We start from the raw sequence: 129,098 nt of genomic DNA on the forward strand, positions 1-129,098 counted from the left end.
ACGTAATGCCAAAAAGAACGCTCAAGCAATTGGCAATCAAGGGAGTCCAAATGCGCCCGAGCAACATGATCGTCCGAGCTTTCGACGGTTCTAAAAGAGAAGTGGTGGGAGAGATCAATCTTCCAATCCAAATTGGACCCACTATCTTCAACGTCGAATTTCAAGTGATGGACATTACTCCAACATACAGCTGTCTCCTTGGCCGACCTTGGATTCATGATGCAAAAGCTATTCCTTCTACGCTCCACCAGAAAGTCAAGTTCATAGTGGGTGACAAACTGGTGACTGTACAAGCTGAAGATGACATACTCATCAGCAAGCCATCCAACATACCTTATGTGGATGCAGCAGAGGAAGCTTTAGAAACCACCTTCCAAGCATTGGAAATTGCCAATGTTGAAACGTTTCCCCAAGAAATGAAGAAGGTAGCTCCATACTTGCCAGAACAAGGATTGGGCAAGTACTCCCAAGGAATCCCGGAGCTACCTATTATCAAGGACAATCCGGGGAAACAAGGGTTAGGATACAACCCTGTTAAAGATCAAAGAACGAAGAGGAATCAAGATCCTTCTCGACGTTCTTTAAGCCAGATCTTTAGGAAGGCTGGTTCACAAACGTCAAGGCCAGCTGTCGTCATCAAGTGTCCTTTTCCTTCTAATAGGGATGTATAGACTCAGTGACTATTAGAGATCACTCCTCGGGGACAGCCCGACCCCCGAGCCTCGATAGGGCACATGTTTCCGCTGCGATTATAATAAAATCATTCTTCATTAATTTCTTATTGCTTCTTTTCTTGCTTGCAATAAAATTCTAAACCACATTATTTAACCCTGTTTGAATGAACATAAGTGAGGTTAAAATCGTCTTAATAATCAATAAACCCGCATCATTTTTATGTGGAAGTGTGCATGACAGCTTGGAGCACCTTTTCTTGGCATCATTAAGTGCCATCATGGATAAAAGAAATCCTAAAGATAATAAGCTCGGCAGGAAACCCAAAAAGGGGACTGCGCAAAAATAAGAGCAAAAGACCCGCTAGGAATCCCACAAAAGGGGTGACCTAGGCAAAAGTTAGGGTTACAAAATAAAGACAAAGACCCGCTAGGAATCCCACAAAAGGGTGACCTAGGCAAAAATTAGGGTTACAAAATAATGAATAAAAACAAAAGCCCGCTAAGACACCACAAATGGGTGTTTTAGGCAAAAGTAAGAGCCATCAAAAAAAGAAAAAAACAGAATAAATCCATGATGGTACCATCAATTGAATTCAACAAAGGGGCTCAAGAAAAGCTATCCAAGTTGTCAAAGCACAATCATTAATAACAAAGATGTGCTTAACCTCATAAGTGTTTAAACAAACAAACCTAAACACAATAAGCCTACCTTGGCCACCCATTCTTACAAAATCCATTTTTCAAAAATAAAATAATCCCCTCTAAAACACAAACTTTTGAAAATATATATCCTTTCCTTCTTTTCTCTCTTGTCCCAACGATTTTTGAATAATCTAGTGGAAACATGGAGATATAGTGGTCAATAGGAGGGTTGACACATCTTCTAAAGAAAGGGAAAGAATCATTTGGTTGATGACACCAAAATCAAATATGCATCGTTCCTCGGTAACAGAAATCGGCAGAGCACAGTCCGTCTGGAGGAATGGCAAAATCCAAACACAAAAACGCATCGGTTAATTCTTTTGAAAAAAGAATCAAATAGAATTAGGTGCATCATACTGCATACATGCATACAGATGATAGGTGTACTGGAAGATCACTTATTCTCTGTTTATTGAAAAAACAAAAAATATATAAACTTCAGAAAAAACAATACGCCCGTATCATGTTCAGTACGCCCGTACCAAAATTAGGGTTATGAACAAATTTTCAATTCAATACGGGCATACTGAAATGGATGCGGCCGTATTGGCCATAAAGAAATTTTCAAAGACCTCGTCATGAGGCAACTACATAAAAAAATAGGAAAAATTGCTTGTGTATGACAGCAGCAAACAAAATGCAAAGATTCAGAAAATCAACAGCGTCATACAGAATAACTGAGCCTGGAGAGGCTTGCCGAAAGAATACTCTCAGAATAACTGAGCCTGGAGAGGCTTGCCGAAATAATACTCTCTCAAAATAACTGAGCCTGGAGAGGCTCGCCGAAATAATACTCTCTCAGAATAATTGAGCCTGGAGAGGCTCGCCGAAATAATACTCTCTCAGAATAACTGAGACATTTCTATACAGAAAAAGCCAAAACCAACAAAAAAGGCAAAAATACAGAAATCAACAAAAATACAGAAAAAGCCGAACTCAACAAAAAAGGCAAAAACACAGAAAAAGCCAAAATCAACAAAAAAGGCAAAAACACAGAAAAAGCCAAAATCGAAAAAAGGGCAAAATACAGAAAATCCAACAAATCATACAGAATAATTGAGCCTGGAGAGGCTTGCCGAAATAATACTCCTTCAGAATAATTGAGCCTGGAGAGGCTCGCCGAAATAATACTCTCTCAAAATAACTGAGCCTGGAGAGGCTTGCCTAAATAATACTCCCGCAGAATAATTGAGCCTGGAGAGGCTTGCAGAAATAATACTCCCTCAGAATATTTGAGCCTGGAGAGGCTTGCAGAAATAATACTCTCAGAATATATGAGCCTGGAGAGGCTCACAGAAATAATACTCCCCAGAGAAACCTCAACTCAAGCTCACGGAACGAATCCCCAGCGAGAGCTATCAAAGCAAAATCGACGCAATCCCCAATGGAAGTGCGATCATCCAAACAGTATATACAAGTCAAAGGACTTAACACTTCCTCAGTGGAAGATAGCTCTCCGACTCAAAGCGCTGAGTGAGGCTAAGCCTGCAGAGGCTTCCTAAATAATACTCTGGGATACATAAGATCCCTCATTCCCCAATCGCCTACTCAGAGGCATCCCTGCAAAAGGAGAAAAATCAAAAAATATCAATAAATATTCCCCAAGCGGAATCCGGCACTCAGCCGGACACTGAACCCCAATTCCTCAGTCGCCTACATAAGAGGCACTCCTTCAAAAGGAAAAATCATAAAAAGATCAATAATCATTCCCCAAGTGGAATCCGGCTTTTCAGCCAATCATCAAACATCAAGATAATTCGCCTACTAAGAGGCACTCCTTCAAAAGGAAAAATCATAAAAAGATCAATAATCATTCCCCAAGCGGAATCCGGCTCTCAGCCTATCATTGAATATCAAGATGATCTGCCTAACAGAAGAGGCCAATCACAACCAATGACAAAATCCCCTGGCGGATAACAGCCTACACAGAGGCAACAAAATCCAAAAATTAAAAAGAGTTACCCGAATAAGGATAACCGGGATACTCCACCTACGTCCAAAGGACGTCAGCCAATCATAAGGCACTGCTCATCTCAGAAAGAGCATCTTCGTGTCTACACCCCAAGGAAACAGAAATTCCTCAATGGGCACCAACTACTCAATGGAAAGTTGGGACACAAGAACCTATGAGTAACTGCACATCCCCTAGACGGATCCCTGCGTTATCCAGCCCTCAGTGGCACAAAAATCAAAAACAAATGTCGAAGCAGCATCGTGGACTGTGGAGACAAAATCAACATCCAGAATCCCCAGCGGATAACAGCCTACACAGAGGCAGCAAAAATCAGAAAATCAAAAAGAGATACCCGAATAAGGATAAACCGGGATACTCCACCAACGTCAAAGGACGTCAGCCAAACATAAGGCATCGCTCAACTCAGAGAGAAAGAGCATCTGTGTCTACACCCCAAGGAGTCAGAAATTCCCCATGGGTACCAACAATGCAATGCAAGTTGGGGCACAGGAACCTGTGAATGACTGCACATCCCCTAGACGGATCCCTGCGTTATCCAGCCCTCAGTGGCACAAAATCAGAAAAAACCGTCGAAGCAGCATCGTGGACTGTGGAGACAAAATCATCTCAAAGCCTAAAAGGCAATACTCAGCTACCCAGTTGTCAAGAGCACCGAGGTATGCACAAGTCTGGAGAGATGGTACTCAAACAAAGTCTGGAGAGACAGCACTCAAACAAGGTCTGGAGAGACGGTACTCAAACAAGGTCTGGAGAGACGGTACTCAAACAAGGTCTGGAGAGACGGTACTCAAACAAGGTCTGGAGAGACGGTACTCAAACAAGGTCTGGAGAGACGGTACTCAAACAAAGTCTGGAGAGACAGCACTCAAACAAGGTCTGGAGAGACGGTACTCAAACAAGGTCTGGAGAGACGGTACTCAAACAAGGTCTGGAGAGACGGTACTCAAACAGAGTCTGGAGAGACAGCACTCAAACAAGGTCTGGGGAGACAGTACTCAAGGTCTGGAGAGACAATACTCAAGGTCTGGAGAGACAATACTCAAGGTCTGGAGAGACAATACTCAGCCATCAGCGTCGTCAGAGGCACGTTGGTGTTAAACTTAGCTACCGAGGTTGTCAGAAGCGCCGAGGTATGCAACAACCTGGAGAGGCTACTCTATAATTTTCCACCGGAAGACGCTACAAGTCAGAAGGTTGGCACATCACCCGGACAATTGGGTCAACTCCTTTACTTGTCAGCCGGTACACCAAAAGACCGTCCGACTAAGTAAAGGGGGGGCAGCTGTAGACCCCTAAAATTGTCCGGGTCGGAAATAAAGCTTGAAGACTCTCGAAGACTGAAGGATAATCAGCCAGAAGGACTCCTCGAAGGCCCTAGGAGGGTTCTCTGTAGGTCTAGAGGTCTTAGAATAGCTCAAAATAAGGAAGTGGAGGGAAAAAGCCCAATACGGCCGTACTGAACTTAATACGGCCGTATTGAAGCTTCAATACGGCCGCAGCGAAACTCAATACGGCGTATTGAAGTTTCTGAAACTTCAATACGGCCGTACTGAAGTCAATACGACCGTATTGACACTTCAATACGGTCGTACTGAAGTCAATACGACCGTATTGACACTTCAATACAACCGCAGCGAACTCAATACGGGCGCATTGAAATTTCTGAATTTCAATACGACCGTATTGAACTTCAATACGACCGTATTGAAGTTCAAAAATTTCAATACGGCCGTATTGCCCCTGTAGGCCGTATTGCGCCTATTCCCTATAAATATGACGTCAATTGGACGTCATTCCACACTTTTTCACTCAGTTTGGACTCCCTCCTTGAGTATTCTGGGGTTTTTGAGCAGTGTTCTGCCCTAGAAATCTCTCTGGGAGTCGATCCGACGAAGTTCTGGAATTCTGAGCACTTAGCTTGGAGATTCGAACCTAGTCGAAGGGAAATCCTCCGGATTTCCATAGTCAAAAGTTTTTAGGAAGGAGCGAGCGAGCTTGTAGAGCGAGGGAACGCCAAAAAGCTTCCCAGTTTTACTCAATATATAAAAGCACGCTTCAAGAGGTTTCTTCTTAAATCCTTCCTTTTACTGCTTTCTGTGTGCATATTTAAACTGTCATCATGTAGATAGTTAACTTATAATCGCTTATAATAAATAGGGGTAATTTAGTAATTTTACACTGTTATTTTAGAAAATAATCTGTCATAGGGAACCCGAAAGGGGCGCTGTGGGGTGCTAACACCTTCCCCACGCGTAACCGACTCCCTTACCCAACTCTGGTTGTAATGGCCAAAGTTGATTTGTAAAATCAATTGCCTTATCCCTTTTTCCAATGTTTTGAGTAAAACATTGGTGGCGACTCCACGAACCCCTCCTTTTTGCGAAAACCACTAATCCATGGAGGGTCCCGCTTGGGATTAATATGGATTGGTGAATCATTTAATAAAATTGCTCGTTTGACAAGGTCTCAGTTTGAGAATACGTCATTCTAGCAATCCACATTTTTAAAACGAATAACGAGTCCAACCATCCTTCGCGAATGCCGAAAGCCCGTTTCGGGCCGGTGGCGACAGGAGGTTTTAAATTTTGTTGTTATGGAGTATGTTGAAGTGATCTTGGTGATTTTAGCCAAATAATGGTTGCATGTGGGTTTTGTGGTTTTTTTTAGTTGTTTGGATTGTGTATTAAGATTTCATGCATTGCATGTTGGGTTTTTCCTAAGTTTCAGGTGTGGAGGGCTAAATTCATGAATTTACTAAGTGCATGATTCACATTGTGTCTTTGCCTCACTTACGTTGGGTGTAGGATTGGTGGTGTTAGGCGTGGGTTAGGGAGAAGTCTCTAACTTGATCACAAAAAACGTGGGTTGAATGATGCTAAGTGTAAAAAGATAAAAATGTCTTTGACTTGGTGACACTAGACCCAAGATTGAGTGGCACCCAACGTGGCCAAGACAGAACTTTCTTCCTAGATGATGTTGGGTGTTAGTGTGGTGATGTTAAAGGTGAGCCAAGTAGAGACTCTCTTCCTAAAACAAGGTTGGACATGGGTTTTGGTCACGCTAGATGTGAGAGAAACAAGGGCTCTTTGCCTCATCCACGTCAAGCATGAGAAGAGTGGTGTCAAGCATGGACAAGTTAGAGACTTTCTACCTCATTTCATGCTAGGCATGGGAAGAATGATGTTAGGCATGGACTACCTTGTAAATATGTGTTGTTTGTGTTGTTAAAAGTTGAATATCTATTACATGGTATACGATGATTACATTGTGCTATATGCCATATGATGATGCATGATATTGAGTCTTTATGCCTTGTGTAGTATATTGAATAAGTTAATTAAATGGTTGGAAGTTGAGTTGAGTTGTATGTTATTTGGTTGAGTAGTTGTATTGAGAATGTTTTGGCATTAAAGTTATAATATTTTGATCGACATAGGATTAAAGGAAAAATTATTTTAAAGTTGCATATCTCATTATGAAGGTATTATGTTGTGGTGCTCTAAGAGTCTAGTTTGTTGAAAATCCTTATTGGAAAGTTAACCCTTGAAGTGGATAGTTGTATCTCCTCTAATACCTTAGTTGATGTGGTATGTGGGTCAAGTCGAGGCATATCAACTATAAGTGACCATTGTTGATTCGTATGTGGGCAAGGTCAATACATATGTGTATAAAGTGAGAAATTAGAGTAAGATAAAAGGCCGGAGGTTAAAATCCCTAACTAAGTACTGAAAGGGTATAATATTTGGAGGGTAATCAACGAGTTAATCCTATTGGTGGCTTAGTTATGTTACCTAATGTTGTGGTAGACTCACACTTAAGTTATTATACCTTGACAAGAATACTAGACATCCTAGTTTAAGTGACGAAATTTGAGAAATCATGTTTGTTATGAATTTTATCCATATGGTTAAACTATGATAATCATACTTGATTTGAAAGTAAAGAAGAGATAGGTTATCTGATGGAGCCTTTTGGAAACTAGATAAGTTGGCGATATTGATTTTTGGGCTACCTTAGAATAGCTAGCCTAATATTTGTTAATTGTTGTTTTACTACCTAGATTTATATGTTATAGTTTTTGGATTATAATATATACACATATGCTTGTGTAGTATTTCAATTGTTGGTGTAGATTTTGTACACACAAACACACACACACATATATATACTTGTATATCCAAGAACTATTGTATATTAATTTTAGGTAGAAACATATATGTTTTTTCATTACTAGTTGTGAACAATTAAATGTAGGGACTTGACGAGTCATTACACTTTTATGCTATCAAAGTCAGTCAAGTCTTTTGAGTACTCTGTGGGGGTGATCCCATTAGGTTTCTATTGTTAATGTTGTTAGGTGATTGTGTGTTGAGTTGTTGTATAATGTTTCTTAATGGATTTATTGATCTTAATATAGGAGGATGGTTAGACTGTGGTACGATCAAATAGCTAAGGCCATGCATGGAGAAGATGGTCATGGCTATACAATAACAAAATGCTCATTTTGCTCAAATGGAAGCGAGTGGGACAACGAATAAGGTGGCTAGGCCATGTGGGTCACAAGAGAGTCGCAACTTGACCAAGTTCAGGAAATGTCATCCCCCTCAATTTAAGGGAGATGTAGGTTTGGAGGTGGCTAACCACTAGATTTGCGAGATGGAAAAGATATTTAAGGCGATGGGTTGCCTTGATGAGAGGAAGTTGGTGTATGCAATTTACATGCTAATAGGGGAAATAAAGTATTGGTGGAGGGGTACTCATTAGCTGCTAGAAACCAAAGGTGTTATGGTGAATTGGGGGTGTTTTAAGAGGGTGCTCCTCAATAAGTATTTCTTCAATAGTGTGATATACACCAAGGAGATGAAGTTTATGAGACTGTAGCATGGGAGTTTGATGATTTGAAAGTATGCAATAAGGTTTGAGCACTTGGCTTGTTTACACTCTCAGGCCACTTTTGAAGATTGGAGATGTAAGAAGTTTGTAGAGGGATTGAGACACGAAATGAAAAGAATGGTGGTGCTTATGGAGAGGCTTGAGTGTGGAGGTCGAGTTAGGAAGAGTCAGAGGGGCCATCTGGGTCCAAGAGAAGAGGGTAATAGAGGAGACCTTATGATAGACCTCTTCAACAATAGGTAGGTTTTGTTGTGAGGAGACCTTAGTCTACTCCTCAGAGGGGAGCTCAGGTTGGAGCTTTGGGCCTTCACTATTACAAATGTGGAGGAGCTCTTTTCATCAGAGACTACCCCCCAAGCATACAAGTGTTTCAAATATGGCCAGTCAAGTCATATCTTCAAAGATTGTACAATAGAGGCTGGACAACCTAGAGTTGTTTAGAGAGTAGAAAGGCCTACTGTAGTTGGTAGGATGTTTGCCTTATCAGGAGCTAAGGCTTTCACTTCCATAGAGTTGGTGAAAGGGAAGGAAAAAGCTACTAGTAAGAATGCTCTTATATTGTTTGATTCTAGAGCCACACACTTATTTATTTCCTATGATTGTTTAGAGAGATTGGAATTGATTGTGAGTACATTGCTTATAGGTTTGATTATTTTTACTCCTACTATTGTGTTTGTGAGTACTTTTGATGCGTGTGTGAGAAACTCAATATAAGTGTTTGATAGGAAGTATAAGGTAAACTTGATTTTCTTGCCTGTGGTAGAGATTGACATAATCTTAAGAATGAATTGATTATCTGTCAATCACATTCTTATAGTTGTGCTAGGAGGGAGTTGATGTTCCTTCAAATTGAGAATTGGATGTTGGTGTTAGCTAAGCAGGTAGAATAGTTGTTGAGGGATGAAACTTAATGTTTTTTTTCCTATTTGTTGTTATGGGTGTTGAGGTTTAGAAGTTGATATGTGGAGTTAAAGTGGTTAGAGATTTCTTGGAAGTGTTTTTGAATGAAATGCTCTGGTTACCTTCTAGTGAGAAAATAAAAATAAATCGATGTATGAAAATATTATTAAATGAAACTTTTAATATTTTTTTTACAAGTCATTCTTTATTAGTTATTACTACTTTTTTTTTATATAATACCATTTTAATTTTTTTTATCTTTTTTTATAAGACTATCTTTTAATTATCACTTATATTAATTTTTTTAAATATCCTTATTTTTCTAAAATATCCTTATTCTAGTTTTTATTTTTTTTTAAATATAACTTTCTAGTTATCTTAAAAATAAAATTTTAATTTTTTTTTATCATTATTAGTTCAACAAGATTCTCTAAACTAGTTTTTGACTAATTTGTACCCGTTCAGAAGCATGTTGATTTTTTTGAATTACTAAACTAGTCACCGTACCAATTTTTGGTTAAATGGCTTGATCTAATTTAATTTTCACAACTATGATTAATGGAGAGGATATGATTTTTTTTCATAAAAAAATTAATTTTATTTTATTTATGACAACTTCTCTATAATATATATATATATATATATATATATATATATATATATATATATATATTATTTGAGATCCTATTTCATGACACTTTTTATTTGTGATAACAAATTTCAATAGAAGGTATAATAGGAAAAAAAGATAATTTTAATTAAAATTAGTAAAATTAAATATTGTTAATAAAATTTTAATCCATATATAAATTAGTTAAACTTGCTTATAGCTGAATTTGAATGAAGTATTAATCAATTAGGTAGTAAGAGACAATGGAGTGAAAAGAGAGAAAAATAGTTTAACAAATGTTAGGAATAATTTAAAAAAAAAATAGTTCAAATTATTATTATCATCATGATTCACATAATATTTTAAAATTAACATATTTACATGTATTGCTGTAAAAAGAAAAATTATTGTGCAATTTAGTTGAGAAAGACTTGTATACAAGATGGGGATACTCCGTAATAATTAAATTAAATTTACTAATAATAATGTTTGTTAAACTAAAAAAAGAGTGAAGTAATTGTACATATTGGCAATAAATAATAGGAGAGGGTGGATCGTTTGGATTGGGGGTGGGTAAGGGCAAGGAAAATATCAGTTTCATTTCATTTCATTTGGTTCGCACAATTTATCTATCTGCTTCTGCTTTCTTGTGTTAAACTTTCTCATTCACAACACAACACAACACAATTCGTCTCATTCAACACTTGTTCTTTTTGTGTCCTCATCCTCATGTGTCTAATTCAACCCTTCTTGTAGCGCTACCACTCTTCACTCTTCACTCTGTAAATGGCACATGTTGATGCTATTCGATTACAATTTCGATTCTCCTTTTCTTCTTTCTTCACAACCCTCCCATCGCCACCCTCTGCTGTCACCAACACTGCAAAGAGGCTATTCTCTCCTCTCGCCTATTCTTCTACTTCTTCTTCTTCTTCTTCAGCGGCGCCACCTGCTACCACTCTTGCTTTCGCGCCCCGAAAGCAATTGCTTTCCTTCAAGGTCGCTTTTTTAACCCTCCCCTTTTGTTATTTTATGCATTCGTGATTAGGAGCGAGTAATTAAGTCACTTTATAGCTGCTCTTGGTTTAATCATGCTCCAATTACGCTCCCATTTGATATTTGAATCTCGGGTTGTGTGTTAATTGCCAGATGTTGTTGTTAGGACTTGGGAGTAGGACAAACCATTTACTGTTGTTTAGTTCCTAGAAGAAGACATTATCTTGGTCAGATTAATGCTTAACGGGTTCAAATTACCGCATAAGTCTCTACAATATACGTTTCGTTGTTCTATTTGTTCTTAGAATGTGAGATTAATTGAATTATTTCTGTAGTCTTGCATTTGATGATGAGAACTGCCAAGTACATAGAGATAAATGAGTCATTCATTACAAATATATATACACACACATATATATGTGTATGGTTCACAAGAATCACAACACATTCTCATATTGGGGGAATGACTTGATTCCTCCCAGAAGCCTATAAGGTTCAGTATGGAAAACATCACATTCTGGGATGAGTTATCAGGGAGTGGCTGAGATAAGGTCTTCTTTCTCTTACGGTAACTAACCGGCAAGAATATGATCTTTGGGTCAAATCTGTATCAAAATGGGAACTTGTTGGTCTTGGGCTCAATTTTGTTCAAAAGCTCCATCTCAATTCACCAAGATTGTCATCCAAAGACATTTGTCTTTCAAAATGAACTTGTTTCAAAGGCAAAGGTCTTTGGGTGACACTCTTGGAGAATTGAGATGAAGATTTTGAATGAAATCGAGGATGAGACCTACAAGTTCCTGGTTGGTTACAGATTTGACTCCAATGACGGTATTCATTCTGGTTACTATTTGAGAAAGAAGATCTTATCTCAATCACTCCCTAATAACTTCATCCAAGACTGTGATGTTTTCCAAACTGAACCTTGGAGGCTTCCATGAGGAATCATGACATTCCCCCAATATCAATATCGGTGTATGTTGTGAACCTGTTAGGATCCAATTGCAAGGTATGAGACTTGGGTTCCACATTGGAAATATGGGATTCTTGTCATCTTGTGTGGGGTTTATAAGGCCTTGTGCTCTCTCCAACTGCAATACCTAGCTTTTGTGGTGTGGTTCTCCCAAGGTTCTTATCAGAACCCAACCAATTTTTTCATTTTTTGCAATGAATGACTCATTTATCTCTTGGTACTTGGTTGTTCTCACCATCAAACTCTTTTATTCCCCGTAGATGTTTCGCACTAATAACATGATTACTTAAAAAATATTCATCTTTCAAGGATTAGTATAACCAGTGATATCTCTTTCAAAGAGTAATTTGATTATTAATTACTCTATTACTTTTGGTCATTGTCTGCTGATGCCAAAACAGCTTAGGTCTATGCATATTTTCAGGCTAATATACTGAGATGTACTTTTGGTATTGTTATTGCTTTCTAATTTCTTGGGCTAGCCACCTCATCCAAAATATTTCTAGTCCTTGTGTAGTACTATAAAGTGGATACCATTAGTTTTTTTTCCATATAACCCATTTTCAAAACATGCTTGGGTTAGATGATAAAATTCATGATCATAAAATGAATGATTTTCATTACCACTGGAGGACTAAAAGTTTTATTTTGTTGGTCATCCTTCTAATAGGATGTGAGGACTAGCTGGAGGCAATGATAAACCAGATATTTCTTGCTAGGCTAGAACAATTTGAATTGTGTATCTGAATTTTGATATTTAATGCACAGTAATAGGCAGGCATTCACACGTGAATGAATAACACGGCAGCGCCATGTAGCATTCCCATTTTGTACAGAATAATAGTAACAGTTGGAGAAAGAAGGCTTTCCTGGACTGTTGTATGCTTTTTTAGCATGCTCTCTCTATTAATGTGATGCTGTTAGTTTGTGATGATCACTGATGAATTATGTAGTTAGTTGAAGTAAATTGCACTAGTTGTTACTTTATTGAGCTTGCACAAGCAATTGAGTGCTATTTATTAAGACTATAACTACCCCCTACCTTCTTGATACTGATTGTAATTTTATATCTGGATATCTGTAAAGCATAATGGATGGTGCCAATGCTATTTGTTGCTTACTATTGGAATTATGTATTTGCATCGCGAGTTTGTGTTAGGTCCCGTGCTATTCAAATGTTCTCACTAGACCATCTGAGAGGTGTTATAAATTGGAATGTTTTATTAATTGTGAGTCAATTCTAGGTTGTTTTTATCCTTTGGATTTTAATGATCAAGAATTTATAAGTGAATAAGTTAATTATTTTGGAAACAGTGCAGAAGGAACTCTTGCCTATAGTAAACAGATGACTAGATTTTGATATATTGTTGACTGCTAGTCAATTCTATGGATTACTAAATTATATTGTGTTTTTCTCACAGATTTTGTTGGATTTTACTCACTTTACTTCAGGTATGTGCAACTGTTGCTGAAACTGGTCAGCCAAAATGGTGGGAAAAGAATGCACCAAATATGATTGACATTCACTCTACACAAGAATTTCTGACTGCTTTGAGTCAAGCTGGGGATAGACTAGTTATTGTTGAATTTTATGGAACTTGGTGTGCTTCTTGCCGAGCATTATATCCCAAGGTCATCATACTTCTTGAATTTCACCCTTTCATTCTTATACTTTTTGGAGGATTTTTATTTGTTTCAAAAGCATATGCTCACAATTGTGCTTTCTTAATTACATGTTCAAAAAAAAAGTCATAAAATTATCATTTATCTTATATTCATGGTCATGTGAAAACTATATTGAATATTGGCTATTGTTTTAGTTAGTGGGTAGTGAGTAGCAACTTTGGTCTCAATTGTTATGAATGTACTCATTTGGATGCTTGTGATTCCGTTCTATACCATGCTGGTCTTTGTACTCTAAATTATAATAGGATCTGGAGGACTTGATGATTTGAAAGTGGCTATGTTTGAGATATTGCTAGTGGCCACATATTTACAACAATTTCCTTTTTAATAAAATCCCTTCTGAAAAAGGATTAATAACAGTTATGTAAGCATATTTGCTGAGTTTTATGTCAAATGTGGTTAACATGGGTAACATGTTATATCTTGGTTTGAGTAGTAGTACCAATCTGCAAATCTACATTATGTCTTTTTTCTGTGCCTGGCAAAATGAAAGCTTTGAATTGCATTGCACAATTTCTGAATAAATGTTTTCATTGTCCTTGATTTACTTGCTTTAGAAGACACTTATCTGTTCCACTATCATTTCCCAATTCTTGTTCATCTTGGTTGTCTTATTTGTGTTGAAGGTTCCATGATCTGCTTTGGTGCTTGCTGCACAACACAAAAATAAATGGGGAGAGGGAGAACTTAATTATACCCAAATCAAAAAATTCTCTTCTAATGAAAGTGTGGAAATCGGCGCATTGCTAGATTCAATGAGTCATGGGCCTAAGGTTTGGAGAGTATATTCTGGGAAAAAAAGGGGGACATGTGTTGGAAGATGAGGAGGGGAGTTAGTTACTGATTTGGAAGGGAGTGACAAAGTCTAGAGTTGGCAAAAAATTAGTTGTAGAGTGAGAGAGGGGGGGTGGTGAGACTTTTCAGACAAATATCAGTCCTGTTGCTTGGGTTCAGTTCTGGGAATTGAGGGACACCTTTCTCCCATTTTCTTCCATTCCACTGCTTGTATTTTTTCACTAAGAATCAAAAGGATCTCACTGCCAGTAGGGAGCCTACCTCCACGTCCATAAATAAAGAATCATTCCAGTTGTGTGCAAGTGTTCTGTTTTACCAATTTGGTTTTGTTTAACCATCTTTACAGTTAAAACGAATTTAAGTTAGAATGATATTTGTAAATATATTTTGTAATATTTTTTTTGCCTGCTGCTGAAATTATATCACAGCTATTCTGACTCTTGATGTGGATTTGGCAGCTATGCAGAACAGCTGAAGAACACCCTGAAATTCTTTTCCTCAAAGTAAACTTTGATGAGAATAAGCCAATGTGTAAAAGGCTGAATGTTAAAGTACTTCCTTATTTCCACTTTTATCGTGGAGCTGAGGGTCAGCTTGAATCATTTTCATGTTCACTTGCCAAGGTAATTCTTACTGTATAGTTCTGGTTATGCTACTTAGCATTTCTGGCTACGTTTTAAGCGAATTAGCAGTTTTTGTTGATTGGTGCCTATTCTGAGTCCAAGAATGTTTATACTGAAACTTGGGGCCTGTTTGGTTTGAAAAATATTTTCTTGCTATTTTATGTGTTGGTAAATAAATAATTACAGAAATGTGATATAATTTTTATTCCATTTCCTGTTTTCAAAGATTTATACAGGAAACAACGAATAAAAATTCTTAATATTCTCAGTAGCCATTTCTGTGCAAATATTTGAAAACAGGAAACAAAGTAAAAAACAAGATTACTTCTCTCTAATGATTTGTGAAATTGTGAAATGAAAATAGAAAATATTTTCATAATCTGAACACACTTTTATCTTCTCGCCAAGCCAAGCATTTATTATATACTATATATTCAGAGGAAAGAAATGTAGAAGTGCACCCAATTGATGAATAATGTTTTTTAATAGGTTAAAAACCTAATTTGGTCCCTTATATAATAATTGTTTGTTTCAATTTAGTTCCATTTTTATTTTTGGTCTCAATTTGGTCCCTAATAAATTAAATTGTTGCAATGTCAGACTTCTGTCCAAATTATTTAGATGGAATTAACTGTTGGTCACGTGGATGCCACGTGGAAGCTATGTAGAGGCCACGTGGATGTCAAATTTTTGTCATGCATCTGGAACCAGAATGGGCCGTTCTGGTTTCAGAATGTGATGATTATATCCAGAAATTTTGGATCGTGAGAACAATACTTATTCATATATTTGTAATATTAAAAATTTTACATATAATTTTTAAAAGTATAAATATATATTATAGTTATTTTTTACAAGTTTTTATACCTACAATTATGATTAAGGATAAAAATAAACTAGGTCAGATTATGTTATATTATAATTTAACAAATTTAAACCTAATTTTTGTTAAAAATACATGTTATAAATATTATATATTTATCTGTCAGACATTTTTTAAAATGTTTGGTTACATAACAATCTTAAAAACCTACTTAATAATAATTTAACACTAATAAAAACATATAAATGAATATGTTAAATCTTATAAAATTTTTTAATTTATTTATCATATAAAGATGTTTTTAATATGTGATATAAATTTTTATAATTTTAATTTTTTTTATCAACATAAACAATAAATAGAAAGTACAAAAGTTTGACAAATATCAGATAAATGAATAATTTCTCAAAATTTATATTTTATACATACGATAGTTTAAATATATATATATATATATATATTAGAATATAATTTTTATTTTTTAAAATATATTAGTTTTTAGATAAAAAAAATTGTGTATGTGTAAATGGTTTGCTTTCAATTTTTGAACCACACTGGTGCACTATGTTGGTTGGGATTCTGGAACGGCGCGTTCTGAATCCAGAACAGCCCGTTTTGGAAGCTAGAACGGTCCGTTCTGGTTCTAGAACGGCCCATTCTGCTGCACGCGTTGGTGTTAAATAATGCATCTAGAACGGGTTGTTCCAGATGCAAAATTTACACACCATGAGTGCAACCGAAACGGGCCGTTCCGGTTTCAGACCGGCCCGTTCTGGTTCTAGATGCATGACAAAATTTGACATCTACGTGACATCTACGTAACTTCTACGTGACATCCACGTAGCCAATAGTTAACTCCGTCTAAATAATTTGGACGGAAGTCCGACATTGCAACAATTTAATTTATTAGGGACCAAATTGAGACTAAAAATAAAAGTAGGACTAAATTGAAACAAACAATTATTATAAGGGACCAAATAAGGTTTTTAGCCTTTTTAATATTGATGATGCCTGGGCATTTTCTCTTTTAGCATCATTTTCTCTAGTGTTTGTTTGGCCGGTTGAATTCAGAATAAAGGATAATCAAGTACATAGATACACACATTCATTTAGGGTTGTTCATGGATTGAATTTTTTGAAAAAATCCAAACTGAACAGAACTGATCTATTTTATAAAATGATTCGGTTAACTGAACCATTTTTATAAGTGGATTAGTTTGGGTTTTTAAAAGACGGATCAGATTTTTTTCTTCTAAATTGATGGTTATCCTTTTTATAAATTGATGATGCCTAGTGTGTCTTTGTTTTTTTAATATTGATGATGCCTAGGCATTTTTTCTTTTAGCATCATTTTCTCTAGTGTTTGTTTGGCTGGTTGAATTAAGAAAAAAGGATAATCAAATACATAGAAACACACATTCACTTAAGGTTGTTGATGGATTGGATTTTTGAAAAAATCTGAACTGATCCATTTTATAAAATTGTTTTGTTAACCAAATAATTTTTTATAAAGTGGATGAATTTAGTTTTTATGAAAAATGGATCAGATTTTTTTAAATTGGACCAGTTCAATGCATTTTGGTTTATCTACTTTATACACATGTGGATCCAGTTTTCAAAACATCGAATCAAACCAATCCATTCTATAAAAATAAGTTGGTTAATCGAATTATTTTTGCAAAGTGGATCGATTGGATTTTTTTTCTTCTTAAAACAGCTTGATTTTTATAATCTAGATTGGTTTGAGTTTTTTACACACCCCTACATTCACTTATCTGTTTTCCTCATTAAGGACAAGACTTGCCTGCAAACTTGCTGGGTAAGTGGGAAGCCTAATAGTGAAACAAATATATGATGATGGATATAGAAGCTTATAATTGTGGATAGAACTTAATTATATAGAATGCTGGGAGCCAAATCTTTTAATTTCATAATCAGCTAATGGTTCATTTGAAAATCACAGTTTCAAAAAATAAAGGATGCCATCGGGACACATAACACAGCTCGATGCAGCATTGGTCCACCTGTGAACATTGGCGATCTGCTTGCTGAGCCTTCCTCTGTTGCTAAGGATATACCAGCAGAGTCTGTCTAAGCATAGTAATTCTAAGTTCTATTCACGAATTTGTATTATAAACCGTCTCACAATGGACAACCCCGAAAAGACTGTATTCTAGAGAAATTTATGATGCGAAGGATATATGTATTTTGTATATTTACTCTTTTTTTTTTTTTTTTCGTTTTAGAAGAATACCCAGCAGAATTGTTTGTTCTGTCTCATTCTTGACCATTCATTAGCTGACTGTACTCAAGTACTTGAAAACTTCAGTAAAATGAAATGCTATGGCTCAATTCTTTTGCTAAATCTGACATGAAATAGCCGAATAATATCTAATTTAATTTAACTCTCTTTTTTTTTTTTTTTAATATTTGAGTCAGGGAGATGTTTTACTTATTGTTAATATTGAATTTCATTAATCTAACTATAGGAAATATTTTTTTTACCCTCCATTTTTATTTGACTATTTATTTCTTTAATTACTCTCTAAACTATCCACCATTTTATCCTTAAACTATCCGTTTGAATTACTCACTACAACCACTTCCTAAATCCTAATCTACACACTACATTCATTCTCATATCAAATTAACCATATTAAATACTTAAAAAGTCAGATTAATATTAAAAAAAAAAGTAAAATGTGTGGATACGCCATATGTCACAGTTTCTCGTTCACACAATTTTTATTTAATAACTAGTTAAAAAAATGATAAAAAAATAACTTTGTATCAAAATTTAAATTTTTATTATAAACTTAAATATAACATATATTAAAAATATTTATTTATTATGAATTTTAGTTATAATTAGTATTTTAATCTGTGTAATGTACAAATATGTTTATTATATATAATTAAAATTTATAATAAATCATATATAAAAAAACCATATTTGAATGTATAAATTATATTTAAAATTTAAATAGATATTTTTAATATAAAATATATTTTAGATTTATTATTTATATTATAACAAAAAAATATTTTATTTATTGATAATTTATTTTAAAATATTAATATTAATTAATAAATAATTATGATAAATAAAAATTAAATTAATCATTTGTATTTAATGTATAAGTATCGATAGAAATTATATGTTAAAAAATAATAATTATTCAATACATGGAAAGTCTTCCCTGAATCTTATTGAACTAATTTTAGTTCTTGTTTAATGAATTTCCATCTACAAAAAGCAAAATTAGTGTTTTGAGTGTATGATATCATGTTTGATGAGAGCTTGTCCTAGAAAAGCGAAGAGATCCACAACATGTGGGTTTGTCATGTTGCAGTCTGATTCATTTGTTGAAACAGCAATCATTTGCCAAATTGCATTCATTCTCATTTGATTCCTTCTCCACCTTTCTCTCAATAAACAGAAAAAAAATGACTACATATGGAACAATCTCAGAAGAGGCAGGGGTTTCATCAGATTCAAATCCTCTTTTTGTTTCACATGCCAAAGAGCGCATTCGAGCTGGTTTAGGCACAAGAAGACCATGGAAAGAAGTCTTCCAAATTTCTCATCTCAAACTTCCACCTTCCTTCTTCGGTTCAATCCAAAGAATCAACACAAATGCAAAACATTTTCGTGCCAACTACGTCATCATAATACTGCTTGTACTTTTCCTTAGCTTACTAGGCCACCCCATTTCCTTGATCATACTAGTTGTCATGATGATTGCATGGCTCTACTTGTATTTCCTACGAGACACCCCTTTGGTGATTTTGAGGTTTGAAATCGATGAGAGATTGGTGGTTATCTCTTTGTTGTTGATCACCATTGGTTTGCTTGTTCTCACCAATGTAACCTACAATGTGATAGCAGGTATGTCTGTTGCACTAGCAATTGTGTTGGTCCATGCTGTGATGAGAGAAACAGAAGATCTGTTTACCATGGATGAAGAGGTAAGGGTTGTAAAAGGTGTTAGAGAGGTCGTCAAAGTCCCTCTTAGACAAGCTGGTTCCTCTTCTTTTAATTTGCCTTAGAGGCAAATTGTCAATACAAGAGAAAAAGTTGTTAGATAATTCAGGACTGCTAAATATCCTTGTTCCGAACAAATCTCTACAAATTAGAATCAGGAGGTTTATATTTCTTGTCACTTCCCTTCTTCATCATTGATTCATAATTATCCAATGTATTGTTGATAGATATTGCATTGTCTTTGTTGTTATTTCTCTGAAGCTATCTTAATCCCATGATGTAGTTTCTTGTGACATGTATTGAGAGTGGACAATTCAGAATGTTATTTGCCTTTGTTGCGGGTAAAACAAACATTCATTTAATTGCCTTGATGGTGAACCTTTGTATTTTTCTAAAGTCAATAATTGGCTACATGTAGCTCAAAAGTAAACGTTTCATCCTAATTGAAACACTTCCTTGCCAGTTTCCATTGCAATTTGTACACATCTACTCATGGAAATGTGTCAGACTGGAAGTTTAGATGGTTAAAGAAAAGCAAGGTTGCATACAGTCAAGTCAAGGCTCGAGCAAGTTGTGCATCAATCATCATAATCTGCTGATAGCAACTAGCACAAACGGTTTCAAATGATAATTCAGTCCATTCTAACTACGAACTACCCCACTGTTCAATTTGGATACAAAGCACATAGTCAAGTTGAATAAGCAGCAAGGCTTATAAATTGAGTGCTTAGACGCGTAGGATAAGAAAAATACTGCCATGATTGATAACCTCATATCTAGATCAAAATTTGTTTACTTTTATTCTTTTTTTAACCCTTTTTTGGGCTTGGGCTGGGGGTGTTGTTTGCTCAATAATTCTTTCTTCCCGGTGGATAAGGGAAAAGTTTGGTGGATACTAAATTTTATTTAGAGAGAAAAAAGAAATAAGAGAAAAAATATATGTATTATATATTTATAAGTGATATGATGTGATAGGAAAAGAGAAATAAAAAAAATAATAGGTGTTTGTTGGAGTATTTAATATATAAAAGGTACTTAAATATAATAATTAGCAAGTTCTTAAAAATAACCAATAATTATAATTTCAGTTATAACGTCAACATTTTTAAATTCATTGTAAATGTAATTATAATTGCATCAATCGTGTTTATTTGTAATTTCTTACAATAGATTAGATCATGATGAAACTATAATTACAATCACAATTTAAAATCTTGATCATTAATAGATTAAAGTGAATTACTATATCCTCCACAAACAAACTGAAACGGCGTCTGAAATTTTAAAATATTCTTACTTTTCAATAAATTTATTTTAAAATAATTATTTAATTTAATATTTTATAGTTTAAACAAATTTTTTAAGGATTCGAAATAAGTTTCGCACATGATTTCGGAGAATTTAGAATTTTTCATAGATTAACTCAACATTTTCACATTATTTTCCACTTGAAGTGTTATATCATAATTGATCAAATATATAATATCGATTATGACTTTGAGGCCCTTATGAATATTTTATTCTTTATGGTAGATAAGGATAAGGATTTGATAATTGTTTGAATAAAACATGAGAAATGATTTTCACATAGACAAATATTTGTACACAGAAACTTCACATTGGATAACGTGGCAACACATATCGAAAGTGTAACCATATTAGAAAGAGGAGCTCCAACTCTCGACAAGCCACCCATTGGAGCACTAGGAAAAGAGACGTGGTCCAAAAAGTGCTAGTGCCTCATATCATACATGAGAAGATAAAAACAGTGAATCAACTATATTTCCCAAGAGAAATACATTATTTGAATCAACTAAAGATAGATTCATCCTTTGACAAGTTGTATTCATTGATCCTTTTAGAATTAGTTTATTTCAGCAGTTAAAATATTTGAAGCATAGGTGAGTGAGTTGGGTTGCAGAAGAAGATGAGAGAAAAACATTATTTGAATTTTGAAGTAGAGTAGAGAGAAATAATAAGAATGTTGTTGAGTTCAAGTTGCAAGAAAAGCCTCGAAGCGACACAGGGGCGCTATGGAGTGGAGCAACAACCTGGCGGTGTGGTCCTGCTTGATGAGCGCCCCCTCCTTCTCCACCAAGACCGCCGCCGCAATGTCCTCATAGTCCCCACCGCCGGCGGAGATAAAGGCGACGAGCGCCGCCTGTAGGGGCCCCAAGCTGGGGTTATAAGCGGCGGACTCAATGTAAGAGCCCTTGTAAAGAGCCCCCTTGGAGTCGAGAAGCGCCACGCCAGAGGGGCAGGCGCTGTAGGGCGCGTGGGAAGCATTGGCGGCCTCTAAAGCGGCAAGAGTAAGAGATTAGGGTTTGGGAGAGTGAGGTTGTTGTGGCGAGGCTCCAAGAGAAGGGGTTCGCTCTGGGGGAGAAGGTCGTGGGGACCGAAGTGGTGGGAGAGCAAGTGGGAGAGAGGGGTGAAGCTAGGGTTTGGGTCGGAGGTGATGAGGATTTGGACGTCGGGGGCGTGGCGGAGTTCCTGGAGGAACTGGCGGCAGTGCCCGCAGGGGGCGGCGGAGACGGCGAAGGAGTGGAGGGTGGTCTCGGCGTGGAGGGACATGTTGGTGAGGAGGAACTGCTCGGCGTGGATGGTGTGGTGGAAGGGGAGGCCGGGGAACTCGATGTTCACGCCGACGAAGGCGCGGCCGGAGGCGCCGAGGCCTACGGCGGCGACGTTGAAGTTGGAGATGGGGGTGCGGGCTAGGGGCTCGGAGGAGGAGACGAGGGAGGGGAGGGCCTCCCTCGATTCCACCTCCGATGCGGGGATTACGAATCTTGATTGCTCCATTCTTTCCAACTTCCAACTAACAAGGTAGGATCTAAGGGAGGCGGCATGCCTATTTATATTGGATTTAATAAAAAGGTTTGTAAATTAATTCCATCAAAATAAGTTTGTTTCTATGGATGTTTATACAAACTTATTTTATATTGTCAAATTTCTTAACCAAATACGAAGAATTAAAAAGTGACAGCTTGCGGTTATGAACTTTGTTTAATACAAAAATTGCTCATTTACTTCTTGGTTGGCTGCTATCTTATGTTGCTTGTTACATTGTCAAAAGCTAGCAAATGGAATTAAAGAAGGAAAAAGTCTCATCAAAACCATATGGATTACTACATATATGCTTAATGGAAACGATTGCATTTGTTTTCAATAACTTTCTCATCTCATATTATTTTATTTTATTTTATTTTTTTATTTATGCTTGTACGTATATAGTTGCTGCAAGCTAGCATGGAATATTATGTATTATTGTGTTTCACGTAGCTAGTGACATATTTTATCTTCAAATTTCTTCCTAAAATGAAATAATGTTACTTCCTTGATAGACCACCCTTACCTAATCACACCCACGAAGACAGCACATTTTGTTTAGTTATATTTGATGGCAGTTCTCTTTAATCCTCTTCTTTTTCTATTTAACTTTTAGTTGAAAATGGGTGGAACTTGTTTTGGTTTTCGTTTGTGGTATAATAAAGATGGAATTTGCTTTGGCTTTTGAACTCTTAGTTTTTGGACTATTATCCTATGAAAAGACAACTCTATTCATTAGAAACAAAAGAGCTCAGATAAATTGATCACATTGACAACGAAACCAAGAGTTATGGACGGTCTCAATTTTTTTGTTCCAATAATAAGTAAACTTGAGTTTGATCTCTAAATTGATCACATTTTCCTTGTATTGAATACTAGCATGGTGAGTTGTTTCTTAGCAATTCTACAAAAGTTGAACAATGCAATTCGTTGCTGTCATCAAATTAAATTGCTCTCACGTTTTTTAAGCAATAGTGAAAATTTTCTTGTTTCTCTATTAATTTCTGGAAGATGTCGGCAGCTTTGTGGGAACTGTTTTGTTTTTTTTCTACGATAAAAACCCATTAAAAGTGTATTGTTCATAAAAATTAAAATACCATGAACGTTCCCTTCTAATCTTCTATGTTGTGAAGATAAATATTAATTACTTATTACACTTTATTTATAATATTCTCTTTATTAATTTTTATCGATCTCCCGAATAACATAACCTTTAATAAATTTCGGTTCTTTAAAAAATTAGAATGTTAGGAAAAATAATATATGATGGATTGACGTAATAGTTTTGCATCATGTGTTCACAAATTACTAGATAACTTATTTAACAGAGAATCTTATCTTGCATTTAATTATTGTAGTATACAAAATCTTTTCAAATTAATGAAAGTTACTGATGAATCATAATTTTCGTATATTTTCTCATCTTTATAATCTTCTATTAATTATTGTTAGTGCCTAATTATTTTCTCTTGCTATATTTTACTGTCTTGAAGTTTATTAGACTATTAATTTAGAATTTTAATTAATTTAATTTATTAATTTAATTAATTTTATAATCATTTTGTAGGGAACTTGGAAGTATTTATTGGACTAGGAGCACTGTCACATGGACCTGCCACGTGAACAATCTTTAGCATAGTTTTTATTTTATCGTTTTATTTTGTATTTTGCTGTGTAATGGGTCAACCGGGCCAGTTACAATATTACAAACAAAATTAATATAAGACTAAAAAATTGTAATATCTGAAAAAAAAATTAAAATATTTAAAAAATTATATAATTTTTTTCTAAATATAATTTATATAATATCTTAAAATTAACAATTAAAAATTAATATATACTTACATAACATACTTTTACTCTACAAATATTATTTTAATAGAAATAAAAATCTAACTTAAAAACATCATACCAAGATCATATCTCATAATAGATCTTACAAGTTACGATCATATATAAATATATAATTTAATTCTTATAGGTGTAATAATTATATAAGGATTAGATAAGAATGGCGTTGGTATAAACAGATAAAATTAACAAGAGTAAATGAGTAACGTTTAGCGGTAATTGAAGGGAAAAATGAAGTTGTGGTAGTGGGCTAGCAGGCAGCCACGTAAGGTGCATATGTATCACTTGTGAATGATGTGTTGAGGATAATCTAGCGGTGACATGGCTTGTGTTGTTGAGTGTGAACTGTGAAACTCCAAATGGCCAATTTTGTTGGACTAAGGTTGCCATTGCCAGTGTTGGGTGGTGTTTCTTCCTCTTCTGCCATTGTGTCTAGAGCAGTAATAAAAAAGTGGAATTGGAGACTTAAGGGTCCTCGTCGCGTGCTATTGGGCTTTGGAGTTTCCTTCTTCTCTCAGTTTATGACTATGCTCGCCAACTCCAACTCCAACTCCAACTCCAACTCCAACTCCTTCATTGCATCTGCAAGGATAACGGCTGGCCCCTCTGTGGATCAGGTCATACATTCATGCTTCCATAATCTTTTTTTCTTTCTTTCCATCTTTCATCAACTATCTAGTTAACAATCTTGCCTCTAATTATAACTTCGATGCTGTATGACACCCTAATGTAATGATGAGTATGTCATAGTACACAAATTAAACTTGCCTCATCATCAAGGACAATTGTATTCATGTGCACAATAATTCAAGCAATTCAAATGACTTATTTTATCTAGGGCTGCACAATTTTTATCAATAAGTCTTCCATGGCTCAAGTCTTGTGTTCCCCTTGTTTCATATTAAGTGCAAATTGAATTGTATTGGTTTTTCTAATTCTTTGTGTCACTTTCTCATTTTACAGATACTGAAGAATGTGGAATGGCCGGAGCAGTTCCCCTTCAAGGAGGAGGATTTCCAGCGCTTTGATGAGTAAATTTCTCTGCTAGTTGCTTGAAGAACTAATCAATGATTTCATTATTTTTATGCTTTCTCCTTTAAGTAATCAATTTGCTTTCTGCATTGTGTTCCATATATTTGTTTGTGCAAAGAATAAAGGTCTTAAGTTAGGTGTACAACTGTAGGAATCTAATCATATAAACGAGGACCTACCCTGGTGTCTTTACATAATAGAATCCTTAGCACCTTATGGATTATTTGCTTACAAAGGCATGTTGGGATGTGGGTTATCTTTAAAACTTCTTTCCTCGAAGGAACTTACTAAGGGTACCATAATTACAATGGGTTTAAAATCTCTATTACCTATATGTTTTAGAATAGTTTATAAAGTATGGCTAAAATGTGTGTAAATACGTGTTTTTTTTAAGGTGAGTTATGTATGGTGTTGTGTTATTGAAATTTCTGTTGAGTCTTTTAACTTGTGGTGTTGTTTGTAATATCATTATCTGCTATTTTGATTCTTTGATGTTTGTATGCTGCCTGTGGGATCTAATAATTCTTATCCTCTTTTTCTATTTCTTAGTCTTTGTGTATAATGTCAAGAAAATTTTCCCCTCAGGACACCAGATTCCTTGTTCTATGAAGCACCTCGATTTGTGACACACATTGATGACCCCGCTATTGCTGCTCTGACTAAGTATTACTCCAAAGTTTTCCCACCTAGCAACACTCCTGGAGTAAGCATCTTGGATATGTGTAGCAGTTGGGTAAGAGCATTAGTACCATAACTCAGTCTCTCTAGTGTTGCATTCCGTATACATATTGTCATAAATTTTCACTTTGCATTAGGTCAGCCATTTTCCATCAGGTTACAAGCAAGAACGAGTAGTGGGATTAGGCATGAATGAAGACGAGTTGAAGAGGAACCCAGTAAGATTATACAGTTTCTCTGTTACTGTTATGTGATGATCATTGACCTTTAATTTTAGGACTGAAACTGAATTTGGTATTGTTAAGTTTAGTGACTCTTTTAGATTTTTTTTCAACACCCATTTGCAATCCAATAGCCTGAATTCAATAATTTAGCCAGCACTTCATTCAATAAAATAATATTGACATGGCTATATCTCTAGATCCTCAACATTTTTATTCAGATGGAGGAACGTGGCACTGCTAATAGAAGTTGTTGATGTTGTAGGTTCTCACAGAGTATGCTGTGCAAGACTTAAATGTGAACCCCAAACTCCCATTTAACGATAATTCTTTCGACATAATCACTAATGTGGTAAAAATACTTTTCCATATATTATCTTTGATGCTTGAAATTATTGCAAGTGGTGCATGTAATTTGCTCATGTGAGAGCGTGATGCATATTTTTGCAGTGGTTTCTTTAAAAAAAAATTTTCTTCTAATATTTTGTAATAAGTTTTATCTTTATTTTGGTTAAAGCTTAGGTTTCAATCATTACGCTCTCGAGTTTTTAGCATTTGGCTATAAGAAATTTCATGTAATGGCCTCTTTAGATGTTGATGGTGACAAGCTATGACAGATGCTGATTATATGTTAAAGAGACAGCTTGGAATAATTTTATCGAGTAGTAGAATTACCATTTTTTTTATTTTAAATTTTGAGAGTTACATATATTAGGATAGAAGTTTCTGACTAGTTTTAGTTGATACTGGTCTATTGATGAAAATGGCCTTTCTTGGTTGAATAACTTGATTGTCTCTTCACTATGATAGCTGATTAGCACTCAGGGTACACATAAACTGCTACCGTGGGATTGAAATGATAGTCATAGGTTTCTGGGCTGTTTACAAATTGTAAACCACAACTTTTGCTTAAATTTGAGTTTAATAGAATGTAAGACTCCAGGTTTTGTTTTGGAACTAGAAACTTCAGGTCCCTCCCCTAAAATCTTTTGGGGTAAAACTGTTAGGGTATGATTTTGGCCTTTTTGTTTTTTGGTGGGATATATTTGTTAAGAGGAGAGTTATATTTTGTTATTTTTATATTTATCCACACAACTCTACAATAGTAAGATATTGTCCACTTTGGACTTTCACCCTCAATAGTTTTACTTTTAGTCATTACCTAAAATCTCACTAACCAATGAAATATATGTGTGCAAGCCTCTGTCAATGAGTATCTGTCTTTGTTTGCTTATATCTTGTTATTTTTATCGACATATTTGCACACAAAACTTTGCAATGGGAAGATATTTTCCACTCTGAACTTTTATTTTTATAGTTTTACTTTTGGTCATCATCCAAAAAGCCTTTGACTAATGTAGTATATGTACGCTTTATAAATTTTTATTTTCTCCTTTTGTTTTAATGATGTGAGACTTTGTTTGTATTCCAACAAAAACCGTGTTTGAATTTTTGCTTAGCATATATGTATGCCATTTAAAGCTTACAAGTTGAATATGCATTACAGGTAAGTGTTGATTACCTTACAAAGCCTCTTGAAGTTTTCAAGGAAATGTGCAGGATACTTAAACCAGGTGGAGTGGCCATAATGAGGTGATAATCATGTCAAGCATCGTTTTTGAACTGCTTCATATTACCAGTTTTGTAAAATCTGATAATTGAGGGAAATTTAATTTGCCACAAACCACTTTCCTATTAAATCACCACTTTCTTGGATATTTAATCATCTGAATACAACTAAATAATCTGTACTCAGAAAATTTCTGGACCCTTCTAACATCTGATATCTAGGATCAATATTCCTGATTACGAAATTGTTTAGAAAATCCCTAGATGAGTCTAGAAGAGGAAAGAAGAAAAAAAAGGAATGCCCTTTTCTCTGTTTAATGATCTTTCATCTTTTATTGGTCTTGTACTTGTATGACCTATTCAACTTTCATGATGATTACTTTGATGATTTTAGCTTTTCAAACCGATGCTTCTGGACAAAAGCCATTTCTATATGGACATCAACTGGGGATGCTGATCATGTTATGATTGTTGGGTCATATTTTCATTATGCTGGAGGATTTGAACCTCCTCAGGTAATTCCATAATTGATATTTTCTTTCCATGCCTACGTGATGGACACTCAGTTATCTACATGATCATAATTATTTTTCCCATTTAAGCTTAACACATTTTATGGGGAAAGATTCAAGTAGTATGAAACTTTAAACTCTTCTTTCTAAAAATTAACTTCTTCCTTCTCTCTTGCTTATTCGTACTTCTTAGTTCTAAAATCTCACATTCGCACTTCCTGTAATTTATCCGAGTTATAACTCCGCCCTCAACAAAACTAGCCACTTATGATTAAACTTGCACAATCCATCCATGTTTCACATGTTTCTAAGACATTTTCCCCCCATAACTAAATATATTGTCAAAGATCAGTTTATGAACATACTATAAGTATGGTTTCATTTCATCCAATGATGAAGGGTAATTTCTTTCACCGCTGCTTATCTCTATATATAAATTGGAAGTTTTTAAATTTGACCAAGGTGACGAAATAATTATGATTCATATAATATGTAGTGTTATTGCTGAGGCTTCATGCCGTTTACATTTTTCTGTAGGCTGTCGACATATCTCCTAATCCTGGACGCTCAGATCCTATGTACATTGTGTACTCTAGGAAGCTCTCTACTGCTTTGAGAGAAATACGAAATGAGAGTTCGTAGCCATATATTTACTTATCACTTATTAGCAGTGAATCTGAAGGGAGAATTCGTTGATGTAATCATATTTGCTCGTTAATCTTTTTGATAGCAATGTTTCTAGTGAGCGAGGTCCTTCATGGAAATGTACTCGAAATCTCTTAGAATATAGGAAGATTTAAGCCTAATTCAACCCGGATTTCTTTTTATTTATATATTATTTAATTGTCTAATCTTGGTACGTGGCCTTTTTTAATGATTTAGGATTAGCAAGATTTAGATTTTTCTCAATATACTCCCTCATGCTCATGACACATGAATCAATGGTGGGTAACACATTTTAAAGTGGATCTAAATGGTTTTGATACCATTTTAGAATAGTGAATTTAAGTCTAACTCAATCCTACAAAACCGGCTTGTAAGTTGAGAGTTACTTTTCACTTATATATTATTTAATTGTCTAATTTCTAGTCGATGTAGGACTTGAGTGTTTTTCAATAAAATTTATTAAATTATTTTAGTATATCCTTTTGAGCTTTTTGTTTCTTGTACTATACAATCATGCATAAAAAGTTGCTAGTCTGGGGAGATGTATCTTTTGGTTTATGGGAGATCAGCGAAACATTAAAATTCTAAAACGCCCTCTTTTCTTTATGGTCGGTTGCCTTTTCGTTTTACTCGATCAGGCGTTTAAGATACAACTAAAGTGGTATACATGTCAAGATTGTGGATACCATTGCCAACATTTTTTTTAATCTTACACCAATATTTTAAAGCTTCACCCTAAACTAATTTAATTTGATTTGATTGAAAGGTAAATAAAGTCGAATTAAAGATTGTTTTTGTTAAGAATCAAACTTGGATATTGTCCAAACAATTTGACTGTAGGTTCAACATATGTTTAACTTCTTAGTTTTACCAGCATTAAGTACCCACGTTTATTTTAAAATATAAATATAAAATTACAAGAAACCATGGACAATTTGCTATAGAAGAATTATAATATATTTCGAAGAACCAATTATAATTCTACAAAGAACAATATTAATAATAAAAATAACAATAATAACAATAAAAATAATAACAATATTAACAATAATAATAACAATAATAATAGCAATAATAATAACAACAATAATAATAATAATAACAATAATAATAACAATAAAAATAATATTATTATTAATATTAATAATAATAATAATAAAAATAAAAATAATAACAATAACAATAACAATAATAATAAGAAGAATAAGAATAATAATAATAATAATAACAATAATAATAATAACAATAAAAATAATAAAAATAACAATAACAATAATAACAACAACAACAATAATAATAACAACAATGATTACAATAATAATAATAATAATAATAACAATAAAAACAATAATAACAACAATAATAAAAACAATAACAACAATAATAACAATAATAACAATAACAATAATAATAACAAAAACAATAATTCTAATGATAATAATAATAATAATAACAACAATAACAAGCATAATAATTATAATGATAATAACATCAAGAATAATAACAATAAAAATAATAACAATAATAAAAATAATAATAAATAATAATAACAATAATAATAAGAATAATAAAAATAATAATAATAATAATGTTCTTCTTCTTCTTCGGGATTATGTTCAACTATGTCATCATAATCTGCAAATCTAATAGAAAGGCTGTTTCTTCGATTTGTCATGATGGCTGTTTGTGGTGCTGTAATAGCAGTTCTAGTGGATCCGGAATTAAGATGAGTTTGCCATTCAATTCCTTGGTTTTTTCTAGATTCAAAGATTTGTGGTGGAAGAAATTGTATTCCATTTGATCCTAGAGAGGTAATTAATGGATTTGTATTGATCCTATATCTGGAGATATATGATCACTTATTCTTCCTATAAAGGTTATATCTAAGTGGAGATTATTTCCTTCAAAATTTTCTCCAAAACCTCTAGTTTGTACTTCCAGATTTATATTTTGAATAAAATCTGCAAGATTCATTGTAAAGTTAGGAGCTATGTATATAAGGGAAACAGGTTGGTTGAGGTCAACTTCAACTATCCCTATTATAGCCTGAGAATTGTTATCCCTAAACCTTCGATCAAAAAGGACAAGGAAGGCTTTAGCTCCTACAAAGGATCTAGTTAGAGTTCTAATCCCTATAGTGATAAGTCCTAAGTGAACATATCTCCTTTGGGTACTTAGAAGCTGTCTACCAACTGGTTCAGAGATTAGTCTAATAATCTCATGTTGGTCGTCGGGTAAATGAAAGTCATCTAAACGACGATATCTATAGAGGCTAGTTCTGTCTGAACTAAGCCAATTTAGATTGTATAATTGTCTAGGATTTAGAGAATCTATCCTAGAATTTGTTCCAATATCTATATTGGATTGTATGTCAACTATCTCTTCTAGCTGGCGTGTGTTTGAATTTGTTCTTCTAAGAAATCTGTCTAAGATTCCAGGTTGTCTATTTATCGATTCTCCTATGGGAGTATGTCCTGTAAGGGTTTGTGAGGTTTCTGTAAAAGGAAGGGTTTGTGTTTGTGTTCTGTTTGTCATTTTCTAGGCTTAGCTAGAATATATTTGTTAGAACTGGAGATTATGGAGGTATTAGTTCCAAGACTGAGCTTAGAAAGTTGTTTAGAAATTTTTTCTAAATCTCCGTTTGTTGGATGAGATTTTGCTTTCAAGATTTAAAAAACCTGATCTATTTTTTCTTCCAAATATTTTATCCTAGAAAGGATAATATTTTGGGTTTTGTTAATACTATCTAGGAAAGTTTTGTGAAAAAATCTTTTGCAATGATAACACTCAATGTGTTCTGGTCCTGCAAAAAATTGTATTTTATGGTTACAAATGTTTTGTTCTTCACTGATATTCATCAGGCTATATCCTAGATCATCAAGGATTTCGCCATATTTGTTATATTTTTCATTTATTGAAGGATATAAATGATTATACTCATTTTTTTGTAAAATCATTTATAATCTTGTAATCTTTATTAGTTTCTTCTTCTTCTGAAGTGTAATCAGACCAACTGACTACAGAGTAAATTTCAGAATCAGTAGAAACTGTTTCGTCTATAGGAATAAGATTCATCCTACAGCTTTTTATTAATTCAGCATCCCTAGTGGGCGCATTGCCCTCTGTGTTACAAAAATTTTTGCAAAACTTGTTTAGAAGTTTTTCATAAAATAAGATTTCCTGAAAATGATAACAAAGAAACAAACAACTTAGACAACAAATTGGTCAATAATCGCTTATCTGTTTTAGAAACTAGACTAAACCAGATCGAAAAAACAGTTGATTTTCTTTACGAAAATTATGAAAACCAAAACAAAATTTCTCATTATGAAGAAGGCCAATCTAGTGGCTTGATGGCTTTACAAAACAAAGATTGTATTCCAATCATTTGTAATAAAAACCCTAGTCTCTAGATCTCTCTTAGTGGCCAGAACGTAACCGCTCTGATACCAGCAAAAACTGGTACCAGTGTATTTTGTTGGAAAAAGGGAGTGTCCCTTTTTTTTTTTTTATAATCTAGTAAAAGGAATAGTAATTATACTACTATATTGATTATAATAATAAATAGCAATATAAAGATGGGGAAAAGGAAGATTATATGATATTATATGTATATGATCGTTAGGAAAATAAAATATCATAAAATACCCCAGGAAAGGTGGCAGGGCCTCCTAGTTAGGGATTTTTAAACAAAATATGTAAAATCAGAGTAGATAATGCTGAAGCGGAAGACAGAGAGATAAGTATGATAGTTCTTAGAAATACACAATGAGTTATAATTTTTAACACAATATAAAATATAATGAAAAACCTGGACCTTTTATTTGAAAGGATAATATGGATTTTGTGATAAGGAAAAATAGTTTACTTGCATCTTCTGGCAACTTAGAGGTCTTACTTCAGCCCACTCCTTTGGGTCTTACAACTGCCTCAGTTCTACCTGCAACCTAACTATCTTTTCCAAAACAGTTATCAAGGGCACACCTGAAGATTCAGGCTTACAAATCCCAGGTTTTCATAAACCAAAAATTTTCTTTTCAATAAAGCTCCAGTATTCTAAATTATATTTGCATGTGTTAAAAGAAATAACTACGGCATTCTAAGAACTACCAAAGAGATAATTTAGCCAGCCATTGTATGAGAAATACTTACAAATATTACTTATGAGAAGAGAAACAGTACAGACACAAAGAACACACTCCGAAAAACACTCTTAGCACACTCTAGATATTCTTGGATTATTTTTCTCGTATATCTTACAAGTGAACTAAGGGGGTTCTTTTATAGGAAACCTAGATACTAAAAGACAAAACAAAGAACAAAGACACTTTTACCCCTTCAGTCAAGTGAGGTAAGTACTACCACACATTTACTCTTTCGCAGGGTGACAGACTCTGAAAAAAAATAAAATTCACAACACGCCTTATCTAAAGTAGATTCCTTTTAGATAAGGGTTTTGTCAAGACAGCTGTATTGATGCTGTCCTTTTGTCGAGGTCTTAGTCTTCTATTTTGAGACTAATATTTTCTTCATCTTCTCCGGCATCTTGCATTTCTGATGATCCGGCCATAGACTGTGCGTCTGTGGGTGTTTGTTGTCCAAAACATCCACCATCTTCGTAGATTTCTTTGTGTCTTTTTTCCTTTTGGAAAAATTGCACAAGTTTGTTGTTGTTCTCTGTCGTGAAGGGGATAAAGAACTTTCCGTTTTCTCCAGGGAGGAACAACTTTGTGTTGTGAGACTCTTTAATTAGGTTGTTTAGGGTTTAGGGTTTAGGGTTCAACATATGTTTAACTTCTTAGTTTTACCAGCATTAAGTACCCACGTTTATTTTAAAATATAAATATAAAATTACAAGAAACCATGGACAATTTGCTATAGAAGAATTATAATATATTTCGAAGAAAGTTAGAATTAGGATTATGTTCTGACTAGTTTGCGGTTGGAAGATTTCTTCTTGCATCACTTCTCATAACCATAAAGGAATATATATACATTAGTGAAAAAAGATTGTTACATGGATAAGAAATTATGCAGATCAATTTTAAAAGAAGAAAAAGAGTGAGGGAGACCATTTTAAAAAATCCTTGAATGAAGGAAAAAGGATCAAATCCAACCCCTTTTGTAACGGTGGAAGAGGTCTTCTGTTTGAGCATTTTTGAACGCACTGCATGCAATGAGATAGACAGAGATGAGGACAACAGTCACAATCAAAATGATATTGGCATTCCTCCACTCTTTTCTAAGGTTCCCTAGTAGACCTGCCTTGCATGCATTGCAATTGTAGTAGAGCTGGTTCTGTTCATTGCTCCACAAGTAGCAATCTGGCTTTGCCATTGGATTCACAGGATTTATCCACAGTATAGGGTTCACATAATTGTATCCACAAGCCGTTGGAGGTTTACAACACCCTGACTGTAATATAAGATTACTTGATTAGCATCAGTTCTATTTTCCAAGGAATAAAAAACCAAAGGCGGGAGTATATTACAAAGAAGGGAATTAAAGGAAACAACCTTAGAAACCACAAAGATCTATCTAATGGAGAGTTAGAGTAGTATGTCCGGTGACTTAAATTCGAATCTTATTTTCATCATTGTATACTTAAAAAACACAGGAAACAATCCCACGTTATACAATCTAAAAACTGGCAACCATAACATGACTAATATATTATCATGTGCAATAAAGACAAGCGAATGAGCTAAGTACTGTTGGCTGATTAATTTATTTTGTCAAAAAATTCTTAATTTCCCTATATGTAAATCAGTTAGTAGCTTTTAAGTTGACATAGACCTTTATAGGGGCATAATCATCCTTTCTATACTAGCCTGTGCCAATGGAACTTGGGATGTAATGTTTTTTTTACTAATTATTTATTCTCTAGTCATGTTGACTTACGATACAATTTTAATAAAGTTGTGGGTGATTAGTTTAGATGGACCATAGTTATCTATATAGGTAGGACACAGTTTTAGGATGGCATGCCTGTTAGCCTCAAATTTGGACAGCAAATTGATCCATGTCATATGTGGTGGCCCAAATTAAGAATAAGATAGAAAACCAGATCCCACCCACTTCAAAGATCACGGGCACTCTTCTTTCCCAACACTCCTTATGTTATTGTTAGAGTAACTTCACAACTAAGCTAGTCACTTAGAAGGAGAAGGATATCATGTTTCACTTAGCCCCAACAAATCTGATTTGACCTAAAAAATCTTATTTTTAGTTTGAAACTCCAATTAAGCAATTCAAAACGCATGAAGTCCAAAGCTTATTCATCCTTTATATATAATGTGAATCCCTACATAAGTTTTAATAATTCTCAAGATCAACAATTGAAAAGTACATCCTTCAACATGGTCGAGCTGCACACGTGAATAAAGTAAAGCAAATATTTTATGACACTAATAATTTGCATCTTATTTGTTGAAAACCACCACTTGACTGATCTGAGGAAGGAAGGCGGGATTTAGAAGAGCACCCACAATTAAATTAAAGGTTTAGTCATTTCGAATAATAATAGGTAACAAAGTCAATAAATTGGTTTTCTTAACTCTCAAGTTCTTAACCTATATATTTCAAGACATATATTAAAGGTGTGGAATTTTAGGTAGGTATCCTTGTTTATCACACAAACAAGGAAAAACTTTTACAAGTGTTTTTAGTGTTGTTTTTTGGTTAAAATTGGAGTTTCACGTTACTAATCTATGTTAATCTTTGATATAATTATTTATAACACAAAATTGAAACTTGGTTAAAAACAATTAAAAGTAATTATGGAAATGCATTTAAGTTAGATGGGAGACCTGTAAAGGATAGATATGAGAGTCGAAGAACTGATCAACAAAGATATAATCCTAGGTGAGTTTAATGCAGACATTAGAATTAGCCAAACAAGTCTTTATCTTGTACCAACTTTGAGAAGTTGCGACATGGTTCCTTAGCCAGGAAGAGAATCCATCAAGCGTGGACTCCTTGAACCCTCTTCCGGGGACATGGTAGGTTCCATCAGGTCTAGTAACAATGAAAGCAAAAACGAGGAGTAAAATAAAGAGAAGAGCAATGAGGATGGCCATGCAACAAAGGTAGAAGGCCAAGAGGCCTTGCTTGTTCCAATAGGCACCGACAAAGCTAGCAAGAGAAACGAGGAGTAGGAGGATGCCAAGGATGAAGACGTGCCATCGAAAGTTGTGGATGCACTCATTATCAAGTTCAGAGGCTAGCCACACACTAGAGCCTATTATAGGTATTGAGGCCAACATGGCTATGAAATTCAGCACCGTAGTGATGTTGTTGCTTACCTCATGCTATGTTTTGCATAATCTTTTTTCTAGTTTTCAAGTAGTGTTATTGTAAACTCGACTTGACAGGTTCAATGATTACGTGGATTGATATAAAATTGTTTTATCTTAATTATTGGTCTCTGTTTACGGTGGATTTCGTTTTATGGATCCTTTTTATTCGAACTAGCACGATTTCATGTTTCAATTTATGCGTGTTCGTGACATGACAGAATTGAAGACTTTCAGTGAAAAAATAAAATCGTACAAGTAAGAAATAGAGTTTTCATTAAATGGTAACAGAATTACAATTCGTAAGGATAACGAAACGTGTTTAGAATGACTACACTACACTAGACTAGATTATGCTATGCTACGCTACTCCTAGAAAAGGAAAAATAAAGGTGGTCGAGAAATCGTACCCAAAGTTGTCTCGTATGCACAGTATGCCTTATGCACAGGTTGCGGAGTGCGTGTGAGGTATTGTGGAAATTAGATTTTCGACCCCCTGCTACGAGCATGGCTCGTTTAATTTATAGACAAAGATTTGGGAAAGGTAACTGTTTCTGACGTGCCCCGGAAGTGCATAACCGTTCTAAACTTCCACCTCGACCTCGTGGCTTATTCCCGGGCACGTCTTTGGATAACTCTTGGAACTGCTCATTAACTTCCCCAAACCGTTCTGCAGCCTTTGACACTTATCCCATGATTTACTTCAACCGCTCTTAAATCGTGTCTCCTTTAAGTTCTTCATTCTGAGAGGTTGCGAAGTATGTTCGTGTATGTCCGGATTCTTGGGATTTCGAGTAACCAACGAAAAATATACTACTCGAGTGTTTCCTGATTTTTCTTGTACTTTGAGAGGTTGCGAGGCTGTGAGCCTTTCTCTTGAGCAGCGTCCTTCCTAGTTCAATAATTTCGAGAGTTTCTCGAAAAGTGTCTTCGTGTCCTTCCTGGTACAATGATTTCGAGAGTTTCTCGAAAAGTGTCTTCGTGTCCTTCCTCAGAAACTTCTTTGCCATTTTCTGATCACCTAGGATTTTGAGCACCTCTGTATTTCGAGTGCCTCCGAATTCATTTTCCGGTACTAACAAATGCCCCCTGGAAAACATTTGTTTCGAAGTAACTGAGAAAGAATGTTTTTCAACGCCTCAACTCTCTTTCTCTGATAAGACCCTAGAGCGTTGTACTCTTCGCGAGAATTAAATGCCCCTGACATCTTTTAATTCTGAATTTTTCCTTTTTGCACCTGCTGCTCCATTTTCTCGGGATGTTATCGAAATTCGTTAATCAACTTCTCCTGAACGTCCTGAGGTATGTTTTGTTGACTTTCGATTTTCCTTGAGCCTTCTTAACTCTATAATTTTTCATAATTTCAGACACCTCGAAAGCCTTAGCTGCTGATCTGTCAAACACAACGCTACATCTCGGATAAAACATAACTTCCCGATCATCATCTTTCTTCCTCGAAAGGAAATCGCGCAAACTGTCCCTCTCTTTCGGTAAAATATCGAATATTCTATCGGCTTTTGTTATATCGAAACTATATTTTCTATTCGATCCGACCTCTATATTATTTTCCCTAGATTTTAATAATTGGCATTGATAGGTTGGCCCAGTTTGCAATTCGGCTAAGTTCACTTCCATTTCTTCATTTAGAGATTCGAAATTATCATCGTTAACGTCCATATTGTCTACATATGCTACTTTTTCTCTTCGAACAAACTTGTCAATTTTCTCAACCTTTCTTTCTCTGCTCGAATTTGTTCAATTCGTCTCACTTTCTCTGCTAGTTGAGCCATATCTCTCAATTGTTCATTTACAAGTTTCTTTCGAATCGAAAAATCTAACCCAGTAGCGGCAATTTTTACCAACTCATGCTCAGGAATATTCGTGTAACATCGAGACTTTAGTTTCCTAAATCTATTCAAATATTCGTCCAATGTCTCATTATGTTGCCTCTTTATATTCATCAAATCAACTATGCTCACCTTGATTTCCTCTCGAAAAAAGTTTTCGTGGAAACTCCTTTCCAATTGTGTCCAAGTAATAATCGAATTAGATGGCAAAGTCGTAAACCACGTAAAAGCATGTTTGGTTAGTGAACTTGGAAAATATTTCATTTTCAAATATTCATTACCCACTAGGTCTCCACACTCGACTAGATATCTAGCTATGTGTTCTACGGTGGATTCACCTAACTCTCCTGCGAATTTTGAGAATTTCGGGACTTTCATCCCCCTGGGTAGCTCAGATTGGGTAATATAGTCAGGAAAGGCAGATACAAAGTAAGGGTGCTCATTTCGCCCCGTTTCAAATCCGTGCTTATTCAGTACCTTCTCGACTATATGATCCAAATTTTCCTCGACATTTCTCAGAGGTCCCCCTTGATTGAGATTGATACGATTTCTAATTTCTCGAATATTCATTTCATTGATGGTTGGATTTTCGAGGCCGTTTAGATTTACACTCGTATCTCTCGAGAGTCGATTATCATTAATTTTATCTCCTATTTTGCTCATCAGCTCGTATAGGGGTGTGAGTATGTTGTGCATTTGTGTAGACAACAAATTTACCATATCGTGGTTACTATGATCCATTTGTTGTCGAAGGGCTATCATGGCTTCATTGCTTATACCCGTGGGTATATAATTACTTTGTCGAACCAATGACCCTTCTTGGCTTGTGCCAACATGCTGGTGAGGATCGTGCATGATAAAGCTCATCCCATTTGGGACTACATTATACCCATATGATGATATTTGCATTTGAGGATTGTGCCCAGAATATGGTATTGGCATTTCTACGCTTATGGGCTGGGTACTTCTCCAATTCGGAGGCATTCCCCATGGATGTTCGCGGGTAGAGTTCACCATTTCTTGTGACGCATTCAGAAATCCCGCGGAGTTCGGAATATTTACAGGAGGTGGAGACATTGCCCCCCTGGCTTCATTTGGCACATTTTCTTGATTTGTATTCCGATTTTCTCCATTACCCTGTTCTTCATTAAGCACATCTCTTCTGCTGGATGTAGACATAGTTGTCCCACTTCTAAGTCTCATAAAAATAGAAGCACACACAAAACTAGTTCAATTAGTTCAATGAAGTTCACCAAACGAGTCCCACTGGGCGTGCCAATTTGTTTACGGTGGATTTCGTTTTATGGATCCTTTTTATTCGAACTAGCACGATTTCATGTTTCAATTTATGCGTGTTCGTGACATGACAGAATTGAAGACTTTCAGTGAAAAAATAAAATCGTACAAGTAAGAAATAGAGTTTTCATTAAATGGTAACAGAATTACAATTCGTAAGGATAACGAAACGTGTTTAGAATGACTACACTACACTAGACTAGATTATGCTATGTTATGCTACTCCTAGAAAAGGAAAAATAAAGGTGGTCGAAAAATCGTACCCAAAGCTGTCTCGTATGCACAGTATGCCTTATGCACAGGCTGCGGAGTGCGTGTGAGGTATTGTGGGAATTAGATTTTCGACCCCCTGCTACGAGCATGACTCGTTTAATTTATAGACAAAGATTTGGGAAAGGTAACTGTTTCTGACGTGCCCCGGAAGTGCATAACCGTTCTAAACTTCCACCTCGACCTCGTGGCTTATTCCCGGGCACGTCTTTGGATAACTCTTGGAACTGCTCATTAACTTCCCCAAACCGTTCTGCAGCCTTTGACACTTATCCCATGATTTACTTCAACCGCTCTTAAATCGTGTCTCTTTTAAGTTCTTCATTCTGAGAGGTTGCGAAGTATGTTCGTGTATGTCCGGATTCTTGGGATTTCGAGTAACCAACGAAAAATATACTACTCGAGTGTTTCCTGATTTTTCTTGTACTTTGAGAGGTTGCGAGGCTGTGAGCCTTTCTCTTGAGCAGCGTCCTTCCTAGTTCAATAATTTCGAGAGTTTCTCGAAAAGTGTCTTCGTGTCCTTCCTGGTACAATGATTTCGAGAGTTTCTCGAAAAGTGTCTTCGTGTCCTTCCTCAGAAACTTCTTTGTCATTTTCTGATCACCTAGGATTTTGAGCACCTCTGTATTTCGAGTGCCTCCGAATTCATTTTCCGGTACTAACAGTCTCCAATTTGAATCCAAGACATGCATCAGCATTGGAGAGAGTTTTGTTGCTTATAGTTGATCTCGAACAAGATTACCTCCAATAGAAATTAAAAAAAAGAAAAGAACTCAACTTGATATAGGTGGAGTGTGTTAAGTAGAGGAGGAGGTATATGAATATGGTATTCTCAGTGGAGGAAGAGAGGCTCTATTTTGTGGAATCAAGGTGGCGTATTCACACCTCACACAGTGTGCTACATTCTTATGAGAGTTCTAGATTCGCATAGGAATTAAATTATAATGTAACATTAGGTGCATGACACTTCAGTGTGCATATCATATCCCTTTTACTAGAACGATCGATGTAGTAAAATTAGGATCTGCATATGATAAAATAAAGACGTGTCTTTTGCAGGCTAAAGTTATTAGGTTGCTGAACTGATCAATGAATATGTATGGTGAATGACGTTGTAAAAAAGGAAATACTGTGAAGGAGATATAGTTGTATATTGTGAACAATTGTTCGTGTTTCTTTGGCTAGTATCGAAAATGTTAAAATTAAATAACGAAAGCAAAAGAAGGATAAAAAACGACACGGATTAACATGGAATTGGACAAAGAATCAAAGATGCAGAAATGGTTGCTTTTACACAATCACAGCTCAAAAGTTCCCCTTTATTTTATTCTCCGACACTTTAATAAACTTTTTATTTATTTGTTTATTTATAACAGAGGGATGTAACATTTAAAAAACTATCAAAATCCTAATTTCACATTCTCTTTAATATTTTAAGTTTTAAAAAAAGACTTCAAAATTATAAATGGGATCATCTCTAAAGTAAATAAGAATATATTTTATTATCAAATTTTACTAGATAAAATAAAGGATTATATATTCTTATTTATTCACTTTGGAGATAATCAGAATATAAACATGCAAAGTAATAAAATAAATCAAATTATAGTATAATGATAAAAATTATACACAAAATAATATGCATGTGAATAAGTGAATGTACAACGCACTTTAACATTTTTAATAGATTTACACACTTTTATTTTATCTATGCTAACAATTCTATATAAATATAACTATTCTTTCTATGTCAAATATTATTTTGATCATGTCACCTTTCTTATTAGATACATAAGATAATGCAATGGAGAAAGAACTATAGAAGATGCATAGTGAGGTTCCATTATTTGATAATAAGTAGAATAATAAAAATACTAGCTTTTTTAAAAGAAAACTCTTTTTATGTTTTGGTCAATTATAAATTTGATGTCCACTTGCCAAAAATAAATACGTGGATCACGTGGCTACGATTGGTCCTGTTTCACTCCACGAGAAGGATTATTACTTGTAATCTAAAGTTCAGTGTTCCCATTACTAATGCAATGCACTTGCAAGTGGACAATATCATATTGTCAAACATATTCCTCGAACTGCCAACATCACTAATCCAATATAGAAGGAATAAATAGAGATCAATGTGTATGCTCATATTATAGTTATGCTTACAAACTTAATTTCAACCAAAAGTGCATATATGCTACATGAGAGGTATAGATTAATTTGGATGTTTTTATGTAAGAGGTACTTGAGTATATGATCGTTCATAATGATTTTATCCTAAAAAAATATTAAAAGAAGAGATTTTCACTTTCAAATTTTCCAATTTAGATTTTCTTCGTTTTTATTCATACCGAAACATATATAAAAAAATATATAAAAAAAAAATGAAACCTATCCTTCTGTTACATTTTCCTTTCTTGTGTACTTTTGGTTTTGGGAAGAAAGTAGTGTGGAACATGACTTGTAAAATTAACTATAACGAAGAGTATTTGTATGGTCTTTATTTAAGGTTCAAGATTGTAGTGCCCGTTGGCTATATTCTTGATGAACTCAAATCTGGGACCCTTTTCACCGAACTTGGTGTTGCCATAAAGCTCCAAATAGTCTCCATAACGATAATTACTAGGATACAAGAGTTTGGAAGCTGGAGAAATAATGGCTTCACCAACGGGATTATAGAAGCTAGCTATAGAGAGTCTGCTTCCATTTTTATCAGGCATGACCCTATGAACAACACTTTTGTACAAGCCATTGCTCAACACTTCCACTTGGTCTCCTGTGTTGACAAAAATGGCATTGTTCTTTGAGGGAGGGATCTCCACCCACTTGCCATCTTTGAAGAATTCTAGGCCAGGCACTTGGTCATCTTGGAGCAATAGGATGATGCCACCTGCATCTGTGTGCTCCCTAAGTCCTCTAATAAGCTCAGGGTGTGGACATTGAGGGTACTTTGCCACTTTTGTTCCCATGCCAGGTCCATTTCTTCCAGAAAATGCTTCCTTCATGTAGTTTTTCTCCAAACCAAGATTTTCACTCATAAGTTCAGATAACTTCTCTGCCACCTTAATGAGTTGCTCAATATACTCATCCATTGTTTGGCTGCATTTACATATACAATTGGTATCAGATTATGTGCATGTGCATGTGCATGAGTATCTCAAGACTAAATGTGTGGTTGGATGAGTGTTGTCAAAATTGATTTTAAAGTGATATGATTTATGTTCGGATGTTTTTATTAAAAAAAAGTTAAAAGTAAAATTTAGTACGAAACTTTTGATCCAAAGCAAAAGTTACCTAAAGTTGTTTCATTTCAGGGTCAATTTTGGACCGAGAATCAACTAAACATGTGAAAATTTATCTAAAATCATAGTAACTGATAATTGAACGTGATTATGGAGAATCCAATTCGAACTAAACATGCATTGTTTGTGTGTGTTTGAGAGAGAGATAAATCTAGTGTTATTCTTTAGAAACCAAACAAGTTGAGTTGACTAACCAAAGCTCCTCAGAGAGGTTAGGGATTTTCCTAATGTTGGAAGTGGGACGGTGCCAAATGAAGAAGGCACTTTCCCAATCTATATCAGATGTGTTCTGTTTTTTCTCCAACCTCTTTGCTATCTCAGATTGGTAGAAACTTTCCTTCAGGTTCTCCTCGTAGTGAATATTAATTAGCTTCTTCACCTTTTCCATCAGGTTCTCGTCAATTTCATGGTTCTCAATCTGCACATGCAATGTGTTAAACCAAAATGCCAACTAACAATTGATGAAAAGGAGAAAAGAGAAACGTGATGGAAGTGACACACATATAATTCATTAATTCTCTTTACCAGAAAGAAACCCCATTTCTGACAAGCTTCATGCAAAAGAGCCATGGTTTCACCCCTTTTGTCTCCATTGAGAGTGCTGAAATCTATCACAGGTATAGTCATCTTTGTGCTATTGTTTGTTTGCTGAAGATACATTGCTTGAAGGGGTATATATAGGGATTCAAAAGATTTAAAAACTGCTTTAACACTCAAACTACAAGAGGGTGATTACTAATTAGATAGTTTCTAAGTCTAAATTAAGGAAGACTTAAAAACGATTGGACATTTTCTAAGTCCAAGCTCATTTCGCTATTATATCATGTGACCGTGTACATTTTTTTATTATTTCATTTAGAAGGGAAATCAGATTTTCCCTTGTAAACCAAGTATTTTTGCATTTTTGCTTGTTGCTTATTTCACCTCTACCACATTTGGACTAGTCCAATTTAGGTCCACGTTACTGTAGTACAGAAAAAATATTTTCAATTTCACGTGGCTTTATTTTCAATTGAACGAAAAGCCACTGTGGGTCGGAGACTTGTTGATGCAGTAAATGATATTATGATTCAAAACCAGGGGCAGTGGCATAGAAAGGGTTGCATTCGAGCAAAATGCAGAAAGAGAATAGTGGAGTTAATCAACCAGTGGGCGGCTTTGGCTGGATGCTGTTGTGAGTCTTGTGACATGATGAATAATCAATACTTATAAGCTTTATTTTACTTTTATTGACCAATTTTGGTCAACATAACTGTAACTAGATATGACATATTAGTTGTTGGATCAATCATTAGTTTATACCAATCGCACATGGTATGTGAAAGTATTGCATGCAATATCAATATATTATTTTTAAACTGTCCAATTTCGTGTCTTAATCATGATGAGATTATTTTTTACTACAACGGATATATGTTTATCAAGAGGAGAGTCATAATATTTACATTTTCACATGGTTATTTTATATATAATTCTATAATGATGAAATATTATTCATTTTGAGTCTAAATTTTTGTAATTTTGCTTTTAGTTATCATTTTAAAAAAATTTCAATCATTAAAGTATGTGTATGTTTTATAAATTATATATTTTTTCTCTTATTTTATCGATGTAAAATCTTATTTATATCTCAATATGTCAAGTCGACACTATTTATAACCCCAACCAAACACTATTGACTCTACCAGAGGGATCAAACACAATACCAAGAATAATTTAAGTACATATCTAATTATTAATAGTTCAACAACAAATTCTTATATCACACAGCCTAGATAAGATGCCCATTTTTAAAATGAAAATGAAATCATTGTGTCATGGATCGAGCTTAAGCCAATCCATACGATGGTCATACTAGCCTAGATGATGAGAAAGTTCAATAACACAAGTGTTAACTTCAGTTAATATTGTGAGTAGAAAAATTAACTTCCACTCCTTATATGATCATAAGGAGTAAAATTAGTTTTTACACTACAACAACATAATGACATATAATTTTCTACAAAATGTCTTGATATTGTAGACAAGGAAGCCGATCTAACTACATTTATATATACTAATGACAAGGTAACATGTACATATTTAATATGTCTTGTCATTCTAGTGGGATTATACTTAAGTATTAGAATTTGTTTTAAGTTACCTTATTTTTCTCCTTTTCATATTGTCTCAATTTTATCAAAATCTTAGTTAAGTTAATTTCGGACTTTCTAACATATCAAGACTAAATATATTTGAAATTTCATATTAGACGTATCAATATCACTTTAAATAAGTCAACAATTTCTTTTAGATATGTCAACAATTCATTTTGGTTCAAATCTACCTTAGACACATAGAAGTTAAACCTAAACTTTCTAGCATATGTTGAGTGTCTTTTATGCATGAATTGCACTCAACTTTTGGTTCTCTTTTTGGTAATTGTAAATATTTATATGTTATTTTACCCCCTAAATTGGAAGAATCAAAGTATACTAAAAGGGTAGAAGAGTAGTAGCAAAATCTTAATGTTTTCCCTCCATTTTTGTAGAAAAATTGAGAAGACAGAGTTCCACAGTCATAACTATGGTTCTGGAGCTATGGCTGTGGAAATCTGGGGAGAAATTTTGAAGGCCAGAAACTTGCAGCTATAGCTGTGGTTCTACAGCTATAGCTGTGAAAATATGGAATGCTCATTTTTTATTCCAGAGACTTGAAGCTAAAGCTATAGGTCTAAAGCTTGAGCGTTGAGGCTTGGGAGATTAAGGAAAGTCACAGAGACTCACAGCCATAGCTGTGGTTTCATAGCTACAACTTAGGGAGTTGCTTAATCATGAAGGAGTTTCTACAGCCATGGCTGTGGAGCTACAGTTGCAGCGCCAGGAGTTGCTTCATCTTGAAGGACTCTCCACAGCCATAACTGTGGTTCTACAGCCACAGCGGTGGAGTTAAAAAAGTGCAAATCTCCCTTGTTTGAAGTTGATATAAAAGGGGAACAACGAGGGAAACAGGGCATCACGAAACACAAAGAGAAACAGGATTGAGACCTCAGAGAAGAGAGAAATAGAGGAAGAACGAAGACTTGGGCAGCTGGGTCATTTGGGAACGAAGCCCAACCCTTTATTTTCACCTCCCACTTTGTAATCTCTTCTTTTACTTCTTATATCTTGTAATGGCCATGTGTGGCTAAACTCATTAAGGATTGGTTAGATGTAACTGATAACTCTTCTTCTTCTTAAATATATGCATTTTGATCTTATTATTTGTGTTTGTTTCTTTACTTAATGCTTCTATCGGTTTGATCACCCGTGGTATGATTTTGGTTTTTGAATCCAGTTGGAAAACGTTTTTGAAAACCCGAACTGAATCTTACACCTAATCATTTCTCGTTCTAGGAATAGACTTGATTTGGTTAGTCACATTGTTCAAGTCACTGTTCTTAATGCGAAGTGTTAAACTCAAAACATAGAGGAATCATGTTTTGAGATTAATGACTTTAGGATTCAACCTTGAGGAATCTTGTTGGATTACTAAATGAAGGTGGAAATAATGAAATTAGAATCGCATTTATTTTAAGAAGATCTACGAGTTAACAAGTACTTCTGAACCAATCCTTGTTTCTTAACCTTTTTTTTACTACTTTCATTTTAGGCTAAAAATCTATTTTAGTCCCTTATAATAATTGTTTGTTTCAATTTAGTCCCACTTTTATTTTTGGTCTCAATTTGATCCCTAATAAATTAATTGGTTGCAATGTAGGACTTCCGTCTAAATTATTTAAACGGAGTTAACTGTTGGCCACGTGGCATGCACGTGAATGCCACGTAGATGCAGAGGTGGATGCCAATTTTTTTTAAAACACATGGAACCAGAACGGCCCGTTCTGACGGCCCGTTCTGACGGCCCGTTCTGAAACTAGAACGAGCCGTTCTGAGTGCACTCTTCGTTAAACACAAACTGTCGATGATTATAGTTCACGGTTGTGAATCGTGGAAGGAAAAAGACCCAAGGTACAAAACATTTCAAACACTGGATTTGGTAATATTGTCAATGGAAATTGATAACTTCAATTGCTAAACAGTTGGGCTATACAGTGTATCATTAAGGACAATGCAGTGTATTACTAATGACAATGGGAACAGATTTTATTTCATTGTTAATCAAACTGGAGTGAACCACTTACTACCAAATTGACACTATAAAGTAAAGGATGAAATGACATGATATTTTTTCTTGAAGTCATTAACGATGTACCCCAACAATAACAACCCGTTCTTGAAGAGGTAGAACCTGAAGTAAAGGAAGAGGATACACAAGACTAACATTTCATCACACAACCACATGCAATGTCGGATCTAAGTTAATCATAGTGAGGGCACTTCCCCCCACTAAAATTTTTTTCATTTTTTTTTATATATATATAAAATAATAATTTTATAAAATATATATTATTAATTATATTTTAATTATCTTGTTATATCTAATATAATAAATACATTAATAAATTTTTTATATTTTATTTTATTGTTTAATTGTTTTTTATTTTTTGGTAAAATTATCTTCATTTTTAATGAAGAAAAAATTTACTTACTTCAAGATTAAGTCTTGATAGATTTATTTTACTTAATAATTAATGTTTTATATCAAATTTTTAAAAATTTAATTAGATCTAATTTATAAATTTTTTTAAAAAAATTAAAAATCATATGATACTTCGTTAAATTAATTCAAAATAACATATAAAGTATTTTTGTTTTAAATGAGTGTAAAAATTTAGAGGACACTAAAAGAAAATAAATTAATAATTTTATTATGTTTATCCTATTAATGTTTATCATTTTATTCCTCTAATTTTAAATAAGTTGCAAAAAATTATTAAGTGATACTTAAATATTTTTTCAGACAGAAAGAGAAAAAGGAAAAGTTATCACTCTATTTATAAGACAATTGTATTTTATAAAAATAAGTAATTTTAAAATTTTTATCATAAAAAAATATTTTTCAAAATTATTATAGTTCTGGAACGGGCTGTTCTGCATCCAGAACGGGCCGTTCTTTTGTACTCGTGGTGTGTTAATTTTGTATTTGGAACGGCTCGTTCTGAGACAGAACGAGCCGTTCTGGTTCCAGGTGTTTTCAAGAAATTTGGCATCCGCGTGACATCCACTTGTGCATCTACGTGGCATCCACGTGGCCAACAGTTAACTATGTTTACATAATTTATACGGAAGTCCCACATTGCAACCAATTAATTTATTAGGGACCAAATTGAGACCAAAAATAAAAGTGGGATTAAATTCAAACAAACAATTATTATAAGGGACTAAAATAGGCTTTTAACCTTCATTTTATTGTGTTGCCTTACATCATCTTAACTCAAATGCAATTCCATCAACATTCTCTTTTAAATCATTAGAGCAAGAATTACTAAACTCTCAAATCCCTGAGAACGATACTTAATTACTACATCGAAACTTGGTCCACTTGCCAAGTGAAGAGATTGCGAAAATCCTTATCAGTATACTAAGACTAACTTTATTTGAGATTTTATCTCAAACAATCAACAATCAACTTTAGACAAATCAATAATACATCATCTCAGATATGTCAACAAATCAACTTAATTTTAGTTCAAATCTACCTTAGACGTGTCAAATAACAAATTTATTTCATTTGAGAAAATCATTTTTTATAAGATTTCTTATATCTCTTCCCACATAACATGTTTTCACAATTAAATCAATAATTGGCATTTTAGATACTTACAAATAAATGGATAATCACAATTTTTCTTATAACTTGATATGTTTGAGATGAACATGGATAATGAATTTAAAGTAAATTGTTAACTTATCTAAAGTAAATTGTTAATGTGCATGAAATGGACTCATAAATAGAGCTGGTCTTGGTATGCTAGAATACTAGAGTTTAAGTTTTTATTGATTTTTCCTTATTTTCGTGTACAAATCATTGTACCTTTATTTTTGTTTGTCTAAGTAATCTAAAATTCTAATAAAAAAGTAGTCTAAAATTTGATCAAACTAGAACTTGTCAACAATCCTTGTAGAAGGATATTAATTTTGGAATCTTTTATACTCATGTTCTTTGTACGCACCAATTCAATAATAGTTACTAAGGTACCTTATTACACTGTGAATGTACAGTCACAATATTTATATTAATAATATAATTTTTATTAATTAAAGGTTATACTAATAGATGTAAATCTAACGCCTAAATGTTAGGATATGATAAATTTTTTAGTTGTTGAAGTACGTTTACAGAATTATTATTTTTTCCCCCATAAGACTTATAAAATATGAGTGCATTAATTGCTGACTCTATTGAGGATAGTAGTTAAGTTCATAATAATTTCATAATATAGTGATGACTCTGTATGCTTGACTTTGACGTCTTGTATTGCATGCATGTTGTTTAAAAATTGTTTGATATCTTTTATATTTTCCACTACAAATTGTAAACTTTAAGAAAAGGTACAACCGAACACACAAGTAATTAGAATGAATCACAATAAGGTTTCAAACAGAGCAATGGATTATTCTCTTTTGCCAATGAAAACCATGGATTTCTGCATCAGAATTTAACAAGAAGAACAAAGTGCTTTTTTATGTTAAGAAGAACGATTTATGATTCATCTCGAATCTATATCAAGCTTCAGCTTAATTAAATCCCATTTAACATAATCAAATTAACTTGTTTTTATGGTTTTTCGTCTTCCCAAAATTTGTTTATTTTATTATTTTACATTTTTACATGCTAGGCCAAGTACAGATTTATCCCACGAATGTGCTTGATGCAAAAGTATTCTTCTAGTGATGAAATCTACGTGCCAGAAATTATGAGAGTAAAATTTGAACGTGAAATTGGATTTATATATACGAATTATCGGATCAAAATATCAGGTCGTGCTAAAACATATTCTTTTCAAATGACATCTTAACATAACTGGTTTAAAATTTAAATATTTGTATTTTTTATTTCTCTAATAAAATAAAATTTTTACCTTTATTTTAATTTTTAGTCCTTCTATTATAATTAATATGCAATATTAGCCCCCTAATGATTTTGTGATCAAATTTAGTCTATTAATTATTTTAATCATATCTTCTTATCATTTTTTCTTTAAATAAAACCCTCAAATATTTGTCTTTTTTACTCAAATAATTACATTTTTTGGAATGAACTTGAAATACACATTAAATGTTCAAAAGTTAAAAAAAAAATACTATGAAATATGAAAAGTTGATTGGGTACGAAGTTAAAGGTTTCAAAGAAAGAAAAACTGATTTTTTTTTTTTTTAATTTTAGGTGAAATATGATGTTTTGATTGTGAGTTTTTAGCACATAAGGATTTAAAATAATTTAGAGTTTGTTTGGTTGTGTGTCGATCATGCACATCCTTCTAAATTTTTTTTTGTATCAAATTGATGAAATACGTGAAAGTGATAATGTGTTGGTTCATGATTGACGTGAAAATTCACGTCTCAAATAAAATCAAACATGCTTTGAATAAACTTAATTCAATTCATAAATATTTTGAGCCTTCAAGATTGGCCACTTTAGGGAGGGTTACAATGTGGGCTCTCTCAATGAGGCCTTGGTTTCTTACCCCTAAAAATGTTCCTGCTTTTGAGTTTTAAGACAACCATAAATTCTAGAATCTTCCCCACTTAATTCGTTTATTCAAACAGTATCATATTATCCGTTATTATTATTATTTTTTATGTCATTTTGATTTAAATTTAAAACATTCAACGTTTTAAGTTAAAATTTAAAACTTAAATTAGATTTGATTTCATTTAAATAACAATATTATTTAAGATTTCAGCATGTAGGGGACTAAAATCAGTTTGGGCTTAGTGGTTATTCAAATCCATTGACACTATTGGGCCTTGGCAACATATTCCCAATTAACATTCAACCATGAGACTAGTTATTTTTGTTTGAATCACAAATCAACATCAAGCCATGCATATTGAAAATCCTCTCTTGAATACTCCCCTTTTCCTTTTCCTTCATAATCGTATGTATATATACACACAAGTGGATGCAAATATACTGTAACACGCACTATCGGCGTATACCTCTTGTTTAATTTTTAACTAAACAGTTATAGTGTCAGAATCAAAAGGCTGGGACCTCAACTATACGTGCAGGGGACTTTTCCTTTATGGAATAGTAATATATAGTTCACCTTGGCGTGAAAATCAATTATTTTATAATACAAGCTTTATGGATCTAAATATGATTGCAATAATACTATTGATACATGTCATGCATGACATAATAATAATGAGTAGAAGGGTGTTTCAACACATTCAAAATGACATTGACTCAAGGACCAACCAGGTAAAGCTGCGTCTGAAAAATGTGACAGCATTTATTTTTCTACACCAGATCTAGATGTGGTGGTCCTTATATATGTGATTTCTTCTCTTAACTTTTTCATTTTCTGCTAAAGTTGAGTTCATACCCCAAGTGCATTAACTACTTGTTCTCAGCATAGTCTTTTCATTATTATAGAAATGGTTTATTTCAACTTTCACCTAAACCTATAAAACTCAATAAAAAAACATATATTACTATATTAAAGTTATGACAAATTTTTTAAAGTAACGACAAAGCTTATGCTGGTGGCAACTATATGAACTAATTCATCCTCCTTTAAGATTAAATTGTCCAAACCAGTAAAATTTAAGCTCAATAATCTCTATCTTTTGGTACTGGTCCTTGGAAAAATTGTCTTATTACTGTAGTTTTATGTAAATAATTGTCAATGGAAATCAGAATTAATATATATATATATATATATAGTTGATGTCTCAAAATGGACAAATTTCTTATGTTTCCAGTCTCATGTTAACTTATGCTTACTTTTGAGGGATATATAGCAAAATTTGCTGATGCTAATTTAATTAATGGACAAAAATAAAATATGTGCACACGACAAAAAATGATTGGTCCTGTTTCATATTTATGCGTTTTACTTGCTTTGGAGACATTGCAGAAAAACCGATGCCAATTCAATGGACGAAATTAAGTGATGAATACGACAAAAAGAACACTATTATCCCAGTTAAATATTTATGCGTTTTACTTGCCACTTTTCAGAGATTGAATAATTTACTGATGCCAATTTAATGGACAAATTAAATGATGAAGGCGACTAAAAAAAATGATTGGTCACGTTGAATATGACGTATTCTTTTTTCTTTCTAAAGAAGGGAGGTGAAATCGCACATTTTTCATGCCATAGACATAGAATTTGATCCTTTTTGGTAACAGATTAACGTTGAAAGCAATCAAACGTAAGAAAAACAAAACCTACACAAGTGATTTAAATGATGGAAGATATATATATATAGGACCCATCCAAGGAAGTAGTAACAGGTGTGAAGCTTTGATAATGATGATGTTGAGGGAGTTGGTGAATGGTGATGCTTGCAATATATAAGACGCTTAAATTGTACATATTTAACTTGTGTGCTATATATATAAATATTAAATTTCATGTAAATTGTATATATATTCCTGTATTATCGAAATAAGCTAGACGTAGTTATACTATATAAGAACAAGACAAAATCGCAGCATCCACAATTTTCATGTGAACGATAATAGAGCGTATACGTATGTATACATAAAGCTGGTAGAGTGAAAACTCCAAATAATTGGACACCTCAGAGATGGTTACAGGTAGTAAAGAAGACACGGATTGTTGGTTCAGAGGTCACTATATCTAAAAATTCCTCATAAATATGACATATCATATTCACTCATGCAGACAAAATATATATATATATATAACAAGTCAACAAATAATACAATTGTGTAACTTTAGGGCCTCACGTCTGAATCAAATGATTTTCAATCTTTTGAATTGATGGCCAAAGATTTAATTCTCATCAGAAGCAATAGTTCCAACGTCAATATGTTGTTTTTATATTTGTATAACTAAGAGATATGCCTCCCTCTCATGATGTGCCTATTTTAGCAGTAAAAATGATACTTTTTGTTCAGACTATATATTGGATCGAACCTTAATCATAGTTAAGGGAACAGAAACATGAATAATTTACCCATATTAACACCTTTTGAATATACATACACATAGGCATGTATATTATCTGAGTCAAACTAAATATTGACTTAAAACTCAATATATGATATGAATTTATAAGGAAATTAATTAAATGGACTATAGATCAGCCCATGAAAGGATTTTAACTTGACACAAAAGGCAAGTGACAGGTACATCTAGAGCGAAGGCCCCTACTGGGTTTGATTGGCATATTCTCGATCGATCTTCAGAATCTTGTGTGGACAATCTTCATTTTCATTCTATCCTTATCTTCACATATATTTTTAGTCAAAATGGCTACGGACCTACGGTCACGACCGTATATATAAAAACCTTAAATTTGCATAGCTCATACGTACAGATACTGCTAAACCTCGAAATATATTGCGGGAATCTCCATGACACAATATATTAATAAAAGAGATCTTGTTGCCGTATGATTAAAGTTGAATTGGAAGAATAGACACATGACACAAATATTTTACCTAGTTTTTTGTTGACTTTCCCAAGCTTCGAAATTAAGAAAGCATCTAGTTGAAAATGCCAAAATCATCACTTAACACACCGTTACACTTGTTGTTCGTGTGTAGTACTAGTATATACTACTCAATATGACAATATGATACACGATTTTCTCAAGTCAACATCAGAAAGCCTAATCAATTAAAAAGAACTAGCTAGCTAGATGTAGAATTGACTAATTGACTTAAAGCCACGTGTTTTACATGTTTGCTTTATGGGAAATGCTACTTTGTCTTTTTAATTACTTAGGATGCGACGTTTGAATTTTCTTTTTTGGATTACTTGAAACATTGAAAAACTAAATCAACTTCCTTTATTTAAGTTTGTTAAAGTACCAGCTAGAGTACCAATTCTCTTTACATTAAAATGAAAGGTCACCACGCGAACAAGTTTTTATTATTTTTATATACATCGAGAATTTCTATGTTGTCGTACTATATATTAAAAACTCACTCATGTAAAATGCATGCAAAATCTATACCGCTAATTTTATTTTTCACACATGAAAACATAATTAAAATTATGTGTCTGTTCACTTTGTGGGGGGCATATGCTTTGTTGTGAAGGCTTGTGTAGCCGTGATACTCAATGGATCTGAAGAGTGAAGTATAAAGAAGAAAAGGAATTAATGGAGCAAACCTAAGGATTGTTTATAAGCAATTTCCTGTGCCACATTATGTCACATCAGCTTTTTTTTATTTTTTTTAAGTACTCAAATTTCTACAAGTAATTTTGCTAAAATTTAAACAATTCATAAACACTGAAAAGAGCCGATGTGGCATGATGTGGTACAGGAGATTGCTTATAAGCAACCCTCACTGCAGATACTCTAATGCATCTAAATAATGTGATGTGCACTAATTATATTATCCGATCTGACAGGTTGTTTAGCGTGTGTTTTCTCGTTCTCCCTCAAACAAACGCTCTTGTCCCACAGTCTCTCATTATAACTTCTCTAGTTGAAGAATACCTAGTAGAACATCTGCATGCTAATTAACATATATATATATATATATATATATATATATATATATATATATATATATATATATATATATATATATATATATATATATATATATATACCAAACACGTGCTTAGTTATACTACAATCTTCGAATTTAATATGGAAACAAAATCACCGACTAAAAAATGTCTAACCAAAAATTAATATATGTTCACTATACCAAAATTATTTTTTTGTGGTAATTAATTTATTATTTAGCAGCCATATAAATGGTCATTATTTTTTTTACCAGCATTTAAATAAAGGCTGGTGTATCCAGTGTTGCTAATACTATTACCAGCATTTATATAAAATGCTGGTAAAGATCTACTAAATTGTCGGAAAAACTTATTTTTTTAGTGGCAATTCTAGTAGCCATTTTAAAAGCTATTAAAAGTTTTTTTTTCAATTGTCTCCTTTACTTTAAATAATTTATTCCTATAATTTCCTTTTCTAAATTCATATGAGGGTTGTCTTTTATTTATATATTTTTTAATTGTCTTGTCTCTTAAGAAATGTGAGATTTATAAGGTGAAAGTTGCTCTCTAATTGTTTTATAACACTGTTGAATTTAGTAATAATGGGTGATTTGATACCAATTTAGAATAGTGAATTAGGAGTCAACCCTATAAAATGAACCTGTAAGGTGATAGTTATTATTCACTTATACACTACTTAATTATCTTATAATCGATGTGAGACTTAAGCTTTTTCTAATAAATAATTGTCGCTAATAGTAAACTTTAGTGTAATATAAATACATTTTTAGTGACTATTATATATTAGCCATTAATATTTTTATATGTGGAGGCAATTAAATTATTGTCATTAAATAATTGTCGTTAATAACAAATTTTGTTGTAGTGGTTGCGGGACATTTCTTGACTCCAAGATGCATGTATTGGAATACTAAAAAAAATAGTCATTTATTAACAAATGGACATTGAATTAACCTTCGTTAACATAGCTTTTGTTAGTTTGTGTAACAGAAATTCAACTATCATAATATAGATATTACATGCATGTTAATGAAAAATATTGATCTAATTCACAACTTTTTATTGATTTAAAAAATTTGATACACATAATCAACCCATCAAATGCTAGTATAGAAATTAAGGAATTTTAGATCGGATCAACTTGTTTTAAAGATCCTTGATGCAATTGATGATAACACGGTTTTTATTAGTTTGTTAATTAGCTCCTCTTTGGATCGATTGCCAAGCAATTTCTATGATACATCACTGAAACGAATTTATGTACGTGTCCGAGGCAATTGTTTTTTCTGAAACAAAGAAAGAAAAAATCATTATGATTAAAAAAAATTATAATCCTATTTTTTTTCCTTTACATTATTTGTCATATTTATCATTTTTCTCTCTCTTTCTTTATTATTATCTTTTCATTATCATTATCTTACTCATACATTCCAAAAAAAAGATGTATGTTTTAATTATAAATATAAGAAGAAAGAAAGAAAACGATACATGTATACTTAATGTCACAACTTATGTGAATGAAAATGAAGAAAAAGAAAAAGAAAATTATAAATGATGGGATAAAAAGTAAATATATATAGGATATAACATTAAGTTTACAGAGAAAATTGGTGGGACAAACAATTAAAAAAAAACTTCTAGAATTTATACGAGTGTGACACTGTAGCCGGTGCATATTTAAAGGCTAGACGGCCACCTTTCCAACCCCTAGTGGTAGTGGAGTCCAAAGTCTTCTCATCAACAGAATACAAATTTGCTTTAAATTAAACCGAAAAAATATTTTTTTTTTATAAAAAAACATGGTTCTAAAATTCAGGAAACGAACGAAACTTTCATCCAATCACGTAGAAATTTTTTTCCTTTTTCCATCAGCTGTCTCTAATATCTTGAGTTAATGACATAGTAAAGCACTAAAGGAACCTTGCTGTGATCGATTAAACTTGTTACATTATATACATTGAGAACAAGCTTTTAATACACTATAGGTATATTATATTCGGTAGGAAGGTATCAATGAAGTCGATTACTTTCCTATTAATTGCGAACAAAAAAGTATATCAAATTTCATAGTTGATTAATAATTCCGTTGAACAGACCGAATTAATTTGTAGTCATACAAATAGATATTTGTTATTTCTCTATATAATATATAAACCACCAAGGGATGTGATTGCAAAGATTAATTAGAGTGCTTGATTAATGATTACTAACATTGATTAACACCAACAAGAAAAATGTGTTTTCTTTGATTGATAGTACTTGACAACAAATAAAGGGGGTGCAACCCTTCACAGTTCAAGTCACGCTAATTGGGCCAAGAAGGAAGGAATCTGGGGATGATTTAGTTTGTTCCAGGGCCTTATTCTTGCCTTTGGACACTGCAAGAGTGAGTTCCAGATCAGGAACAACTGCTGCATTATTATTCGAAGATTTCACCTGAGAATGAAGCCACATCGCATGTTCTGCAGTTGGTTGAGCTTGACAATAATTATCATTGTCTTTCTTCTCATCTGATTTGGTTTCTAGTTGAAGAAGTGACAAGGTGACATCGTTCTCGTGAGTTTCACATTTGGATTTTGTAGAAACTAAATCACCTGATTTGCAGTTAGAGCTGTTAATTTGATTTGTGTTGCTAAAACCAGCCTGCCATGATTAATATCCAACAATTACAAGGCATAGAGGAAATTGATTTTAAGACTTATTTTCCAATATAAACAAGAAATAATTAAGTGTATATCATTCAGTTTAATATAAGATCAGGTAATCTGTACCAAGTCAAAAAGACTTGAACGTCTCTTTTTCTTATTCATGGTTGCAAGCCGAATAAAGTACTTCTGAGCATGGCTAGCCACTTGTGTTGGAGTTCTTGTAGTCACATAGTTTCTAGAGATTCCCCTCCAGTCACCTTTTCCCAGCTTCTCAAGGCCAACAAGGAATGTTCGGTGCTCTTCTTCTGTCCATGGTACTCCTATTATATTTGTAGCACAAAAGTTGTTATAATACATAAAAGACATAAATAAAATGATGGATGAGTCATCACAAGGAAGAAAATAGATAGTACTTTTAACAAGAATCAAAATTTTCCCAGCAAAAGTTAACAAAAGTTGCTGCATACTTTCGTAGATAACAAATCTACAACAACAAAGACTGAACTTCCTCATTCCTATGCTAAAAATGAGTGGTAGAAAATGTTAATTCAAACAAAATAGATAAAAACAATTAAACATAATTATGGAGAGATATAAATATGATTTATGCTGTATGTTAAAACCTACGATCAAAGAGTAATTTATGTTTCAAAACGTAACTTTTATTAACTAAATATTATTTTAATACAAATAAAAATTAAGTTATTAAACATCAAGTCAATCCATGTTTGAGGACAAATCTTACAATCATTGTTTAATAGACTTGGCTAATTATAGAGGGCTAAGAGGGGTATTACAAGACAACTTAAAATTAGTAGTAAGTAATTAATATATCATTTAGCATTAAGTTATAGAGGACAAAGAGAGAAATGTACGTGGATGAATATATATCTCAGTGTGAGCTAGCATACCTTTCTTCCTGTCTTGTGGTCGAACAATGAGGCCATCTGAATCTGATAAATAGCCAATAGAGTTTTTGTCAGAAAGGTCATCAATGGAGGATATTCTTGAGGAAGAAAATGAGGACGATGGAGAGGATGATGAGGGCAAGGAATCCATGCTAAAGCTTTTCTTGATGGTGAGAGAAGAATTAGAATTTGATATGTCTAGTTGAACCCCGAAGAGGCGAACTCCTACAAAAGTTGCTCTGAAAAATGCACAGGTCCTGGAATTATGCCCTATGTTTCCACAATGTGAGCACTTCCTTCCCATTTTCCCCTTCTTAGCAGCACAAAACCAAAATGTGTGTCTTTGAGAGGGGCTTTAAAGAAAGAAAGAAGGAAAGACAAAGAGCAGAAACTTAGAGATGTGTTTGGTGGTATATATGATGATGATGATGATGAGTGAGGTGTGGGGTTTGTGAAATTGGACGCACACCTAGAGAAATTAATTGGATGGACATAGTTTATTGTTGAAATATACTTTTGCAATTTTTTTTTTTATTCTTTTCCTCTTTTATACACAAAAGAAATCATGAGGATATAGATACCTTATCTTATTTATTAGTACTTGTGTTTCTGGGATTACACACGGCACTTGTGATGATGGGTGATGCGTATATACTCAACTGTACAGGTATGTACTTTTATAGTGCTTTTAAACACGATTTTTTTAATTTTTATTTTATACGAACCGTAAATATTTACAAAATTGCACTTTTTTCAACTAACTGAAATATATTTTTTTATGTCATTTTTTACTTGTATGTACACGGAAAATGTATCAATCAAGGAAAAGGATTATTTTTATATTACAATTAATAATTAATCATTAATGAAAGATTTAATTATACTTTTTTTCCCATCTATATTTTATTAAGCCTTAATAAAAATAAACAAAATGCAATTTGTGCTCTTCAAAAAGGATTATCTCAATGCAATGACCGCTTAGGAAGTGATGAAAGAAAACATTATCACACCCATAATTTGATACAATTTATCGGTGTTTATTCGATAAACAATACATTCGAGTCAGAAGAGATTCTGTATTTGTCTAAATAATTGTCATTAATTGGCATAAGTTTCCATTATTAATTATAATATTTGATAATTCAATCATAATGTTCGTCATCCAAGAATTTTCTCGAGAGATCCCAAAAACCTCAAAATCCATAAATGCATGATGAGTGGACATAAAACCACAGTTTATAAAGACTACAACGATAGGTAACCCTCACTTAATATTTTGAATTAGGACTACCGATTGGTCTTTTTAGAAATAATCTTTTAGACCGAAACATAATCATATGAACTTACTTTAAAAGAAGTCACTAATTAAAATATAATAGATTACTTATAAAAGTACCATTCAAGAAACACTCTTAATGTGTAAAAACACTCCAGGTTTGAACTTCCCTCTATTTCAATCTTTGGGTAGGTTCATATAAAATAGTCGTCGTCTCTACGTATGACTTAAGGGGAAAAAGAAATATCATAGAAAAGAAGTATTTTGAAAGTTGTGTCCATCAACCAACATTACTTGCTATGGAAATTACTAAATTAAGAAACGTGAAGGGGACGTGAGAATTAGATTTCATGATTTCACCAAACTTTTATTAATTTGAATGTTTAAAGGGATTGGTTCCAACCAAAACCATGGAGACTGGAAAGCATTCCTTTTGGGATGAGTCAGTCAATAGATATTCCTCAATATGCTGTTCAAAGTCAGAAATAAATGTGATCTTAATTGCTTTCTGGTAACTTCCAAACCCTGCTTTGGGCTAGCTAGTCTCTTTATTCAAACGTTATTTAAAGACCTACTTCGTTTTTTTTAGAGAAGAATAAAATTCACTCTTTTTTTTTCATATACAACATCTTTTATAATCAGGGATTAAAAAGTTTGTTTGAAAAAGACAATAGGTAAAATCAATGGTTGCAAATAAGCGTCAAATAGAGGCGTGAGAAAAAAAAATGCTAAAACGTTTTCTTCTTTTTTTCTTTTTTTTTCCTAAGACACGATATAAAGGTTTAATTGGTTAATTATCATGCAATTAATTAACCTAATAATTAATCCACATGGTTAGAACAGCTGGTTAATAGTTCATTCATTCCTCTGATATATATATCATTTTGATTAAATACTTAATTATAAAGAGAAGGGAAAGGTGGAGAAGAAACTAAAGAACCCAGGACAACAAGCATTAGACATATCACATCATGTTTTAAAAGCAGCATGCAGGTGCTTTTTGCAAAGGTACATTTACCATAATTAAAATCTGAGATTCATTAGTAAGGGATGTATTCATGTTCATGGGGTAACGTAATTAAATTATTTATGGAAACGTACAGTTAACTCACCCACCTAGCTAGTGGTTTAATTTTATGTTATTATTAAATCTGATGGGCCAACTTAATTAATTATTAACAATTTCAATCGACATCTTCTGCGTTTAATAATGCAATTAGAATTTGAAGCTAAGTTGAGGATTTTTTACTCTTCTAATTTCTGCAGCAGTAAACACGTTTATTTGGTCATTTAGTTACATAAACGTGTTTACTGCTTCCAAGAGTAAAAGGGGTATTCAAAAACCTATCAATCAAGAGGTTATGTAAAGAAAACAAAACCAGAAGAAAAAATTATTTAGCACAAGAAGCAATATATACTAGAAGGTGGGTTCATATACACCAATCAGCATTGTCAACCCTAAGAACCACTTCCACGAAAAAAGGATTATAAGTGAAAGGAATGGACAAGAAGAGAATGAGAGAGAAAGTATGGATATTGAAGTCACAAAAGCAAAAGGATTCAGGTGGATGGAAGAAGCAGGAGAATCTAGAGACTCTCGACCACATCTCAACCCAATCATTTGCATGGATTCAAGAAGAATATGGAAAAATAATAATATATAAGTGTTAATTATTATTTTTTCTTTTTTACAACAATTATTTATTTATTTTTATTGATATATTAACCATTTTTTATCGTTAAAAAAATAAATACTTATCAACAAGTTGATTTTTTGTACATTATATAAAGAGTGATTAAGTGGATTTTAGAGTAATGTGTTACATATATATTTTTATTTTCTTCCAGACATTATTTATAAGATTCAAATATATTTTTATTTTTTAAATGCATGAATTTAGACACAATATTATATAAATCTTGAAAAATAAACAGAATTTTAAATTATACTATAAGTTTACTAAAATTTAATTACTTCACGACATTAGCTAGTTTATGACACAATACTTTTTTCATTCTTTTCTAACAGAATGTAGGGACAATATAGTCACATATTTCTCCACAAATTTCGTAAACAATTGTAGACTGAAAGAAATGTAGGAGATTGTCTCAAAGTGGAGGGGTTTATGAGAAATTTTTGTCCCTACAAAATTGGGAAGAGATTTTGGCTTTCCTATATTCAAAGAAGTTGAGAACAATAAGTTAATTTGGAAGAACAAATAGCACTTGTACAATCCACTTGCCGAATGCTTACGTGTAGAAAATATTGGGAAAAACCCAAGTCCCACATCGACTAGAGATTAGGCAATTGAATAGTATATAAGTGGAAAGCAACCCTCACCTTACAAGCCGGTTTTGTAGGGTTGAGTTAGGCTTAATCCACTATTCTAACATGATATCAGAGCCATTTAGATCCACTTTAAATGGGCCACCCACCATTGATGCATGCCTCATAGGCATGAGGGGGTGTATTGGAAAAAAACCCAAGTCCCGCCTATCCTAGATCATTAAAAAGGGCCACCCACCATTTATCCACGTACCAAGCTCAATAGTGCTGGACGTGAGGGGGTGTATTGGGAAAAACCCAAGTCCCACATCGACTAGAGATTAGGCAATTGAATAGTATATAAGTGGAAAGCAACCCTCACCTTACAAGCCGGTTTTGTAGGGTTGAGTTAGGCTTAATCCACTATTCTAACAGAAAATTCTAGTAAAATTAGGATATTAAATAGGTTTTAGCATAATATCATGTTATAAAAGCAATACACTTGGTCATAAGCCACAACACACACGGATAATTAGTCTTTGAATATCGTGGAAAATGAAGAAGCACCACTTTCAAACATAGGATGTAGAAACAAGTTAAAGAACGGGCTAGGATGGTTCTCATGTCTCAATCAATCAAAGACCTAAAACAATGACGAATCATTAATAATTAATCTTCCACATTGTTTAACTTTTTAATTAATTTATCATGATCAATCATATTATATATCAGAGGAGGGGCAGTGTGTCCACTTAAACTGAAAAGATGGATTACATCACTAAAATCCAGTATGTATAAGCACTTAGTTTCTACAGATATAATTTCACGCCACTTAATTTGCAACAACTAACTATAGCTACATTTATATTAAGAGTAATATATAATTGGTAGGCTTACAGCTTTTCTCAACTCTCAGTATCCAAAGACACCACTTGGTTGACGCAAAGGATCATGATGTGTTTATTAAATGGAAATAGTTGATCATGCAACTTTTTTAATGCATAATTCCTCGTTAACTTGGCCTTCAAATTTTGCTAAGAGGTATCGTCTCTAGTTATCACTATCCTCAAGTCAAAAGCAACACAAATGCAATAATAATGATTATACAGATGAGGAAACTGGGAGTTGTATTCAACGGTCCATTCTTGTGCATGTCAGACAACTATGAAATAATTTACCTGTTCCAATCATCTCACTATTTTTTTTTTAATCTAATATCATCTATGGCTATTAAAAACCATTAACATTAAATTTAATCAAACTTGAATTACACCCAATCATACATTGTTTCGGTTTTGGGTTTATCGATTATTATTGATAACCAGACTATATATATATATATATATTACTGTTATATTATATATATATATATAACTATCGTGAATTCTTACAATATTTTAAAATTGATAATTAAAATTTAATTTATGCTCGCTGAATGTAATTAAAATTTAAAATTACCACTTATTATACATTATTTTAACACAACTATATTTATAAGTACATGAAGTGATTCCTTCCCAGCGCATTCAATCTTATGCGGTATACATGGTTCGGTAATTAAAATGAAGATTAAAATATTTTATTTATATAATTTTATTTATTTTATCTTTAATTTTTCATAATTTAAAATCAATTTTTTTAGTTACTAAAGTTTAAAATAGATTTTTTTTAATTCCTAAACATGTAACTTTTTAATTATTTTAATCGTTATTGTTCTTTTTTTTTTTGTAATTTTATTTATCTTGTGTTAATATAATATATATTTTTAATTTTGTGAGGATGAAAAAATGTGTCCTAACAATGAACGTTACAAGTGAAAGTAAAAAAAAAAAATACAAAATGTCAATAAACTTAATTTAAAATAATTCAACAAAATAAATTCAACATAAAATATATAAAATTGAAATGATACTTCTATCACATTAATATATATATATATATATATATATATATATATATAAAACAAATTAACAACATAAACCAAAATGATTAAAACAATTGCAAATATAAGAACTAAAAAATATATATTAAATTTTAAAGACTAAAATAATTTAAAATATATAAATATATAAAGTTAAAAATTTATTTCAAACTATAAGAATTTAAAAAATAAAATGAATGAAAATATACCAACTTTTTTTTTTTTAGGTGAAAATATACCAACTTAAAAAAGTATTTTAAAGTAAAATGAATGAGGAGAGGAATCTCCCTAATATATTTTTATAGTTTCTGTATATATTAAAAAAAATGACGTGTTTTATTAAAATGTATAAACTAAAACATATTAAATTGAAATTTGAAAATTGTAATAAAAAATATTTTACCATATTAATTTATATAAGCCTGCCACTGTCGATTGGTTGCAGAGCTTCATTTCTTTCTAGAATTTTCAGCTTTCAAATAAAAATAAAGTCATTACCACTGGACTCCACTTTTATAATCATCGACCTTATGATGTGCTGTACGGACATTTCCATAACAAATCTTTTGACACTAAATTTGTTATTAGGGTGTGCAAGAGTTTGAGAGTTGATTTTTATATAAAAAGTATATATATTCTATATATAAATACCTATCACAAGTTTTTTTTTTCTTTCTGTGCGTGTAATCATAAACAATAAATTAAATTTTTACCACATAGAATAAATAAAATAAGTTCATAAAAACAAAATAATAAGAAGAAGATATTTCACGTACGATTCACCAAAACAAAGTGTTTTTTATCAACCCGAAACAAACTTTTAGTGACAACAATTTTAAAAAAAATTCAGAACGTGGCCCAGAAATTGTTTCACTCAACAAAGCCCAAGTTGGTATAAAAGGCCCATTAGTTAGCCCAAGAGACTGAGCCCAATCTATATGAAGTCAGCGCAGAAGGTCGAGAGCAATAGCAGAAAACAAGCTATGGCGGAAGAAGCGAAAGTTGCACAAACTTCCGATCCTCCGTTACCGTTTGATCCTAGTCGGAGTATTTCTCTTTCTCTCTCGTCGTTAAATCTTTTCTGAATTTTCGTTTTTCTTTCCTTTTTCTATTTTCTCGCGCGTTGAACTTTCGAGTTTAGGGTTTTTATTTGAAACTTTGGGCGTGCATTATGGATTGCAATTGTGAGTTCTATGGTTGATAAATGATAATTCTAATTTATTTATTTATAAATGTTCGATTATTGTTGAAGTGGTTGGTATCATCAAAAGGAAGGCGTTGATCAAAGACTTGGCTGCGGTGTACCATGCTGAATGCCTTGCATACTGTCAAGAGCTTTTGGAACTTCAAACAAAATGGGAAGAGGTGAAATGCAATCTGAATCTTCTTTCTTTTTTCTAGTATCTTTGAGCCTCGTAAATTATTTACATTTTAGTGGTATAAGAAATCGGACAATTATTTGTATTTGGTACGCATAGCCTCGTATGAGTCATGTGTAGAGAAACTGAAGCCGAATTGTGACTACTTGTTTAGCATTATTGTGATTACATGTTGAAGCTTTTGGATTTAGCTTATTGAATGTGAGGAGTGCGCATTAGGAGAAAAAGTGTCGGAGATATAATTGTTGATTGGAAAATCGTTAAGATTGTAACAAAATACGTATTGTTTCAACAGAAAACAAAAATAATAATAAAACTGCCTTGATATTTTATGGCTTTAGAGTCTGCTTAAATAAACTTCTCCATAAACATTTTTAGAAGAAGAAAATACGATTTTCCTTCTTATTTTGTTCTCCTTAAGTGTTTATGAAAATTTTTATCCTAATAGGCTCTTCCTATGCATTATCTCTTCTAAAGTGTACCCTCTCACTTGAGAGAAGCCATGTACGTAGTTTTTAAGCTACTTCATAACTTTAATCCAATCCAGTTGGATTCTAATCTTTGTAACTAATCACAGTTTCATCAAACAGATAAACATATCGTAACAGTAAATGTCCACTATTTGAACTTTCAAATGGTTCTGATCCAACTTTCCCTTCAAAGTTTAATGATATGGCTTTATGTTATTCGCGCTAATCAGTAGTAGGCTTGTCTTAAAGTACGAAAATATAAGTATGAAGCGAGAATAGGCAGTGCTTCGATTTTTTTTATTATACTTTACCTATGTCTTATTTGTTTTCAGCCATTTATCGACATAAAAACTCCAGAGGAATCAAAAAAGGAGACAGCACGACCCTCTAAACGAATGAAAAAGTTGCGTTAGGTATGATACAACAAAATTTCATTGTCATTGTTAATTTCAATTCGATTCCAGTATGAGCATGTAAATGTCCTAAGGTTATTGTGCATCAACCCAAGTACATTAAAGGCATATGCAGATTCTGTGAGACCTTTATGCCCTGTTTTCCTTCCAAAATCCTATTGAATGTTCTGTTTTTCATGCAAGATTGCACGTGCTACAATTACCAATTGTCTCAGTTTTGTGAAATTAGTTTTGAAAAATTGGTGAGTAAATATATGATGGTTTCCCACCTGGTTTTTGTTACATGTGAAGGTGTCATGTGCATCAATATGTTATACTGGAAAGCTGCGTTGTTCATTGGTTTTTTTCCGTTTCAGGCTTTCCGGCGGTTGCCCCATAAGGCCATAACTCATTCTAGACCGCATATATGCACCATCAGAGGATACCTTTTCTTTGCTGTTGGTGTACCCGTTTCTATCAGAGCATACATTTAATCTATTATTGGTGTACTTTTCAAACGCTACTGGGACGTCATGTTTGAGGTTTCATCCATCAGCATGCTGCATGCAGCCATGGGGCATTTCCCATTGCTCGATATAATAGATAAATGTGATAAGGTCTTTGTTGGGAATGTTGTATAGAATATTTTCAGTCCTGCGTCCAGGTGTTGGGTACAGCCTATTGTCAATATTTTAGCATTGAATTCTTATTTTTCCTTTTTCAAATTAAATGACTCAACAGACGGCTTACATGTTTATATACAAGTAATTAGTTAGACCCAGATATAAGATACCAAAATTTTATGCATTTCAGGCTAAATATTGACTTGGTACAGAAAATAGTGACCTATACAAAATTCGAGATTCATAATGAATTCTCCCTTAATAATACAACAAACTCTTCCAAAAAATATGACAAATGAAGAGAACCACTGCACTGTAAACTAACTTCACTGTAAAAGGCCTCCCATTGGTGAGCAGTCATGGAATATATATAATGATCGTGAGTTGTCACTTGAGCAGAAACGGCATGGCAACTGAAAACCTGCAAATTATTTATAATTAATTAACAAAAATTCAATACTGGTTTATATCTGTTTTAGTTACAAATTGATGTAAAAAAGACTAGTCCCTCTCTCCTTCTTGTTTTAGTTCATAGCAGCTAAATGAGCATGGCATGCACAAAAAAGTATATATGAACTGACCTCGGCATGCTTCAAGAGACATTCCATTGTCTAAACTTGCATATTCCACGACGATCTTCTGCAAAAGAGTTGCGAATAGACTGCAGCATAGCACGCACAGCAGGAACATGAACCAAATTTCCATGCTGCTCCTGCATAAGTTTACTATAAGACTAGACCCACCCAAGGACACCGTTACATCAACGACTGCCTCAAAGAAATATAGAAACACAAATAATACCACTTCTGCAAGCCTTTCTTCAAAAGACCCGGCATTTGCATCAATACACATGAATATCTTTCGATAAGCTGTCCTCAGGCTCCTGATCTGAAACATTGCCCAAGAAAATTGATTAGTTGTGATTAAATATAAATATAATTCAAGGCAACTAAATTTGAAGTTTTGAACTTAGTGAACATAAACCTCTGCAATGCTGAATCCATATCGTGTAAGGCCCACCAAATTTAGACCCCGAAGCTCAGCTCTTTCTCCGGATACCATCATGTACTTTGGGACATCTTGTGAAACCTTCATTTATGTAAGAACATGACATTGTAGTTGCACACCTGAGTAGTTGTAAATCAATTTGGCATGGTAAAAGTATTTGTTTTAACAAGTTCTTCAATAAGGGAGATTTGATGTAATACATTCCAAAGATGGCACCCCCATGTGCTAGAATCCATTTTAAATAAACTTTTGTTGAAATCATCTCAGTGAAAAATAAGGGTTATTGATTATTGGATGCCAAAGTCGAGAACAAATCCACTTTTACTATATTACTCTTATTTACAGTAATAGATACTGTAGGGCCCGCTGAGAAATTTAGATCTCTATCAAATTTGCCTATGTCTAAAGGATATGAAGTGATCTTAATTGTGGTGGACAGACTTTCAAAGTACATGCATTTTATCATGTTAAAACTTCCCAAAAGAAAAGCCAAGGTAGTTGCTGAAGTGTTTGCTAAGCGGTGGTCTGGTTACATATTTCTCACATACTCCTCACCGTTCACAGCCATTAGTAGTTTAGTACTAGTACCAGCTACTAGATAACTAGGTCCTACTTAAACTTCTGCTGACTGGCTTAGATTTTGTACAGTATCCTTTCATGATTGCATAACAATCACTTCCCTAGTTATAAAACAGATTGATTCAAAGCAATGAAGATTAAAAGATAAACCTACCACAGAACCACCACCAAGAAAGGCAAAAGAGCCAAGATGACAGAATTGGTGCACAACAGTTGCACCTGCAGTGTGAACGTAGTCCTACATATGCAGAGTTATAATTGATTTTCCAATTCCATTTTAAAACAAAAGAAATTAACAAAGTAGAATTTATCAAAAGATTAACTTCAGATTTTAGAACTTACTTCCACTTCGACATGCCCAGCTAGAAGAGTATTGTTAGCAAAAATATTGTTGTTACCAATCTTGCAATCATGGGCAATATGACAAGATCCCATTATAAAATTGCCGCTACCAATAACCTATCATATGATCATGGTGAGTATGAAAAGGTGTATACGCTTTTGTGTCTGAAAATTTCTAATTTTTTTTATGTAAAAATTTACTAAAAGGTAATATATGCTTCCTACCGTCCTATCGGTTGATTTTGAAGATCGATGGATTGAAGTATGTTCCCTAATATCATTATTGTGTCCAACTTCCAGGAAACATTCATCCTTTGGCTACATGATCAGCACAATTAAGAACTTATATTTTTGTCAAAATAAGTCAGACATGAATGACATGATTTTGCAACCCATAACATGAGTGCAAACATTGAAAGCGATTCATATATAGGTTAATACAGATACCTAGCATAACTAGTTAAAAAATGTACTGCAAATAACAAGATATTCTCAAAAGATAGATATGTTGACAACTCTCATAAAATTGCACCCACACAGATGGAAGTCCATCAATAAATAGTAACATCACAAAGGAAAAGTAAGTGCATACCAATGAGGACTATAGCCAGAAAAGACAGTTTAGATATATAAATCAAAATCAATCAAGCACTTTGTCCTGATAGCTTAGGCTTTTGCTATGATTAGTTACTTAATGTGGTATGGATGACGAAGAGCACCTGATGTATCCATCCTTCAAACCCAAAGAACTTTTACGTGAAGGGTCCAGTTAATCATGTAAATTAGGGTTGTTCACATGTTGTTTGGGTTGGGTTTCATCAAACTCATTACCCAACTGGATCAATATAGTTTGGGTTGGGTTGGGTTTGTGAAATTTTTTTATCAAACTCAAAACAAATCGAACCACCCTCATCAATAATGAGTTGGGTCATTGGGTACAAAAAAATAAAAATTATTTTTAACAAAATATTAACATCCAAACAAACATTGAAAATTCATACATACCTAATTATTAATATATAAATGAAAATGAAGAACCAGTAAGTCATTATTCTTTTAATTTTTTTTTTCATGTTGAAATATTAAAAACAAATATATCAACTATAATATTAAAGTAAGATTTTTTGGGTTAAAACTTTTTCATCACATAAAATAGACTTGTTATAGACTCCTAAGTATTGAACACAAATTTTATTTGTGCATATGCTTCGCAAAGACGTAATAAAACACATCTCACTAAAATAGACTTAATTACTAACATTATACAGTTCATGTGAAGCATACCTTGTATTTCATGTCTTGACATTTGACACCTATCACAGCATGATATCCTATTCTGTTATTACTTCCAATGATGGTACATCCAGGATAATCATCACCAACAATAGCACCGCTATCATATAATGGTTCAAAACAAAGACGTTCAGCAGAGCAGAACCTTAAGAGAAAACAGTGATCATAAGTCTGAACTCACGTCATCAACATGCAATTGTCCCCTAACTCTGTACTTCCAAAAACATGGCTTCCGGGATATAGTTGGCAGCCATTCCCTAGTTTTGCAGAGGAGCTAACAGAACAAAAAGGACCAATCGAAACACCCTAAGCATAAAAGCAGGAGACATTAAGCAGTGAAAATAGGATTGATGAATGTACAGCATTATTTATGTGAATACTGCATCATAGCATGGCACAATATAATAAGAAATACAGTTTGTTTAGATTCAAGTTCAAACAAAAGATCTTTGAAAGCTTAACTACTGAAAGTAAAAAAAAAAAAAAAAAAAAATCCGGTAGAGAAGTCTTCAAAAGCTCTTTTGTACCCAAACAAATTAATAAAGTGTAATACACATGACAAGTAGTCAAGTATACATTAACTGTGGAGAACAGACACCAAACTCTATATGCTCCCCCACGTGTTTCTAAGACTTCAAAAAAGAAGTTACTTGACTTTCTTTTCGTCAACGGAACACCAAGGTTTTAAATTACAGTCTTGGTTTTGTCATGAAACTTGGCATTGAGGACAAATGCTGGCTGCAAGTGCTTTTGAAAACCTTGGTCAACAAAACATTACTGGTCAATGAAGTCTAAAATATTTTCCTTCAAATTTCGAAACCTTTAACTTTGGGCATAGGACCAATACCACAAAAATAATGCTGAATGGAACAACCCGCAAGAAAGTTAGATGCTCAGTGGAAAACTACATTGAACGCAAAGGCTAACAAAGGGTACAACCTACGTTTTCACTTCTCGATTGGCATCACTTAAAAACTAACCTAACCGAGATACCCAATTCGAAAGGAATATCATTTGAGGTACCCAATAGAAATTAAGAGGAAAAGGAGGAAACTTTTGGGTGAAGAGGTACCTGGCCGATGACGGCATTGGGGTGAACAATGGCAGCGGGGTGGATAAAGCCTGGTTTTGAAGTGTCAACCCTCTCCCCATCCGCAACATCTACCACCACACAAACACCTCGAAGTCAAAGCAAAAAACAGAGACATAGAAATTGTTTAGTATTGATTTGAGGGTTGATAGAAGTAGCGAATGAGTAAGGAAGATACAAGAGAAGGAGCGTGGCAGATGGAGCAAACTTCGGATTCGGAGCGCACAAGAAAGGGGAAAATGGCTGCGACCGCCTACCTTCAGGAACCGCCACATCTTTCCTTTGCTCTTCTTCTTAGCAACAACACACTTAGATTAAAATGTTTATTTATTATTATTAAAATAATCTTTATTATCTCATGAGATACTCTTTTTGTTATATATTATAAAGAAAAAAACAATTAATTTTAATCATGTTAAAGAAATTAATCATTTATATTAAATTTTACTAATATTATTATATTTTTTAAAATTATCTTTATTATATAGCCAAATGATAGTCATATATTAAAATAAAATGATATTTTAGAGAAAAATATTATTAAATAAAATAAAAGTAATTAAAATTTATTTTTTATTTATAATAGAAGAAAAAAAAAGTATTAGATTCATAAGAATTTTTATTTGATTTTATGTGTTATATAAAATAATTAAATCATAATTCTTTCAAAACACTTAACCCTTAATTTGTTATTTGTTATTTATTATCGTTACATTGTTATTATTAATAGGCTCAAAATACTTTATATATCTATGTGTATTTTACATAAATAAAAGGTAACATGTTTATTAAACTAATTCCACTATTAATATAAATAATGATATTTTTATTATACAGTAAAGAGATGTTATGTTCCCTTATATATTTTCATCTAGTAGACATGGAGAGAGAAAAATAAATAAATTTTAAAATTATAAAAATATTGTGAATTGAGAAATACAAATCACAAAATATAAAAGTAATTTACTCGAACAATAAAAATAAGTAGGAGAAAAAAGTTGACATATGTAGGTAATTAATTAACATGAAGAAGTTATTATATTTAAAGTGTTTAATTAAAGAGGTTTCTAAAACTCGAGAGAGTTCCAAAAACTAACTTTATAGATAGGGGTGACAAATTTTGATAGTAAATAATGTTTAAAGCTATCTTGACTTTGATAGAGAATATTTAGTTTGACCAAATATGAGTACGGATAATATTTGAATTACTAAATCAAGTATGGGGACACAAATTGGTATACAGTTACTTACTCGTGTCCTTATTCTCGCTTTAAACTTCTAAAATTCTCTTAGATTTTTAGGGTTATAATAGGTAAACAAAAATAATTAAACCCTTCATTAAGAAATTTATCTGTTACTCTATGTTAGAATTTGTATTGTTATATTTCTTTGCAAAAAAATATTCAGTTAATTTTCTTGGTAGGTATAAGGTAGGGTATGGGTATATCCAATATTTGGCGAGAACAAAAATAGGGCACAAACTTCATGCCTATCAAGTATCAAAAATAGGGATAAGTATAGGTACAAACTCGAGAACGGGACGAAGATATTAAAACTCGTATCTATCTTGTCTCGTTGCCATTCCTAATTATAAATATGAGAAGTGAAAGAGAGAGATGACATATGGTATGGACAATGGGTCAAAATTATATATTATAAATATATTAAAAAATAATAAATACAAATCTAATAAAGATATGTATTTTAAAAAATGGTGATAATGAGTTTATTTGTTTAAAAAAAATTATAAAAGCCTTTTTTTAAAATAAAATAAGCACTTTTTTTTTAATATGTTTCTCTTAATTTATTTTTTTGAAATAAACAATTTTCTACTTTTTAAGAAACAACTCTTATCTATTTAAAAAAAATCATTTTTTAAAAAATACTTCCTTTTATGTTTGAACAAGAGAATCCAATATAGAAGTTAAATAATCAATATATGAACAAATAAATCTAGGAAAAAAAAATGAGAAATTTAGAAGGGATTGTGAGTGGATGAGATGAGTAGTGATATTGATGAGAAAATGTGAAGAGAGACTATCTAAGATAAATAAAAATAAATAAAAATAAAAATAAAAAAGAGAGAGAAAGTTGGGAGGAAAGAGAAACCAAAAGTTAAACAAAAATTATGTCATTTATTATGTAACATATAATGTGTTAATTAATGACTTAACATATATAGTTAAAAATTTCGTTGATAGTAAAAACTAATTTGGATGATTATGAAAATAATTATTTTAGTACTCAATTAGTTATTTTAATTAATATATAAATTAATGTGTTGCAAATAATTTTTTATCTAGCTAAAATTTATATAAATTAAAATATCATATCATTTATAATTTATAACTATTAGTAAAGGGGATTTTTTTTTTTTTGTAAATAAAATACATTTTTCATTAAACACTTCTATTTCTATTTTTTTAACATTTTTATCCATTCAATCATACATAGATGTCCAAAAATGTCTTAATCTTACTAATATAAGTATAATATTGTTGGGGTAGAGTTGTGGAAAAAATTTAAGTAATCAAAATATTCTTAAGAAATTGTTCGACTAATCAAAGAAGAGCAGTTATAAGCATTTTAAAAAAGTTATCCACATTTGCATGAATAATAGAGTGATTATAGATCAATGGGTAATGACCGTTCCTCGAAAATTAAAGCCAAGGACCTTGAAGAGATTATTCGAGAATCAAAAGTGTAACAAACAGTTGTGGGAAGTTAAGAACGGTTAAGAGGGGTTACCCATGTCGCATAGCGTGAAATAGTTGCACATACCACGTCGAATCAATGCAAAAGTAATCGCTCTTTCTAATCCTCCATAAATAACAAGGCAGGCTTATTCGAAAGGGTCAAAAACCTGATACTTACATGCTCCTTTACATCCAATGCTTGCATCCATGGCTTTCGTGCACAAGGTGACTAAGTATGGTTTCTAGGCCAACTTTTATTTTCGTAGCTTAGTTTCTTGTTCTTATTTTAACATAACTAGGATAATTTTATCTCGGCTTAATGTAACATAGTTTTGTAAAATCTTTTGTTTCTCAGAATCAATATATGTTGTATTTTAGCAAGTATTTGGAGCAAATAAGTGATGATTTCTGTTATTAATATATATATTGTTCATTCAATTTATTTAAAAGTCAATATGCATGAATCTCGCTTCATGGTAATCATCGAGGAACATCTAAAAATCTTTGTATGCTAAATTATATATATAATTAAATTGGACCACAATTAGTTTTATGTAGTAAAAATTGCTTGATATACATACCTAAATTGAAACTAAATTGAAAGTGTTGCTAATTCAAATACATAATGAATTTCACCGGAAACAAATATATTTGTCCCTTATAACATACAACAACATCATATAGTGTGTGACGTTATGTTGTGTGTATGAGAAGTTGTGACAGAATTTGGAAAGGTGTGCGGGAAGTTGTAGGAGAAGGTGGAAACTTAAAAATACCTAAAACAACATATCTTGGGAAGTAGAGTGGAAAGTGCAAAAACTTCACAAAAATTGAAAAGCAAAATTAAGCAATACTGGAATCGTGAATTGGTACGCTCAATTCGCGGTTCTCACTAGTACAAAAAGGGTAATTTATGTCACTTATTTTAAGTTTTTTACGTCAGAAAAAGATCCGACGTAAATGCGGGAGACGTAAATTTACGTCGGCTGTGATAGCCGACGTAAATTTACGTCAGAAATTCACAAGAGCTTACGTAAAAAAGTTGGAAACCAAAAAAAAAACAACAAGCAGAACGACCCGTTCTGCTTGGAGAACGGCCCGTTCTGCTTGGAGAACGGCCCGTTCTGCTTGGAGAACGGCCCGTTCTGCTTGGAGAACGGCCCGTTCTGCTTGGAGAACGGCCCGTTCTGCTTGGAGAACGGCCCGTTCTGCTTGGAGAACGGCCCGTTCTGCTTGCATATCCACCCACTCTGCTTGCAGATCCACCCACGCGCAGAGCATTTTCTACCTGTATTAACAAACGATGATCCAGCCAAATGCGAAGAAGATGATAATATTAACTAGTATATTAATAGATAAATACATACATTTATTTTCAACAAATAAGCTAATATATTAAGAAAGGATTTTCCAAATTAACTTTAAACGCGAGCCCAATACAATCGGTCAAAAATTCAAGAATCACCCAAACGCGCAAACATACACTCAGATGCAATACACTCAAACGAAATCTTAACTTAGAAAACTCGAATGACACTTACACTCAAAGCTCTCTTATTTAAATATTGACGCGCGCGCGAATACAATTTGAAATTTGTAGATATTTTACGTCGGACCTCGTAGGGGCCGACGTAAAAAAGTTGGACTTAATTAAAAAATGCTACCGCAATTTTTTAACGTCGGATTCTTCTTTATCCGACGAGAATACAGTGACGTAAATTACCATTTTTCTACTAGTGCTCCTCCATAAACAACAAATTATGTGATTCTACTAAATTGAGTATCTTCACCACAACTCTTATGTTTTTTATGGGATCTTTTTGTTCCATTTTCATGGTACCAAAGGCTAAGGTAGCGAGTGGGAGTATTTTTAACCACTCTAAACTTTATCTTCGCGGTCGGTTGACACACCTTGGAAGGTGCTGCAGCAGGAGAAAGGAGAATAATAACAGAAAGAAGAGATAATTCAGAGAGAAAGCAAATACTTTTTTCTATTCTTCCCTTTTTCCATACAGTAAAGTGCTATATATGCACGAATGGCAATTTGCCTTGCAGTACAATCATTAGCTAATAACAAAAGGATATTCTCAATCAATCCTTCCTAACGGAATTCTTCTTTGTGCGTGGGTCAGGGCACGTGGTCACATAATCCTCCAAATGCTGAGGTGGACGTCTCACCCTTCTTGCATGTGCCTCTGGTGCATTCAGTGCTTGCGTAGTAGTGCTCTCAGTGGGTTCAACAGCACTAGGACTTGTATTCCTTACATCCCCTCCAGGTTCAAGAAACACCTTGTCCTCAAGGTGAAACTGAGATTGCAAGATGGTCCAAGGTTCCCAAGTGGCCTCCTCAAGTGGTAAGCCCTGCCAGTGGACTAAGACAAGAACTGCAGGCGGACTAGAAGAATTATCCCATTTCCAATCGAGAATAGCAGCAGGTTCCAGTATGGGGTGATTGTCCTCAATTACCGGGGGTAAGGAGAGAGGAGGGGAGGGCAGGGGACCCTTATGCGGACGCAGGAGGCTAACGTGGAACACGTTATGTATTCGCGCGGAAGGGGGGAGCTCAACTTCATAAGCAACGGAACCAATTTTCCTCGAAATTTTGAAAGGTCCAAAGAATCGCTTCATAAGTTTGACAGAATGAGTCGCAGTGACAGAAGTTTGCCTGCGTGGACGCAAACGGATATAGACCCAGTCACCCACAGCAAAATGTAGCTCCCGGCGAGACTTGTCAGCCCATTTCTTCATTGTCTCTTGAGCTTTTTTAAGATTAGACTCCAGCTTGTGCAGTATTGCAGCACGGGTAGCAAGCTCAGATTGAACTGCAGCATTAGAAGTATCTTCAGGGAGAATGGGAGGCATAAGGGGTGGTTTGCGACCATAGAGCACTTCAAACGGAGAAAAACCAGTGGAAGCATTGACCGACGTATTGAAACTCCATTCGGCCCATGATAAGAACTTGCCCCAAAGAGAAGGTTTGTGGTGAACGAAACAACGAAGGTACTGCTGTAGAACCTTGTTTGCCACCTCAGTTTGACCATCGGTTTGAGGATGGTAGGCTGTGGAAAGACGAAGCTTGGTGCCACTTAACCGGAAAAGCTCTTGCCAGAACTGACTGAGGAAAATTGGGTCGCGATCAGAGATGAGACTGAGGGGGAGGCCGTGGTGTTTGCAAACAACATCAACAAATAACTGAGCCACTAAACCTGCTGAAAAGGATTTGGGCAACATGCCAAAATGGGCACCCTTGGAGAATCTGTCAACAACAACTAGTATAGTGGTAAAGCCCTTATAAGGAGGAAGGCCCACAACGAAATCGAGGGACAAGTCTTCCCAACAACGCGAAGGAGGAGGTATGGGTTGCAGTAGACCCGATGGCTTCTGCGTTGGTATCTTTGTTTGTTGACAGGGTTGACATTGCTCCACAAAGCGTTGGACATCCTTGCGAATACTGGGCCAATAGAAATTGGCAGAGAGCTTGCTAAGGGTGCGAGAGACCCCGGTATGGCCAGCCATGGGAGTAGAATGGAACTCATGGAGGAGGAGGGGAATGAGGGAGCAAGAAGACGGCAACCATGTTTTCCCTTTGTAGGTAATGAGGCCTTCACGAAGGGAAAAATGTGGGAAGTCAGAAGGTGCTGCAGAGATATTATCCCTCAATTCCTTGAATTCCACGTTATCTGCCAAGGAAGATTTCAAATCCTGCAAGAAATCAGAATGAGTGACAGATAAAACCAGCAATGAATCTGCACTATTGTCAAGGAAGGTTTCTCGCCGAGAAAGAGCATCAGCAGCCAAGTTGGATTTTCCTGGTTTATACTGAATCTCGAAATCAAAGCCCAATAATTTGAATAAGTACTGCTGCTGTTCTGGAGTGAGCACCGTCTGGGTGAGTAGCTCCTTAATAGAGCGTTGATCTGTCTGTATAATAAAATGACGACCAAGGAGATATTGGCGCCATTTCTGCACTGCAGAAGTAATTGCACATAACTCACGAATGTAGGTGGAGGAGTTGCGCAACTTCGGACAGAATTGTTTGCTGAAATAAGCAACCGGATGTCCATTCTGTGAAAGGACTGCACCCATACCTGCACCAGAAGCGTCAGTTTGAATAACAAATAATAAGTCAAATTTGGGAATTGCTAGAACAGGGGCAGCAATGAGGGCCGACTTAAGGCGATCAAAAGCCTCTTGTGCTTTATCAGTCCAAAGGAAACAATCCTTCTTCAAGAGGTCAGTAAGGGGATGGGCAATAGTAGAGTACCCCGAGACAAAACGCCTGTAAAACCCTGTAAGTCCCAAAAAACCCCGAAGGGATTTTAATGTGGAAGGACGGGGCCAAGTGCGAACAGAATCAAGCTTCTCCGGATCAGGTTCCACACCCTTGGCCGAGACTACATGACCCAAATATTGAATTGATTGGAGACCCACACAACACTTGCTGCCCTTGAGGCGAAAGTAGTGTGAGAGCAGTAACTGAAATGTAGTTTCCAGGTGGAGAACATGGTCTTGCAGAGTCGGACTATAGACCAAAATATCATCGAAAAAGACGATGATGAAACGACGGAGATGAGGCCGGAACATGTCATTCATTGTAGCCTGGAATGTGGAGGTAGCATTACACAACCCGAAAGGCATGACCCGAAATTCGAAATGGCCGTTATGGGTTCGAAATGCAGTCTTTTCGGAATCATGAGGTCTCATCAAAATCTGGTGAAAACCGGAGAAGAGGTCCAGCTTTGAAAACCAAGAAGCATGGCCCAACTCATCAATAAGTTCATCAACTGTTGGGATAAGGAATTTATCTTTCACAGTCACCGTATTGAGGGCCCTATAATCGACGCAAAAGCGCCATGTTCCATCCTTCTTTTTGACCAAGAGGACGGGAGATGAATAGGGACTGGTACTGGGTTTGATAAAACCGGAGTCTAACATTTTCTTCACTTGCGACTCAATTTCCTGCTTCTGAAAATGTGGGTATCGATAGGGCCGTACAGAAATAGGAGCAGTATTGGGTTGTAATGTGATGGAGTGGTCAGTGGGCCGAGGAGGGGGAAGGGAGGTTGGGGCGGTGAAAAGGGAAGCATACTTGTGGATGAGGGATTGTAATGGTGGCTGGGAAGAGGAAGGGAGAAGGGTAGCAGTGGTGGGTGGGGGTGGTTCAGTATGGAGGGGGGAGGGTGAAAAGTCTAAAGAGAGTTGGAAAAGGGCTTCGACTCGATTAGTGGTTTGTAATCGGCGAAGCTGGTGGGCTGTTATAGGTGAAGGATTTGGGCCGCTGTCCCCCTGTAATTCAACCATATTCCCTTGCCACATGAACCTCATGAAGGGCCCGTTATAATCCATCACAAAAGGGCTGACCATGGAGAGCCAATGAGCTCCCAAAACTACATCTGTACCTGATAATTCCAAAGGGTACAGATCCACCGAGAATTGTTGCTGGTCTATGGAGAGTTGAACTTGTGGACAAAAGGAAGAGCAAGGTAGGAATTCTCCATTTCCCACCATGACTCGTAATGGGCTCAGTGTGGGCTTGGAGCATAGATGAAGGAATTGGGCAACCCTGCTCTGGATGAAATTGTGTGTTGCACCACTATCCACAAGGATTTGGACCGCATAACCCTGGATGGATCCGGTGACCCGAAACGTGCGTGGGGTCCAGTGACCAGAAAAAGCGTGTAAACTGATCAACCCAGCCTCTTGTTGGACCTCGTCGGTGATTGGATCCTCATCAGTGGCCGTAAATTCACTCTGTTCCTCAGAATCAAAGGTGGTGAGAAGGAGGAATTGGGGTTTGCAACGATGGCCTCTAGTGTATCGTTCATCGCAATTAAAACAGAGGTTCTTGTCCCTCCGAGCTTGCATCTCAGCTTCAGTAAGACGTTTAATAGGCAGCCGGGTTGGTGGTGTAGGGAGAAGAGGGGGAAGTTGTTTGAGGGGGGTAGGTGAAGAGGGCGGTGGAGAGGGTGGGGAAGGAAGGTGAGTACGGCCAAAACGGTTAGGGGTGAGCTGTGAGGATCGGTACTTATCATCATGGAGTTTAGCCAAGGCTATGGCACTGGGAAGATCCGGTGGCTGCTGAGCGGTGACCTCGCGGCGGAGGTTAGGGCGTAGACCGGAGAGAAAACAGCTGAGATAGAAACTCTGTGGAAAGTCGGAGATTCTGTTGGCCAAAGTCTCGAACTCCGAAAGATAATCGAGGAGGCTGTTCGTTTGAGTGAGCTTACAAAGGGAAGCAATGGGATCGTCAAATTTGGAGGGGGCAAAGCGGAGCTCTAGGGCCCGCAGGAATGCCTCCCAGGAAGTAAGCAACCCATTGCTGAACATCCACTGGTACCATGAAAGAGCTGAGCCTTCTAAGTAGAAGGATGAAATTTGGATACGTTGGTCAGGGGGGGTTTGGTGGTAGTCAAAAAATTGGGTGACCTTAAAAATCCACCCAAGGGCCTCAGAGCCATTAAAAGTAGGGAGGTCAAATTTGACAGGTTTGGTAGAAGGGGATGGGTGATGGTGGTTCTGGTTTTCAAGAATGGAGGTGCGATTGGCTAGGTCATGGATGGTATGGGACAGGTTAGCATGGGAAAGGAAGAGCTGCTCCAATTGTAGGTTGAGTTTGGTAAGCTCCCCTGAAGGAGAGGTAGGGTCGGTCATGGTGAGTAGGAAGCAATGAAAGCACCAAATGGAAGGTGCTGCAGCAGGAGAAAGGAGAATAATAACAGAAAGAAGAGATAATTCAGAGAGAAAGCAAATACTTTTTTCTATTCTTCCCTTTTTCCATACAGTAAAGTGCTATATATGCACGAATGGCAATTTGCCTTGCAGTACAATCATTAGCTAATAACAAAAGGATATTCTCAATCAATCCTTCCTAACGGAATTCTTCTTTGTGCGTGGGTCAAGGCACGTGGTCACATAATCCTCCAAATGCTGAGGTGGACGTCTCACCCTTCTTGCATGTGCCTCTGGTGCATTCAGTGCTTGCGTAGTAGTGCTCTCAGTGGGTTCAACAGCACTAGGACTTGTATTCCTTACACACCTCCTTGTTCTTCTTATAGTCTTGGTGCTTGAAAATCTTATCTATAGATGATCAAGTTTCTTTTGTCATCTCCTCGTCTGCATTGAAAATCATTATCTCCTTGCCTGCATTGAAAAATGTGTTCATAGCCTCTAATCTTATTTCACATCCTACATAAATGAATCTCTAAAAAAAAAGTAGTTTTGTTAAGAATAAAAAACAAATACTCAGATAATTAGTTACTATGCAAGTTCAAACAGATCTAGTGAAAATATAAGGATTCAATTCTTAAGAGAGCTAGCACACTTCTGAGAAATAAGAATTCATAGATTTTTTTTATTTAACTTTATTCTCTTATAACAGATATTCTTCTTTATAATTATATTACTATGTCAAATATATAATTTTTCACTAACAGATGTATTGGATAAGTATCCAAACACATTTAAAAACATTGAAATTTTTCTTCAAGCTTGTGTTATGTTCATGAAGTAATACATGTTTACTTAGACGTGATCTAATTAAATTTTAATGAATTCATGCATTACAGGATCGTTTCGTGACATGACAGGATGTCATGACATGGACCACGTACTTGATCAAATCCCATGTGTTTTACTTTTACCTTTTTCACATATAAACTTGATCATTTCTTGATTTTTTTTTTAGACTTTGAATATTCTAATATTCTTGTAGCTTTTTATATTTTGAAACATGATTTAACCTTTAAAGCACCTGAACATACTCAAGGATGAGCCTTAATATTTAAAATAAAATCACAAAGAAATTATATAAATTAAGCTCATATTCAGGTCATTAATGAAAAATTAAGCATTAAATCATAAGATATAAATAAATAGCTTCTATTAGCGAAGTTATTAAAACATCACTTGAAATTGCTGTAATAAAAAACATCACTTGAAATATTAAATTTATATGTTTAAAAATATTTATTTATATAAAATTTAAATAATATATATAATATTTTATTTTTATATATAATTTATTATAAATTTTATTTACATATGTTAAAAATATAAAAATTTAATATATATTTTACATTACTAAAATATCTTAATATAACTTTTACTTAGGGTTTCAAATACCCTTGAACTCACCTTATTTGCATTATTGTTCAGAGGAGTGTAAATATATGATAAACAATCACGTCGAAGTGTAGCCTTCTAACACCTGGAGAACCTGTATGAGAAATAACATAAAAATGAGAGTGGCTAGGGTGACAAAGAACAGTACTAACCACGTTCAGAATCACAATTAATTGTGCAAACACTTAATGCAACACTTACTTAAAGCAAATATTTCTTCAACAATTAATTGTTTCCCATCTTTTGTCGATATAAGTGATGATTTTAACTCTTTGTTCTTTTTTCTATTTAATTATATAGAGTATTAGAAATGATGTTAAGCAATATTCTAGTTATTAAATGATGAATATTTAATACTTCAAAAATTAATTTTTATTACTTTAGAGACAATTTAAAAGAGTGTATAATAGTTCAATAACAAAATTAATAGTTTCATAATTTGTTTTATTTCTCTTTTGGTTTCTGTATTTTTTCAAAGAGAGAAAGCTAAGATATTGGTTTATGATCAGCTTTATAGAAAATGAAATAAAATCAGGTTTTTTCTTTCATTTTTTTTTTTTGCGGCATATTTTATTTTTCATATCCCCACAAAACAATCAATAAGTGAGAGTTATGATGGATGGTGAAATACTGGTCCAACATATTTTGTGTGGAATGCATACCAAACAGTGCATGCAGATTTTATTTTGAACTTTTTATGCGGTGATATAAACTGAGATATATTCCGATGTATTCTTGATAAATTTGAATTAGGTGCTGCTGCATGTTCTTTTTAATACCCGTATTCGAGACGGTTGAATTCATATATATGAGTATGACATTGAATACCAAGGCAATACATACATACATAATCATAAAATGAGACTTAATTCTCCTACCAGAGACATTCGTGGCCTTAAATGTGGATCTTGTTGTATGCACAACGAGGAACATTGCAGCATGCGATGAACCTGATCAATGTCACAGTTTCTTATACTTGGATCTATTATTTCATCAATTTCATGTCTCTCAAGCAATGGACGTGCCTATACAAACCATACATAAGCATGAAATAAATTTAATTAAACTGATCTGTTTTTGTTTGACAAAATGAAATTCAATCTAGATTAAATTCTTGAATAAAAATCAATATTTTCATATAGATGATAAATGGGATAGCATTAAACTCATGAATCGTAAATTCGTAACTAAGAATTTTACCCATTCATGGAGGCATTGCTGGCCTTTGGGTCTGCTTTTATCTAAAGCTTTACGTCCAGTAACAAGCTCTAGTAATAGTACCCCAAAGAAGAAAACATCAGCTTCTTTAGTGATTTGACCACTTTGAGTGCATTCTGGAGCCAAATACCTATATATATCCATGCAAGAGCAATTTTTCCACCATCACTTTCTAAATCTAATCCGGGTCTATTTTTTGAATTTTTTTTTTCATTAACACTTCTAAAATTGAAAAAATAAAATATTTTTTTTTTGTAAATTTAAATTAATTTATACATAAATTAATTTGTAAAAGTTTTCTTCTATTAGTTCTTTTATAATCTCATTTTCAACTCAAACATAAGTTGTTAATTTTAGTTTATGAAAAAATTTAAAATTTCTAGTTTTTTTCTTATAAAAAAAATTAACAGAAGAGATGATGGAGAGAAGGCAAATGATAAAGAATTGGCTTTCATCCAGTAGTACACTACCCAAGTGTTCCTGGCACCCTGCTTTCCACATCCATTTCTCGATTCGTATGCCACCTGGCAAGCCCAAAATTTCCCACCTAAATCCATTAGTCGCAGTTAGTTGAGACATTTTATCCGTTGAAAGCATGATTCTTTATATTAACATACACAATTAATCCTTGAGAAGAACTACCTAACATAGTATAATAAAGATGTAGGAAAAACAAAAGATAGAAGATTAACATGAAGCTACTAATTGCAATGGTAAAAACATAGAGTTAAGAAAGAAGATTATATTGATACATTTTAACATTAAAAAAAAATTGGAGTTGGACATACTAATGCCTCGAAGTCATGAGTAAGGAGAATATTGCTAGGCCTCACGTCGCGGTGCACAATACAACCCACTCTACATTCTTCATGAAGGTACCTCAAACCACGAGCTGCTCCTAGTGCAATTTTTTGACGTGCATGCCAATTCAATACATTTTGATTTTTTCCTGCAATTACCATATAAGATTTTAATTTGCATACTCTTATTAGCTAATCAGATAATACAGTATGCCAAAATGGTTCAACATAATTACCATGAAGATGAGAATATAGAGATCCATTGCAGACATATTCATAAACCAGAAATTTTCTTCCATCCTCCACACAAAACCCAATTAGCATCACAACATTACGATGTTGTGTACAACTTAAAACCTCTATTTCTGACAAAAATTCTTCATCACCCCGAGCACCAGTGTTATACCTCTTGATTGCAACAACCTGCTCATCAGGTAGCACTCCACGGTGTACAGAACCAAACTCATCTTCAGCCAAAAGATTTGGCTGTGAAAATCCATCAGTGGCAAGTTGCAGTTCAGAAAATGTAAACCATCTTAGAGGGTTCCCAAACAAAGGTGCCTTGTGCTGACAAAAAGAGCACAATGGGGGGGTCGCAGTAGTGGCAATTGGGACTAGTGAAATTGTTTCTGTAACACTTCTATTCAAGTTCACATCAAGTTTACAATTAAGTACTCCTAAGATAACATCATGATCCAATTTCTGAACCAATGCTTCGGCTTGAGAAACCGAAGCCTCATCATCAACACAAATTTTATTTGAAGTCCATGGCTGAAAATATGAACTAGAGGAGGATAAACTCAAAATAATTCCACTCTGTGAATTGGATTCACCTTCCTCCACATTTTTCAGCTCCTTTTGAGAGAAGGAGAAACCTCTCCTTTGTCCAAAGATACTTTCTGTCATGTTTGACCCTTGTTTTAGACTACTAGCTGCAGGAATATTAACAACTGGACCCCTAATTGTATCTGCATTTTTAGAATTTTCTTTGATGTTTCTTGGAAATGCATTCTGCTTCATGTTTCTTGAACTTATCAAATTCAATCGCAGAACATTTGGCCGCGATCGTTCTATGATTACCACACTACAACTCAGCTCCTCCATGCAGTATTTCTTTTCATTTTTCAATTTTCTGTAAACATGAACATTACCTTTTCAGTTCGTAATAAGAATTTGTTAACATTCACCAATGGCATTGCTATATATCCACAGACACATAAAATAGAAAGTAAAATGATACGTGAACAACAAATCTATACAATAAATTGTACAATATCATTTTGGGTGTCTATCTCTCCATCACAATAATAGAAAGAGATAGACATAAAAGATGCTTATAAATTGTTGTGCATGGATCATTGTTGGAATGGAAAATGAATATGAACTGAGAAGTGTTAAATTAGACAATGTCATTGCATTTACAAACAACAATTTCTTCAGCTTAGTATATAAAAAAGCAACCATGTTCATCATATTTCTTACTTGTCTAATATTACCCAGCTTGATTGGGCTCTCTTGGCTTCAGCAGCCACAGCTCCACACAAAGAACCAGAAATAATTTTTATTCTGATCTTTATCTATTTAAATATTTGTCAGGTCAGAAAAGCTGAATGTTAGGACACAAAAGCAAATGGAAAAAACAAACATATTTGGAAGTTATTGAAAAGTTATGTTTTAATTTTTAACCTTCTCTGGATCATAAAATTCATGAAGTTGAAGCACCATTTGGGAACATGAATTTACACAAACTTGTCTCTGATCTGAGACGGTTCCTAAACGGGATGTCCTCTGACTAGTGATACAATCAGTAGCAAGCCTACAGAGGCTGCGAATCCTGTTGTCTGAATCTGAACATGTAAAACACAAACAATCATAATCACTGCTAAAAGAACAAATAGAACATACTGGTATCCGTTCAGATAGACTTCTCTATAAGTATTTCTAAAAAAGAAAAGTGAAATAAATTTTTCGATTATCTAATAAATAAAAACTCTTTCAAATTAATTTCTACAAAAAAATCATTTTAACTTGTGCATATGCTAATTTAGCTAACAGAGAAGTTTAATTCATTTTTTTTCTTACTTTTTTCTTTTATAGGTATTTGCAGAAAAGATTATCCAAACATACTCAAATTCTTGACAATAATGAAGAAAACAAAGAAATATACTTGAGCACATACAAGGAATGACACCCAGCAGCTTAATACAATCCCCTGGTTGAGCAACATTAGTCAATGCCCACACCAAAGCAGTCCTTGGAACTTCTTTCGTAGCTTCAACTGCAACCACCACCACTTTCCCACTCGCACTACACCAACCTTTCTTTCTATAACAATCCTTTTGCCTCATTTCAACTTGCCATGTAAATCATAACACATCCAAATTCTAAGTAATCAAAAATCAGAGGACAAAGAACAAAATATAAGCTGAAAACAAGTGTTGACAGTGTCACTAGAATTGAGAGAAATTGATACTAAGACTGCTAGCTATAGTATATAATTTAAGTAAGTATCGCATACTTTACTTATAATTTATAAATCACTCTGAAATATAGTGTGATGGTGATGACGTGCAACTTTTATAATAATGTTAAGTATCTTTGAAAGTTCAAAGAATTTAGTATATTTAATTTGGAAATATATATTTCAGTAGTCGGCACGAAATTGCACCACCCCTCAATCACCACCCTATGTGCACCTGAATGGAGAGATTGATAAGATGTGAATTAACAAGTTATTTCCATATGTGGGAAAGTGCCCAGTGGAATAAATTTATTCCTTGGAGAAAACCTTTGCATAATGCCTGAAATAGAATGGCCAAAGGCATGAACGAAGATCGATTTGGTTGGGGTATTGTCATTTTGTTTGCTTTTGGCAGATGCAATAAGCCAACAAAAGATATTTAGTTATTCACTTAGTCTTATTGGATGATAACTGTTTGTTTGTGTGTCTGAATTGGATGAGATAAGGGACCTATTTTCGGTCGAATTGAATTCGTTCAACCTATTATTGGTACAAATCTTGGACATGATGCCAATACTTTTCTTTCAAGTTTCAATTCACTGGTGAAACAATTTTATTAAATTATCTTTATTGGTTATTGAAAAACCATTATATTAAATATTCATTTGACAAAAAACTATAATAAACGATTTACTTTTTACTAAAAACTTAAAACGTCATTTAATATCATCTTTTGTTTATGAGTCATTATCAATCCATTTGAATTAATAAAATGAAATATGGAATGATTCTTAAATTTTTTAAAAATTTAAAAATTTAATCTATACATTAAAAATTTAATAAAATATTAAATTGAATAATTATATTTTTAAATTTTTATGTAAAATATGAGTTATTAAATAGAGTAAATTTAGGTAATTCTTAGAATAAATGAATATATATATATATATATATATGAGGAGAATTATAATAACACCGATGTAACTTTTACTGGTTATTACACCGCTCGATAACTTTATACTAAATATGAATTTTGTAAATTCAACTGTTAGATTGAAAGTTCCTATCATTTTATATGTTTATATCAAATTTTTATTAATCCAAAATTCACATTTGATATAAAATTATTGAACGGTGTAATACTTAGTAAAAGTTACACCGGTGTAATTATAACCTCCTCATATATATATATATAGAGGAAGATTATAATTACACTGCTGTAACTTTTACTAAGTATTACATTGTTTAATAACTTTATATTAAATGTAAATTTTGTAAATCCAGCCGTTAGATTGAAAGTTCATATCACTTTATATGTGTATATCAAATTTTGTTAAAATTGAACAACAACTTGAAGGTAATCAAAGTGTTCATATTTTAGTATATTTTGAAATAAATATATTACGTGAATTTTGTTTTATAAAAATGAAATATTAAATCATCTTGAATTAATATGAAATTTTGTATATATAATCTAAGAGTAAAGAACTTTTAATTTAATAGTTAGCTTTACAAAATTCACATTTAATATAAAATTATTAAGCAGTTTAGGGTTTAGGTTTATATAACCCTCTTCATATATATATATATATATATATATATATATATATATATATATATATATATATATATATATATATATATAAACTTTTGTATGTGTTATAGGAAGTATCCACTAAAAATGATGTTTTATCTAATAAGTATTTTTTTATATTGTCAATCAATTAAAAACTTTTGTTAGAGTAACAATGAAGATAATTTTTATAAAAGAGAATAAACTTAACATACATGATATTTTGAATTACTAGTATAAAATACTTTTACAAAGTCGATATATAATCTATTTTTTAAAATAAAATAATTCTTAAAGTATAATTAACTTGATGTTCTCAAGTTTATTTGTGTTAAAATAATATTTAGTCAATGAATCATACTTTACGAATACAAATTAGTCATTGATTGTGTTTAAATTAACTTATACAAAAAAATTATTCAGAAAGTGACAATTACATTTTTTTTCAAAAGTTAAAAATATTTTAATTAAAAACTTTTTTCTTCTACTTCAAGTTTCTATAAGGTATTTTTTAACTATTTATTGATATAAATTAATTTCAGAAATGATTAATCTCTGTGAAAATTTTAACCGGTCAAAAATAGAGTTTTTGCCAAATATTTTTTTCCATTCACAATGTTTGTAATAAAAAATTTTGTTTAAGTGAATTAAGTCCAAAATTTCATTTGAAATAATAATTTACTTATGCCAAATTAAAGCTTTAATGAAGTGAAAGGTTAAAATTGTTGATATATATAATATTAAGCATTAATGATTTTTTTTCCCCAATTTTACATTTAAAATAAAAGTTATTCCTTTGTGTAAAAAAAATAAAATTTATTGCCAATTTTAAATTAAAGTTTTAATAAAGCAAAAGGTTACCCTTAAAAAAATTGAAAGGTTAAAATTACTAAAAATATCAAACATCAAATGAATATTTTTCCCCCAATTTTTCGTTTAAAATAACATTTATTCCCCATCTTTACATTAAAGTTTTAATAAAGCAAAAGGTTACCTAAAAGAACCAAAAGGTTAAAATTGTTAAAAGTATCAAGCGTTTAAATGAATATTTTTTCTTCTTCTCAATTCTACGTTTAAAATAGCATGTATTCTTGATCTTTTACATTAAAGTTTTAATAAAGCAAAAGCTTACCCTAAAAAAAAAAACTGAAAGGTTAAAATTGCTAGTACATTTTTTTATAGGGAGAATTATAACAATTTCACCAATTAATTTATATATGTATATATAGATAAGAATTATAATAATGACAACAATTGAATCTAAGAATTTGGATATAGTACTCGATTTTATCTAATAAATAGTTTTTCTCTATCTTTACATATTAAAAATCTTATTTATTATTATTAATTAGTCCATAGAAACAAATAGCCACTCAAACTCAATATGTAATAAAAAAAAATAAGAGTAATAAAAGAATAATTATGTATCAAAAGATTAAGAGTATTTTTAAGCATTATATAAAATCTAATGATTACGTATAAAAAATCTAATGATCCTTATTAACTAAATCTTATATTGTCTTTCATAGTATAGTAATTAAAAAAAATTTACTTCATATTTCTTAAAATTATAAATTTCTCTTTTTCAGTAAACCCAAAAACACAAACCTCTTAGGTAGTCCTTAAATCTAATTATGTGTATTAAGAAATTTTATAGTCAAAAGGTCCGTTACACCTACCATTAATAATAAACGTGTATACCTTTATTTCTTATAATATCTTACCAAAAAAAAAAGGCATGTTTTTCAAAAAGACAATGATTTAGAATTTCCAAGGTGACATAAATTTAAAATTTTATTAAAAAAATCACTTTACTAAATTGTAATAATTTGTACTTTGAAAATTCAATTCAAAAATTTTAATGTTTTAATACATAATAATGGTAAAAATATGAAACTATTTAAAATTGTTATCATTATAGTTAATTATATTTGTTATCTATGAGATACGTGGAGAATTTTAATATCTCGTGTAACATAATATTTAAATTTTATTTTTCATGATAGTTGTTATATAAGTTAATATATTTATAATATACGTGTCAAGAAAATTATATTTAAGGTAATATTATATTTTTATAAAAAAAAATAATATTATAATTTTAAAATTAATTTTATTTCAGCATTTCAAATTGATCTTATTACTTTTTATTAAACGATACAATTATTTTGTATTTTTAAAAATACAATTAATGTAATTGATTCAATACTTATTTTACTATGTTAATTTTATTTCTTCATCATAAATTATTTTACTAAGTTAGTTTTATTTCATCATCACAAATTAATCTCATTACTTTTTATTAAATAATATAATTATTATACATTTTTAAATATAATTAATGTAATTATTCAATATTTATTTTACTTTACACCTTCAATTTATTAGTTAAACATTTTCATATTTTTCTCCTATTATAATACTTGCTAACGTATTCACTAAAAAAAAACTCTTACTAAATATCATCATATTACTCTCTTCTATTATTTATTATTCATATTCCTTTTGATTTGAGTAAAAAAAATTATTAAAAAATTTCTTATAAATTAATCTCATGAAAATAATGTAAATAGTACATTATTTATGATTACTATTAATAATAATGACACAAAATTATCACAATTATCATAATTTTATGAAAATATTAAGGATCATAATAAAATATTGCGATTTAAAATTTTTAAACATTGTTAGAAACTAATTTTAATGATAATTATTAAAAAAAACAACATTATTAATAATAACAATAATAAGTGTTATTTCTTTTTCTGCTAACATACATTCATTTTTAGCATATAATAAAAAATTTTAATAACTATTTTTATTTAAATTTAATAAATACTTTTAATTTAAAACTGCAATAATTTAAATTTAATGTAATTAACTTTTTATGTTGTAACAGTTTCTTATATTAACCTGTTATTATATTATAATTATAAAAAATATATAATTTTAATTTTATTTCATAAAATTTGTATATAAAAATATTTAAATTTATAGATACTATATATAAATGTTAATCATGAATAAATAAGACAAAATGTTATGAATAAATGATTAATCAGACGAGTAAATAATTTTTAATTCTATTCTAATTGATTATTTTTAATAATAATGTTTTTGGGAAATTTTTTAATCCTTTCATATCTTTTAATTAATGATTTTTTGTTTATTTTTAGTTTTAATTTAAATTTTAATATATTTTTTTTAATAATTATAGATAATAATATAAATAATTTATTATAAATTTAAAATATAATTTATATATCTAAAAATATTTTTATTATAAATTTTAAATATAATATAATTATATTTTAAAAATATTTATTTAATATAAATTTTAGGTATTTAAAATAAATATTATACTGATCGCAAATCAGATTTAGGATTATAATAATACTTGTCTATCAGCAGACAAGATTCCAACAACACATACACGTTGGATAAAATGTTGGGTCTGGTAAAAAAAAAAAAAAAAAAAAAAAAAAAAAAAAAAAAAAGCATGAATGGGAAGAAACATTTTGGTATAAATATTGGATTTGGGAGCTTTAAATGGAACAAGCCACAACAACCTTAATCTACTGAGTCATGGTGGCGTTGAAGAGGGAGCAATGCAACCGCACAAAACACGATTCCAGCTTCTCCCATTGGAAGGTTCACCTTTCTACTCTCATCTAACTATTGTGTCATGCTTCTTTATTACATCAATCTCTGTTTTTTCTTTCCGGTGTTTACAAAATCACTGTTTCTTCACATTTATAAGTACCAAACCACTTGTGCTAACGGCTTTTGTTGCGAGGTTGTAATTGGAATGGAAGTTGTTTGTTTGATTTGAGGAAAGGTTACAAAAACCTCTTTGGTTTCAGATTCTGATTGGCCCTTCTGATTGGGAAGACCATTCCAAAGGGAAGGAAGGATGTGCAAGGTACAGGATTCATAACCTCCCACAACAATCGGGTCCAGGGGTCTATGAGCTCGGAATTGCTGTGTCTGGTACTGGTTTGGGGCGTGAAATTTACAAGCTTGTCCCTCACTCTCACCGCATAGTGGTAGTTTACCTTGGGCAAGCTGACAATGTGAGATCACGGCTCCAGCGTTATGGCAGAACTGGGGCTCATTTGGACAACAATGCCTCTTCGGATGATTCTTCTCTCCAAAAGGGGCGCCCCTTGTTTCAGGAAGTGTTTTCACAAGGGTTCTCAATCGTTTATAGATGGGCTTCTGTAAGTACAGTGCATATCACAAATTTCATGTGCTTTTTATTTATTTATTTATTTATTTTAATTTACAAAGGGCAACATGGTTTTCGCTCAACATGTATTGATGTGTCCACAAAGCTAGATGACTGTTGGCTTCTTCAACATCTTATCCCCAATTCATAAATGTCCTTGTGTCACATAAGCATGTCTCATAGTAGTATGACTTGAAGAAAGGGTTTATGCGTAATTAGATTTCACACTTCTTTAGTTACACATTAATCATATATAATGCTGGCATAATTCATCTGCATGAACACTAGGCCTTAGCTCAATTGATTAAACGGGGACTATTATGAGAATCAATTTTGGTGCAACCTCAAGGTTTTTGGGGTCCCAGACCGTATTTGTTCGCAAATTCCTATCACATCAAGGATTGCAATGAAACTGCAACTATGACCATAATTTAAAACCTTGATAAGAATTCCTTGCTATGTTTATGCTTGGTATCTTTGATTGAGAATTCTTATTGGGGAAATACTGTTCAAAAAAGGACACACTTGACATGAACTGTTGCATTTTGTGAAAATTTGCCCTCATGATTGAAAAAATGCAGATTTGCATCTAACAGAATAGGAATGCAAATATTTGAAGTTTAATGATGTACATGAGCAAGCAATGCTTTTTTGTTGAACAGATGCAAAGCAAGGAAGATGCCCTGCGAACAGAAGCCCAGCTGCTCAATACATTTGATTATGCATGGAACACAAGCAATAATGGTACCCGGAGGCCTGATGATATTCTTCAAAACCTCCATAAAATTGCTTCAGGCACTAGAACACTTTCAGATGTGGCCAGAGCGCTTTTACCTTTCACTCAGAAGCAAGTGGGTATCAAAATTAAATCAAGCAAGCTGCCTCTGGCAGATGACAAATCAGATGAAGCAGACAATGGCAGCTATAATTTCCTACCTCGAGTATTTAACTTTAACAGATCACGTCCTAGGATACTTCAGGATACCACTGGCATCGCTCGAGAACACGAGAATGCTAAAATTTGTGGAGTGGCCTTGGGTGATGGTTCAATTTGTAGAAGACCACCAGTTGAGAAAAGAATGAGGTGTCCTGAACACAAAGGAATGAGAACAAATGTGTCCACTTCCAAAGCAATCAGGGCACCCAAGTCAGAGAGCACTGTGGTATTAGAACCCAATGTGTATTCTCAAACAAATGGCAATGGATACAGACACCAAAATGCCAGCCAAGATGTAGAAGACCCTCAACAAACACCGGTTGGGAATCCTGTTGATGAAAGTCTCATAAGCACTAATATATGTGGAATCATCTTAAATGATGGCTCCACCTGCAGAAGACAACCAGTTAAAGGAAGAAAAAGGTGTCATGAGCACAAAGGGATGAGAATTCATGCATCGATTCAAACAAAGGGCAATGGATACAGATACCAAAATTACAGCCAAGATGTTGAAGTCCCTCCACAATCACAGGTTGGGAGTCCTTTTGATAATAGTGTCACAAACACCACTATATGTGGAATCATCTTGAATGATGGATCCACCTGTAGGAGACAACCAGTTAAAGGAAGAAAAAGATGCCATGAGCACCAAGGAAGGAGAATTCGTGCATCTTTTCATGTAAATCAGAAATAACTGGCACTGCACAATTTCTGCATAATATATTAGTTCAGGCTTACACAAAATACTAGCAAACCATATGGATTCATGCATTACAATTGGAGCACCATAACCCAGCAGCTCTCTATAAAAAAGGTAACCAACCAGTTGTAGGTAACAAAAAAATGTTGGCAGCACAAAGGCATTGATGAAATGATGGAAGGATGAATATATTTGTAGTGGGGGATAAACCTCTTGTAATACTAGGAAGATTTTGATGTTTCCGATTGTTGTTATATAACAATGTATGTTAGGCCCATTAAATCTTGTAGTTGTTTTTATCTGTATTGTACAAGTGATGATTGTTTATCGTCATCATGAGTGCCAATTTTTACATTATGGTTAGAAAATGTGTCTATCGTGACAGCAACAGCATCTCAGAATCTCAGATACCCGTTCTAAATGTCGTTGATTACTAAATTTTTCTTTCCTATACGAATAGAAGATTATAAATATTCTCTTTCTTTTTTAACTCTAAAGATTATAAATATTCGAACAGAGGTTTAAGCCATCAAACTGATTCAGGCCACTATAATGACCCTGTTACACATTTGCTGTCAGTTAAACCAATCTACACTAGTCAATCTGTTTCACCATCTACTAGGTAAATGTAAGAGAGACATACGTCCACGTAGCACGTCGAATGAACATAAATATTTCTTCTTTCTTGTAAAAGACTAAAAGTTGGTTTGCGCGTAGCCAATGCAAAACATAGAAAAGCTTAAAATACAACTAAATCTCAACTTGGTGCTGGAATGTAAACCAAAATTATGCTATTGCTCTTTTCAATAGAAAGACGGTGCTTCTGTAATACATTATTAAATTTCACTTCAAAAATATTCCTAGAGGGTGAATACAAAATTAAGCTTGTTGGTCCGGTGGTAGTAAGATCTGTCTTGGAATATGGGAGTTGTCCATGTATCATAATTATATATATATATATATATATATATATATATATATATATATATATATATATATATATATATATATATTATATATATGAGGGGTATTTGTTTATTTCAGGAATAAGTTTATTTAGACTTACTTTGTACAATAATTCATATTCTACATTAGAATTTAAAATTCTTAATGCATAGATTAAATCTACAAATTTTTTAAAAATTTAAAAATTATTTAAATTTTGTTTCATTAATTTAAATCAATGTATAAAATAATTTTATGATTATCCACGATTGAATTATTGAAATTTGATGTAAAACATGAGTTATTGAATGGAGTAAGTCTATGTAGATTTACTCGTAGAATAAACAGATCCCTCATATATATATATATATATATAAGGAGGGATCCTTTTACTCTAGAAGTAAGTCTACCTAGACTTACTCCGTTCAATAATTCATGTTCTACATCAAATTTCAACGATCCAACCGTTCAATTTAAAATTCTTATTGTATAGATTAAATCAGCAAATTTTTAGAAAATTTGAAAATCATTTGATACTTCATTTCATTAATTCAAATTGACGGATAATTATAAAATTATTTTATACATTGATTCGAATTAATGAAACGAAGTATCAAATGATTTTCAAATTTTCTAAAACTTTGCAGATTTAATCTATGCATTAAGAACTTTAAATTGAACGGTTGAATCGTTAAAATTTGATGTAAAATATGAGTTATTGAACGGAGTAAGTCTATATAGACTTCTAGAGTAACAGGATCTCTTCTATATATATATATATATATATATACACACATTTGGTATAGATCATAATTATATTTTATCAAGAAATCCCGATGCATTTAGTGTAACACTATATACTCTCTTAATTATTGTTTTTTACTTTCAATAATTAATTGTTGTGGAGAGACTATGGGAATTAGGATGTTGAATGTGACTCAAATTAGAGGTTTTCTATCTTATTCGTGCCGGAAGCAAGATTAGTGATGTCAAGCGTGAGGGGAGAGAAAAGCATGAAAAGCCTATGACTTGATCATGTCTAAAGTGAGAGAATTGATATATATTTTGAGATATTTCAAAAGGTTAATTAATTTATGAAATTATTTTGAATTTAAATATAAATATAATTTAAATTCAAAATAATTATTTTATTAATTATGGATATTAAAGCCTAATTAATATCAGTTTTAATAAGATATAATAATTTGATCATTGTAGTTTTAATTAATTTTAATGATCAAACATTTCAAAATTAATTGGTTTTAATTATTCTGATTAATTATAGTTATAACGGTCAATATTTCCTCTTTTTTGGGTTAAAAAACTTGTCAGTTTTACATCCCCAATCTAATACTAGAAAGATCCTATTGTATCTTGGGGGATGTATGTGGGAGTCTAAAGATAAGTTCTTTAGGATAATGCATTGCATACCTCAAGAATTCAAATTAGTTCGTGTTTTCAGTATCCATAAACAACAAGAATTGTCTCTGACTTGGTAACGTTGAGCCCCGGGTTGTGTGGAGTGACATTGGATGCCAAGAGAAAGAATTGTTTCTGTTTGAATTAAGGTTGAGCACGAATTTCGCCAGGCTAAGCATGATTGTCCCAAGCAAGGTTGTCAATCTTAAGAGTTTACTTAACCTCGTTGAGGTCTCATAAACTCTGAATCGTAAACTCATAAGAGTTTACTTAATATAAAAAAATATGTTATAATACTTATAAATAATATAATAACTCAATATTTCATCTTTATATTAAATTAAAATAGCAAATTACAATATTAAAGTAGCAATGTTTAGTAACAAATCATGCAAAATTTCACACAAGACAAAGTTCTTAAAATAACATAAAAATTAAGAAAAAAATAATTTTTGCTTTTAGAAATAAAAATGGTGAGGTTACTTGAGATTGCTCAAAAAATAAGTTTACTTCCGAGTTGTATAGGTAGGCTGAGCAATCTCGTAAACTTGGCAATTATTACATGTTGTCACTCAAGATCGACAATCATGGTCCCAGGGGGTCTTTGATCTCCTCCACCCCAGACATGGGTTAAATGACATCGGACGTGGGTGGGATAGAGAGCTCTCTGTCACAATAATGTTGAGCGCGAGGTGAATGGTGCCGAACATGAGTTGCTTTACAAAAACATGTTTGATTAGGGAAAAAAAATTGAACATGGAAAGATTAGGTAAATCTATTGTATGTTCTATGTTGATTAATATTGATGGTTTTATATTCATTGATTTGAGATAATGTATATAAATGAATAACTATTGAATTATTGAGGCATCGGTGCTGAGAATACTTTTGGCATTTAGGCATATTGTAATGATTAATTGTTGAGCTATAAAGGCAGTATTGATAGTGCTTAAGACATTTAGGCATTAGAGTGTGTTGTGTTGACCAACTTAGGAATATAGGAGAAGGTGATTTTGAAAGTTGGATATCCTATTATGCAGATATTGGCATGGTGCTTTGTGAGTCTAGTTGTTGAAACCCTTATTGAGTAGTTGACTCTTGAAATAGATAGTTGAGTCTCATTTAGGCCTTTAGTTGATACGGCATGTGGGTCAAGTTGAAGCATACATATATAAAATGACCAACTAAGTAAGGTACAAGGTCAAAGGCTTATTTTCTAGCTGAGTACTAAAAAGGTGTAGTATTTGAAGGATAATCGATATGTTAATCTCATAAGGGCTTAGTTATGCAAGCTAATATTATGGTAGATTGTCATCCAAGTTGTTCTACTTTAGAAGAAATATTAAACTTCTTAGTTCTACTAGCGAAATTCAAGAAACCATGTTATGGATTAATATTCAAATTAGTTGTTGATCTAATAGATGTAAAAATATCGTGTTAGTTCAGTAGGTCAAGTCACTCAGACTACTCACCTTATTATGGGAGATCTTCGTAAGTAAATACGTAACGATAACTTTATATAATTGTTATTTGATTGACAACTTATGAATTTTATTTTCAATACTAGATCATTATACTTGTTTATATATTCATATATTATTATTTTATTCATTCATTTGATATACACCTATATAAAATATTGTGCATAAATCTAAATATTATATATATATATATATATATATATTAAACTTAAATAACTATAACTTTATTTTTTATTGCTAGTAATTAAATCGTTAAGTCTATGAATGACGATGAGTCATTTCATTTAGTACATAAATAAAATTTATGTAAATCTCTCTCTTTATCTAATTATAGATTGAAAATATGTTTAATTTAAAAATACATGCTTATTTTAAATATTTTCTGTTGCAAAAGTAAACGAAGAAATTTAAAATTTACCAATCAATTTGAATAAAGAACATATACGAAAATGAGGTAGTGAATAATTAACTTCGATTACCTTGAAGCTTATTTAATTTGAGTTTAATTTATATATATTATCAACTTAATACATCTTCTGCGTGCATTTTTATCAACGGGAGATATACGATGAGTCGGATTTTTATTTATATAAAATGAAAGAAATAAATATTAGTTCTTAAATTTCAATCATTCAGATGTATTTCTATTTTTTGAATTTTCCAAAAGGTAATTTTGATTTTATTTTCACAATAGGTGGCGTTGTGGAGGTGATAAATTTTGACAAGAAAAACAGATATTTTTGCGATAAGTGAACACTAAACCAGAAAGCATGGAGCTCAAACTCCACGCATCAATGGCCTCTGTGGGATCCATTCCACTCGCAGGAAACTCTGTCGTATTGACCCATTCCTCTTCCTCCGTTCCTTTCTGCACCTACGCGGTTCCCGATGCCAGCAGGCGCCGAAACGGCACCAACACCGGTCGTTCCTCTCAAAAAACCCTTCCTTTGCGGAAGGGGAACCACCCCAATGACCCCAAATTGAAGCTCGACCATGAAAACCAAAACGCCCCATTACCCTTGAATGTGGACTTGGTGGCCTTGTGTGAAGAGGGTAAGCTCGAACAAGTGTTGGAACTCATGGGTCATGGTGCTCTTGCGGATTATCGCGTTTATCTCGCGCTCTTGAATTTATGTGACCATACAAGGTCGCTTGAATTGGGAAAAAGGGTGCATGAATTCCTGAGAAGATCGACCTTTCGTGGGGACATTGAATTATGCAACAGATTGATTGGAATGTACTGCAAATGCGGCAGTGTGAAGGATGCACGCCTAGTGTTTGATAAAATGCCGGAGAGAAACATTGTTTCGTGGCATTTGATGATTAGTGGGTACACGACCAATGGTTTAGGGGGTGATGGTTTGTTGGTTTTTCAGCAGATGAAGCAAGCAGGGGCACCACCTGCTGAGGAGACTTTTGAATTGGTTCTGGCTGCGTGTGCACGGGAAGAAGCTGTGGAAGAAGGCTTCTTGCACTTTGAGTCCATGAAGGACTATGGAGTTGTTCCTAGCATGGAGCATTACTTGGAGGTTATTAACATTCTGGGAAATGCTGGTCAATTGAACGAAGCTGAGGAGTTCATTGAGAAGATACCAGTTGAGTTTGAAGTCGAGGCTTGGGAGTCTCTTCGAAATTTTGCACGAATTCATGGAGATTTAGATCTTGAAGATCGTGCGGAGGAGTTGTTAACGTGCCTTGATCCTTCAAAAGCCATTGCTGATAAACTTCCCACACCTCCAAAAAAGCAGTCTGATATTAACATGCTAGAGGAGAAGAATAGGGTGACTGAGTATCGGTATTCTATCCCCTATAAAGAAGAGGCTCGTGAGAAATTGGGAGGTTTGAGTGGGCAGATGAGGGAAGCAGGTTATGTGCCGGATACAAGATATGTCCTTCATGACATTGATGAGGAGGAAAAAGAGAAGGCCCTGCAATATCATAGTGAACGTTTGGCAATTGCTTATGGTCTCATCAGTACTCCGCCGAGGACTACGCTTAGAATCATCAAGAACCTACGTATATGTGGGGACTGCCACAATGCAATCAAAATTATGTCAAAGATTGTTGGAAGGGAGCTCATTGTTAGGGATAACAAGCGATTCCATCATTTCAAAGATGGAAAATGCTCCTGTGGAGATTATTGGTAGTGTTGTTATGGTACTAAACTGTATATACTATTGGTGTTGTACTGCTAGATTGTTTATTTTCTGCCAAATATGTGTAAGGTTCAAATCCATAGTCAGGCTGATCAAAGAAATTTTTGTTCCATCTATGAATTGACTTGTGTAGATCCTCTCTGTCGTAAATGCTTGTTAGTAAAGGTTAAGTGGCCGACAATATGCCAAATTTCCTTCTAACAATAATTGATATGCTGCATAATGTTTATAGTGGCTTCTGCATAATGTTCTTTTAGCAGCCTAGAATTTAGATAGCGTGTACATCCTGTAGATGGAATGTGGAGCATTTTCTACCTCAGTCCCCTCAATTTAAATTGTAACATTCGCAAGATACATCTTTTTCCTTCTTCTTTCTAATTGCCCCCATTCAAAAGGGGTCAAATTATCTTTTATTTATAAGTACATGGTTTGTCCCATCTAAACAACATACTGTTGTTTCCTCAAATGATGAAATGAATGAGACTTAAGGGGTCATTCCTTGGTAATGGAAACCTGGAATATAGAAAACTCATCATTACGTGTTAAATTGAGAACCAGAAGAGCCAACGAAAATTGGAAGGTAATAGAAATCTGGCAGCTGCTTTAGAATAAACCAAATGCAGTGAAGAGATATTAGATATAAAGATTTCTATATTATTCTTTCTACTTGCCCCCATTCAAAAGATGTCAAATTATCTTTTATTTATAAGTACACAGTTTGTCCTATCTAAACAACATACAGGTGATGAAATGAATGAGACCTAAGGGGTCATTCCTTGGTAACGTATACAGAAGTACAATTTGTATCCTATTTGAAGATGGAATATAATCTCCATCTCGCTGTACAACTCAAAAGAATGCAATGTGCAGCTAGAATTATGTATGAATAACAGTCAATATGACTGAGACCAAGACCCCAGTTTGAAGCCTATGGGGAGTTAGCAAGCTAAAATGGGAAGAGGTTCATTTTATATTATTACTGCCAGGATGGCCGGTTCTTTTGTTGGTTACCACTTCAACTGCAGCTTCATCTCTTGATGGCACTCTCAGGTATGATTTCATAGTATCATAAACTGTAAAGCCGATGGCCACAGATGGAACGACCTGAATTACAAAAATCAAGACTTAGCTCATACAGAAGAATTTTATAGTGTTGGTTGCTTTGAATAGCTATTATATTTTTATCACCTTTATGTAATTGATGCTCAGCCCTGAAAAGAGTTGCTTCCAGCCTTGCTTTTGGGCAATCAAAACCATAGATTTCAGAGTCCCCTTCAATTCAGCGTTATCAGATGGCAGGGATTTTTGAACCTGGCCAGGCGGTTATCAACTTTTATTTGATTTCATTTGTATCTATCATTATCTGGATGATCAACTGAAGTAAATTACCTGCATTTGCCTCCTGACAACTTCAAGAGGATATGTGAAGGTCTGACCCAATAACCCTGCCACAGATCCACATGTGAGTTTCGCCATGATGCTTTTATTGTATTCCTCAGGAACATGGCGCTTCATTTCCTCATAGAAGTAGAATTTCAAACCCGCATATGGGAATATTCCAATGAGACTCGGAGCTGTTGCCATGAGTAAACATAAGAGTTTTGCATTGCCAAGGCAACAGTTATATATGATACTAAAATACTAAATTACTAGAATAAGATATAGGCTGATTTAAATTCACACCTACTCCACGATAGAGACCCCTAATGCCACCCTCCCTGTAAGTCTTAGCAAGACAATCAAGGATCCCTTTGTAAATTTGTTCATTATTCACCATCCCCGAAGCATTCAACTTTGTTGGACTAATAATCTGCAGTTTAAAATGTAGAACAGTTCACAGAATAATTAGTATAAATTAATGAGCAAAAAACTTTGTTTGAATTAACTTCTGACAAGATCTTTTACCTGATAAGCTAACTTGGTTCGAATCAAGTCAAGTGGATATGTAAAAAGCACAGCTGTCCCTCCGGAGAGCGACCCTGCCACAAGGTCAAGAGTAGGGCCTTTCGAAACATCAGGAAAAGTTTGTATAATCCATCTGCGGTATTCCTCATACGACATATAATGAATAGCTGCGTAAGGAATAATCCTTGCAACACTCGCTCCATTTCCTCTGCAAATAAATTCATGGACGCCAATAAATTATTTATTTATTGGTCTTGCTACTCATATCTCTCAACTGTGATGGATTGAACATAAATTTTTTTTCCTTTGCAATTAAAATCGCAGCCAAAAACCGTTTTTAGAACCTTAATTATGGGTTTAGGTGAGAATGTACCTGTAGAAGCCCAAAGGGCCTTCTGTTTTGGCAATTCTGATAGCTGATCCTAACAGCCCTGTGGTCTGAAATTCGGCCCTTCGCGTCTGCAAGAAGCGATTGATTGATTACAAAGGACAAACACGGCATAGGAAACGATGATAGTTGAAAAAGACAGAATCATGTTTATGTTAACTTGAAAGTTGAAACACATCACATTCCAACTCCAAGAATAGAGGAAAAAGAATGAAAGCAAGAAAGGGGAAAGAAAAAAGAAAGAACCTGAAAGAGAATTTTGAGACGTTCGAGAGGAGCGACGACGGTCTTGGCGAGGCCGCCGGCGACACCTCCGGCGAGAAGCTCCTTGGCGAAGAGGGGCGTGAGATCGAGCACGTCCTCTTGCCACTGCTTCGCCATTCAGTTGAGAGAGAAGGAAAAAAAGAGCCTCTTTTTCTGTGAGAAGTGAGAAGTGAGAAGCAGTAACAGCAAAAATAACGAATTGGGTTCTTAGAATTGTTGAATAGAATGGAATTGCGTGGTTGAACAATGAACAGAATCATTTAGACATCCAACCATGAGACTCCAACTCAGACCAAGTCCCCACGACCTTCTTACCATCCTCTCCCATTTTCATGCTCGCTTCCATTATTTAACCATTCAAAATTCACTTTTTTTGTATGCTCAATTTATAAATATTTCTCAAAATTAAACCAAATATATGGATATTTATTATTATTATTATTATTATTATCTATTATTTATTTACATTGAGAATATTTGTTAATATCAGTAAAAAAAATTATCTATAAACATAGTTTATACACAATTCCAAAATTAATTTATTCTCCTAAGTTGTAATGTGATTTTCGTTTTGATATCATATTTTAGTTTTTGAAATGTAAGTGACAAATATTTGTTTTATATTATGAAAAATTACAAAATAAATAAATATTTTTTAATGTATAAATAATTTATAACAAATAAATATTTTTTTATCATATAAATTAAATTTGATATTCATAATTTATCATTTTCAAATACTAATAAAAAAATGTTGCGATGAATTAAAAGATGAAAATAAAATGACAAATTGGAAAAACTAAAAGAGATTAACAAAAATATTTGCAAACGTTCTCATTAAAGAAATAACTAAAAATATTCTTAATAAAAATTGATTTCTAAAATCAGAGTGGTTCAAGATAATTAATTTAATTCATATAAAAAAAAAGGTTTGCTAATTAAATTTTTTTATTGTTAAAAATTTAATTCGATACTAAAATAATGTTCATATTTATTTATATATAAAAGAAGAAGAGTTCCAATAATTAATGTAGATAATTATTATTCACTATTTGAAATTTAAATAATATATCTAATATATTTAAATTTCATTAATTTTAATAGATATTATTATTTCTTATATATTTCTAATCTTTTTGTACTTCTATCAGTTTTTCTATCATATATATATATATATCTTGGCCTTCCATTTTATTTATGTTAATATTGAAGAGTCATGGATACATGATATGTTTTTGCATATTATTTGTTTGGTGGTTATTTGTTGTTCTAGTTGAAAATCATTTTTAGTGCATGCTGTTTTTTATTTATTTTATTTTTATTTTGTGTTTAATTTGAATATATATATAATGTTTTGTAGATGAAACACCTAAGTCATAATCACCATCATATTTCGGAAGATAATAAAGAATGCATCAATAATTTGAAGAGAATAATGTTTTATTGAGAGATCATTTCTAGGTTACCTGTAAACTCATCAATTATTTTTATATTTTATGAAATCTATGGATTAAGGAAAAAGTTTAAATTTAGATTCCTTACATATATTATTATTTTTTTCATATCATTTATAAATTTTATAAAACATATGTTAAATTTGACACATCATTGATTTTTTTTTTCCTCATTGTATACATTTAACAACACATACCTTCCAAATTTTTATAAGATTGTTATGTTGAGGTTTAAAAATCCTATTCAAGTAATAAATGAAACATATAATCTGATATATCTTATTGTTAGCTAACCTATGAATGAGAAAAATATTGCATATCAAACAACTTAAAAGAAGAATTCTATATCATTTTTGGAGTGCTACAAGCCTACAGGTCAAGAATTACATCTACTTAAATGCTATTTAATTGTATTATTTTAAGTAGTAAAATTTAATTTATTCTTCAAAATTTACATGGTGATGGTGTACTATCTCACCCCAAGATTTTCTATTAGTTGAATGATAGATATTGATCACATAGTGTGATAAACTATGCAACTCTTTGTGTTTTTCTTATTTCATTTTAAGTATATTAAATTTATAAAGCTTAATTAATTAGTGTAATTAATTATCACTAATTTAGAAAGATGAAACAACTCAATCAATTGATAATTTCAACAAATATAAATTACTAACATTTTTAAGCCAACAATGAAACAAAAACACAATTTCGCAACCAAGAAACTGTGCACAAGTGATTAATATATTAAACCAAAGATTGAATCGTTCAGGTAGTGCTCAAGTTCAACCCTTGAAAAAAATAATCTTTAACCAAACTTTACTTACCTCTTAGTTGAACCAAATTAATCTCAGGCAAAGTCTTAGAACACTGGTGCAAAAAAAAAACAATTTTGCAATTCAAATTTTTAAAAGATTAATTAATTTATGTCTAACACATACCACAAAAATGCATGCAAATAGCAAAACTATTTAAAAAGAATTCAAACAATTGATGATTAAGACTATTTGTTTTTTAGTTTGATAAGGATATATAACTTTTTTTCACTGAGTTATCTCCTATAAGGATAAAGAAGTACTTCTAGTTGTGACTTTATACCTAAGTTAAAATCAAACCTTAATTCTTAATTAAAGAGCATAATTATTAAACTATTCAAACTAACAACTTTTAATATAAATAAATGTTACACAATTAAATTTTTCTATTATTATAAAAGAAACATAACAATAATTTTAAAATATAAAAAATACACTTTAAAATATAAAATTAATAAATATAGTTTTTATCATATTAATTATATAAAAAAAGAAGAAGAAAAATAATTTAAAAATTGACTAAAACAACTAAAATTAATATATATATATATATATATATATATATATATTCTAAAAGGTATAAAACTTAAGACATTTAAATTATTAAATTTTAACGCGCCTTTTTTGTTTCTTTATTATATCAATGATGGGAGCATTATAAAAATTAACAACATACCTTCATACATAAATAGGTTAAGAAATATTAAGTGAACCATTTCATATGTTTTTATTTTCTTGAAAAGAATTTAATTTAATTTAATTAGAACACACTAACAAAAAAAAATTGTGAATTCAAAGTACCTTTAGATCGACTCAATGATTTGGACTGACCACTTCTAATAATTATTTTTATACACATATACATGAAGAAATAAATTTTGACTACCTGTTAATGAAATAAGGTTAATTTCCAATCAGTCATACTATGTTTTAATTGTAAAATTATTTTATAATATCATCTGATTATAAATTTATATATATATATATATATATGTGTGTGTTAAAATTGAAATTTTTTTATAATAATTATTATAATATATATATATATATATATATATATATATATATATATATGTGTGTGTGTTATGATAATAATAGGTTTCTTTTTAATTGTGAGGGGTAATTTTTTTGTTCAAATTGTTGAAATGGATAAATTTAATATAAAAAACTATATAAACAAGTCGTATTTAACATATTTGACTTTTTTAATTAAAAAATAATTGACTTTTTTTTATGTTGTTTAATGACATGTCATAAAAGTGAAAAGGATTTATCTTCGATTAATTTTATTTATATTTAAATAATATTTATATAAAATTTAAATAAAAAATCATGTTTTAAAATTACGACATCAATTTTTTTAAAAATAAAAAAGTAAAAGTCGTGTTTATGAAAGAAGTCATATTTTACAACCGTAACTTATCTATTTTCATAATTTTTTTAAAACTTAGATTTTTTTAGATTTTTTTTTAAAAAAAAACTATTTTAGGATTTAAAAATAATAATAATAATAAATAAAATAAAATAAAATAAAATAAAAAACCGCCCCTAAATGATTAAAAAGAGAAGAAAAAAAACTTAATCATAAGATGAAATTATGGGAGAGTGGACATTGAAAGTGCTGACGGTGTTTGCAAGTATGTCATTGCAAAATCTTCTTCTAAACTAGGGATTGTCGTCCTTTGTAGTTGAGTAGTCACATTAATCGACAAAAACCATAAACTAAAATTTAAAGAGAAACACAACTTATTTTTATCTTTAAAATTTAAAACGTGAAACCATTTATTTTATTTCGTTGATAATAACTAGTATATTTTATTGCACGTTCTCACTAATTATATTATTTATCCCAACTAAATATATTTATAATATTATCATCTTATAACTCTATTATTTAACTTAATAGTTGTTACTAAAATCTCTAGAGTCAAGAGATTCTAAGAGTATGTTGATTTTTGGACAGTTAGACCAAAGATAATCGGAATCGACTCAAAAAAAGTATAAAAGAAAATTTTTCAAAAGAAGATCATAATTCAAGTTTTTCAAGAACTTTATAGGGAAGCTAAAGAGAGAAGCTCATCTTCCTTCTCCTTTCTTTTTTCTTCATTTCACTAAGAACTTTCCTTTCCTACCATTTTCTCAACTGACTCCAGTCAAAGAAAGTGAAGCATCCGAGCTTTGGGATTAAAACTTCAAGTATGTGATGTGCGAAGTCACTTATTCTCCTTCTTTTCCTTTTGGATTTTCTTCGAGAGGTAAGGGAAGCTGTGGTTTTGATTCCTTGTATACGTTGTGGGCTTGTAATTGTTGAAGGTGAATTGATTGTTGAGTTGTTAAGAAGAGTGGATGATGAATATAATGAAGTTGAGAGGGTTTTTTTTTTTGTAACTTTGAAGTGGTGCTAAAGCAATTAAGTGATTCTTGATGGATGCTTGTTGCATGTTGTTTCTGATGGTGGAATTGTGTTGTATGTGTGGTATGTTGTTTATATCATTGCATGTTGTTGGGGTTTGTTGACTTTCAGGTGATTTAGGTGAAATCAATTTCTACAAAAGTACAGAAATTGATATCATGTCGAGTGCACTTATAAGGCTCTAAGTGGGGTTCCAAAGAGAGGTTTTTGTTTCACTCACACTAAGCGCAAGATTGGTGGCGTCGAACATGAGGAGTTAAACTCATATTGGTTGGATTCATGCAGGGTGCGGGTTGAATGGTGCCAAGCATGAGATGAGAGGTTGGTCTCTGTCTGGATCCGTGTTGGGCGCTAGTGGAGTGGCACTCAACGTGAGTCAGGTAGAGAGCTTTTTGCCTAATTGAGGCTGGGCGTGGGTGTCACCACGTCAAGCGCGAGATTGAAGGGCACTCTCTATCTCAACCACGTCGAATGCAAATGGTATGACATCAGGTGTGGGCGATATAGGGAGCTCCCGTGACATCAGGTGCCCAATGAGTGATGTCAAGTATGAGTTGTATGATAAAAAAAATTGTTATTAATATTGTTTTATAGTTGATTGATGGTGAATGAGTTGTATGATGTAAAGTTGTTTGTTCAAGTTGTTTAACACCTGATTTATGAAGACATGGTTGTATAAATGATGATGTAAAAGGATATACATGTTGAAATGTAGTAAGTTGAACATGATGTAGAGTTATTAGTTGTTTTATGGTGTCTTAAGTTGATTTTTGATGTTGTTCAATCAAAGTTGTGAACGTTGCAAAGATGTATGAAGTTTACGTTGCTTAAGTTAATATGTTGTAAAGTTGAAAGTTGAACATTGAATAAGTTGCATGTTGTTAAAGTTGTTAAGTTATATATATGTGGATGAGATACATGTCTTAGCAATGATACATAAAAACAAGAGAGGAGTAAAGTTATTTTCAGAAGTTGAATATCTCACTGTGTAGATATATATTGCGGTGCTCTAAAAGTTTGATTGAAACCCTTTAGTAGGTAAGTTGGTCTCTAAATGGGTATTTTTTTTTATAGTTGTTCAGTCTAGGTTTTATGAGGTATTCATGTGTGGACAAAGTCGAGACACACATATATAAAACAACCAACCGAATAAAGCACTAGGTCGAGGACTTAATTCTCCAATTTATTTATTTTTTCTATTAATTAATTTTTATTTGTTTAGAGAGAGAAGGGAGAGACATCATGAGAGATGAGAGAGAAATAAGTTAAAGAAGGAATTTAATAGGAGAGAGATAAATAAGTTAGAGAAAAAATTTATTAGGAGAGAGAAATGAGTTGGAGAAAAAATTTAATAGGAGAGAGAAATGACTTAGAGAATGAAGTTAATAAGAAAGAGAAAATATTTTATTTTTATTTAAAATTAAATTAAATTACTATAATATCTTTTATACAAATTAACCATATCAAAAGAAATGGGTAACTTTTTTGTCCTAAAAATTAGGTGTAGGTTGTTAACATACTCTCACTTTCACTAAAAAACAGGTGAGAGTATATTAACATTCTCCATATATATATATATATATATATATATATATAATTTATGTAAATTTTTGTCACAATTTTTTATATTTGAAATATTATTTATGGTAATTTTGTGAAATAAATTTCAGCATAATTTTATTATTTTTTTTTATTTTAAAACTAGTTATAATTAATATTTTATTATGTCATTATAGTGTCAATTTGTTATAATTAATTATTGTTGGAAAGACTTGTAGGAAAATAATATTATATATAGAAATTATTGCATGCAAATAATATAGAAAATGAAAAATTATTTTATGGAGAATTTATGATAAAGTTTTTCGTTTTATCATAAGTGATAATACTTTATGAAAAATCTCATGGAGAAATAATAATGTTGTTGAAGTTGTTTGGAAAGAAATAATAATTTTTAATTATTTTATATAATTTATATTTATGTTAAAACTGCCCATAATTAATACAATTAATGTTTTATTATGTTGTTAGAATTTCAATTTCCCACAATTAATGTTTTTTTTACGTGAATTCAATTATAATCTCTCATATGTGAAATATTCTTTATGTTAATTTGTGAAAGAAAATTTTGCACATTTTTTTATTTATATTATAATTTACGTGAATTTTTGTTACAATTTTCTATACATGAAATATTTTTTACGAAATTTTTGTGAAATAAATTTTAGCATAATTTTATTATTTATATTCATTTTAAAAATACTCATAGTTAATAATTGATACAATCAATATTTTATTATGTGATTACAATTTCAATTTTTTATAGTTAATTTTTTTTTATAAAAAGGTTAGTAGAGAAATAATATTATGAAGAAAAATTATTGGACGCAGATAATATAGAAAGTGAAAAAATTATTATAAATAAAATGTTTATCTATTTAATATTTATCATACTTTTGAAAAATATTAATTATTGTATTCAATAGAAAATAATTTTTAATAATTAAAAAAATAATTTAAGAATAATTATTTATTTGATCAACTAAATTAAATATATTTATATTGTGCACAATTAGAACTCTAGTTATCATTATAATTTTGATGGATTAAAAAATATTGTACATAATTCAATAATTTTATCATAATTTAAAATGATTAAACAAATTATTCAACATTTAATTACAAATTAGCTAACAAATATATTTTTAACCATATGCTTTTTGACATAAATAACTTTCAAAGTTTGAGTATACATGCACCAAACTATGGAAAGTTTCTTCAACTGATTCCGCATTAGCCTCTTATGTTTTGTTTGATTTAGAAGAAAAAAATGATTTAAAAAAAAAGTAAAATATGTATATAAAATGACACAAATATCTAAAATCTAAAACAATAATTAAGAAAAAAGTGTATAAAAATAAGGATAATTGACATGTTAATTCCTCAAAAATAATTTTCTCCCTCTTTCTTTCCAAAATAAGCAGATTGCATAAACAATAGGCATAGCATACGCATACTTCTTCTCAAAGAGTAATAAAAAATTAATTTAAAAAATTTCTTCTTTCACTCGTGAGACAGTTTGACTCTAATTGAGTAAGACTATCATGAATGAAAAAAAAAATTCCTTTAAATTTTGAAACAAATGTATATTTAATATTCAAATTTAAAATTATTAGTTTAATTAAAATTCTTTGTGCTATATGCTCGATGATATTCAATATCTAATTTAACACAATTATAATTCAGTTACATATTTATTATGTAAAAAATTAATATGTAATGTGAATTTTTATTTAATAAGATACATAAATATTTTCTCACAAGTTAATAAATGATTTATTATACCAAATATAACATGATTTGACCACATGAATTGAATTCAACTAGTTTCATATTAAGCAATTTACATTCTCAATGATATTAATTAATATCATTAAAGAAAAAGACTGATAATTGATTATAAGACATTGACTAAGAAATAAAAATAAAAGGTAGAAAAATGTTAATAATATTAAAAAATTATTTTCTTCCTATTTTTAATACCATTTTTGGCATCATTTTCAATAAATAAAAAAAATTGTTCATTAATTTGTTGATGGAATTGCTAAGACCATGATTAAAATTATGACATTATTATTATGATTGTTATAGGTATTGGTTTTTTTTTTTTTTGGTAAAGGTTATAGGTATTGGTTTAGTTTAAGGATAAAAAATATTTGGATAGGAAGAAGAGATTGTAACAAAAACATGGTTGGCTGGCGGTTAAAAATTGACCCGAGTCACAGAAATGCGTCGGTGATGGTTAACCGTAGGTTTAATGTTAATGTTTCAATGTCTCTACGCAAAAGCCACATAGAAGAGAGAGAAACTAACGACCGCTTTGCTTCCTCTCTCTCTTTCTATTTCTATATATGTGTATGCGTCACACACCCCAATTTTGACACAACACAACAACAAGAGGAACAAGAAGAAGAAGAAAGGAAAGACAGGGCAGAGCTGCAGCCACCACCACCACCCATGGCTGAATCCGTTTCAGTGGACATGGAGATGATCTTTCTCGGCGGAAAGGTCTCTTTTTTTCTTTCAAGTTTTCATCTTTATCCAAATGGGTTCTTTTTTCTCCAATTTTTCTTTTCACAACACTCATTTGCTGAAAATGATTTCTTTTTTCTCTTTCTTAGTTGATCAATTCATGGGGATGGTTTGTTTTCTTCTCTTGTGTTATGTTTCATTTGAATGTGTGTGTTTTGCAACCCCAATCCAATGGGGTTATGAAAATTTTTACATTCCATGTCGCTGATCTTTGCATTCCATATATGCCTTATGGTTTTGTGAATTGTGATTTTCCTTACATTACGTTGAGCTATTTTCCATTTTTGATCATCTTGGATTTTCTTTTGAGTTCCTGTTATTTCTTTTTTTATTGTAAGCTGTTATTTGGCTTCCTATGTTATTGATTATTTTCTAATTCGGCGCTTGAAAGATGTGTGCAATTATGGATTTAATGATTTTTGGAAGAAATGGATTTTACCTTTGGGTTTGCTGTATTTGATGCGATTTAGAGGATATGGGAAATGGGTTATTGTTTTCTTACACGTACTTTCTTGTTTTCCTTCGCATTTTATTGTTCATCTTCTTTTTGTTTTTTTAGGTGGGGTCCTCGTTCTTTTTCTTTTCCTTTTTTTTTTTTTCACATCCTGTTTTTTATATGATGATGTTCATCGCTTTGAAGGAATTGGATGCTTTGTGCTTTGGCTTTTCCGTCAAATCGGCTCTTTCTAAGTGCATTACAGTCTATTAGAATCATAGCTATGTCTTTCTTAGCCTTTTAATCATCATTGTACTTGAGCCAATTCTAGCTGTTGCTTTATAATTTATATACGTATCGGTTATTTATTAAATTAGGTAAAGGAATTTTATATAATTCATTTTAAGATACTGCCTTCATTTCACTGGCTTTACCTTGTTTTGTTTATGGAACATACAATGATTGGAATCTTGCAGTACTTATTTCAGTTAACTTTTTGAAACTCATGTTAATATGCTAAGGGCCTATTGCTTGTTAGTTGGGGTCATCCAAAAAACGGGTAAGGGCACATGGGCAGCCATATTAGGAAATAAATAATTTGGAGAAGTTTGACACAGTTTTTCATTACTCGGATGGAGTACGTACAAAATAAAGGATATCCTTTGCTTTTCAGGGATGTTCTTTTTTCACTTGAAAGTTTGCTTCAATAGTTGTGCTTTGCCCCACATTTTTTTCTCTCTGTATTTTTGTCCTAGACTTACTTCAGAATATTATTCAGGAGCATCATATTCAAACGGGCTGCGGTTCTGTATCTGTCATAGTCTATGGGGATCCAATGAAACCAGCTCTGATCACTTACCCAGATATAGCGCTAAATTGTAAGTCGAGTAAATTCACTTTTTATGTGTCGTCATTGTAATTCTGATGGATTAAAAAAAATGTCAAATTTTTTAATTTTTCAAAGCTGTTTTAAAATTTATTGCTTGGTTCCTTCTGGACGTGTTAATGCATGTGAGTAGGTTTGACTCTGTCCTCTTAATTTATTATGCAAATCCGAGGCATTAACTTATTTCAATGTATTGAGGCAGATGTGTCATGTTTCCAAGGATTATTTTTCTGTCCAGAGGCAGCTTCTTTGCTACTTCACAACTTTTGCATATATCATATCAGTCCTCCTGGACATGAGGTTTGTAAGTTGATCTACTTGAATGCATTTTTATTGCATTTAAAATTAAAATTATTTACTTAGTTTATGTGGAACTTCCACAAGAGTTCTTGCAGTTGGGAGCTGCAACAATTTGTTCTGATGATCCGGAGCCTTCTGCTGAAGACTTGGCAGATCAAATAATTGAAATTCTCAACTATTTTCGGTAGTTATAATATCATTACTCTGTTTTTTATTTTATTTTATTGTTAGCTTTCATTTTTTGAAACTGTTCCATATATTTGAGAACACATCCATTATAGAAAGTGGTTAGTCTAGTGCTGTTCTTTTCGTAGTTATTCCCTAAAAATAAAAGGGAGCTAGAGAACACTGCATATTTTGTGGGAAAAATCTAATGTATGTCTATATTTACTGATTGCATGAACTATTTCCTTGTACAGGCTTGGTGCAGTGATGTGTATGGGAGTATCGGCTGGTGCATATATCCTTTCGCTCTTTGCAGTATGTACCTTTTTCGGCTTTGAAGAGAGACATGTTAACCAATTATTATCTCTTAATGGTTTTTTTTATTTAAATACTTATAGTTGTGTGTGATAAGTTTTGATATGAGTTCAATCTTATATTGTTTTTATTTTTACCTATTTTGATGCAGACAAAATATAGGGAGCGTGTTCTTGGTTTAATACTTGTATCTCCCTTGTGCAAAGCTCCTTCTTGGACTGAATGGTTTTATAACAAGGTTCCTTTCAAATGCCAGCAGATTATGCATTCATGAGTTCTCTAGTTAGATCACTTTACTAAAACTGCTTCAAATCTTAGGTCATGTCAAATTTGCTAGATTTCTATGGTGTGTGTGGCTTGCTGAAGGAGTGTTTGCTCCAGCGGTACTTCAGCAAGGTATTGTAGTGCAAGGATCTTAGCACTTGTGTATTTCCTCGTATATTTACCATGTTACGAGTTTTCCTGGTTGACTTTAACAGGAAGTTCGCGGTGATGCTGAATTTCCAGAATCAGAGATAGTTCAGGCCTGCAGAACAGTCAGTGCTAAGCTAATTTAGTTCCTCCCCCTATACTGACTCAGCTGATAAATAATTCTTATTTCCTTACTTTTTCTTCTCATCTCTGCTGCATTTACCTCACTATGCGCTGGTTCTCTCTTGTTTCAGCTACTAGATGAGAGAAAGAGCATCAATGTCTTACGGTATCTTCATGCTATCAATGAGTAAGATCTGCTACATAGTTGCTTCAACATATTTCTTTATTTATTTAACCGAATTAGCATATTTATGTCCTCCAACTTTGTTTTGCTAACTTGCAGGAGACCTGATATAACAGATAGATTGAAGAGACTAAAATGTCGTACACTTATTTTTGTTGGGGACAGTTCCCCTTTCCATTCCGAGGCTCTTCATATGACTTCAAAACTTGACAGGAGATATACTGCCTTGGTTGAGGTACATAGTGTAAATAACATAGAAATTGTTTGGATACAATTTTAAAAGTGTTTCTGAAAGTTTCTCTACTAAAAATAATGTGTTTTTTTTTAGCATAGAAACTCTCAAAAACATGTTTTGAGTTTGTATCCAAATAGACTTATAATTGGCTTGACGCTAGATTTATGAGATCCCCAATATAGTTTCCTTGGTCTATATGATTCTGTATAGAAACTATTGTTGATTATGAATGGATGCACACATAGACATTTTGCATAATATCATTTACTATGTGGTGGGGGAACATTCATAAGTATACATAAACTAGGTTTGAGAGCGAGTTGATTTTTCAGGTCCAGGGTTGTGGATCAATGGTTACAGAGGAACAGCCACTTGCAATGCTGGTACCTATGGAGTACTTTCTAATGGGGTATGGGTTGTATAGGCCATGCCATTTAAGTGGCAGCCCAAGGAGCCCTCTTAGCCCATCTTGCATTTCTCCTGAGCTTCTTTCTCCAGAAAGCATGGGATTGAAGCTAAAGCCTATAAAGACACGTGTTTCGCGGCAAGTTCGATGAGGGGCAGTCAGACATTTACATATGTAATTTAAAGCAGCCTTTCTTCTTCTATCTGATTTTTCTAATTTTTTGATGAACTGAGATGAATAGAGAGGAGATGGCGGGTTGTAGATAGAAAGTGGAGTTGAGAATTCGTGGTATGGAAAGATAGGTATATTTGTGTTCATTCTTTTGTTGTCAGTCATAAAGGAATCACTGAGCTGTATATGTACATTACATATGGACTCCAAACTTATTTATGGTGACGAGCAATCAATAATTCAGAGTCTCCTTGATTTTTTACACATGCTTCCCACAGCTAGAAATATCTTTTATTTCTTCCTTTCAGACACGTAACTACCATTTTGATTCTCTTGTTTTTTTTTTCTTAGTTACGCTATTTATTCATTTGTTCAATGTTAATACAGGACATCTATTTAGAATAAATTAAATTTAAAACGAGGGATGATGAGTTACCACGTCAATTCCATCTCATTCTTTTATTTCGTCACACCAGCAATTTTAATCATTTCAAGTTCATTTCTTGACTTTACAACTTCTAGCGTTTGGTATGTCCCAACTAATAAAACTTCTGGCCTGTTACTAAACTCTTGAGTGTCAAGACTACTTTATTTCAATTGGCTAAATTACAAGGAAAGACCATTTTTTTATGACTATGCTCGAAATAGTTCAATCAAAAGTGTTAGAGCGCGGCGGCCCCTAAATTGAATAATGGTTAAAGATTTAAATAATTTGCAAGATTCTATGATTTTTTTTTCTTCCCATAATTTTTATACTGTGCATTCTATAGTTTGCAAGAGAAAAAATGGGAATCTTTCACATGAAAGATCAGAAAAAACTTGCAATCAGTATTATTATATGTATTATTTTCCAATCAAAATTAGAATTTCACTTCGATAATATACATAAATAATTTCATTAAATATTATCAAATTAAAATTTTAATTTCGAATGGGGAACAATACTTATAATACTATATCTAAGTTCCTAAAACCGTCCTTTTAGAATACATAATTGTCTTCTTCATTTATGCAGATTCATTTGGACTTGCATTTCCAAATTACCAACAGGCAAACGTAAAGAAAATGTGAGCCACAGAAAAGGAAAAGGTCAATTCACTTCCAAATTCCAATTGGTGGACTGTGGATACCAAATTTAAGCCTTAATATCACAATATTACTAACATAATATAATACAAGAAAGCATAGCAGCTTAAGAAAGATCCAGTGCAACGCAATGTGACTGCACCTAAAACTTGCTAGAGCCTGCCTGAACTATAAATTAGCAAAGCAGTGAAACATAATGCTAACAAAACTGATGAGGCAGCATGCAACTTCTCACCGCCTCTTGGGACCCCTCTAATAATGTAAAGGATCCTTAATGCATTACATAATAACAAGGAACTGTGGCACCTTGTTTAAGACAGATAAAAGCTTGTTATTCTAGCTTATGCATCTGGATCCGAAATAGGATCCTCAATTTCACTCTCACCACTTGAACTATCGTCTGCAGCTGAAGTCCCAGCTTTGACTGGCTCAGAGCTTTGAAGGAGGTCATACTTGACAAATTTAATTCTCTTTTCACTGTGTTTTCCTTTTCGTTTTTGAACTCCATTGTCGGATAACTTCATAGTTTGGGCAGCAGCTACAAATGCATCACTAATCAATTTGTTTTGCTTATCATTGTCGCCTGTTTTTCCCTCTTCCCCAATATTATCAACGTAAAAAAGGTCATCATCTGCTATCTTGCCCTCCAAGTTACTTGCTGGGTGCTCAGCTTGGGAAATATCAAGACCTGATGTAGCATGGTTTTTTAAAATATCATCTTCAAAAATTCTGATCCCTCGATTCTCAAGGCTCAGCAGCCAATCTAGCAAGTTGATTGAACACAATGAATTGATGAAATATGTTAGGTGTATAATGCATTGAAACCATTTTTCAATCCTAAATATAAGTGCCATATCTACTTACATGTAAGAGCTTTGGGGGAGGATCCATTCTCTCTGCCAGCTTTTCCCTCCAAACCATTCTGGCCTGTAGCCCATTTAATTATTTGCAATGGCATTCGAGAAGCAGAAAATGCCTTAATATAAGAGACAGCTCTATTCTGATCACCAAGGCCCCTACATTAAGACAGAATTAGAAATTACCTTAAGAAAGGACTAAGGAGTAACGACAATGAGACAACTAAATATACATAATATAATAATTAATTCGTAGTAGTATACCTAAAATACTCTACAGCCTCATGAGTAACAATCAACCTGGTCAAGGTAAGGCCTTTTATATACTTGGCATTTAGATAGAGGAAAGGGTACTCCACCAATAGTATAACATCGAACAGAATTTTCCTCGATAGAATTTCATCTTCAGGTTTCTGCTCGGACAGCAATAGAGGAACTACTTAGAATCCCGACATTCTGATAAATGTGCAAGTGATAGCCCTTGCCCTTAAAATTATGGTATTGGACTTTTGTGCAATGGAGATGGGAACAAATGCCTGCGGTGATTACTTATTGCAGTTGCAGATGTGAAAGCAATGACAAAATCTTTTGGGAAATATTGTACATTGATGAAATACTAACCAGAATTGAGTTCAGAGGCAAAGGTGTCTCTAACGCTGTCCTCATAAGGATCTCTGGTTGCACAAAAGATAAATCCACATTAAACTAGGAACCAGAAAAATGAGAATCCAAGTAAGAGAAAAGCTAAATTAAATGATCAAGTGCTTCAAATCTGAATTCTTCCATGACCCAGCTAAGTTGCATAGTGAAAATGTTTAAAAACAAAAGACATAAGTAAACTGGTCCATAGAAGTTCATGCATCTCAGAGGACATTATATTGCAGAGCTATAGCTTTATGGCTACACTCAATTGCTTGAACTACTATAAGTTTTTGCCCTGCGAGCTTGCATATTTAAAGTCACACTGACATGGATAAGGAAAATAGCAGGAAATTGAACTATAAACCTAAAACAAAACCTTACTGACCCAAAAAGTATGTGTTCTGAAAACTAGATATTGAGCCAACTGCCCAACTCTTCAGATTCTTTTCCAATTCACCCCTAGATATTGGCAAGTGAAAAGACAGGCAAAGTTTCAAGAAAAACGATTCCATTATAACTGCACCAGCCAAGTAACCAACATGAAACTCTCTAGAACTAATCCAGTCACAAACATCACAGCTCACAAGAGGCAACAAAGATCTAAACCCATCATCATTCGTGTCCACCCAAACACGAGCCAAATCAGTGAAGGGCACACTAACGGAATCAGGTTCCTCCTCACAAATCTTCATACCACAGCAAATGCCTATATATCCAAGAACTACATCCACCAAAGACTTCACCTCCCTCATTGCTTTCTTCTCTCTCTTCAATCTCAACTCCCTCCCAAACAGCTCCACAATTACTCCGTGCACCGCGAAAACAACAGGAGCCATCAAAGCGATGCTCTTTGAAGCACATACAGAAGCTGAACACTCCGACAGCAACTGAAACAATTCTTTTGCGGCCAATACTCTATCCAAGGCATCACCTTTCTCTGGGTTACGGCCACGAAAGTTAGTTGCAGCGTACACCCATATCACCTCGAAGGGTGCGTCGACTTTCGCTTGCAGTAATTCATAAAACGCATCGACGAAAGGAGATAAATCAGGGGATTCTTTAGGAATCTCAGACAAAAGGTCCTGCATTGAATTTCTGAGCTTGAGAGCGTAGCTTTCACCCACGAGAGGGACCGAACCTGTGATCTCCATTAGGGTAGAGGAAGAGAGAATGCTTAAACGATGCTCAACGAACAAATCTGATTTCTAGGGTTTATGAGAGAAGGGTTTTAGACTTTAGTATGATTGGACCCGGTTCGAATCGGTTTTAGGTCTAGTTTTGTTGTGCATTGACTCCTACGTGGACTACAGAAAATTGCGATCATATGACAAAAATTCGAAATCTGAATCTTAAATTAACAGAGTACTACGTGTTATCTTGCTCCTTATTGGTGGAGAATGTGGGATCCACCGCTTTTTGCATATCTGGACCAATCACATGCCCTAAAAATGTGTTTTTTAAGCGTGTAACAAAATCAAGAATTTAGCTTTATTTTATTTTATTTTAAGAGCATATATATTGTCTGTGGGTTTATTTGGGGTGTTACTGACGTACCCACCAAATCGTTTCGTCAAATTTGGTGTAAAATTTGATCTTTCTAAGGATCAGGTAGTGGGAAGATGAAGGGAGTGTTATGGGTTGTAGTTGTATCAGTGGTGGTAGCAGCATGGATGCCCCTTTCACACTCTTCCAAGAAACCGGTGGGTGTCGCTAGAAAGGAGGACATTCCTTACATCAAGTGCCAAGTGTGTGAGAAGCTCGCCAAAGAGTTGTATCATCAGGTTCAGAACAAGAGAACTGAGATCGCTCCCAAAAAGGTTTTTTTCTTTGGATTGTTTTTTTCTTTCTTCTTCTTAATTACTTCATTCTATATGTTTCGTTGGTTGGTAAGATGTTTGTGGTGGAGATGGAATGATTTTGTGTGTTTTTGTGTGCAGATCTCGGAGTACCAGATCATTGAGATAGCGGAGAATGTTTGTAATCTGAAAAAGGTAGAAGCGGATTGGATATTGCGCATTGATATTGTGGAGAAAGAAGATAGGCTGGAGGTAACATGATTCAACTTGTTTGATTAATCGCTTGTGGAATTTTTGTTTCGAGTTTGACATTGCTATGCCATTTTCCCACCTTTGTTGCACCGTGAACTATCTTTGGATTGTGAATGAAATAGGTACTTTAAATAAATGTGTTGGTTATATCGAGTTTGTGACGTTGTTTTTCCAACTTTATTTCTCATTTATCAGCTGGTGGAACAAGACTCTGAAGGACAATGCAATTCTGAATGCAAGACAATTGAGCGAGCCTGTCACGATGTACGTATGGTCTTTTCTGCCTTTTACTGGGTGCTTTTGTTTTTAACCAGTAAATTACACTACACCTTGGCATTTGATTCTCGAAATGGCAAAATTATGAGGGTAGAAAAAAAAAAAAAAAAAAAAAAAAAAAAAAGGAACAAGTTTCACATGATATTTATTCTCAATTAATTAAGACCACTATGTTGATGTTGTTGGCTTGCTGCACTGTTCATCATCTGAATTGTACTTTCTGTGCTGGTTATTCATATCCTCATTTCAAGGTGGTATCTTGGTAAGGACTCCGATATATTATTATTGAACCGTATCTTGAACATGTTTGTTCCAAACTAGGATACTAGTAATAATGGATACTGGAGACTAGCACCTAAGAAGCTCAGCATCAGCAATAATACTCTGAATGTAAAGAAAGAAAATAGAAAATAAAAGATGTAAATTGAAACAGAAACATTAATGGGGATTGGATCTAGCAGAAGAAGATCCCTCACAATGCGGTGAACAGAAATTTAAATCTCTATAGGGAGAGATGCTCACATTTAGTATTGATCCGTATCTCAAACATGATTGTTTTCAAATGAGGATACATGTTAAAAACCAAAAGGCTGAAACAAAAACAAAAGAACACAATAGGGTCCCAAGAGAAATTCCTAATAATCGACCCTCCTAATTTTTCTCACAAAACCCACAACCCCTTAGGACCCCAAGCCATGATCCTTTTCGCCTCTCCTCTTCATACTATTTCCCAATCATTCCCCCTGATTATCTCCATTCATGACCTTTCAGCTGCCCTTTTATATAACAGAATCCTCCTCTTGTCCAACCTCCGGAACTGGTCCATCCAGTCTCCTAGGGCCCATTCATTCTATATGTTGGCTAGAGGTGTATCATATCCTATAAATTTTTATGCTGGAATTTTTGTGATTACTAAATTGGTAATGTGGAATTTGCAGGTTATAGGATATTCTGATACCGATGTTGCTGAATATTTATATAGTTCCAAGCCAGATATTGAGTCATTGCTCAATTATCTCTGCAAAGACCTTACTAAAGCATGCAGTACCAAGCCGCCACCTGTCCCTAAGGTAGTCTGGAATTAATTCTTCTATTAACGTGTTTATGATTGGCATACAGCTTGATTAATGCATCGAAATTGATTGTGATAAATTCCAATCTTCTTTTTTGTGGTATTAAGTTTGTGTTTGCTGTGCTTCGGCCACTGCCTGCTATATAATAGAATATCGTACTTGTCTGCTGTATAAATAAGTTTTATGGGCCACCATTGTGATGGTTATCTTGCTTTGTCTCATATAGTTCCTGCACTTTGTTAAGCATTCAACTTGAGTTTGTGGGTTTATTGTCAAGCATGAAAAATAAAAATGGTAAACAAGAAAGTTGAGTATGTGTGATGGCACCGCTGGTGGCCTGGGTAATAAAATCTGAGTATGGTAGTTTTTTTTTTAAGTATAGAAGTTGCCTTCTTACAGCATGTTTGTTTCTGCAGTGAGAAAGTTTACCGTGTGTATTTTACGTGAAAATTCCAAAGTGATACCCGCTTTGCAATCACTGATTCACTATGATTGTTAAATTGATTTTTTTACAGCCCGCCACTTTACCAAACATACTTAAAAAAGTTCTTTGCAAACTTCTTTCTTGATTTAGAATTTATTTTTTTCAAGGCCAGGACAGGCATTAATGCAATCATGAAGTACTTTTCTGTGCCAATAAGTGTTAATTCCTGAGCAAAGGATTGTACCCAATTAGCTATTAGCTATTTTCTATATACTTATGTGTTAAACTTATATATACTCGGAATTGGTTTTTGACCAGAAATACTGCTTCTCCCTCGACCCTTCCCTTTAATTTTTGATTTTTGATAAACAAACATGAATTAGTTTCTTTTTTTCTAAAATCTCTAAAATCTAATTAATAGATATTTTACATCATAATCATTTTTTTAATCTGTAACAAATTAGTCCTAAATTTCCCCTTCTTTGGATCATGTAGTTTTGAAACTAGGACGTTGTTTCTGCAATGATTAGCATTATTGTTTGAGTATAAGAATTCAGATTATGTACTAGAGCTCTTATTGGTAGATCTTATTAGTTTCCTCATTAGGAGATCTGTTTGAGTGTTGCAGGACAGGATTCCTGGCGAATCATTTGTTGCAAAGTCTTCTAAGGAGGCTGAAATGGAAAAGATACTAAAATCAATGGAGGTATTTTACTTTGTATTTTCCTTGTTTTACATTTTAATTTTATGCTCACATTATGATCATACTGTATTGTGTTTAATTCTGTTTCAGGGCATGCCAGGAGCACCTGGCATGAAAATGTATTCAAGAGATGATTTGATGAACATGAATAATCTTGGAGATGAAGATGGTGATGATGAAGATGATGACGATGAGGATGAGGCGAACTTTCCATCAAAATTGGTACTACTAACTGTCCCTTTCCCTCATATTTGATTGAAATACATTGAATATAAACTGACGGTTAGAGTAAACTGAATATTGTAGGGAAAAGTTTTGAGAGCAAAAGAAAGTGGAAAAAAAGACTGGAAACAGACGATAAAAAAGAGAATTGCCGACACAAGCATGACACTGAAAAAACATGCAAACAAAGTTTCTAATCATGTACGACAGTGGTGGAGGGGAAAGAAGGCAACCACTTCAAAGAAGGGAGGGAAGACAGAACTTTAGTGATGATAATGTAGCTCCTGAGTGTTGAACAAATGTACAACATCCCCACCCCGTTTGGTTACTGGTATGGTACTGCACCAAAGATGGATAGGAATTTGGAAGGGAATCAAATGAGGACTTCATAATCACCAATTAGAATGATTTGTTTTCCAGTCCAGGATTTGCTATCTCATGTATTGTAGCGAGTCAATTGATGTCTGATGATGTGTTATGGTGGCTGCATGCTCACTAACCTTTTCAGTGGATAGAGGTTACTTTTGACTCTTGAGATTTAATCACGGATATTTCTATACAAGTTTTGGAAACTTATTCTGTCTTCAGAGGTATTGTTTAGCAAAAAATTAGCTGAAAAATGAAATTTTATGTTTAATTGAAAGTTCTTAAGTTGGTTTTGTTGAATTAGATGTATGTAATAAAATTAACTATTGAATTCTTATTATTATGTTTCAAACTTAATTTTTTTTTTATTGAATGCTAAAAGTAAATTGTATAATAATCAAATAAATATTGTATACTTAAAGATGTAATAAACGACAAAGTTTTACTATGGATAAAAATGAAGAAAAAAAACATTTAAGTTAAAACAATTAAAAGTGTCGAAAAAAATATTGTATAAAATTTATTTATCAAAAATATTTTTATTTTGGCTAAATACGTCCAAGTTAGTCAAATAAATTATACATTTATTTAAATTATTCCCCAAATACACTATATTCTAAAAGTACCTACTGTTACTTTCGTGTTTAATGTTACTTCTACTCAAATAATATTTTATCGAAGTCCTTTGCATTTGTTTGTCAGGTTAGAGTAGCAATAAACACACCTGAATTTCCTCATAATTATGTTGATACATAGGTGCCAGGTGCAAAATAGTAAATAGCAAATTGCTCGACAAAGGTGAATATTTGATTGGAATCAATCTCCAACAAAAATCTGGTGTTATCCCAAAATCCATTGAATTATTAAATAAAAAAATCTAATTTCTAAGATTTTACATTTTCGTTTACTATTTTTATGAACTCGGCATTACTCATTACTCATCTCATAATTTGAAAAGCAAATCCATCCTGATAGAGCCATGATTAAAAAAATGATATTAAATTAACTTGAACATAGTAGTGCTTTGCAGTGAAGAATATATTTCTAAACCTTTCTTAAAACCCTTGGCCTCGGCACATATAAAGATTACAATTTGCAAGTAATCACGTGGTAATAGGACATCGAGATGTAGCAGTTTTCATTTAGTACTATTATTTTAGCTTATGATCAGATTGCAGTAGTACTGTCCGTAAATAGAACCCTTGCAGTTCAGTACATTTGATACTTCCTAAGTACGGCAATCTATTTGTTGATGACATATTGTCCTCTGGCCAAAAGGGGGAACAAAATAAATTGTAGACAATAAATAGATTCCAAATTTTATCATTACATGGGGAACTTAATTGAGCAAAATTTTAAGAATTCAAATAAAATAGCAAACAAGTTACAACCCTTAAAAGGCAACCTCTATTTTAAAATAGAAGCAGCAATTGTCAAAATCTTACAAATTACAAATTGGAGTAATAGCAATGCGAAAACAAGACTCAATAAACCAGGTTCAACGCATCTTGTAGTACTGAACCCTTGAAATATTGCATCGCTTTCCATTCAATGAATACTTGAGCATGATATCAACATCACGAGGATTCTTTTTATTTGGAGCAACTGTCATGCTCCCTACAATTGCCTCCCCCTCACATATGGTCAAGACATCTTCAAGGTATAGGACTGTTTGTTTCCAATGTGTTGCTCGTGATCTTGGCCCTGCATTAATACAAAAGGTGAGTAGTCCCCACACACTGGAGTACTAGTTTAACAAACTTGGCACAACCCCACTAAGAAGGAATTTCCTAAATAATATACAACAAATCATGATAAACAATAAAAAACGTGAAAGAACTCTACTACACAAGTTTGGCAACCAATTTTTGGAGTAAATAAATTCACCAAAGTTCAAAAGAAATGCCAGTTTTATTTAGTTTAGTTCAGAACAAATGTTGAAATATGATGAAACTTTGCATGCAAATTCAAAGACACCATAGAACCAACTTTGTTTATATTCTCCCCTTCATTTTCAGAAGCCAGACCTTTAAAACTTTATCAAGAACTAGAAATTGATATTATAAAATAATATTTTTGCCAATTAACAGATTACATGACAGCAAGAGCAACTTTACTCACAACTCTAAAATATAAAATGGACAAAACCAAAGCCTTAAATGAAGTTAGGAAGTGGAAAGGAATTGACCTGTAGAAAAGCCCATCAATTTATGACACTTTGTAAATGACACGTCAAAATATGCAACAAGTGCGTGAATATAGTCATCACGTTCAGCTACAAGCTTAAAAGGTGCTGTGAATGAAGCATCCCCAGGAGACATCTTTGAGATATCCATTGTCTAAACAAAAATGAACCAATCAGTGCATATCTTCAAAACAAAAATAAAATTTTCCAGCCAAATCATAATGAAAAGTTGTGTCACGAAAGTTTGTATGAATCATCCAATGCAAGGTATAAATATAAGAAACTGCAGGAACTGTCATTATCAACCCACCTTGAGTAGCTGGCAGTTTGTAGCTAACTGATTCTGGTCAACTGTGTCAACAAGAGGCTCCATTATGGCTTGCTTCTTGATGCAGCTCATGTCAAATCCATACACATTGTTCCAAACTGATAAAGAAAATGAAAATACAATATAAATAAATGCGCAACCAATTCAATGAATGCCATTTTTTTTCCATAGAGTTGCAAATTTCAAGCCTTTTCAACACTTTCCCATCGCAGTAATGGAATTGATATCAATTCTTTAACTCCACATGCAAAAAAAGAAAAATATACAAAGTAAACATTTATTAAGTTGTGTGCTGGCATGATTTTAAATTGTGGTCCACGACTGCAATTGCAGCCAAAGCGACCGCAATTTAGAACCATACATGCTGGTTAGGGAGGTAAATAAGAACCAGTTTGGATGTCTTGTTAATTGCATGTATGATAGACACGTATACTCGTATTTAACAAGGTCAATAGCTCACACTCAATTTTATCATCTTTGTAGTCTGCATCCTCAATGGCAGTCAGATAGAGGGATGCTTTATCTGGTAACACAACTCCATCATCCACCTAACCAAAATGAAAAATAGAGGAAGTCTCAAAATGATGACCACACCATTCGATCACAAGCAAGTATAAGCAACTAAATATCAATCAAAGCAAGCAACACAACTTACAAGCCATTTGTCACGTGCATAAAGCACAGAATTTAACATATTCTCAAACAACAAGAAATACCCCATCCATTCTGAAATGATTATATCAACTTTAGCAACTGGAAGTTCAATTTCTTCAATCTTTCCTTTCAAAACTGTTACGACTGTAGAAAAAAAACATTATATCAATTAAGTGAGTAGCTTTTGCAATTAATCCACGTTTTCTACAAATGAATTAGATACAACATATAAATGGCATCACCATTAGAGTAACCATTAGCTTCAACAATTTCCTTTGCCATGTCGGCCATATGGGAGCACTCAACCTGAGTTTGTAAATTTAAAAATAATTCAATAAATATTATCCGAAATGCATAATAATTTATAAATCACAGGTATTTTCATGATTGAGAACACATAAAGCATAAATGGAAAACTAGATACGTACTGCATAAACGTGTTCTGCCCCTGCTTTGGCACAAAATAGTGATAAAATCCCAGTCCCAGCACCCACATCAAGAACTACTTTATTCTTGAATAAAAACTTATTCTGATAAATAACATTTTGATACGTCTTGGTTCTCACGGTGTCCTTCAACATTTCCTGCAAGGTAAAAATAGGTTATATTATAACATACCTCCCTATGAAGTGTGAAAAACAGTTAAATATTTGAAATTTGTTTTTCCTTGCTATTCATATAATTGCTTAGACAAGCTGCAAATGGAAGAAAAGAATAAGAAATTTAAACTTCAAACGAACACCATATTGCATCCAGTTGAGCAGACTTACTTCGTGAATACCTACAAGCACAGACACACAGAAAATGTAAAATAAAATGAGTAAAGGAGTTTACTTAAGAACAAAACAAACAAAATGCATGAGAGTCGTTGAGCAAGTGCAGAAAAGAAGTGTGAGAAAGATACCCAGATGAAAAAGTTAAGAACTTGGCGCAAAAGAATTTGAAAATATACCAAAATGAGAATATGAGTCGAAGTAATAGTCGGCGCTGGTTTTATCATCGGAGTCGTCGATATGACACATGGATTGGTCGAGGTTGGAACTCTCGTCGACAGGCTCGTCAGCGTCTTCAAAGCGATGGTGGTTATTCATGTTAGTGTCTTCCTTGCTTGAGGAACTCTGATTGTTGTTCTTTCGCCGACCCATCAACTTATTCTCTTCGCTTCACCCTTTCATTCCAAAATTAGGGTTTAAGGTTAAGCAATGTCACTGCTTTCCTTTCAGCTTTTTTCTTTTCCCTTTGTTTTTATATTGACCAATTGTGCTTTCATAAATTTAAAAATAAATTCTTCTTTTCAAAAAATTCCTAGGTTTTCCATTATAAAATCTGTATTATGATAAATATTTTATATTATTAAATAAGGTTATTTTAATTATTGATAAATTCTTTTAAATATTAAATTTATTTTAAAAATAAAAAATATATAAGAAGTTCAAAAAATACAATATTTTTGTAAAAATATTTTCACTTCCTACAACTAAAAAATTATCAAATAAGTTTTTAAAATATCAAATAATTTTTTAATTTAATTATTTACTGTTATTTTAATCTTTAAATATATATATATATATATATATTAATATTATCACTTTGTGATCACATTTTTTTTTAATTTTAGATTAATATGGTTGTGAATATACATTTTTGAGGACGTATTTAATAATTTCTTAATTGGGGGACTAATATAATATTTTTCAAATTTATAGATTAATTTGGATATATATTCAAATGCATTTACATATTATATAACTGAAATATGTACATAATTTAGATAAAAATGTCCTGTTAATAATAATAAATTTACATTACATTTTGTGATTATAAAAAATGAAATCACTTTTAAATATATTTCATCATAAAAAATGAAATCACTTTTAAACTCACATTTAATAATAATAATAATAATAATAAATTATATTTTAATATCCACATATACTTAAATTTTAAACTTTGATATTGTGTTTATAATTTTTATGATTTGGAGAGTTGAAATTATTTTATAATATAAAATAATAATGAATATAATATTAAATACAGTGAGTCTTATTTTACTTTTGGTCAGTAAATCAGTAATTAAGAGGTGTATAAATTATTTTCTAACAATTTCAAGTTGATTTTTTTAATCACGTCTAAAAACATTTTAAAAAAAAACACGGACTAAGTAATCATTTGAATCTATTCACTATAATCATAAAGTAAAGAATAAAAAATTCATTATAATATAAAGAATTTAAATTTTAAAAGTATAAACAAAGTGGAGAAAAATATAATACTTGTTAATAACATGTTAATAATATGTCAACAGATGTGCTTAAGATGATGTATAATATTTAACACTTGATGTCTCCAACTTTATAATCAAAATTCATAATTAAATGTATAAAAAAAAGGTAGAAATGACAAATAAAAAAATTTATTTTCGTCTATATATACATAACCAAACACATAATCATTTATATTTTTCTCAATGGTAAAAAAAACATTAAAGAGAAAAGACATAAACAATCGTTTAAGAAAAAAAATCAACGATCTAATTACAATTTTTAATTAGATTTAGAGAGAAAAATGTATTTCCCAAAATGTCCATTAGCATACCAATGGAAAAGAGCATATCATACAATAATTTATGCACAAAACATGCATAAATAAATGCAATTCAAAATGTAAAAAGTATATATATCAGGGGAGTTTTAATTAAATGTCAATTTAATTAATGAATAATATTGTATTATAAATCCTCTCAAAAAAAATATTTTATTATAAATGAAAAATGACAACATTAAAATTTCAAGCTAATGCCTGAAATTACTAATTTTGGAAAATCACTTTTGGTAGATTTTTATTTTAATAATAGTCTGCAAATATTTTATAGTTATAATTAATTTTTATATATTAAATGCAAACGAATTTGATAGATAAAAATGTTTTTAGGTGTTATTCTATAAAAGTATTTGTAGCAATTTTTATATTTTTTTATCTAAGTTAAATTTTTTATCATATTTATTTATAAATTAAAATTTAATATTTTAAAATAAATTATCAGTGATAAAAATTATTTTATGTCACAATATAAATTATTTTTCTCATATCTAAAATATAATTTATATATTTTAGAAAAATATTTATATAATTTTTAAATATAATTTATATATTTAAATATAATATTTATTTATATATAATTTATAATTATATATGATAAATATTTATCCTGTGAAATGTATAGGTCAAAATATTAGTATTTAGACTTAAAAATATTTTTTATCTCTTGAATATCATAACTACATGATTTTAGTCTCTTAAATTTTAATATTCCAAGTATCGTAGTTGTACAATTTTGATTCTTTAAATTTTAATTAAATAATTTTAATTTTAAAGTATTGAATTTGTATAATTTTAGTCATTCAAATATGTCAATTATATAAACTTTGACCTATTTAAGTTATATATATTATTAATTTTAGTACTAATAAATATTCATCATATAATTATGATAGTTGAAGAACTTAAATTGCTCAATTTAAATTTAAAAGATCAAAAATCATAAACTATAATATTTAAAGAAACTATAATCGTTCAATTTGAACATTTAAAATTAAAATCACACAATTATAATATTTAAAAGATTAAAACCAAATTAAGACTAGTACTTATAGAAAGCCATTTGATCGTTTGTAATTCATAATTGTATCTTGGTTGATTTTAAAATTTAATATAACCTAAAATAGACTTA

At 32.6% G+C, this 129,098-nt stretch overlaps 16 protein-coding genes and 1 pseudogene across 24 annotated transcripts; 8 read left to right on the plus strand and 9 right to left on the minus strand.

Moving 5' to 3' along the window:
- Positions 1-10,316: 10,316 nt before the first annotated feature.
- Positions 10,317-18,015, plus strand: ACHT2 (atypical CYS HIS rich thioredoxin 2). The gene is made up of 4 exons (XM_020384391.3): positions 10,317-10,753; positions 13,176-13,355; positions 14,663-14,827; positions 17,614-18,015. The coding sequence occupies exons 1-4, from the start codon at positions 10,541-10,543 to the stop codon at positions 17,743-17,745; spliced, it is 690 nt and encodes a 229-aa protein (XP_020239980.2). The 5' UTR covers positions 10,317-10,540; the 3' UTR covers positions 17,746-18,015.
- A 900-nt stretch (positions 18,016-18,915) lies between these two features.
- On the plus strand, positions 18,916-20,004 carry LOC109818886 (PRA1 family protein F2). Its single transcript, XM_020384422.3, has one exon. It carries the CDS (start codon positions 19,098-19,100, stop codon positions 19,698-19,700), a length of 603 nt encoding a protein of 200 aa, XP_020240011.2. The 5' UTR covers positions 18,916-19,097; the 3' UTR covers positions 19,701-20,004.
- Positions 20,005-21,189: 1,185 nt separating this feature from the next.
- Positions 21,190-22,434, minus strand: LOC109818869 (cytidine deaminase 1). Its single transcript, XM_020384403.3, is given in 2 exon segments — positions 21,190-21,951; positions 21,954-22,434. Coding segments are annotated over 2 exon segments (804 nt in total). The 3' UTR covers positions 21,190-21,628.
- On the plus strand, positions 22,369-29,175 carry LOC109818871 (S-adenosyl-L-methionine-dependent methyltransferases superfamily protein). 2 transcript variants are annotated; one of them, XM_020384405.3, is made up of 9 exons: positions 22,369-22,509; positions 24,029-24,929; positions 25,276-25,343; positions 25,930-26,077; positions 26,160-26,240; positions 26,509-26,595; positions 27,751-27,836; positions 28,207-28,327; positions 28,862-29,175. In XM_020384405.3, the coding sequence occupies exons 2-9, from the start codon at positions 24,672-24,674 to the stop codon at positions 28,964-28,966; spliced, it is 954 nt and encodes a 317-aa protein (XP_020239994.2). In that variant the 5' UTR covers positions 22,369-22,509; positions 24,029-24,671; the 3' UTR covers positions 28,967-29,175. The 2 variants fall into 2 exon arrangements, with proteins under 2 accessions (XP_020239994.2, XP_029124765.2); XM_029268932.2 differs by lacking the exon at positions 26,160-26,240.
- A 4,685-nt stretch (positions 29,176-33,860) lies between these two features.
- LOC109818868 (tetraspanin-2 pseudogene) lies at positions 33,861-37,534 on the minus strand (annotated as a pseudogene).
- A 4,465-nt stretch (positions 37,535-41,999) lies between these two features.
- Positions 42,000-43,790, minus strand: LOC109818885 (1-aminocyclopropane-1-carboxylate oxidase 1). Its single transcript, XM_020384421.3, has 3 exons — positions 43,526-43,790; positions 43,195-43,418; positions 42,000-42,797 (listed from the first exon to the last, which is right to left on the minus strand). The coding sequence occupies exons 1-3, from the start codon at positions 43,658-43,660 to the stop codon at positions 42,203-42,205; spliced, it is 954 nt and encodes a 317-aa protein (XP_020240010.2). The 5' UTR covers positions 43,661-43,790; the 3' UTR covers positions 42,000-42,202.
- A 12,985-nt stretch (positions 43,791-56,775) lies between these two features.
- Positions 56,776-58,644, minus strand: LOC109818879 (transcription factor MYBS3). Its single transcript, XM_020384415.3, has 3 exons — positions 58,168-58,644; positions 57,380-57,576; positions 56,776-57,251 (listed from the first exon to the last, which is right to left on the minus strand). The coding sequence occupies exons 1-3, from the start codon at positions 58,466-58,468 to the stop codon at positions 56,904-56,906; spliced, it is 846 nt and encodes a 281-aa protein (XP_020240004.1). The 5' UTR covers positions 58,469-58,644; the 3' UTR covers positions 56,776-56,903.
- Positions 58,645-64,517: 5,873 nt separating this feature from the next.
- On the plus strand, positions 64,518-66,675 carry LOC109818876 (uncharacterized). 2 transcript variants are annotated; one of them, XM_083072105.1, is made up of 5 exons: positions 64,518-64,674; positions 64,880-64,992; positions 65,809-65,889; positions 66,073-66,131; positions 66,246-66,675. In XM_083072105.1, exons 1-3 carry the CDS (start codon positions 64,566-64,568, stop codon positions 65,887-65,889), a joined length of 303 nt encoding a protein of 100 aa, XP_082928231.1. In that variant the 5' UTR covers positions 64,518-64,565; the 3' UTR covers positions 66,073-66,131; positions 66,246-66,675. The 2 variants fall into 2 exon arrangements, with proteins under 2 accessions (XP_082928231.1, XP_020240000.2); XM_020384411.3 differs by lacking the exon at positions 66,073-66,131.
- On the minus strand, positions 66,654-71,124 carry LPXA (bacterial transferase hexapeptide repeat-containing protein). 4 transcript variants are annotated; one of them, XM_020384410.3, is made up of 11 exons: positions 70,982-71,124; positions 70,786-70,874; positions 69,895-70,019; positions 69,705-69,813; positions 68,646-68,738; positions 68,421-68,537; positions 68,233-68,316; positions 67,476-67,580; positions 67,293-67,379; positions 67,073-67,203; positions 66,654-66,912 (listed from the first exon to the last, which is right to left on the minus strand). In XM_020384410.3, the coding sequence occupies exons 1-10, from the start codon at positions 71,076-71,078 to the stop codon at positions 67,084-67,086; spliced, it is 1,026 nt and encodes a 341-aa protein (XP_020239999.1). In that variant the 5' UTR covers positions 71,079-71,124; the 3' UTR covers positions 66,654-66,912; positions 67,073-67,083. The 4 variants fall into 4 exon arrangements, with proteins under 4 accessions (XP_020239999.1, XP_020239998.1, XP_020239997.1 ...); XM_020384409.3 differs by having other exon boundaries at positions 67,073-67,197; positions 70,786-70,892; positions 70,982-71,105; XM_020384408.3 differs by having other exon boundaries at positions 70,786-70,892; positions 70,982-71,102.
- Positions 71,125-74,865: 3,741 nt separating this feature from the next.
- On the minus strand, positions 74,866-86,507 carry LOC109818881 (transposon Tf1-107 polyprotein). 3 transcript variants are annotated; one of them, XR_014432775.1, is made up of 11 exons: positions 85,806-86,507; positions 85,325-85,485; positions 85,121-85,215; positions 83,875-84,770; positions 83,627-83,787; positions 83,309-83,385; positions 82,821-82,968; positions 82,499-82,645; positions 81,633-81,714; positions 80,536-80,639; positions 74,866-75,410 (listed from the first exon to the last, which is right to left on the minus strand). XR_014432775.1 is itself a non-coding variant. In XM_083072109.1 (2 exons), the coding sequence occupies exon 2, from the start codon at positions 80,148-80,150 to the stop codon at positions 75,591-75,593; it is 4,560 nt and encodes a 1,519-aa protein (XP_082928235.1). In that variant the 5' UTR covers positions 80,151-80,639; positions 81,633-81,674; the 3' UTR covers positions 75,418-75,590. The 3 variants fall into 3 exon arrangements, 1 of the variants encoding a protein (XP_082928235.1); XR_014432778.1 differs by having other exon boundaries at positions 74,871-75,410; positions 85,818-86,505; XM_083072109.1 differs by lacking the exons at positions 74,866-75,410; positions 82,499-82,645; positions 82,821-82,968; ... (4 more) ...; positions 85,325-85,485; positions 85,806-86,507 and having other exon boundaries at positions 75,418-80,639; positions 81,633-81,674.
- Positions 86,508-91,200: 4,693 nt separating this feature from the next.
- Positions 91,201-93,908, plus strand: LOC109818870 (protein EFFECTOR OF TRANSCRIPTION 2). The gene is made up of 3 exons (XM_020384404.3): positions 91,201-91,326; positions 91,539-91,895; positions 92,566-93,908. Exons 1-3 carry the CDS (start codon positions 91,261-91,263, stop codon positions 93,532-93,534), a joined length of 1,392 nt encoding a protein of 463 aa, XP_020239993.2. The 5' UTR covers positions 91,201-91,260; the 3' UTR covers positions 93,535-93,908.
- A 4,195-nt stretch (positions 93,909-98,103) lies between these two features.
- On the plus strand, positions 98,104-99,661 carry LOC109818873 (pentatricopeptide repeat-containing protein At2g15690, mitochondrial). Its single transcript, XM_020384407.3, has one exon. It carries the CDS (start codon positions 98,156-98,158, stop codon positions 99,530-99,532), a length of 1,377 nt encoding a protein of 458 aa, XP_020239996.2. The 5' UTR covers positions 98,104-98,155; the 3' UTR covers positions 99,533-99,661.
- Positions 99,662-100,174: 513 nt separating this feature from the next.
- Positions 100,175-102,431, minus strand: LOC109818877 (Mitochondrial substrate carrier family protein). Its single transcript, XM_020384413.3, has 7 exons — positions 102,081-102,431; positions 101,820-101,905; positions 101,447-101,654; positions 101,225-101,351; positions 100,931-101,115; positions 100,730-100,852; positions 100,175-100,645 (listed from the first exon to the last, which is right to left on the minus strand). The coding sequence occupies exons 1-7, from the start codon at positions 102,213-102,215 to the stop codon at positions 100,505-100,507; spliced, it is 1,005 nt and encodes a 334-aa protein (XP_020240002.1). The 5' UTR covers positions 102,216-102,431; the 3' UTR covers positions 100,175-100,504.
- Positions 102,432-110,515: 8,084 nt separating this feature from the next.
- LOC109818882 (protein NDL1) lies at positions 110,516-114,768 on the plus strand. Its single transcript, XM_020384419.3, has 11 exons — positions 110,516-110,848; positions 112,087-112,186; positions 112,397-112,494; positions 112,590-112,678; positions 112,914-112,974; positions 113,126-113,212; positions 113,293-113,370; positions 113,454-113,510; positions 113,640-113,695; positions 113,792-113,927; positions 114,260-114,768. The coding sequence occupies exons 1-11, from the start codon at positions 110,528-110,530 to the stop codon at positions 114,482-114,484; spliced, it is 1,308 nt and encodes a 435-aa protein (XP_020240008.3). The 5' UTR covers positions 110,516-110,527; the 3' UTR covers positions 114,485-114,768.
- Positions 114,769-115,583: 815 nt separating this feature from the next.
- On the minus strand, positions 115,584-118,405 carry LOC109818862 (uncharacterized). Its single transcript, XM_020384396.3, has 5 exons — positions 117,475-118,405; positions 117,069-117,121; positions 116,712-116,860; positions 116,455-116,606; positions 115,584-116,353 (listed from the first exon to the last, which is right to left on the minus strand). The coding sequence occupies exons 1-5, from the start codon at positions 118,238-118,240 to the stop codon at positions 115,932-115,934; spliced, it is 1,542 nt and encodes a 513-aa protein (XP_020239985.2). The 5' UTR covers positions 118,241-118,405; the 3' UTR covers positions 115,584-115,931.
- Positions 118,406-118,613: 208 nt separating this feature from the next.
- Positions 118,614-122,422, plus strand: LOC109818863 (nucleophosmin). The gene is made up of 7 exons (XM_020384397.2): positions 118,614-118,906; positions 119,027-119,137; positions 119,333-119,401; positions 120,352-120,483; positions 121,539-121,616; positions 121,704-121,835; positions 121,920-122,422. The coding sequence occupies exons 1-7, from the start codon at positions 118,709-118,711 to the stop codon at positions 122,100-122,102; spliced, it is 903 nt and encodes a 300-aa protein (XP_020239986.1). The 5' UTR covers positions 118,614-118,708; the 3' UTR covers positions 122,103-122,422.
- Positions 122,423-123,482: 1,060 nt separating this feature from the next.
- On the minus strand, positions 123,483-126,598 carry PRMT11 (arginine methyltransferase 11). 2 transcript variants are annotated; one of them, XM_020384398.3, is made up of 9 exons: positions 126,321-126,598; positions 126,139-126,149; positions 125,797-125,952; positions 125,611-125,674; positions 125,370-125,512; positions 125,175-125,262; positions 124,697-124,812; positions 124,390-124,540; positions 123,483-123,905 (listed from the first exon to the last, which is right to left on the minus strand). In XM_020384398.3, exons 1-9 carry the CDS (start codon positions 126,511-126,513, stop codon positions 123,700-123,702), a joined length of 1,128 nt encoding a protein of 375 aa, XP_020239987.2. In that variant the 5' UTR covers positions 126,514-126,598; the 3' UTR covers positions 123,483-123,699. The 2 variants fall into 2 exon arrangements, with proteins under 2 accessions (XP_020239987.2, XP_082928260.1); XM_083072134.1 differs by having other exon boundaries at positions 126,109-126,149.
- Positions 126,599-129,098: the final 2,500 nt, after the last annotated feature.

The sequence above is a fragment of the Cajanus cajan genome, chromosome 1 (assembly GCF_000230855.2).
Source record: "Cajanus cajan strain Asha chromosome 1, NIPB_CcT2T_4, whole genome shotgun sequence".
Taxonomy (NCBI): domain Eukaryota; kingdom Viridiplantae; phylum Streptophyta; class Magnoliopsida; order Fabales; family Fabaceae; genus Cajanus; species Cajanus cajan.

What these genes read in the sequence shown, in the direction of transcription:
- ACHT2 (XM_020384391.3), top strand. Translation starts at nt 10,541, where the DNA reads ATGGCACATGTTGATGCTATTCGATTACAATTTCGATTCTCCTTTTCT. An exon ending in AGCAATTGCTTTCCTTCAAG is followed by an intron (nt 10,754 to 13,175) that starts GTCGCTTTTTTA and finishes ACTTTACTTCAG; the next exon opens with GTATGTGCAACTGTTGCTGA. An exon ending in GCCGAGCATTATATCCCAAG is followed by an intron (nt 13,356 to 14,662) that starts GTCATCATACTT and finishes TGGATTTGGCAG; the next exon opens with CTATGCAGAACAGCTGAAGA.
- LOC109818886 (XM_020384422.3), top strand. Translation starts at nt 19,098, where the DNA reads ATGACTACATATGGAACAATCTCAGAAGAGGCAGGGGTTTCATCAGAT.
- LOC109818871 (XM_020384405.3), top strand. Translation starts at nt 24,672, where the DNA reads ATGGCCAATTTTGTTGGACTAAGGTTGCCATTGCCAGTGTTGGGTGGT. An exon ending in TGGATATGTGTAGCAGTTGG is followed by an intron (nt 26,078 to 26,159) that starts GTAAGAGCATTA and finishes ACTTTGCATTAG; the next exon opens with GTCAGCCATTTTCCATCAGG. An exon ending in GGTGGAGTGGCCATAATGAG is followed by an intron (nt 27,837 to 28,206) that starts GTGATAATCATG and finishes TGATGATTTTAG; the next exon opens with CTTTTCAAACCGATGCTTCT.
- LOC109818885 (XM_020384421.3), bottom strand. Translation starts at nt 43,660, where the DNA reads ATGTATCTTCAGCAAACAAACAATAGCACAAAGATGACTATACCTGTG. An exon ending in AGAAATGGGGTTTCTTTCTG is followed by an intron (nt 43,419 to 43,525) that starts GTAAAGAGAATT and finishes TTGCATGTGCAG; the next exon opens with ATTGAGAACCATGAAATTGA. An exon ending in AACCTCTCTGAGGAGCTTTG is followed by an intron (nt 42,798 to 43,194) that starts GTTAGTCAACTC and finishes ATGTAAATGCAG; the next exon opens with CCAAACAATGGATGAGTATA.
- LOC109818879 (XM_020384415.3), bottom strand. Translation starts at nt 58,468, where the DNA reads ATGGGAAGGAAGTGCTCACATTGTGGAAACATAGGGCATAATTCCAGG. An exon ending in ACCACAAGACAGGAAGAAAG is followed by an intron (nt 57,577 to 58,167) that starts GTATGCTAGCTC and finishes CAAATATAATAG; the next exon opens with GAGTACCATGGACAGAAGAA. An exon ending in GTTCAAGTCTTTTTGACTTG is followed by an intron (nt 57,252 to 57,379) that starts GTACAGATTACC and finishes TAATCATGGCAG; the next exon opens with GCTGGTTTTAGCAACACAAA.
- LOC109818876 (XM_083072105.1), top strand. Translation starts at nt 64,566, where the DNA reads ATGAAGTCAGCGCAGAAGGTCGAGAGCAATAGCAGAAAACAAGCTATG. An exon ending in ACCGTTTGATCCTAGTCGGA is followed by an intron (nt 64,675 to 64,879) that starts GTATTTCTCTTT and finishes TTATTGTTGAAG; the next exon opens with TGGTTGGTATCATCAAAAGG. An exon ending in TTCAAACAAAATGGGAAGAG is followed by an intron (nt 64,993 to 65,808) that starts GTGAAATGCAAT and finishes ATTTGTTTTCAG; the next exon opens with CCATTTATCGACATAAAAAC.
- LPXA (XM_020384408.3), bottom strand. Translation starts at nt 71,078, where the DNA reads ATGTGGCGGTTCCTGAAGGTAGGCGGTCGCAGCCATTTTCCCCTTTCT. An exon ending in GTCAAGACATGAAATACAAG is followed by an intron (nt 68,739 to 69,704) that starts GTATGCTTCACA and finishes CTGATCATGTAG; the next exon opens with CCAAAGGATGAATGTTTCCT. An exon ending in CTGGGCATGTCGAAGTGGAA is followed by an intron (nt 68,317 to 68,420) that starts GTAAGTTCTAAA and finishes CTGCATATGTAG; the next exon opens with GACTACGTTCACACTGCAGG.
- LOC109818881 (XM_083072109.1), bottom strand. Translation starts at nt 80,150, where the DNA reads ATGACCGACCCTACCTCTCCTTCAGGGGAGCTTACCAAACTCAACCTA.
- LOC109818870 (XM_020384404.3), top strand. Translation starts at nt 91,261, where the DNA reads ATGGTGGCGTTGAAGAGGGAGCAATGCAACCGCACAAAACACGATTCC. An exon ending in CCAGCTTCTCCCATTGGAAG is followed by an intron (nt 91,327 to 91,538) that starts GTTCACCTTTCT and finishes CTTTGGTTTCAG; the next exon opens with ATTCTGATTGGCCCTTCTGA. An exon ending in TCGTTTATAGATGGGCTTCT is followed by an intron (nt 91,896 to 92,565) that starts GTAAGTACAGTG and finishes TTTGTTGAACAG; the next exon opens with ATGCAAAGCAAGGAAGATGC.
- LOC109818873 (XM_020384407.3), top strand. Translation starts at nt 98,156, where the DNA reads ATGGAGCTCAAACTCCACGCATCAATGGCCTCTGTGGGATCCATTCCA.
- LOC109818877 (XM_020384413.3), bottom strand. Translation starts at nt 102,215, where the DNA reads ATGGCGAAGCAGTGGCAAGAGGACGTGCTCGATCTCACGCCCCTCTTC. An exon ending in GTCTCAAAATTCTCTTTCAG is followed by an intron (nt 101,906 to 102,080) that starts GTTCTTTCTTTT and finishes CGCTTCTTGCAG; the next exon opens with ACGCGAAGGGCCGAATTTCA. An exon ending in GAACCAAGTTAGCTTATCAG is followed by an intron (nt 101,352 to 101,446) that starts GTAAAAGATCTT and finishes TTTAAACTGCAG; the next exon opens with ATTATTAGTCCAACAAAGTT.
- LOC109818882 (XM_020384419.3), top strand. Translation starts at nt 110,528, where the DNA reads ATGGTTGGCTGGCGGTTAAAAATTGACCCGAGTCACAGAAATGCGTCG. An exon ending in CTGAATGGTTTTATAACAAG is followed by an intron (nt 113,213 to 113,292) that starts GTTCCTTTCAAA and finishes TTCAAATCTTAG; the next exon opens with GTCATGTCAAATTTGCTAGA. An exon ending in TCCAGCGGTACTTCAGCAAG is followed by an intron (nt 113,371 to 113,453) that starts GTATTGTAGTGC and finishes TGACTTTAACAG; the next exon opens with GAAGTTCGCGGTGATGCTGA.
- LOC109818862 (XM_020384396.3), bottom strand. Translation starts at nt 118,240, where the DNA reads ATGGAGATCACAGGTTCGGTCCCTCTCGTGGGTGAAAGCTACGCTCTC. An exon ending in TGCCTCTGAACTCAATTCTG is followed by an intron (nt 116,861 to 117,068) that starts GTTAGTATTTCA and finishes CTGTCCGAGCAG; the next exon opens with AAACCTGAAGATGAAATTCT. An exon ending in CTCCCCCAAAGCTCTTACAT is followed by an intron (nt 116,354 to 116,454) that starts GTAAGTAGATAT and finishes TCAACTTGCTAG; the next exon opens with ATTGGCTGCTGAGCCTTGAG.
- LOC109818863 (XM_020384397.2), top strand. Translation starts at nt 118,709, where the DNA reads ATGAAGGGAGTGTTATGGGTTGTAGTTGTATCAGTGGTGGTAGCAGCA. An exon ending in TTGAGCGAGCCTGTCACGAT is followed by an intron (nt 119,402 to 120,351) that starts GTACGTATGGTC and finishes TGGAATTTGCAG; the next exon opens with GTTATAGGATATTCTGATAC. An exon ending in AGCCGCCACCTGTCCCTAAG is followed by an intron (nt 120,484 to 121,538) that starts GTAGTCTGGAAT and finishes TGAGTGTTGCAG; the next exon opens with GACAGGATTCCTGGCGAATC.
- PRMT11 (XM_083072134.1), bottom strand. Translation starts at nt 126,513, where the DNA reads ATGGGTCGGCGAAAGAACAACAATCAGAGTTCCTCAAGCAAGGAAGAC. An exon ending in CAAACTGCCAGCTACTCAAG is followed by an intron (nt 124,541 to 124,696) that starts GTGGGTTGATAA and finishes ATTTTTGTTTAG; the next exon opens with ACAATGGATATCTCAAAGAT. An exon ending in ATTGATGGGCTTTTCTACAG is followed by an intron (nt 123,906 to 124,389) that starts GTCAATTCCTTT and finishes GTATTAATGCAG; the next exon opens with GGCCAAGATCACGAGCAACA.